Source organism: Bombina bombina, chromosome 11 (genome assembly GCF_027579735.1).
Source record: "Bombina bombina isolate aBomBom1 chromosome 11, aBomBom1.pri, whole genome shotgun sequence".
NCBI classification, from domain to species: domain Eukaryota; kingdom Metazoa; phylum Chordata; class Amphibia; order Anura; family Bombinatoridae; genus Bombina; species Bombina bombina.
The window spans coordinates 18,256,842-18,401,020 of record NC_069509.1 but is presented as its reverse complement, the minus strand read 5'-3'; the positions used below and the strand labels follow the sequence as shown (position 1 = coordinate 18,401,020).

Below are 144,179 nucleotides of genomic sequence, written 5' to 3'. Positions count from 1 at the left end.
AGTGAGCGTTATTTTATTCCAAGTATTCGGTAGCCACTATTGGTGATTCAGCGTTCTGACTCAGTCAGGTATAGGCACCGTTGTGGTTAAACTAATACCCCATATTGCACAATAAAGTTTCTATATAGCAAAATATATCTATAAACTAGTAACTCAACAAAGTCATAACAGAGTTTGATTAAAAAGGCGCCTTGACTGCTGACGAGTTTCGCCCGTTAGGATTGAGCTGGCATTCTATTGGCTGATTGGAACAGCCAATAGAATGCAAGATCAATCTTATTGGCTGATTGGACCAGCCAATAGGATTGAAGTTCAATCCTATTGGCTGATTTCCTCAGCCAATAGGATTTTTTCAACCTTAATTCCGATTGGCTGATAGAATTCTATCAGCCAATCGGAATCTAAGGGACGCCATTTTGGATGACGTCAATTAAAGGAGCCTTCATTTGTCGTTAGTCGTCGGAAAGAAGAGGATGCTCTGCTTCAGATGTCTTGAAGATGGACCCGCTCCGCGCCGGATGGATGAAGATAGAAGATGCCGTCTGGGTGAAGACTTCTGCCCGTCTGGAGGACCACTTCTCCCGGCTTGGATGAAGACTTCTCCCGGCTTCGTTGAGGACTTCTTGCCGCTTCGATGAGGACTTCTCCCGGCTTCATTGAGGATGGATGTCAGATCTTCAAAACTGTAAGTGGATCTTCAGGGATTAGTGTTAGTCTTTTTTAAGGGTTTATTGGGTGGGTTTTATTTTTAGGTTAGGGCTTTGGGCCGCAATAGAGCTAAATGCCCTTTTTAGGGCAATGCCCATCCAAATGCCCTTTTCAGGGCAATGGGGAGCTTAGGTTTTTTTAGTTAGGGTTTTATTTGGGGGGTTGGTTGTCTGGGTGGTGGATTTTACTGTTGGGAGGGTTTTTTGTATTTTTTTCAGGTAAAAGAGCTGATTTCTTTGGGGCAATGCCCCACAAAAGGCCCTTTAAAGGGTTATTGGTGGTTTAGTTTAGGCTAGGGTTTTTTTTTATTTTGGGTTTTTTTTTTAATTTGATAGGGCTATTAAATTAGGTGTAATTAGTTTAAATATCTTGTAATTTGTTTTTTATTTTGTGTAATTTCGTGTGTTTTTTTTGTAATTTAGGTAATTGTATTTAATTTATTTAATTGTATTTAATTTAGGTAATTTATTTAATTGTAGTGTAGTGTTGGGTGTTAGTGTAACTTAGGTTAGGTTTTATTTTACAGGTAAATTTGTATTTATTTTAGCTAGGTAGTTAGTAAATAGTTAATACCTATTTAGTAACTATTCTACCTAGCTACAATAAATACAAACTTGACAGTAAAATAAAAATAAACCCTAAGCTAGATACAATGTAACTATAAGTTATATTGTAGCTAGCTTAGGGTTTATTTTACAGGTAAGTATTTTGTTTTAAATAGGAATTATTTAGGTAATGATAGTAATTTTATTTAGATTTATTTAAATTATATTTAAATTAGAGGGTGTTAGGGTTAGGGTTAGACTTAGTTTTAGGGGTGAATAAATTTAGAATAGTGGCGGCAACGTTGGGTGCGGCAGATTAGGGGTTAATAAATGTAGGTAGGTTGCGGCGAAATTGGGGGAGGGAGATTAGGGGTTCATTAATATAATGTAGATGTCGGCGATGTTGGGGGCAGCAGATTAGGGGTTAATAAATATAATGTAGGTGTCGGTGATGTCGGGGGCGGCAGATTAGGGGTCGATAAGTGTAAGATTAGGGGTGTTTAGACTCAGGGTTCATGTTAGGGTGTATGGTGTAAACATAAAATGTGTTTCCCCATAGGAATCAATGGGGCTGCATTACTGAGCTTTACGCTGCTTTATTGCAGGTGTTAGACTTTTTCTCAGTCGGTTCTCCCCATTGATGTCTATGGGGAAACCGTGCACGAGCACGTACAGCCAGCTAACCGCTGACTTAAGCAGCGCTGGTATTGGAGTGCGGTATGGAGCACAATTTTGCTCTACGCTCACTTCTTGTCTGTTAACTTCGGGTTTATAAAAACCTATAATACCAGCGCTGTAGGTAAGTGAGCGGTGAGAATAAAGAGCAACGCACCCCTCATAGCGCAAAACTCGTAATCTAGCCGTTCTTTTGCATTGCCTAGTGGATACTATGGTCTATAGCACAGGAAATAATATTGTACAGTGTATAAGCACAGACTTAATTTAAACACACCCTCAGTTTAAGCACACCCTCAGTCTAAGCAAAACCTCAGTCTAAGCACACCCTCAGTTTAAGCACACCCTCAGTTTAAACACACCCTCAGTTTAAACACACCCTCAGTTTAAGCACACCCTCAGTTTAAGCACACCCTCAGTTTAAACACACCCTCAGTTTAAGCACACCCTCAGTTTAAGCACACCCTCAGTTTAAGCACATCCACAGTTTAAGCACACCCTCAGTTTAAACACACCCTCAGTTTAAGCACACCCTTAGTTTAAGCACACCCTTAGTTTAAAGGGACATGAAACCCAAATTTACTTCTATTATCTAATTTGTTAGATAATTTGTATCATTTGTTGAAGAAGCAGCAATGCACTAATGGTTTCTAACTGAACTCATGGGTGAGCCAATCACAATCAATATATATATATACTCAGTCACCAATTAACATCTATAACCTAGGTTCTCTGCTGCTCCTGAGCTTGCCTAAGTCTGTAACAAGAGAAGGAAGCACATTAAATAATAGAAGTAAATTGGAAAGTTGTTTAAAATTGTATTCTCTGTCTAAATCATGTATGAAAAATGTTGGGATTCATGTCCCTTTAAGCACACACTCAGTGTAAGCACGCCATCAGTTTAAACACACCCACAGTTTAAGCAAACCCTCAGTTTAAGCACACCCACAGTTCAAGCGCACCCTCAGTTTAAGCACACCCACAGTTTAAGCAAACCCTCAGTTTAAGCACACCCTCAGTTTAAGCACACCCTCGGTTTAAGCACACCCTCAGTTTAAGCACACCCACTGTTTAAGCACACCCTCAGTTTAAACACACCCTCAGTCTAAGCACACCCTCGGTTTAAGCACACCCTCGGTTTAAGCACACCCTCGGTTTAAGCACACCCTCAGTTTAAGCACACCCTCAGTTTAAGCACACCCTCGGTTTAAGCACACCCTCAGTTTAAGCACACCCTCGGTTTAAGCACACCCTCGGTTTAAGCACACCCTCAGTTTAAGCACACCCTCAGTTTAAGCACACCCTCAGTTTAAGCACACCCTCGGTTTAAGCACACCCTCAGTTTAAGCACACCCTCGGTTTAAGCACACCCTCGGTTTAAGCACACCCTCAGTTTAAGCACACCCACTGTTTAAGCACACCCACTGTTTAAGCACACCCTCAGTCTAAGCACACCCTAAGTTTAAGCACACCCTCAGTTTAAGCAAACCCACTGTTTAAGCACACCCTCAGTTTAAACACACCCTTAGTCTAAGCACACCCTCGGTTTAAGCACACCCTTGGTTTAAGCACACCCTCAGTTTAAGCACACCCACAGTTTAAGCACACCCACAGTTTAAGCACACCCTCAGTTTAAGCACATCCTCGGTTTAAGCACACCCTCAGTTTAAGCACACCCACTGTTTAAGCACACCCTCAGTTTAAACACACCCTCAGTCTAAGCACACCCTCGGTTTAAGCACACCCTCAGTTTAAGCACACCCTCGGTTTAAGCACACCCTCGGTTTAAGCACACCCACTGTTTAAGCACACCCTCAGTTTAAACACACCCTCAGTCTAAGCACACCCTCGGTTTAAGCACACCCTCAGTTTAAGCACACCCTCAGTTTAAGCACACCCTCGGTTTAAGCACACCCTCGGTTTAAGCACACCCTCAGTTTAAGCACACCCACTGTATAAGCACACCCTCAGTCTAAGCACACCCTTAGTTTAAGCACACCCTCAGTTTAAGCACACCACTGTTTAAGCACACCCTCAGTTTAAACACACCCTCAGTCTAAGCACACCCTCGGTTTAAGCACACCCTCATTTTAAGAACACCCACTGTTTAAGCACACCCTCGGTTTAAACACACTATCAGTCATAGCACACCCTTAGTTTAAATACACCGACTGTTTAAGCACACCCTCAGTTTAAGCACACCCTCAGTTTAAGCACACCCACTGTTTAAGCAAACCCTCAGTTTAAACACACCCTCAGTCTAAGCAAACCCTCAGTTTAAGCACACCCACTGTTTAAGCACACCATCAGATTAAACACAACCTCAGTCTAAGCACACCCTCAGTTTAAGCACACCCTCAGTTTAAGCACACCCTCAGTTTAAGCACACCCTTAGTTTAAGCACACCCTCAGATTAAGTACACCCTCAGTTTAAGCATATCCACAGTTTAAGCACATCCACAGTTTAAGCACACCCTCAGTCTAAACACACCCTCAGTCTAAGCACACCCTCAGTTTAAGCACACCCTCAGTTTAAGCACATTATCAGTCTAAGCACACCCTCAGTCTAAGCACAACCTCAGTCTAAGCATACCATCAGTTTAAACACACCCTCAGTTTAATCACACACTCAGATTAAGCACACCCTCAGTTTAAGCACACCCTTAGTTTAAGCACACCTTCAGTCTAAGCACAACCTCAGTTTAAGCACACCCTCGGTTTAAGCACACCCTCAGTTTAAGAACACCCTCGGTTTAAGCACACCCTCAGTTTAAGCACACCCACTGTTTAAGCACACCCTCAGTCTAAGCACACCCTCAGTTTAAGCACACCCTCAGTTTAAGCACACCCTCAGTCTAAGCACACCCTCGGTTTAAGCACACCCTCGGTTTAAGCACACCCTCAGTTTAAGCACACCCTCGGTTTAAGCACACCCTCGGTTTAAGAACACCCTCGGTTTAAGAACACCCTCAGTTTAAGCACACCCACTGTTTAAGCACACCCTCAGTCTAAGCACACCCTCGGTTTAAGCACACCCTCAGTTTAAGCACACCCTCGGTTTAAGCACACCCTCAGTTTAAGCACACCCTCGGTTTAAGCACACCCTCAGTTTAAGCACACCCTCGGTTTAAGCACACCCTCGGTTTAAGCACACCCTCAGTTTAAGCACACCCACTGTTTAAGCACACCCTCAGTCTAAGCACACCCTCAGTTTAAGCACACCCTCAGTTTAAGCACACCCACTGTTTAAGCACACCCTCAGTTTAAGCACACCCTCAGTCTAAGCACACCCTCGGTTTAAGCACACCCTCGGTTTAAGCACACCCTCATTTTAAGCACACCCACTGTTTAAGCACACCCTCAGTTTAAACACACTCTCAGTCATAGCACACCCTCAGTTTAAACACTCCCACTGTTTAAGCACACCCACTCTTTAAGCAAACCCTCAGTTTAAACACACCCTCAGTCTAAGCAAACCCTCAGTTTAAGCACACCCTCAGTTTAAACACACCCACTGTTTAAGCACACCCTCAGTTTAAACACAACCTCAGTCTAAGCACACCCTCAGTTTAAGCACACCCTCAGTTTAAGCACGCCCTTAGTTTAAGCACACCCTCAGATTAAGTACACCCTCAGTTTAAGCATATCCACAGTTTAAGCACATCCACAGTTTAAGCACACCCTCAGTCTAAACACACCCTCAGTCTAAGCACACCCTCAGTTTAAGCACACCCTCAGTGTGAGCACACCCTCAGTTTAAGCACATTATCAGTCTAAGCACACCCTAAGTCGAAGCACAACCTCAGTCTAAGCATACCATCAGTTTAAACACACCCTCAGTTTAATCACACACTCAGATTAAGCACACTAAATGTAGGTAGGTTGCGGCGAAATTGGGGGAGGGAGATTAGGGGTTCATTAATATAATGTAGATGTCGGCGATGTTGGGGGCAGCAGATTAGGGGTTAATAAATATAATGTAGGTGTCGGTGATGTCGGGGGCGGCAGATTAGGGGTCGATAAGTGTAAGATTAGGGGTGTTTAGACTCAGGGTTCATGTTAGGGTGTATGGTGTAAACATAAAATGTGTTTCCCCATAGGAATCAATGGGGCTGCATTACTGAGCTTTACGCTGCTTTATTGCAGGTGTTAGACTTTTTCTCAGTCGGTTCTCCCCATTGATGTCTATGGGGAAACCGTGCACGAGCACGTACAGCCAGCTAACCGCTGACTTAAGCAGCGCTGGTATTGGAGTGCGGTATGGAGCACAATTTTGCTCTACGCTCACTTCTTGTCTGTTAACTTCGGGTTTATAAAAACCTATAATACCAGCGCTGTAGGTAAGTGAGCGGTGAGAATAAAGAGCAACGCACCCCTCATAGCGCAAAACTCGTAATCTAGCCGTTCTTTTGCATTGCCTAGTGGATACTATGGTCTATAGCACAGGAAATAATATTGTACAGTGTATAAGCACAGACTTAATTTAAACACACCCTCAGTTTAAGCACACCCACTGTTTAAGCACACCCTCAGTCTAAGCACACCCTCGGTTTAAGCACACCCTCAGTTTAAGCACACCCTCGGTTTAAGCACACCCTCAGTTTAAGCACACCCTCGGTTTAAGCACACCCTCAGTTTAAGCACACCCTCGGTTTAAGCACACCCTCGGTTTAAGCACACCCTCAGTTTAAGCACACCCACTGTTTAAGCACACCCTCAGTCTAAGCACACCCTCAGTTTAAGCACACCCTCAGTTTAAGCACACCCACTGTTTAAGCACATCCTCAGTTTAAGCACACCCTCAGTCTAAGCACACCCTCGGTTTAAGCACACCCTCGGTTTAAGCACACCCTCATTTTAAGCACACCCACTGTTTAAGCACACCCTCAGTTTAAACACACTCTCAGTCATAGCACACCCTCAGTTTAAACACTCCCACTGTTTAAGCACACCCACTCTTTAAGCAAACCCTCAGTTTAAACACACCCTCAGTCTAAGCAAACCCTCAGTTTAAGCACACCCTCAGTTTAAACACACCCACTGTTTAAGCACACCCTCAGTTTAAACACAACCTCAGTCTAAGCACACCCTCAGTTTAAGCACACCCTCAGTTTAAGCACGCCCTTAGTTTAAGCACACCCTCAGATTAAGTACACCCTCAGTTTAAGCATATCCACAGTTTAAGCACATCCACAGTTTAAGCACACCCTCAGTCTAAACACACCCTCAGTCTAAGCACACCCTCAGTTTAAGCACACCCTCAGTGTGAGCACACCCTCAGTTTAAGCACATTATCAGTCTAAGCACACCCTAAGTCGAAGCACAACCTCAGTCTAAGCATACCATCAGTTTAAACACACCCTCAGTTTAATCACACACTCAGATTAAGCACACCCTTAGTCTAAGCACACCCTCAGTTTAAGCACACCCTCAGTTTAAGCACACCCTCGGTTTAAGCACACCCTCGGTTTAAGCACACCCTCGGTTTAAGCACACCCTCAGTTTAAGCACACCCACTGTTTAAGCACACCCTCAGTTTAAACACACCCTCAGTCTAAGCACACCCTCGGTTTAAGCACACCCTCAGTTTAAGCACACCCTCGGTTTAAGCACACCCTCAGTTTAAGCACACCCACTGTTTAAGCACACCCTCAGTCTAAGCACACCCTCAGTTTAAGCACACCCACTGTTTAAATACACCCTCAGTTTAAACACACCCTCAGTCTAAGCACACCCTCGGTTTAAGCACACCCTCGGTTTAAGCACACCCTCGGATTAAGCACACCCTCAGTTTAAGCAAACCCACAGTTTAAGCACACCCTCAGTTTAAGCACACCCTCGGTTTAAGCACACCCTCAGTTTAAGCACACCCACTGTTTAAGCACACCCTCAGTTTAAACACACCCTCAGTTTAAGCACACCCTCGGTTTAAGCACACCCTCGTTTTAAGCACACCCTCGTTTTAAGCACACCCTCGTTTTAAGCACACCCTCAGTTTAAGCACACCCTCAGTTTAAGCACACCCTCAGTCTAAGCACACCCTCGGTTTAAGCACACCCTCGGTTTAAGCACACCCTCAGTTTAAGCACACCCTCGGTTTAAGCACACCCTCGGTTTAAGCACACCCTCGGTTTAAGAACACCCTCGGTTTAAGAACACCCTCAGTTTAAGCACACCCACTGTTTAAGCACACCCTCAGTCTAAGCACACCCTCGGTTTAAGCACACCCTCAGTTTAAGCACACCCTCAGTTTAAGCACACCCTCGGTTTAAGCACACCCTCAGTTTAAGCACACCCTCGGTTTAAGCACACCCTCGGTTTAAGCACACCCTCAGTTTAAGCACACCCACTGTTTAAGCACACCCTCAGTCTAAGCACACCCTCAGTTTAAGCACACCCTCAGTTTAAGCACACCCACTGTTTAAGCACATCCTCAGTTTAAGCACACCCTCAGTCTAAGCACACCCTCGGTTTAAGCACACCCTCGGTTTAAGCACACCCTCATTTTAAGCACACCCACTGTTTAAGCACACCCTCAGTTTAAACACACTCTCAGTCATAGCACACCCTCAGTTTAAACACTCCCACTGTTTAAGCACACCCACTCTTTAAGCAAACCCTCAGTTTAAACACACCCTCAGTCTAAGCAAACCCTCAGTTTAAGCACACCCTCAGTTTAAACACACCCACTGTTTAAGCACACCCTCAGTTTAAACACAACCTCAGTCTAAGCACACCCTCAGTTTAAGCACACCCTCAGTTTAAGCACGCCCTTAGTTTAAGCACACCCTCAGATTAAGTACACCCTCAGTTTAAGCATATCCACAGTTTAAGCACATCCACAGTTTAAGCACACCCTCAGTCTAAACACACCCTCAGTCTAAGCACACCCTCAGTTTAAGCACACCCTCAGTGTGAGCACACCCTCAGTTTAAGCACATTATCAGTCTAAGCACACCCTAAGTCGAAGCACAACCTCAGTCTAAGCATACCATCAGTTTAAACACACCCTCAGTTTAATCACACACTCAGATTAAGCACACCCTTAGTCTAAGCACACCCTCAGTTTAAGCACACCCTCAGTTTAAGCACACCCTCGGTTTAAGCACACCCTCGGTTTAAGCACACCCTCGGTTTAAGCACACCCTCAGTTTAAGCACACCCACTGTTTAAGCACACCCTCAGTTTAAACACACCCTCAGTCTAAGCACACCCTCGGTTTAAGCACACCCTCAGTTTAAGCACACCCTCGGTTTAAGCACACCCTCAGTTTAAGCACACCCACTGTTTAAGCACACCCTCAGTCTAAGCACACCCTCAGTTTAAGCACACCCACTGTTTAAATACACCCTCAGTTTAAACACACCCTCAGTCTAAGCACACCCTCGGTTTAAGCACACCCTCGGTTTAAGCACACCCTCGGATTAAGCACACCCTCAGTTTAAGCACACCCACAGTTTAAGCACACCCTCAGTTTAAGCACACCCTCGGTTTAAGCACACCCTCAGTTTAAGCACACCCACTGTTTAAGCACACCCTCAGTTTAAACACACCCTCAGTTTAAGCACACCCTCGGTTTAAGCACACCCTCGTTTTAAGCACACCCTCGTTTTAAGCACACCCTCAGTTTAAGCACACCCACTGTTTAAGCACACCCTCAGTTTAAACACACCCTCAGTCTAAGCACACCCTCGGTTTAAGCACACCCTCGTTTTAAGCACACCCTCGTTTTAAGCACACCCTCAGTTTAAGCACACCCACTGTTTAAGCACACCCTCAGTTTAAACACACCCTCAGTCTAAGCACACCCTCGGTTTAAGCACACCCTCGGTTTAAGCACACCCTCGTTTTAAGCACACCCTCGTTTTAAGCACACCCTCAGTTTAAGCACACCCACTGTTTAAGCACACCCTCAGTTTAAACACACCCTCAGTCTAAGCACACCCTCGGTTTAAGCACACCCTCGTTTTAAGCACACCCTCGTTTTAAGCACACCCTCGTTTTAAGCACACCCTCAGTTTAAGCACACCCACTGTTTAAGCACACCCTCAGTTTAAACACACCCTCAGTCTAAGCACACCCTCGGTTTAAGCACACCCTCGGTTTAAGCACACCCTCGTTTTAAGCACACCCACTGTTTAAGCACACCCTCAGTTTAAACACACCCTCAGTCTAAGCACACCCTCGGTTTAAGCACACCCTCGGTTTAAGCACACCCTCGTTTTAAGCACACCCTCAGTTTAAGCACACCCACTGTTTAAGCACACCCTCAGTTTAAACACACCCTCAGTCTAAGCATACCATCAGTTTAAACACACCCTCAGTTTAATCACACACTCAGATTAAGCACACCCTCAGTTTAAGCACACCCTTAGTTTAAGCACACCTTCAGTCTAAGCACAACCTCAGTTTAAGCACACCCTCAGTTTAAGCACACCCTCGGTTTAAGCACACCCTCAGTTTAAGAACACCCTCGGTTTAAGCACACCCTCAGTTTAAGCACACCCACTGTTTAAGCACACCCTCAGTCTAAGCACACCCTCAGTTTAAGCACACCCTCAGTCTAAGCACACCCTCGGTTTAAGCACACCCTCGGTTTAAGCACACCCTCGGTTTAAGCACACCCTCAGTTTAAGCACACCCTCGGTTTAAGCACACCCTCGGTTTAAGCACACCCTCGGTTTAAGAACACCCTCAGTTTAAGCACACCCACTGTTTAAGCACACCCTCAGTCTAAGCACACCCTCGGTTTAAGCACACCCTCAGTTTAAGCACACCCTCGGTTTAAGCACACCTTCAGTTTAAGCACACCCTCGGTTTAAGCACACCCTCGGTTTAAGCACACCCTCAGTTTAAGCACACCCACTGTTTAAGCACACCCTCAGTCTAAGCACACCCTCAGTTTAAGCACACCCTCAGTTTAAGCACACCCACTGTTTAAGCACACCCTCAGTTTAAGCACACCCTCAGTCTAAGCACACCCTCGGTTTAAGCACACCCTCGGTTTAAGCACACCCTCATTTTAAGCACACCCACTGTTTAAGCACACCCTCAGTTTAAACACACTCTCAGTCATAGCACACCCTCAGTTTAAACACTCCCACTGTTTAAGCACACCCACTCTTTAAGCAAACCCTCAGTTTAAACACACCCTCAGTCTAAGCAAACCCTCAGTTTAAGCACACCCTCAGTTTAAACACACCCACTGTTTAAGCACACCCTCAGTTTAAACACAACCTCAGTCTAAGCACACCCTCAGTTTAAGCACACCCTCAGTTTAAGCACACCCTCAGTTTAAGCACACCCTCAGATTAAGTACACCCTCAGTTTAAGCATATCCACAGTTTAAGCACATCCACAGTTTAAGCACACCCTCAGTCTAAACACACCCTCAGTCTAAGCACACCCTCAGTTTAAGCACACCCTCAGTGTGAGCACACCCTCAGTTTAAGCACATTATCAGTCTAAGCACACCCTAAGTCGAAGCACAACCTCAGTCTAAGCATACCATCAGTTTAAACACACCCTCAGTTTAATCACACACTCAGATTAAGCACACCCTTAGTCTAAGCACACCCTCAGTTTAAGCACACCCTCAGTTTAAGCACACCCTCGGTTTAAGCACACCCTCGGTTTAAGCACACCCTCGGTTTAAGCACACCCTCGGTTTAAGCACACCCACTGTTTAAGCACACCCTCAGTTTAAACACACCCTCAGTCTAAGCACACCCTCGGTTTAAGCACACCCTCAGTTTAAGCACACCCTCGGTTTAAGCACACCCTCAGTTTAAGCACACCCACTGTTTAAGCACACCCTCAGTCTAAGCACACCCTCAGTTTAAGCACACCCACTGTTTAAATACACCCTCAGTTTAAACACACCCTCAGTCTAAGCACACCCTCGGTTTAAGCACACCCTCGGTTTAAGCACACCCTCGGATTAAGCACACCCTCAGTTTAAGCAAACCCACAGTTTAAGCACACCCTCAGTTTAAGCACACCCTCGGTTTAAGCACACCCTCAGTTTAAGCACACCCACTGTTTAAGCACACCCTCAGTTTAAACATACCCACAGTTTAAGCACACCCTCAGTTTAAGCACACCCTCGGTTTAAGCACACCCTCAGTTTAAGCACACCCACTGTTTAAGCACACCCTCAGTTTAAACACACCCTCGGTTTAAGCACACCCTCGGTTTAAGCACACCCTTGTTTTAAGCACACCCTCGTTTTAAGCACACCCTCAGTTTAAGCACACCCTCAGTTTAAGCACACCCTCAGTCTAAGCACACCCTCGGTTTAAGCACACCCTCGGTTTAAGCACACCCTCAGTTTAAGCACACCCTCGGTTTAAGCACACCCTCGGTTTAAGCACACCCTCGGTTTAAGAACACCCTCGGTTTAAGAACACCCTCAGTCTAAGCACACCCTCGGTTTAAGCACACCCTCGTTTTAAGCACACCCTCAGTTTAAGCACACCCTCGGTTTAAGCACACCCTCGGTTTAAGCACACCCTCGGTTTAAGAACACCCTCGGTTTAAGCACACCCTCAGTCTAAGCACACCCTCGGTTTAAGCACACCCTCGGTTTAAGCACACCCTCAGTTTAAGCACACCCTCGTTTTAAGCACACCCTCAGTTTAAGCACACCCACTGTTTAAGCACACCCTCAGTTTAAACACACCCTCAGTCTAAGCACACCCTCGGTTTAAGCACACCCTCGTTTTAAGCACACCCTCGTTTTAAGCACACCCTCGTTTTAAGCACACCCTCAGTTTAAGCACACCCACTGTTTAAGCACACCCTCAGTTTAAACACACCCTCAGTCTAAGCACACCCTCGGTTTAAGCACACCCTCGTTTTAAGCACACCCTCGTTTTAAGCACACCCTCGTTTTAAGCACACCCTCAGTTTAAGCACACCCACTGTTTAAGCACACCCTCAGTTTAAACACACCCTCAGTCTAAGCACACCCTCGGTTTAAGCACACCCTCGGTTTAAGCACACCCTCGTTTTAAGCACACCCACTGTTTAAGCACACCCTCAGTTTAAACACACCCTCAGTCTAAGCACACCCTCGGTTTAAGCACACCCTCGGTTTAAGCACACCCTCGGTTTAAGCACACCCTCGTTTTAAGCACACCCTCAGTTTAAGCACACCCACTGTTTAAGCACACCCTCAGTTTAAACACACCCTCAGTCTAAGCATACCATCAGTTTAAACACACCCTCAGTTTAATCACACACTCAGATTAAGCACACCCTCAGTTTAAGCACACCCTTAGTTTAAGCACACCTTCAGTCTAAGCACAACCTCAGTTTAAGCACACCCTCAGTTTAAGCACACCCTCGGTTTAAGCACACCCTCAGTTTAAGAACACCCTCGGTTTAAGCACACCCTCAGTTTAAGCACACCCACTGTTTAAGCACACCCTCAGTCTAAGCACACCCTCAGTTTAAGCACACCCTCAGTCTAAGCACACCCTCGGTTTAAGCACACCCTCGGTTTAAGCACACCCTCGGTTTAAGCACACCCTCAGTTTAAGCACACCCTCGGTTTAAGCACACCCTCGGTTTAAGCACACCCTCGGTTTAAGAACACCCTCGGTTTAAGAACACCCTCAGTTTAAGCACACCCACTGTTTAAGCACACCCTCAGTCTAAGCACACCCTCGGTTTAAGCACACCCTCAGTTTAAGCACACCCTCGGTTTAAGCACACCTTCAGTTTAAGCACACCCTCGGTTTAAGCACACCCTCGGTTTAAGCACACCCTCAGTTTAAGCACACCCACTGTTTAAGCACACCCTCAGTCTAAGCACACCCTCAGTTTAAGCACACCCTCAGTTTAAGCACACCCACTGTTTAAGCACACCCTCAGTTTAAGCACACCCTCAGTCTAAGCACACCCTCGGTTTAAGCACACCCTCGGTTTAAGCACACCCTCATTTTAAGCACACCCACTGTTTAAGCACACCCTCAGTTTAAACACACTCTCAGTCATAGCACACCCTCAGTTTAAACACTCCCACTGTTTAAGCACACCCACTCTTTAAGCAAACCCTCAGTTTAAACACACCCTCAGTCTAAGCAAACCCTCAGTTTAAGCACACCCTCAGTTTAAACACACCCACTGTTTAAGCACACCCTCAGTTTAAACACAACCTCAGTCTAAGCACACCCTCAGTTTAAGCACACCCTCAGTTTAAGCACACCCTTAGTTTAAGCACACCCTCAGATTAAGTACACCCTCAGTTTAAGCATATCCACAGTTTAAGCACATCCACAGTTTAAGCACACCCTCAGTCTAAACACACCCTCAGTCTAAGCACACCCTCAGTTTAAGCACACCCTCAGTGTGAGCACACCCTCAGTTTAAGCACATTATCAGTCTAAGCACACCCTAAGTCGAAGCACAACCTCAGTCTAAGCATACCATCAGTTTAAACACACCCTCAGTTTAATCACACACTCAGATTAAGCACACCCTTAGTCTAAGCACACCCTCAGTTTAAGCACACCCTCAGTTTAAGCACACCCTCGGTTTAAGCACACCCTCGGTTTAAGCACACCCTCGGTTTAAGCACACCCACTGTTTAAGCACACCCTCAGTTTAAACACACCCTCAGTCTAAGCACACCCTCGGTTTAAGCACACCCTCAGTTTAAGCACACCCTCGGTTTAAGCACACCCTCAGTTTAAGCACACCCACTGTTTAAGCACACCCTCAGTCTAAGCACACCCTCAGTTTAAGCACACCCACTGTTTAAATACACCCTCAGTTTAAACACACCCTCAGTCTAAGCACACCCTCGGTTTAAGCACACCCTCGGTTTAAGCACACCCTCGGATTAAGCACACCCTCAGTTTAAGCAAACCCACAGTTTAAGCACACCCTCAGTTTAAGCACACCCTCGGTTTAAGCACACCCTCAGTTTAAGCACACCCACTGTTTAAGCACACCCTCAGTTTAAACACACCCTCAGTTTAAGCACACCCTCGGTTTAAGCACACCCTCGTTTTAAGCACACCCTCGTTTTAAGCACACCCTCAGTTTAAGCACACCCACTGTTTAAGCACACCCTCAGTTTAAACACACCCTCAGTCTAAGCACACCCTCGGTTTAAGCACACCCTCGTTTTAAGCACACCCTCGTTTTAAGCACACCCTCGTTTTAAGCACACCCTCAGTTTAAGCACACCCACTGTTTAAGCACACCCTCAGTTTAAACACACCCTCAGTCTAAGCACACCCTCGGTTTAAGCACACCCTCGTTTTAAGCACACCCTCGTTTTAAGCACACCCTCGGTTTAAGCACACCCTCAGTTTAAGCACACCCACTGTTTAAGCACACCCTCAGTTTAAACACACCCTCAGTCTAAGCACACCCTCGGTTTAAGCACACCCTCGTTTTAAGCACACCCTCGTTTTAAGCACACCCTCGTTTTAAGCACACCCTCAGTTTAAGCACACCCACTGTTTAAGCACACCCTCAGTTTAAACACACCCTCAGTCTAAGCACACCCTCGGTTTAAGCACACCCTCGGTTTAAGCACACCCTCGTTTTAAGCACACCCACTGTTTAAGCACACCCTCAGTTTAAACACACCCTCAGTCTAAGCACACCCTCGGTTTAAGCACACCCTCGGTTTAAGCACACCCTCGTTTTAAGCACACCCTCAGTTTAAGCACACCCACTGTTTAAGCACACCCTCAGTTTAAACACACCCTCAGTCTAAGCACACCCTCGGTTTAAGCACACCCTCGGTTTAAGCACACCCTCAGTTTAAGCACACCCACTGTTTAAGCACACCCTCAGTTTAAACACACCCTCAGTCTAAGCACACCCTCGGTTTAAGCACACCCTCGGTTTAAGCACACCCTCGTTTTAAGCACACCCTCGTTTTAAGCACACCCTCGTTTTAAGCACACCCTCAGTTTAAGCACACCCACTGTTTAAGCACACCCTCAGTTTAAACACACCCTCGGTTTAAGCACACCCTCGGTTTAAGCACACCCTCGGTTTAAGCACACCCACTGTTTAAGCACACCCTCAGTTTAAACACACCCTCAGTCTAAGCACACCCACTGTTTAAGCACACCCTCAGTTTAAACACACCCTCAGTCTAAGCACACCCTCGGTTTAAGCACACCCTCCGTTTAAGCACACCCTCGGTTTAAGCACACCCTCGGTTTAAGCACACCCTCGTTTTAAGCACACCCACTGTTTAAACACACCCTCAGTCTAAGCACACCCTCGGTTTAAGCACACCCTTGGTTTAAGCACACCCTCAGTTTAAGCACACCCTCAGTTTAAGCACACCCTCAGTTTAAGCACACCTTCAGTTTAAGCACACCCACTGTTTAAGCACACCCTCAGTCTAAGCACACCCTCAGTTTAAGCACACCCACTGTTTAAGCACACCCTCAGTTTAAACACACCCTCAGTCTAAGCACACCCTCGGTTTAAGCACACCCTCGGTTTAAGCACACCCTCAGTTTAAAAACACCCTCAGTCTAAGCACACCCTCGGTTTAAGCACACCCTCAGTTTAAACAAATCCTCAGTTTAAGCAAACCCTCAGTCTAAGCATATCGTCAGTTTAAGCACAACCTCAGTCTAAGCACAACCTCAGTCTAAGCATACCGTCAGTCTAAGCACACATTCAGTCTAAGCACACCCTCAGTTTAAGCACACCCTCAGTTTAAACACAACCTCAGTTTAAGCACACCCTCAGTCTAAGCACACACTCAGATTAAGCACACCTTCAGTTTAAATACACCCTCAGTCTAAGCACACCCTCAGTCTAAGCACACCCTCAGTTTAAGCACACCCTTAGTCTAAGCACACACTCAGATTAAGCACACCCTCAGTTTAAGCACACCCTCATCTTAAGCACACCCTCAGCCTAAGCACACCCTCAGCCTAAGCACACCCTCAGTCTAAGCATACAGTCAGTCTAAGCACACCCTCAGTCTAAGCACACCCTCATTTTAAGCACACCCACAGTTTAAGCACACCCTCAGTTTAAACACACTCTCAGTCATAGCACACCCTCAGTTTAAACACACCCTCAGTTTAAGCACACCCACTGTTTAAGCAAACCCTCAGTTTAAACACACCCTCAGTCTAAGCAAACCCTCAGTTTAAGCACACCCTCAGTTTAAACACACCCTCAGTCTAAGCACACCCTCAGTTTAAGCACACCCTCAGTTTAAACACACCCACTGTTTAAGCAAACCCTCAGTTTAAACACAACCTCAGTCTAAGCACACCCTCAGTTTAAGTACACCCTCAGTTTAAGCACACCCTCAGTTTAAGCACACCATCAGTCTAAGCACACCCTCAGTTTAAGCACACCCTTAGTCTAAGCACACACTCAGATTACGCACACCCTCAGTTTAAGCACACCCTCAGTCTAAGCGCACCCTCAGTTTAAGCACACCCTAAATTTAAGCACACCCTCAGTCTAAGCACACCCTCAGATTAAGCACACCCTAAGTTTAAGCACACCCTAAGTCTAAGCATACCATCAGTTTAAGCACACCCTCAGTCTAAGCATACCATTAGTCTAAGCACACCCTCAGTTTAAGCACACCATCAGTCTAAGCACACCCTCAGTCTAAACGCACCCTCAGTCTAAGCACAACCTCAGTCTAAGCATACCATCAGTTTAAGCACACCCTCAGTCTAAGCATACCATCAGTCTAAGCATACCCTCAGTCTAAGCATACCGTCAGTTTAAGCACACCCTAAGTCTAAGCACACCCTCAGTTTAAGCACACCCTCAATCTAAGGAAACCCTCAGTTTAAGCACACCCTCAGTCTAAGCACAACCTCAGTCTAAGCATACCGTCAGTTTAAGCACACCCTCAGTCTAAGCACATCCTCAGTTTAAGCACACCCTCAGTCTAAGCACAACCTCAGTTTAAGCAAATCCTCAGTTTAAGCACACCCTCAGTTTAAGCACACCCTCAGTTTAAGCAAATCCTCAGTTTCAGCATATCCTCAATTTAAGCACACCCTCAGTTTAAGCACACCCTCAGTCTAAGCACACCCTCAGTTTAAACAAATCCTCAGTTTAAGCAAACCCTCAGTCTAAGCATATCGTCAGTTTAAGCACAACCTCAGTCTAAGCACAACCTCAGTCTAAGCACACCGTCAGTCTAAGCACACATTCAGTCTAAGCACACCCTCAGTTTAAGCACACCCTCAGTTTAAGCACACCCTCAGTTTAAACACACCCTCAGTTTAAGCACACCCTCAGTCTAAGCACACACTCAGATTAAGCACACCTTCAGTTTAAATACACCCTCAGTTTAAGCACACCCTCAGTCTAAGCACACCCTCAGTTTAAGCACACCCTTAGTCTAAGCACACACTCAGATTAAGCACACCCTTAGTTTAAGCACACCCTCAGTTTAAGCACACCCACAGCCTAAGCACACCCTCAGCCTAAGCACACCCTCAGTCTAAGCATACAGTCAGTCTAAGCACACCCTCAGTCTAAGCACACTCTCAGTTTAAGCACACCCTCAGTCTAAGCACACCCTCAGATTAAGCACACCCTCAGATTAAGCACACCCTCAGTCTAAGCACACCCTCAGTTTAAGCACACCCTCAGTCTAAGCACACCCTCAGTTTAAGCACACCCTTAGTCTAAGCACACCCTCAGTCGAAGCACACCCTCAGTTTAGGCACACCGTCAGTTTAAGCACACCCTCAGTTTAGGCACACCGTCAGTTTAAGCACACCCTCAGTCTAAGCACACCCTCAGGCTAAGCATACTGTCAGTTTAAGCACACCCTCAGTTTAAACACATCCTCAGTCTAAGGAAATCCTCAGTTTAAGCACACCCTCAGTCTAAGCACACCCTCAGTTTAAGCACAACCTCAGTCTAAGCACACCCTCAGTCTAAGCATACCGTCAGTCTAAGCACACCTTCAGTTTAAGCATACCATCAGTCTAAGCACACCCTCAGTCGAAGCACACCCTCAGTCTAAGCACACCCTCAGTCTAAGCACACCCTCAGTTTAGGCACACCGTCAGTTTAAGCACACCCTCAGTCTAAGCACACCCTCAGTCTAAGGAACCCCTCAGTTTAAGCACACCCTCAGTTTAAGCACACCCTCAGTCTAAGCACACCCTCAGTCTAAGCATACCTCAAGTCTAAGCACACCCTCAGTCTAAGCATACCGTCAGTTTAAGCACACCCTAAGTCTAAGCATACCGTCAGTTTAAGCACACCCTCAGTTTAAGCATACCATCAGTCTAAGAACAACCTCAGTCGAAGCACACCCTCAGTCTAAGCACACCCTCAGTTTAGGCACACCGTCAGTTTAAGCACACCCTCAGTCTAAGCATACTGTCAATTTAAGCACACCCTCAGTTTAAGCATACTGTCAATTTAAGCACACCCTCAGTCTAAGCATACTGTCAATTTAAGCACACCCTCAGTTTAAGCACCACACCCTCAGTCTAAGCAAACCCTCAGTTTAAGCACACCCTCAGTTTAAGCACACATTTGACAAGGACTTTATATTTAAAAGGGAGCTTGTGGGGAATTCTTGCATCTAATATTCATGTTTCCTTGTTTCTTGCCTTCTATGTTTATTTTCTTTTTTCTCCCTTTTAATACCAATCCTTTTTAACACTTTCTTTCTGCCTATTCACTCATTTCTTCTTTTACTCTACACTACTCCTCACAATGGGCCATTTACCCACCAGTGATAGCTACTTTGGAGTCCTGGGGTTTCTGTAGTAGCATTATTACGACCGCTGCTGCTTAACCTGTCCACCACCTAAAAATTGTCGGATTGATATCATCTCGATCTGATTGACAGACTCTGCTAGTGGCCGACTGGGCATCATTGAACAGATCACGGAGCAGGGAGTAGGATTGCACACACATACAATACTTCTGCAATGTTAAATGTGGACAGCATATGTTGTCCACTTGCAGCAAGGTCATGATTTGCTACCGCGCAATATTGTTTCCATTCACCCGTTCACATAAACTTGCACTTTTTCTCATCTCATCATCTCCTCTGACCTACTACAGGTACAAAACTCTTTATCCAAACTTCTAGAGACTGGAAAATGTTTGGATTTTGGAATATTTGTATATTTGCACATGTGAAATGGGACAGTTTGGAGAGGGGTTGAGATCAAGTGTAAACAACAACACCTAATTTCATTTAGGCAATATTTACGTTTCATCATACAGCTTATAAATGCAACTAAAGGTAGTTTATATCATATTTTTGACTTTGTATACATAATACCCACACTAAGATAGTACAGTACTGTAATCAGAGAGGCAATACACGTGTATACATAGAACCCTCAGTAAGATAGTACAGTAGTGTAATCAGAGAGGCAATACACGTGTATACATAGTACCCTCAGTAAGATAGTACAGTACTGTAATCAATGAGGCAATAGACGTGTATACATAGTACCCTCAGTAAGATAGTACAGTAGTGTAATCAGAGATGCAATACACGTGTATACACAGTACCCTCAGTAAGATAGTACAGTAGTGTAATCAGAGAGGCAATACACGTGTATACATAGTACCCTCAGTAAGATAGTACAGTACTGTAATCAATGAGGCAATAGACGTGTATACATAGTACCCTCAGTAAGATAGTACAGAACTGTAATCAGAGAGGCAATAGATGTGTAAACATAGTACCCTCAGTAAGATAGTACAGTACTGTAATCAGAGAGGCAATACACGTGTATACATAGTACCCTCAGTAACATAGCACAGTACTGTAATCAGAGAGGCAATAGACCTGTATACATAGTACCCTCAGTAAGATAGTACAGTAGTGTAATCAGAGAGGCAATAGACCTGTATACATAGTACCCTCAGTAAGATAGTACAGTACTGTAATCAGAGAGGCAACAGACATGTATACATAGTACCCTCAGTAAGATAGCACAGTACTGTAATCAGAGAGGCAATAGACGTGTATACATAGTACCCTCAGTAAGATAGTACAGTACTGTAATCAGAGAGGCAATACACGTGTATACATAGTACCCTCAGTAAGATAGTACAGTACTGTAATCAGAGAGGCAACAGACATGTATACATAGTACCCTCAGTAAGATTGTACAGTACTGTAATCAGAGAGGCAATACACGTGTATACATAGTACCCTCAGTAAGATAGTACAGTACTGTAATCAGAGAGGCAATACACGTGTATACATAGTACCCTCAGTAAGATAGTACAGTAGTGTAATCAGAGATGCAATACACGTGTATACACAGTACCCTCAGTAAGATTGTACAGTACTGTAATCAGAGAGGCAATACACGTGTATACATAGTACCCTCAGTAAGATAGTACAGTACTGTAATCAGAGAGGCAATACACGTGTATACACAGTACCCTCAGTAAGATTGTACAGTACTGTAATCAGAGAAGCAATAGACGTGTAAACATAGTACCCTCAGTAAGATAGTACAGTAGTGTTATCAGAGAGGCAATACACGTGTATACATAGTAACCTCAGTAAGATAGTACAGTAGTGTAATCAGAGAGGCAATAGACCTGTATATATAGTACCCTCAGTAAGATAGTACAGTACTGTATTCAGAGAGGCAATAGACGTGTATACATAGTACCCTCAGTAAGATAGTACAGAACTGTAATCAGAGAGGCAATAGACGTGTATACATAGTACCTTCAGTAAGATAGTACAGTAGTGTAATCAGAGAGGCAATAGACGTGTATACATAGTACCTTCAGTAAGATAGTACAGTAGTGTAATCAGAGAGGCAATAGACATGTATACATAGTACCCTCAGTAAGATTGTACAGTAGTGTAATCAGAGAGGCAATAGACGTGTATACATAGTACCCTCAGTAAGATAGTACAGTAGTGTAATCAGAGATGCAATACACGTGTATACACAGTACCCTCAGTAAGATTGTACAGTACTGTAATCAGAGAGGCAATACACGTGTATACATAGTACCCTCAGTAAGATAGTACAGTACTGTAATCAGAGAGGCAATACACGTGTATACACAGTACCCTCAGTAAGATTGTACAGTACTGTAATCAGAGAAGCAATAGACGTGTAAACATAGTACCCTCAGTAAGATAGTACAGTAGTGTTATCAGAGAGGCAATACACGTGTATACATAGTAACCTCAGTAAGATAGTACAGTAGTGTAATCAGAGAGGCAATAGACCTGTATATATAGTACCCTCAGTAAGATAGTACAGTACTGTATTCAGAGAGGCAATAGACGTGTATACATAGTACCCTCAGTAAGATAGTACAGTAGTGTAATCAGAGAGGCAATAGACGTGTATACATAGTACCTTCAGTAAGATAGTACAGTAGTGTAATCAGAGAGGCAATAGACGTGTATACATAGTACCTTCAGTAAGATAGTACAGTAGTGTAATCAGAGAGGCAATAGACATGTATACATAGTACCCTCAGTAAGATTGTACAGTAGTGTAATCAGAGAGGCAATAGACGTGTATACATAGTACCCTCAGTAAGATAGTACAGTAGTGTAATCAGAGAGGCAATAAACGTGTATACATAGTACCCTCAGTAAGATAGCACAGTACTGTAATCAGTGAGGAAATAAATGTGTATACATAGTACCCTCAGTAAGATAGTACAGTAGTGTAATCAGAGAGGCAATACACGTGTATTCATAGTACCCTCAGTAAGATGGTACAGTAGTGTAATCAGAGAGGCAATACACGTGTATACATAGTACCCTCAGTAAGATAGTACAGCACTGTAATCAGAGAGGCAATAGACGTGTATACATAGTAACCTCAGTAAGATAGTACAGTACTGTAATCAGAGAGGCAATAGACCTGTATACATAGTCCCGTCAGTAAGATAGTACAGTAGTGTAATCAGAGAGGCAATAGACGTGTATACATAGTACCCTCAGTAAGATAGTACAGTAGTGTAATCAGAGAGGCAATACACCTGTATACATAGTACCCTCAGTAAGATAGTACAGTAGTGTAATCAGAGAGGCAATACACCTGTATACATAGTACCCTCAGTAAGATTGTACAGTACTGTAATCAGAGAGGCAATAAACGTGTATACATAGTACCCTCAGTAACATAGCACAGTACTGTAATCAGAGAGGCAATACACCTGTATACATAGTACCCTCAGTAAGATAGTACAGTAGTGTAATCAGAGAGGCAATAGACGTGTATACATAGAACCTTTAGTAAGATAGTACAGTAGTGTAATCACAGAGGCAATACACCTGTATACATAGTACCCTCAGTAAGATAGTACAGTAGTGTAATCAGAGAGGCAATAGATCTGTATACATAGTACCCTCAGTAAGATTGTACAGTACTGTAATCAGAGAGGCAATAAACGTGTATACATAGTACCCTCAGTAACATAGCACAGTACTGTAATCAGAGAGGCAATACACCTGTATACATAGTACCCTCAGTAAGATAGTACAGTAGTGTAATCAGAGAGGCAATAGATCTGTATACATAGTACCCTCAGTAAGATAGTACAGTAGTGTAATCAGAGAGGCAATAGACGTGTATACATAGTACCCTCAGTAAGATAGTACAGTAGTGTAATCAGAGAGGCAATAGACGTGTATACATAGTACCCTCAGTAAGATACTACAGTACTGTAATCAGAGAGGCAATAAACGTGTATACATAGTACCCTCAGTAAGATAGCACAGTACTGTAATCAGTGAGGAAATAAATGTGTATACATAGTACCCTCAGTAAGATAGTACAGTAGTGTAATCAGAGAGGCAATACACGTGTATTCATAGTACCCTCAGTAAGATGGTACAGTAGTGTAATCAGAGAGGCAATACACGTGTATACATAGTACCCTCAGTAAGATAGTACAGTAGTGTAATCAGAGAGGCAATAGACGTGTATACATAGTAACCTCAGTAAGATAGTACAGTACTGTAATCAGAGAGGCAATAGACCTGTATACATAGTACCCTCAGTAAGATAGTACAGTAGTGTAATCAGAGAGGCAATAGACGTGTATACATAGTACCCTCAGTAAGATAGTACAGTAGTGTAATCAGAGAGGCAATACACCTGTATACATAGTACCCTCAGTAAGATAGTACAGTAGTGTAATCAGAGAGGCAATAGACGTGTATACATAGTACCCTCAGTAAGATAGTACAGTAGTGTAATCAGAGAGGCAATACACCTGTATACATAGTACCCTCAGTAAGATTGTACAGTACTGTAATCAGAGAGGCAATAAACGTGTATACATAGTACCCTCAGTAACATAGCACAGTACTGTAATCAGAGAGGCAATACACCTGTATACATAGTACCCTCAGTAAGATAGTACAGTAGTGTAATCAGAGAGGCAATAGACGTGTATACATAGTAACCTCAGTAAGATAGTACAGTACTGTAATCAGAGAGGCAATAGACCTGTATACATAGTACCCTCAGTAAGATAGTACAGTAGTGTAATCAGAGAGGCAATAGACGTGTATACATAGTACCCTCAGTAAGATAGTACAGTAGTGTAATCAGAGAGGCAATACACCTGTATACATAGTACCCTCAGTAAGATAGTACAGTAGTGTAATCAGAGAGGCAATACACCTGTATACATAGTACCCTCAGTAAGATTGTACAGTACTGTAATCAGAGAGGCAATAAACGTGTATACATAGTACCCTCAGTAACATAGCACAGTACTGTAATCAGAGAGGCAATACACCTGTATACATAGTACCCTCAGTAAGATAGTACAGTAGTGTAATCAGAGAGGCAATAGACGTGTATACATAGAACCTTTAGTAAGATAGTACAGTAGTGTAATCACAGAGGCAATACACCTGTATACATAGTACCCTCAGTAAGATAGTACAGTAGTGTAATCAGAGAGGCAATAGATCTGTATACATAGTACCCTCAGTAAGATTGTACAGTACTGTAATCAGAGAGGCAATAAACGTGTATACATAGTACCCTCAGTAACATTGCACAGTACTGTAATCAGAGAGGCAATACACCTGTATACATAGTACCCTCAGTAAGATAGTACAGTAGTGTAATCAGAGAGGCAATAGATCTGTATACATAGTACCCTCAGTAAGATAGTACAGTAGTGTAATCAGAGAGGCAATAGACGTGTATACATAGTACCCTCAGTAAGATAGTACAGTAGTGTAATCAGAGAGGCAATAGACCTGTATACATAGTACCCTCAGTAAGATACTACAGTACTGTAATCAGAGAGGCAATAAACGTGTATACATAGTACCCTCAGTAAGATAGCACAGTACTGTAATCAGTGAGGAAATAAATGTGTATACATAGTACCCTCAGTAAGATAGTACAGTAGTGTAATCAGAGAGGCAATACACGTGTATTCATAGTACCCTCAGTAAGATGGTACAGTAGTGTAATCAGAGAGGCAATACACGTGTATACATAGTACCCTCAGTAAGATAGTACAGTAGTGTAATCAGAGAGGCAATAGACGTGTATACATAGTAACCTCAGTAAGATAGTACAGTACTGTAATCAGAGAGGCAATAGACCTGTATACATAGTACCCTCAGTAAGATAGTACAGTAGTGTAATCAGAGAGGCAATAGACGTGTATACATAGTACCCTCAGTAAGATAGTACAGTAGTGTAATCAGAGAGGCAATACACCTGTATACATAGTACCCTCAGTAAGATAGTACAGTAGTGTAATCAGAGAGGCAATACACCTGTATACATAGTACCCTCAGTAAGATTGTACAGTACTGTAATCAGAGAGGCAATAAACGTGTATACATAGTACCCTCAGTAACATAGCACAGTACTGTAATCAGAGAGGCAATACAAGTGTATACATAGTATCCTCAGTAAGATAGTACAGTAGTGTAATCAGAGAGGCAATAGACGTGTATACATAGTACCCTCAGTAAGATAGTACAGTAGTGTAATCAGAGAGGCAATAGACGTGTATACATAGTACCCTCAGTAAGATAGTACAGTAGTGTAATCAGAGAGGCAATAGATCTGTATACATAGTACCCTCAGTAAGATTGTACAGTACTGTAATCAGATAGGCAATAAACATGTATACATAGTACCCTCAGTAACATAGCACAGTACTGTAATCAGAGAGGCAATACACCTGTATACATAGTACCCTCAGTAAGATAGTACAGTAGTGTAATCAGAGAGGCAATAGATCTGTATACATAGTACCCTCAGTAAGATAGTACAGTAGTGTAATCAGAGAGGCAATAGACGTGTATACACAGTACCCTCAGTAAGATTGTACAGTAGTGTAATCAGAGAGGCAATAGACCAGTATACATAGTACCCTCAGTAAGATAGTACAGTAGTGTAATCAGAGAGGCAATAGACGTGTATACACAGTACCCTCAGTAAGATTGTACAGTAGTGTAATCAGAGAGGCAATAGACCAGTATACATAGTACCCTCAGTAAGATAGTACAGTAGTGTAATCAGAGAGGCAATAGATCTGTATACATAGTACCCTCAGTAAGATAGTACAGTACTGTAATCAGAGAGGCAATAGACGTGCATACATAGTACCCTCAGTAAGATAGTACAGTACTGTAATCAGAGAGGCAATGTTTGTAGTTTTAAATAAATATAGACTGTTATTTGCAATTTAGAACAAAACAAACAAATAAAAGACGGAAGCAGAGAAGATTGTGGTCATTTTTAATAATTTTATTTAAAAATGTTAATGAAAAAGTCTGGATTTTGGAATTTGTAGCTGTACTCAAAGGGGTAGATTTATGAAATGTTGGACGAACTTGATTCGCTGTGGGGATCATGTCAGCCTGACATTGCTAAATGCCAACAGGATACGCTGTCAGCATTTATCATTGCACAAGCATTTCTGGTGAAATGCTTGTGCAATGCCGCCCCCTGCACATTTGCAACCAATCAGCTGCTATCAGGGGGTGTCAATCATCCAGATCATATCTGATCGGAATGATTGCTGTCCGCCATCCCAGAGGTGGTGAATGAGTTAAGGAGCGGCGATCTTACGACCGCTGCTTCTTAGCTTTTGTTTCGAAACAGCTGCATCTGCAGCAAAATAAATCTACCCCTAACTCTTCTTTTCATTCCACTGGCTCTGTCATTCCCTGTATCACTCATATTTACTCCCTCTCTCTTCCCTCTCTCACTCCCTCTCTCTTCTACTGACATCACCCTCTCATAATCCCTATCATACTTCTTAAAGTGATGGTAAACTCTCCCCTATGTAAACACAGATCCGGGGTGTTAGTGATATTTAAATGGAGTGTAATCCATCAGTTGTAATGAGGATGCACTAAAACTTACTATTAAATATAGATATGAAATTCAAATACCCTGCACTCCATCACCCACTGCAAAATCAATTTTTCTGTGAGCTAGCGATCTGAATTGTTGTCCAATCAGCACTCTCCCCCTTTGGTTGCCTTTTTATTTAGCTAAAGCCCTGATTGGAGAACAATTCAGACCGTTAGTTCACAGGAAAAAATAACTTTTGAAGTGGGCAGCGGAGTGCGGGGTATTTGCATTTCATATCTATAGTAAAAATGTAAGTTGTAGAGCATCTTCATTACTTCATATGAATTAAACGCCATATAAAATATCACTAATATTCCAGATCTGTTTTTTTTAAAAGGGAAAAGTTTTCCATCACTGTAAAAAAGTGTCTGTATTTATATTACAGTCTGTATGTAATGTAGTGTGTTCTAAGCACACGTTTTATATGATATCATTTATCTTTATTTTATTCAAAATAAACATTAAGGGGCCCATTTATCAAGCTCTGGATGGAGCTTGAGGGTCCGTGTTTCTGGCGAGCCTTCAGACTCGCCAGAAACAGCAGTTATTAAGCAGCGGTGTAAAGGCCGCTGCTCCATAACCCTGTCCGCCTGCTCTGAGCAGGCGGACAGACATCGCAGAAAATCAACCCGATTGAGTACGATCGGGTTTATTGACACCTCCCTGCTGGTGGCCGATTGGCCGCGAATCTGCAGGGGGCGGCGTTGCACCAGCAGCTCACAAGAGCTGCTGGTGCAATGCTGAATACGAAAAGCGTATTGCTCTCCGCATTCAGCGAGGTCTGGTGGACTTGATCCGCACTGTCGGATCAGGTCCGCCAATCCTTTGATAAATATCCTCTATCATTTCTATAAAATACTATATTTATCTTTAGACATATCATTTAAACAAATTGTATAGATGTAGAAATCATAAATATTTCTTCTGTAATTTCACATATAAATAAAAAAGTGTTCCTTTTAAACTGAAATAAACAAATTGAAAAAAATAAATAAAAGTTCAGTCCAAAAACATCTCCTCAGCAGGGCCATCACACTCAGTTGTAAGGGATCCAACACAGCCTTTGTTTGTAGTCGGGTACTGATGCCTGATAGTTCTTACAACACAAGAAGGTATTGGTCGACAATTTTTTGGTCCTATGTAACCACCGTATAACCACAAGGTAAATGCTCGGTATGCGATCCTCCGATAGTCTCTAAAATGGAAAGAAATACAGAAATGATGACTTTTACTGATTTGTAGAAGTGTGCATTTGGTTTTGTCCCAATTCCAAGAAATGAATATACAAACAAAGGCATCCCGAAATTTAAAGAAAATGAATAAATACTGATGAAATTCACCAGTATTCATTATTTTCCTTTAAATTGTTAAAATACTTATCTTTAGCAAACTGAAGAACCGCGATAACAAGATCCTCATCTACAAAGCCGTGATAATAGGAGGCGTAGCGCAGCGGCTCCCAGGAGCGGCCGTGCTAAGCTTCCTATTAGTGTGGCCGGGGATCTGCAAAGATGTAACTGTTCTAAGAATATTCAGTATTCGTTTAGTTTAAAGTGAAACAAATTCCAAATAGTGCAGTAAACAAATATTTAGGTAAACTAATTTCCTCGAAAAGTTTTTCCGAAAAAAATTGGTCAAACCAAATTTATCACAGCTGCACATGTCTACTGATGTGTGTACAATGCTTAAATAAATGTATTTCATTATAAGTAATCAATGTAATTATATTGTTTAAAATACCCTTTATAATAACACTATACCAACAACAGTTAAAAAAAGAAATAAAACATCTAACATACAGCTAGATTAAAAGTTTTGCATTCATATTTTAACGCTGAAAAAATGGCCATTTCAGCGTTAAAACAGCACCGCAGTCATTACGAGGTATAGCTGTACAGCAAGCCTTACAGGGGTCGATTTATGAAGCAGCGGATGCTGCTTCCGACCCACTCCGCTTCAGATCCGCCTGAAGCAGAAGTTAAGAAGCAGTGGTCCTAAGACCACTGCCCCTTTAATCGTTCACCACCTCTGAGATGGCAGACAGCAATCAGCCCGATCGTATCTGATCAGGTTGATTGACACCCCCTGCTAGCGGCCGATTGGCTGCAAATCTGCAGGGGGCAGCATTGCTCCAGCAGTTCACCAGAACTGCTGGTGCAATGACAAATGCCGACAGCATATGATGTCGGCATTTATCGATGTGCGAAGGACATGATACGATACAGCGTATCATGTCCGTCCGCAGCTTAATAAATTGACCCCTTAGCCTGTAATACAACGTCAGTCCCGCACTCGTAAAAATGACGATTTTACATGGGACTTCCATAGGGCTGCCATTACAAGTTTTCCAGTGAGGCTAAAAAGCTTGCATTCAAGCCTATACCGACAAGATCCGTTTCGCAATCTGAGAGTAGTTATGAGTTTTACGCTACAAAACTGTTACATCAAACTCATAACTAAAGTGTTACAAAGTACACTAACACACATAAACTACCTATTAACCCCGAAACCGAGGCCCCCACATCACAAACACTATTTACATATTATTAACAGTATACAAACCCCCCCCCAAACCCACAAAATAAAAATAAAGTAAAACCTAATCTATCGATTGCCCTGAAAAGGGCATTTGTATAGGCATTGCCCTTAAAAGGGCATTTAGCTCTTTTTCCTGCCCTTAAAAGGGCACTCGGCTCTTTTGTGAAATGCCCAAGCTCTAATCTAAAAATAAAAACCCACCCCAAAACGAAAAAAAAAAAAATACATTACAGACAATAACAAACAAATTATCAAAAATAATAAAAATAATGGACTTTAGGGCAATGCCCTACAAATGGCCCTTTTAAGGGCCCTTGGTAGTTTATTCTAGATTAGCCTTTTTTATTTTGCAGTGTTTTTTTTTAGGGTATTAGAATAGGAATAATTTTTATTATTTTGTATAATTTAATTTGTTATTTTTTGTAATGGTAGTTTTTTTCATTTTTAGTAATTATAGTGTTTTTTATTTTTTGTAATGTTAGGTTTTTATTTTTGTAATGTAAGGTTTTAGTGTAAGGCAGCTTAGGTTTTATTTCACAGGTAACTTTGTATTTATTTTAACTAGGTAGTTATTAAATAGTTAATAACTATTTACTAACTAGTCTACCTAGCTACAATAAATACAAACTTACCTGTAAAATAAAAATAAACCCTAAGCTAGCTACAATGTAACTATTAGTAATATTGTAGCTAGCTTAGGTTTTATTTCACAGGTAAGTATTTAGTTTTAAATAGGAATTATTTAGGTAATAATTCTAAGTTTAATTTAGCTCTATTTTAATTATGTTAAAGTTAAAGTGTTACAGTTAGGTTTAGGGTTAGGGTTATGTTAGGGTTACATTAGGGTTAGGTTTAGGGGTTAATATAGTTAATTTAGGTTGTTGCGATGTGGGGGGCCGGCGGTTTAGGGGTTAATAGATTTATTTAGTGGTAGTGATGTGGGAGGCCAGAGGTTTAGGGGTTAATAACTTTATTTAGTGGCAGCGATGTCGGGGAGCGGCGGAAAAGGGGTTAATAGATTTATTATAGTGTGGGCGATATTGGGGTACGAGGGAATAGGGGTTAATACCTTTAGTATAGTGGCGGCAACATCGGGAGCGGCAGATTAGGGTTTAATAGTTTTATTTAGGTGGCAACGATATCGGGAGCGGCCGATTAAGGGTTAATAACATTATGTAGGTGTCGCGATGTCGGGGGCAGCAGATTAGGGGTGTTTAGACGTGGGGTTTATGTTAGGGTGTTAGGTTTAAACATAACTTTTTTCCCCCATAGACATCAATGGAGATGCGTTACAGAGCTTTTTATTCCGCGATCACAGGTGTTAGGTTTTTTTTTTTTTTTAGCCTGCTCTCCCCATTGATGTCTATGGGGAAAGCGTGCACGAGCACGTCAAAACAGCGCTTATATTTTGTGCGGTATGGAGCTTAAAAGCTCCATATCGCACACACAAGCTGGCTGTTTGAAAACTTGTAATGGCTGCGCTACAGGGGGTTAAATGGTTAAATGCGTTCGTTAAATTCCCTATAGCGCGCATAACTCATAATCTATCTGATAATTAATATTATAATACAGTAAATTAAAAAAACATAGCATTACAATTCTAAGAATATATATATATGTGCATCTCATTATATAAATATGCATCTCATATATATATATATATATATATATATATATATATAGTAAAGGAGAACTGGATCCAACGGACGGCCTCCGTTGTTAGATGCGATCCAAGAACAGCCGGCACACAGGAAATTTTTCAAACTCCGATTTATTCACAAAGAAGAGAAACCAGACGTTTCGGCTCTATCGTGAGCCTAGTCACTATGGACGTGGTAAGTTTATATACCGTGATCCCCCATGCTCATGGCATTGACATGGTAAAACGTATTCTAATAGACAACCACATGTACACGGGCCCTCCTATTGAATTTATTTTACATCTGCTGGAGTTCTGTCTGGAGAAAAACTACTTTCGCTTTGAGGACAAATATTTCCTACAGACCATGGGCACAGCGATGGGGTCGAATATGGCCCCATCCTATGCCAACATTTACATGGCGATGTATGAGGATGATCATGTGTTCTCCAGACGGAACCCCATCAGATTGTACAGACGGTACATAGATGATGTCTTTCTGGTGTGGAATGGCACATCAGAGAGTCTTGTTGAATGGGTTAGTGACTTGAATTCTCTTGACTCAACCATCAGATTCAAGCTGGAACACAGCAGGGATAAAATCCATTTTTTGGATTTGGAAATTTCCAAGGTCAGAACCATGAGGGGCTACAGATTAGAAACCACTTTGTTTAAGAAACCGACCGACAAAAATTCCATTCTCCACTATCATAGCTTTCACCCTAAATTCCAAAAAGAAGGTGTCAGTTCCTCTCAACTCCTGCGGGTGGTCCGTAACAACACGGATGACTCCCGTAAGGAAAAACAGTTGATTGAAATGTCTGAAAAATTCCTGGAGAGGGGCTACCCACCAACGCTGATAGAACAACAATGCTGTAAGGCACTGGATTTGACTCAGGACTTGGCCACCACCAAAAGAGTTAGGCGTGAACAACCTAAACGACTGAATTTTATAACTACCTACACCCCAGGATCGAGGCTTACGCAGGAGGTGATTAATAAGAATTGGCTTATGTTGTCCAAGGACACAAGCCTTCCCTTCAAGGATATGCCGGAACCAAGGGTGGTGTATAAACGAGCAAGTAATCTGAGGGACCTGCTGGTGCTAAGCGACCCTACACACTGCTATGAAAAACAGATGTGGTTGAACAGAGGAAAACCGGGTTGCTACAAATGTGGCAGTTGTGTCACATGCAATAATCTCCTAGCAGGGACCACCTTCCAACATCCTCACAACAACAAGAGGTATAAAATTAAATATAGACTCACCTGCTCCACGGACTTTGTGATTTACGCTATCATTTGCCCATGTTCCAAATATTACATTGGAAAAACTGTGACACCGTTCAAGGAACGTCTGGCCAACCACAAGACGGCGATCCGTCAGGCCATCGATAAGGGACGGTCAGAACAGCCGGTGGCACGCCACTTTTTGGAAGCTGGCCACAGTGTTGCTTCACTACGAGTAATTCTTATTGATCATGTCCCTCGTCATAGGCGAGGGGGGGACAGAGGACGAGCATTGCTGAAACTGGAGGCCCGGTGGATCTTCACCTTGGACACAGTAACACCCCGAGGATTGAATGCCAATATAGACTTTGGCTGCTGTTACAAATAACCATGGACACTATGGGAGTCATCCGGCTACAATATGTTTCTACCTACTCCTTTGGAGTACGATGCCAATACTATGTTAATGAATTTCTTTAGCATTTTTAGCTTCTAGTTGTTAGCTACAGCCCACAAGCCCTGATACCAGATTGGGTATAGAGGGCTGTGATATATGTTGAATCATTGGTTTTTGTAGCTTGATTAGTTATTGCCTACAAATTGTGGCTAATTACCAGTATAATAGATACCTGTCTTTATGTTATAAGTTACTGCACTAATGTATGTGTGGGGCTCTTATTTTGGGCTCTTGTTTTTGTTTATCACTATGTCACTATACATTTGCGCCCATCAGATGTTTGGCTGCTGCTGCGACGTCTCGTACGCATCACCATGACAACCGGAGGTATGTGTTTACCTGGTGTTTGCCATGGATACCTGTGACACAGATATTCCCACACAGCGCGCTATGCCGTGATGACGTTGTGACGCGCGTGCTGGGAATCAGCTGGCTTCGGATGTCCAGGTGTGTTTGAGGTGCACGGGAGGGAGCGGCACCACTTTGCAAGCTGATTGGCTATCACTAAGTGTTGGGTTGGTATTTAGGGGTGGTGGATGTAGGTTCACATTATCCGGTCTGTATACCATTGAAAAAGGCTCACGATAGAGCCGAAACGTCTGGTTTCTCTTCTTTGTGAATAAATCGGAGTTTGAAAAATTTCCTGTGTGCCGGCTGTTCTTGGATCGCATCTAACAACGGAGGCCGTCCGTTGGATCCAGTTCTCCTTTACTATATGTATTTACTCTGCCGAGCACCTGGTGGATGAATAGCTGGCGAGTGCCGTTTCCTACGAACGATTTATATATATATATATATATATATATATATATATATATACATACATACATCTCATTATATAAATATGCATCTCATTATATAAATATACATATATATATACACATCTCATTATATAAATATGCATCTCATTATATATATATACACATCTCATTATATAAATATGCATCTCATTATATATATATATACACATCTCATTATATAAATATGCATCTCATATATATATATATATATACACATCTCATTATATAAATATGCATCTCATATATATATATATATATATATATACACACATCTCATTATATAAATATGCATCTCATTATATATATACACATCTCATTATATAAATATGCATCTCATTATATATATATACACATCTCATTATATATATAAGCATCTTGTTTTAATCATTATAACCTAATATAAGTAAGATTGATCCATATGTTTTAAAAATTCTTTAGAATTATTAATTTTATTTGTATACAGTACTATAGAATCAGGCAACTCCTTCACATCTATTAATTTCTGATATGCTGCACTGTATTAATGAAGGTCTTGAAAATATATTTATTTTTGGAGTATGGCAGTAATGGGGTTAATAGCTGGGGGATTTTTGTATTGGCAGTTAGAGGGGAAAAAAGAGAGAGAAAGAAAGAAAGGAAGAAAAAAAGAAAAAAAAGAGAAAGAGAGAGAAAGGAAAAAAGAGAGAGATAAAAAAGAAGAGAGAAAGAGAGAGAGAGAAAGATTTACCTTTCCTGCAAATCCTTTGCATCTAGTAATTTTAATTCCTTGTAAGCTGCACTGTATCGGTGAAGGTCTTGAAGATATTCCCGGTCTATCAGTCGGTTTATATATTGGTGTCGGCAAACACATGGCATCCCACTCCTTAACCAAGGATGTATTTTTTCTATCTCATTGCAACATTTTGATTCTACCTCGGTTGTCATCACTATACAGTTGGAGCAGGTGCACCAATCCACATTTCCCGTTCGTGATGACGTTTCTAGCTTTGTTGATGGATGCGGATTCCATTTCTCCTTTGCCGTAGTTTTCTATTTATTGCATTTAAAAAAATATTAAAAATTATAACACAATAAAATATAAATATTGTATAAAATACAATCATGACTTACAGGTTTTTCTCTTTCCTCTGTCCTATTGTGTTCCTCTGTCATTGTGTTTAGTCTACCTTTTGGTGCCACTTCTGTTTCTGAATATTGAAAGAAAAAAATAAAATTAAGCAGAACTCTTAGCAGAGGAGATTAGATAAGGATACATTATTTTAAAGGGACAGTTAACACCAGGATTTTTGTTGTTTAAAAAGATAGATAATCCATTTATTACCCATTCCAAGTTTTGCATAACCAACACAGTTAAATAAATATACTTTTTTCTTCAGTGATTACCTTGTATCTAAGCTTCTACAGACTGACCCCTTATTTCAGTTCTTTTGACAGACTTGCATTTTAGCCAATCAGTGCTGACTAGGTAACTCCACGTGCGTGAGCCCTATATTATCTATATGACACACATGAACTAACGCCCTCTAGTAGTAGTAAAACTTTCAAAATACATTTAGATAAGAGGCGGCCTTCAAGGTCTAAGAAGTTAGCATATGAGCCTACCTAGGTTTAGCTTTCAACTAAGTATACAAAGAGAACAAAGCAAAATTGTTGATAATAGTAAATTGGAAAGTTCTTTAAAATGACATTCTCTAACTGAATCATGAAAGTTTATTTTGGACTTGACTGTCCCTTTAAACATATGGACAGCTATGTCACAACATGGTGGGGCACATTAGATTATGCAGCCTAGAACCTTAATGTTTATTTCTAAAACATTTAAAAATCGAATATAATTTTTTAAATATTGCATATTATTCTCAGGCTAATCCATGTTTGAATATTTAGCATTTCATATTGATTTAAAAAATACTATTTTTTCCATATAGGTGTATACCACCTGTCCCTCTGTCACCAATTCCAACTACCAAGCTAAAATCTATCATCTATCTATCTATCTATCTATCAATCATTACCATGTATCTATCATGCTCATCTGTCTATCATGCTCATCTGTGTATCATGATCATCTGTCTATCACGCTTATCTGTATATCATGCTTATCTATTGTAAGAATATGTATAGCAATACTGACGCCATTTTGTCTTTAGTCATCCATTTTGCTTAAGAATGGTTTATTATAAGTTTAATATAACAGGTTATTATGCTGTGAGAAAATAATATGTTGATGTTCTAAGAAGAACATGTTATCTCAATAATTGGTCCAATGGCCTTGCTATGTGCTGGGCTATGCGCCCATATACACTTTTTATCTAACACTCCTCGCTTATTAAAAATACTCCTTAATACTCTTTTTTTACTCAATTATATTTTAATATGGTTCTTTTGTTCTAAGCTATACTGTGTAAGGTGATGTGACTATGAGTACATCATTGTTTAACCTTATATGCTGTAACCATTGTCTATAAAAGTATTGTATGCCTTATAATAAACAGAAAAGTGATTAGAATTTACTGTTCCCGAGATATCTTGTCAAGTAACCCATTCAGTTCCAGGTGAAGGTGTAGAATACTGCTAAGTGATACCCCCTCTTAAGATAACACCTAACATCTATCTATCTATCTATCTATCTATCTATCTATCTATCATGCTCATCTGTCTATCATTCTCATCTATTGATCATACTCCTCTATCTATCATGTTCATCTGTCTATCATTATCATCTATCATGCTCATCTGTCTATCATGCTCATCTATCAATCATGTTCATCTGTCTATCATGCTCATCTGTCTATCATTCTAATCCGTCTATCATGCTCATCTATCTATCATCTATCTATCTATCTATCATCTATCATTCTCATCTATCTATCTATCATTCTTATCCATCTATCATGCTCATCTATCACGCTCATTCTTCTATCATGCTCATCTACAGTATCCCACAAAAGTGAGTACACCCCTCACATTTTTGTAAATATTTTATTATATCTTTTCATATGACAACACTGAAAAAAATGATACTTTGCTACAATATAAAGTAGTGATTGTACAGCCTGTACAACAGTGTCAATTTGCTGTCCCCTCAAAATAACACTCAACACATAGCCATTAATGTATAAACTGTTGGCAACAAAAGTGAGTACACCCCTAAGTGGAAATGTCCAAATTGGGTCCAAAGTGTCAATATTTTGTGTGGCCACCATTATTTTCCAGCACTGCCTTAACCTTCTTAGACATGGAGTGCACCAGAGCTTCACATATTGCCACTGGAGTCCTCTTCCACTCCTCTATGACAACATCACGGAGATAGTGGATGTTAGAGACCTTGCGCTCCCACACCTTCCATTTGAGGATGTCCCACAGATGTTCAGTAGGGTTTAGGTCTGGAAACATGCTTGGCCAGTCCATCACCTTTACCCTCAGCTTCTTTAGCAAGGCAGTGGTCATCTTGGAGGTGTGTTTGGGGTCGTTATCATGTTGGAATACTGCCCTGCGGCCCAGTCTCCGAAGGGAGGAGATCATGCTCTGCTTCAGTATGTCACAGTACATGTTGGCATTCATGGTTCCCTCAATGAACTGTAGCTCCTCAGTGCCGGCAGCACTCATGCAGACCCAGACCATGACACTCCCACCACCATGCTTGACTGTAGGCAAGACACACTTGTCTTTGAACTCCTCACCTGGTTGTCGCCACACACGCTTGACACCATCTGAACCAAATAAGTTTATCTTGGTCTTATCGGTCCACAGGACATGGTTCCAGTAATCCATGTCCTTAGTCTGCTTGTCTTCAGCAAACTGTTTGCTGGCTTTCTTGTGCATCATCTTTAGAAGAGGCTCCCTTCTGGGACGATAGCCATGCAGACCAATTTGATGCAGTATGCGGCGTATGGTCTGAGCACTGATAGGCTGACCCCCCTTGTCTATTTCCCAAAGACAACCTCTGGATAAGATGCTAAGCACGTGCACTCAACTTCTTTGGTCGACCATGGGGAGGCCTGTTCTGTTCTGAGTGGAACCTGTCCTGTAAAACTGCTATTGGTCTTGCCCACCACGCTGCAGCTCATTTTCTGGGTCTTGGCAATCTTCTTTTATAGTCTAGGCCAACTTTATGTAGAGCAACAATTCTTTTTTTCCAGATCCTCAGAGAGTTCTTTCCCATGAGGTGCCATGTTGAACTTCCAGTGACCAGTATGAGAGAGTGTGAGAGTGATAACACCAAATTTAACACACTTGCTCCCCATTAACACCTGAGACCTTGTAACACTAACGAGTCACATGACACCGGGGAGGGAAAATAGCTAATTGGGCTCAATTTGGACATTTCCACTTAGGGGTGTACTCACTTTTGTTGCCAACGGTTTATACATTAATGGCTGTGTGTTGATTTATTTTGAGGGGACAGCAAATTCTGTCTATCAGGCTCATCTGTCTATCATGCTCATCTATCTATCAGGCTCATCTGTCTATCATGCTCATCTGTCGGTCAGGCTCATCTGTCTATCAGGCTCATCTGTCTATCATGCTCATCTAGCTCATATTGTTTACTTAGGTTTATAACATGTAAAACAATGCATGAATTGTTTTTCTCTTGCAGTCATTTTTGTTGGCTGTGAAAAGATCACAAAACATCATATAAGTAACATACATTTTAACATAAAGCAGACAATAAAACCATTGACACTCACTGATTTGTGTTTTTATCTAATCAGTTTCAAAAATAGCAAATCTATGGATTGAAATAATAAAAACACTCAAGTTGCATATAATGTTGATTATCTTTTGTGGTTAATTTTCTTTGTCTATTGCATCCTACACAATTTAGCTTTGTTAATGTTGTTCCAATATTGTGTGAACCTATTTCAGATATTGATGTTGTTGCTGTTTTCGGGGTAATTAGAAATGGTCTTGCAGTAGACACCACACACTTTCCTGCCTCTGTACCATAATAAAATGAACCTCAAATCACTTGAAACTCATGTTGTTTCCTTATGAAATAATTTAAGTTTATATTAAATTTGTGATTTCTGAATACATCCTGGCAAATGTTACCTGTAACAGTAGTAGCAGTAGTAGCATGTGACTATAGAATATACTGTATGACCAGATGACTATTTGGCAGTAATGCAATTCATACCTTGCAATAAATATCCATTCTGTGAGGCTGCAGACTTTAATCCCTGTATATATTCTCCATGAGACTGATGTTTTCGAGAGACTCTCTGGTACGCAGATGAAGGTGTAGCTGGATTATCTACTTTTCTTGTTGACTCCTGATGTTTCTGACCTGTACATTACATTAAAGGCATTGATTGTCAATTCTAATCCCCAAGTGACAATAACACAAGTCCTCATTAATCCCTTACAGGCCAGATATTAAATATAAACATACACAGAAACATACGTAGATTTTAATAGCAGAAAAGATCCATAGCTCCATTAAGTCTACCCATATTTCCAATAAATATGACTTAGAATACCAAATCATGCCATCTATCTATCATGCTCATCTATCGATCATGCTCATCTATCTATCATGCTCATCTGTCTATTATGCTTATATATCTATCATGCTCATCTATCTATCATGCTCATCTACAGTATCTATCATGCTAATCTGTCTATCATGTTCTTATTTCTATCATTCTCATCTATTGATATGCTCATCTGTATATCATTCTCATCTGTCTATTATGCTCATCTATCTATCATGCTGATCTGACTATCATGATCATCTATCTATCATGCTCATCTGTCTATCATGCTGATCTGACTATCATGATCATCTATCTATCATGCTCATCTGACTATCATGATCATCTATCTATCATGCTCATCTGACTATCATGATCATCTATCTATCATGCTCATCTGTCTATCATGCTCATCTGTTTATCATGCTCATCTGTTTATCATGCTCATCTGTATATCATTCTCATCTGTCTATCATTCTTATCTGTCTATCATGCGCATCTTTCTATCTATCTATCATCTATCTATCATCTATTTATCTATCATGCTCGTCTCTTTATTATTCTCTTCTATCATCTATCTATCTATTTATCATTCTCATCTGTCTATCATGCTTGTCTGTCTATCATGCTCAACTATCTATCATGCTCATCTGTCTATCATGCTCATCTGTCTATCATGCTCATCTATCTATCATGCTTATCTGTCTATCATGCTTATCTGTCTATCATGCTTATCTGTCTATCATGCTTATCTTTCTATCATGCTCATCAGTCTATCATGCTCATCAGTCTATCATGCTCATCAGTCTATCATGCTCATCTTTCTATCATGCTCATCTATCGATCATGCTCATCTTTCTATCATGCTCATCTATCGATCATGCTCATCTATCGATCATGCTCATCTGTCTATCATGCTCATCTGTCTTTCATGCTTATCTGTCTATCATGCTCATCTCTCTATGATGTTCATCTATCTATCATGCTTCGCTGTCTATCATGCTTGCGGTAGCAATAACCAGCCACTTGTAATGACTGGAAAATTTATCGTTTGTAATCTAACCCACAATGGGGCAGGTGTGTCGCAAAACAAATAGTAGCAAGCACCACTGTGTATCAGGGTGTATCATTGTGTTTCAGGGGTCTATTAAGGGTATATCAGATTGAGGGTTTGGTAGTGAATCCCAAGAGGTAGATGTAACATTCTACAAATGGATGTTTGTCTCAATGGTTGCAGATTACATTATTTAATATTTACTTACAACTCGTTTTAAAAATGTCTTCAATTCTCTGCAGTTTGTCTTTCATTCTTCTATCGTTATATAAATAGCCAGACGAATAGCTTTCAATTAAAGATTTTTCTTTCTCACTAAAGAAGAAAGCCTCTCGGGCCAGTCTCTCGATGATGGGCTTATTGTTCGAAATCCTCCTCTTCACCTCCTCGCTGATGGTCTCTAGATTATCAATCACCATAATGACGTTATCTTTACCTATAGACATCATAATGACAGAAAATCCATAAATCAGAGGAAGCAGGGAAGAGAGAGTTCCTCTGACGATTTAGATTAAAAGTTGAACTAAAGTTAATGCGGGTCGCAATAAACAGAATCATGACCGTGTTAACTTGCACACATATTACAAGTTGAAAATAAACTGCTGCATTCAAGCAAAAACCTAATTTTTGCTTGTCAGGTTAGTGCGACTGAAGACCTAGCATAAAGTGTAAGGGGTTCAAATAAATGTGCACCAAGCACAATATAAGTACATTAAAATGCAATATTCATAGAAATATTAATAAAAATAATTATAAAGGTTAAAAGGTATGTAAGACTGGAAAGGGCTATAATGTGTATGTATATTAGCCACTACCTTTATTGCTACAGATCTTACACAGTGTCGGATAAGCACACAAGTGATACGTTTTTGTTTTGTTTTTTAAAGTGTGCTCCATTGAAGTCTGGGGGAGAAGTTAATGTGATCGCAATATCTCAAGTCCAGAACTTAGGCGCATCATGTTTTGCTTAAGCACAAATAATTTACTTTTAACTTGTATTACAAGCGCTAGCCTGCCCACTTAAAAAGTTTACTTATAGTGGTGATTACCTGCAAACGAAAAAACTATTTAGTGCACTCATAGTTGTCAATGAGAGAGGAAATTGTAAGTAAAGGCTTTAGCAAGGACTTACCGAGCTTCCGAGATAAATCTTCCAGCTCTCTATCATGCAGCAGGTCACTGATATTGATATGCCCATGCTTATGTGTATGGTACAAAATGCCAAACGTGAACTCTGATGATTTATGTGCATGTGAATAGTTTGCAGAAATGCAGACATCTTCCACCAGATTTGCAAACCTTGGTCCTTGAAGAAAAGATTTTAACCATTGACATTTCCTTGATGGTGATTTTGAAAAGATTATGATTTTATGCTTTTGGGGGTGACCTTTACAAAGGATTGTTTGGATATCCCCCTTACTTTTTTTTACCTGATATTTAAAAACAAACAAAGGACAGTTAGTACTCTTAATTATGAAAATGTAATGAATCAACAAATTGTATAGCTATTGTAAGAGATAAGGAAATACTAATCTGTTGTAAAGCTTATTTTAAATGTAGGACATTTTAGGGATAATGTGTGCCCTTATTGCACCTGTACCCCATTAGGAACACAAACTAATTATGATATATATAATATATATATATATATATATATATATATATATATACGTATATATACACACACATACAGTATATACAGTAAATATATATAAATACATACTAATATACATACATATATACATACACACATACAGTATATACAGTAAATATATATAAATACACACACACACACACATACAATATATACAGTACATACAAATATACATATATACATACACACACATACAGTATATACAGTACATACAAATATACATACATATATACATACATTCAGACACACACACATTACTTTCTGCTTTACAAAAAGGCAGATTACCTTTTGTTACCCATATTAATAGAGGGTGGTATATAGCAGCATGGCACACATAAGCCCTGTATACCTTATGGCCAATCCTGGCCTGTATCTATCTATATCTATTCATACAAACAGAGAAAGAGAGAGAGACACAGAGAGAGAGAGAGAGAGAGAGAGAGAGAGAGAGAGAGAGAGACAGAGACACAGGGAGAGAGAGACAGAGAGAGAGGGAGAGACAGAGAGAGAGAGAGAGAGAGAGAGAGAGAGAGAGAAAGAGAGAGAGAGACAGAGACAGAGAGAGAGAGAGAGAGAGAGAGAGAGACAGAGAGCAAGAAAGAGAGACACAGAGAGAGAGACAGAGAGAGAGAGACAGAGAGAGACAGAGAGAGAGAGAGAGAGAAAGAGAGAGACAGAGAGATACAGAGAGAGAGAGAGAGAGAGAGAGACAGAGAGCGAGAGAGAGAGATACAGAGAGAGAGAGAGAGAGAGAGAAAGAGACAGAGAGCGAGAGAGAGAGAGAGAAAGGCAGAGACACAGGGAGAGAGAGAGAGACAGATAGAGAGAGAGGGAGGGAGAGAGAGGGACAGAGACACAGAGAGAGAGAGGGAGAGACAGAGAGCGAGAAAGAGACAGAGAGCGAGAGAGAGACAGAGACAGAGAAATTGATTAAAGTTAATTATCACATGCATGCTAATTTCAGAATCTTAACTAGCAGAAGCTTTAATCACTGATGGTGTCCATTGTCCTAAAAGTGGATTTGTCTCAAACTTCCCATTAATGTATACCCAGATAGGAGGTAATAGATGCTGCTCACATACATGGGCACTGGTGTGATTAGAACAGCTTCAGGTTAACATTACTGATGAACATTTATTGTCTTCCTGTAATCCTGAAAAACTCCAGAACTCACTTAGACCCCGATGATCGCAAGTTCCACGAGGCAGCAAGAAATTCGAAAGGGATCCATCACTATGTCGAGAAAGCCGGCAAAATATGCCAAGCGGCTGACATCAGTATTTAAAGGCAGCATCGCCGAGAGGCATTTTACTATACATTGCAATGGGTGGCGATTCTGGAGATATATTCCAAGCAGCATCACCACCTACATTTACAATGTCATTTAAATAATCCCTTTTACCAATATCACACAACAAAGTAAACATAACTCAGCCTACAAGAATAACCCATAATCTACCATAACCCCTATTGCTATTAACCCCTAAACTGCCACATCCTCCACCACTATAAACTCCCTACTCTTCTTAACCCCTAAACTGCCAATAACCCCAGCACAACAAACTCCTCCCTCTACTTAACCCCTAAACTGACACATTCCCCTCCACAATAAACTCCCTACTCTACTTAACCCCTAAACTTCCACATCCCCCACCACATTAAACTCCCTACTTTAATTAACCCCTGAACCACTAATACCCCCACCAAAATAAGCCCCTACTCTACTTAGCCGCTAAACCGCCATTACCCCCATCGCAAACGATCCCCTAACCCAGGGGTGTCAAACTGGCATTATTTGCAAAGAGTCGATTAGTGTTGAAAGAATATAACATTAAAAGACACCTATTACAATTCAAAAGCATCAAACATATCAATGGCAGGATATGTAGGTAGTGTGCAGCCCGCGTGACTTAAATTAGTTTGACACCCCTGCCCTTACCTATTAATCCCCTAACCACCACAACTAACAATCGCAATCTACTCCTACACTACTTAACCCCCTAACAGCTAACCCCCCAAGAGACCTAACCTAAGACCCACTTAATTACAAAAAACACTTTCATTAAAAAAAACAATACCGAAAAATTTAAAAATCTACCAGTAAAAGCCCTAAACTAAAAGCACTTTTGCAACAAAAAACATTAGTCATGCTTTCCTGATAATTTCCTGTCTTTCATGGTGGAGCGAGTCCACAATCTATTACTCCTGGGAATTACTCTACACTACCACTAGGAGGAGGTGAAGATTCCCAAACCCCAAGAGCTCTATAAAACCCCTTCCATTAAACCAGCACCTCGGTCTAACGTATGTATAGCAGAGCACAAGTTATGTTTTTTTTTATACCGGTGGTGAGAGTCCACTATCCATTAGTCCTTGAAACTAATACCTAAGCTGAGAAGTCCACGAGTAATAACATAAAGGGAGGGATTTAAAAATAAATAAATCTAAAACCCCAATAGAAAATTTGGACAACTGATGCTTCATTCTTAAAGGCCCAATAAGTGGCAACTGATCTGGTAGAAGGAGCAGTAATCTATTTTGGTGGAGGCTGACATGCTTCCAAGTAAGCTTTATGGATCATCAGCTTCAACCAAGAAGCCAAAGAAACAGCAGCAACATTTTGACCTTTCTTAGAACCATCACAATAAACAAACACGCTAGAGGTTTCTCTGAAATCCTTAGTAGCATCAGCATAATACTTAAAAGCTCTAACAACATAAAGATTATGAAGAAATCTCTCTGAAGAATTCTTAGGTTTAGGACATAAAGGAAGGACAACAATTATTGTCGGAAGACACAACCTTGGGGGGAAAAAATGTGGCCCTCAAGACTGCCCTACCCCGATGAAAAATAAGATAAGGAGAGTCACATGAAAGAGCAGAAAACTCAGCAACTCTTCTAGCAGATTAAATCTGAAAAAGAAAAAGAAAACTTTCCAAGAAAGAAGTTAAATATCCACCTTATGCATAGGCTAAAAAGGAGGTACCTGCAAAATCCTCAAAAACAAATTAAGGTCCCAAGAGGGAGAAATTGGTTTAATAACAGGCTTAATTCCAGGCAAGGCTTCAGCAAAACCATGAATGTTACGAAGATTAGAAATCCACTTGTGGAATAGAACTGAAGGGGCAGAAATCTGACCTTTTAAGAAAATTCTTCTAAAGAGTCTCAATAACAATCGAAAATCCTCTCTGTCTCAAAACTATCCATTCAATCTCCACGCCATCAAGCTGAGAGATCTGGGATCTTGTTTGAAAAATGGACCTTGAGATAGAAGGTGTGGATGCAGAGGGAATGGCCAAGGTGGTTAACTAAACATTAGAACCAGATCCACATACCAAATTCTGCGAGACCAAGCTCGAGCGATTAAAATCACTGATGCTCTTTCCTGCCTAATCTTGGTATTCACCCTGGGAAGAAGAACCAGAGGTGGAAGAACATACACTAGCTTAAATAACCACTGAAATAACAAAGCATCCACAAACACTGTTCAAGGATCCCTGGACTTTGTACAGTACCTGGGAAGTTTGTGATTCAACCAAGATGCCATCAGATCTATCTCTGGGTGACACCAAAGATCTAGATGAAGAGACCACTCTCCTGGATGGAGAGTTTGACGACTGAGAAAATCTGCTTCCCAGTTGTCCACTCCTGGAATATGAACAGCAATAGGCTTTTGCCCAGGAAATAATTTGAAATACTTCCTTCATAGCTATGGAACTCTGAGTTACCCCCTGATGATTGACATACGCTACTGATGTAACATTGTCTGACTGAAAACAGAAATGAGACTCCCTCTTCAACAGAGGCCAACTCTGAAGGGACCTAAATATTGCACAGAGTTCTAAAGCATTTATAGGTTACCTCGCCTTCTTAAGAAGTCCAATTTACTTGTTCCTTCTGAGACCCCCAGACAGCCTCCCAACTTGAAAGACTTGCACCTGTAATCATCACAGACCAAGTAGGATGAACAAAATAATCTCCCTGCATAATGAACTAATGTTTAGCCACCAAGTTAGAGACTGATTTGTTTTAAATCTAAATGAATCATCTGAGTCAACTGAGTATGATCCCTGCACCATTGCCAAAGTAGACAAATTGGAAGAAGCCTCATATGGAAGCAAGCAAATGGAATAGCATCCAAGGCCCCAATCATGAGACCTAATGCAAAGAGCGACTGAAGGAAAATAGACTAAAGGTTCTCATAAGCAGACACCAGTTTCAACCGTCTTTACTCCATTAAAGAAAGTTTCATAGAGACTGAATCTATTTGAACTCCCAGAAAAGCAACCTTTGTCAGAGAAATCAACAAACAAAAAATTATTTTAACCATGTTGAACAAGCGACAACAGTCTGCTGGTGTGAAATTTTGCTAAATGTAAAGATGGAACTTAAACCAAGATATTGTCCAGGTAAGGAAATACTACAATACACTGAGATCTGATTACAGATAAGAGGGTACCCAGAACCTTGGAGAATATTCTGGGAGATTTAACCAGACCAAACAGAGGAGCAACAAACTTATCAAGAAAAGCAAACCTCAGAAACTGATGATATTCCTTGTGAATATGAACATGTGATAAGCATCCTTTAAATCTATTGTCAGCATAAACCGACCTTGCTGAACAAAAGGCAAAATAGTCTGAATAATTTCCATTTTGAAAGTAGAAACTTGTTCAAGATCTTTTGATCCAGAACTGGTCTGAAAGTTCAATCCCTCGTTGGAACATTGAATAGGTTAGCATAAAAATCCTTTCACAGTTCCTGTAAGGGAACTGGAAAAATCACCCCCATAATTTCTCGATCCAAAACTGACTGAAAAAAAGGCATGAGCCTTTTCAGAGAAAACCTTCCCTTTGGGAGGCCTTGATCTGAAACCTATTCAATATCCTTGAGAAACAATATTTAGAACCCAAGGATCCTGAACAGAGTGAAACCAAGCTTTCTAAAAAAGGCATAACCCGCCCCTAACCAGAGCATCCAGATTGGGAGTCGGACCTTCATGCGGACTTGGAAGGGGGAGAAGTTTTTTTGGCCTGCTTAGAATTGTTACAGTTATAATTTAGCTTCCAGACAAAACCAGAGAAACTCTGATTTGAGAATTCCTCTCGCTGAAGAATCAAATGCACCTCTTAATACTTCAACCTCCAAAGACAAGAATGAGGCACTGGTGAGGTGGGGGGGTTATAGAGTTTTTGGGGTATGGGAATCTTTGCATCCTCCAAGTGGTATGGAAGAGTAATTCCCAGGAGTAATGGACTGTGGACTCTCACCACCTGTGTGAAAGAAAAACCCTATACTAAAACCAAAGTAACCCCGCCAAAAAAACTATCTTAAAAAAAAAAAAACTACTAAAAATTGCCCTGAAAAGGGCATTTGTTGGGCATTGCCCTGAAGTAATCACAGCTCTTTTGCACTAAAAACAAAAACAAACTAGCGTTAAAAAATCCTAATATAAAAAACCTATCCTAAAAAAACATAAATAAATATATATATATATATATATATATATATATATATATAGCTAGATTACGAGTAGATCGCAAATTTGCTCTCCCACAAGTGCTTTATCTGCGCTCAACTTTTTTGACCATTGCGGGCCCAGTTGCACATATAATATAGATATAGATACATATATACATATGTATAGAATTACGTACATATATATTGATAAACATACATATATGTATATGTGTTTCTATGGATACCTTTGTAAAAGAACTTTGGCCCGTTTTTCTCTAACACCTGACATCTCATATTTTTTTAGCCCTTACAACTTTTTTATGCATTTTTTAAATATATTTTTTATTAGATGGTGTTATTATTAGTGTAAAACTGTACTTTTCAATCGCCTAGATTTAGAGTTCTGCTTTTGGCCGCCCGCTGGTATTTAGAGTCAGCCAGGTAAAAGTGTACCGCTCACTTTCAAGCCGCGACTTTTCCATACCGCAGATCCCCTTACGCCAATTGCGTATCCTTATCTTTTCAATGGGAACTTCCTAACGCCGGTATTTAGAGTCTTGGCTGAAGTGAGCGTTACATCTCTACCGACAAGACTCCTACCGCCCATGGAAAGGCTGTAGTTAAGAGCTTTATGGGCTAACGCCGGTATATAAAGCTCTTAACTACAGTGCTCTAAAGTACACTAACACCTATAAACTACCTATGTACCCCTAAACTGAGGTCCCCCCACATCGCCGCCACTATAATAAATATTTTTAACCCCTAATCTGCCGACCGCACATCGCAGCCACCTACATTATCCCTATGAACCCCTAATCTGCTGCCCCTAACATCGCCGACACCTACATAATATTTATTAACCCCTAATCTGCCCCCCCCAATGTCACCGCTACCTTACCTATACTTATTAACCCCTAATCTGCCGACCGGACATTGCCACCACTATAATAAATGTATTAACCCCTAAACCGCCATACTCCCGCCTCGCAAACACTAGAATAAATTGTATTAACCCCTAATCTGCCCCCCCAACATCGCCGCCACCTAACTTCAAGTATTAACCCCTAATCTGCCGACCGGACCTCGCCGCTACTATAATAAATGTATTAACCCCTAAAGCTAAGTCTAACCCTAACCCTAACACCCCTCTAAATTAAATATAATTTTAATCTAACAAAATAAATTAACTCTTATTAAATTAATTAATCCTATTTAAAGCTAAATACTTACCTGTAAAATAAACCCTAATATAGCTACAATATAACGAATAATTATATTGTAGTTATTTTAGGATTTATATTTATTTTACAGGCAACTTTGTATTTATTTTAACTAGGTACAATAGCTATTAAATAGTTATTTACTATTTAATAGCTACCTAGTTAAAATAATTACAAAATGACCTGTAAAATAAATCCTAACCTAAGTTACAATTAAACCTAACACTACACTATCAATAAATGAATTAAATAAATTACCTAAAATTACTTACAATTACATACAATTAAATAAACTAAACTAAATTAAAAAAAAAACACTAAATTACAAAAAATAAAAAAAGATTACAAGAATATTAGGCTAATTACACCTACTCTAAGCCCCCTAATAAAATAAAAAAGCCCCCCAAAATAATAAAGGTCCCTACCCTATTCTAAATTAAAAAGTAATCAGCTCTTTTACCAGCTCTTAAAAGGGCTTTTTGCGGGGCATGCCCCAAAGTAATCAGCTCTTTTGCCTGTAAAAAAAAATACAACCCCCCCAACATTAAAACCCACCACCCACATACCCCTACTCTAAACCAAACCCCCCTTAAATAAACCTAACACTACCCCCCTGAAGATCTCCCTACCTTGAGTCGCCTTCTACCAGCCAGGCCGAAGTCTTCATCCAATGGGGCAGAAGAGGACATCCAGACCGGCAGAAGTCTTCATCCTATCCGGGCAGAAGAGGACATCCGGACCGGCAGACATCTTCATCCAAGTGGCATCTTCTATCTTCATCCATCCGGAGTGGAGCGGAGCCATCTTCTTCCCAGCCGACACGGATCCATCCTCTTCAACCGACGTCTACTCGCCGAATGAAGGTTCCTTTAAATGACGTCATCCAAGATGGCGTCCCTCGAATTCCGATTGGCTGATAGGATTCTATCAGCCAATCGGAATTAAGGTAGGAAAAATCTGATTGGCTGATTCAATCAGCCAATCAGATTGAGCTCGCATTCTATTGGCTGTTCAAATCAGCCAATAGAATGCGAGCGCAATCTGATTGGCTGATTGGATCAGCCAATCGGATTGAACTTGAATCTGATTGGCTGATTGAATCAGCCAATCAGATTTTTCCTACCTTAATTCCGATTGGCTGATAGAATCCTAATTCTTGGATGACGTCATTTAAAGGAACCTTCATTCGGCGAGTAGGCGTCGGTTGAAGAGGATGGATCCGCGTCAGCTGGGAAGAAGATGGCTCCGCTCCGGATGGATGAAGATAGAAGATGCCGATTGGATGAAGATGTCTGCCGGTCCGGATGTCCTCTTCTGCCCGGATAGGATGAAGACTTCTGCCGGTCTGGATGTCCTCTTCTGCCCCATCGGATGAAGACTTCGGCCCGGCTGGGTGAAGACGACTCAAGGTAGGGAGATCTTCAGGGGGGTAGTGTTAGGTTTATTTAAGGGGGGTTTGGGTTAGAGTAGGGGTATGTGGGTGGTGGGTTTTAATGTTGGATGGGGTTGTATTTTTTTTTACAGGCAAAAGAGCTGATTACTTTGGGGCATGCCCCGCAAAAAGCCCTTTTAAGGGCTGGTAAAAGAGCTGATTACTTTTTAATTTAGAATAGGGTAGGGACCTTTATTATTATTTTGGGGGGCTTTTTTATTTTATTAGGGGGCTTAGAGTAGGTGTAATTAGCCTAATATTCCTGTAATCTTTTTTTATTTTTTGTAATTTAGTTTAGTTTATTTAATTGTATGTAATTGCAGGTAATTTATTTAATTAATTTATTGATAGTGTAGTGTTAGGTTTAATTGTAACTTAGGTTAGGATTTATTTTACAGGTAATTTTGTAATTATTTTAACTAGGTAGCTATGAAATAGTTAATAACTATTTAATAGCTATTGTACCTAGTTAAAATAAATACAAAGTTGCCTGTAAAATAAATATAAATCCTAAAATAGCTACAATATAATTATTCGTTATATTGTAGCTATATTAGGGTTTATTTTATAGGTAAGTATTTAATTTTAAATAGGAATACTTTAGTTAATAAGAGTTAATTTATTTCGTTAGATTAAAATTATATTTAATTTAGGGGGGTGTTAGGGTTAGACTTAGCTTTAGGGGTTAATACATTTATCATAGTAGCGGCGAGGTCCGGTCGGCAGATTAGGGGTTAATACTTGAAGTTAGGTGTCGCCGATGTTAGGGAGGGCAGATTAGGAGTTAATACTATATATTATAGTGTTTGCGAGGTGGGAGTGCAGCGGTTTAGGGGTTAATACATTTATTATAGTGGCGGTGAGGTCCGGTCGGCAGATTAGGGGTTAATAAGTGAAGGTAAGGTAGTGGTGACGTTGGGGGGGCAGATTAGGGGTTAATAAATATAATATTGTGGTCGGCGGTGTTAGGGGCAGCAGATTAGGGGTACATAGGGATAATGTAGGTTGCGTCGGTGTACGGAGCGGCAGATTACAGGTTAATAGTATAATGCAGGTGTCAGCGATAGCGGGGGTGGCAGATTAGGGGTTAATAAGTGTAAGGTTAGGGGTGTTTAGACTCGGGGTTCATGTTAGGGTGTTAGGTGCAGACTTAGAAACTGTTTCCCCATAGGAAACAATGGGGCTGCGTTGGGAGCTTAACGCTGCTTTTTTGCAGGTGTTAGGTTTTTTTCAGCCCAAACTGCCCCATTGTTTCCTATGGGGGAATCGTGCACAAGCACGTTTTGCCAGCTTACCGCTACCATAAGCAACGCTGGTATTGAGAGTTGAAGTGGCTGTAAATTCAGCTCAACGCACCCTTTTTGGAGCCTAACGCAGCCCCTCAGACAACTCTAAATACCAGCGTTGTTTGGAAGCAGCGGTAGGAAAAAAAAGCTGCGTTAGCTACGCGGGTCTTTACCGACAAAACTCTAAATCTAGCCGCAAGTGTTTTTGATGTGTTTTGTGAAACTTTTTTTTTTTTTCGTAACAATTAACCAGAGCTCTGAAGTTGCTGTAATCAACGCAATTGCGCTCACGCTTTTGCATATACTTTCAACTTGTAATATGGGCAGAATTTAACCTGATATTGCTAGTCCTTAGAGCTCTGTTTAATTATTTCGGGAAACAAAAAAATCTCACAAAACACATAAAAAATACATTACAAAGTGTAGTTACACTCATAATAACACCATCTAATAAAATTATTAAAACAAATATTGCACACATTATAATGGCTAAAATATATAAGGTCTCCATCTTGTCTGGATTGTCATGCATAAATCCATTATCCCCTTGTGGATTTATGGTTATTATTGCCTGTGCATGAATCAACTTGCTGAAAGTATCGAGAGTGGGTGAGCTGATACTCCCTGACACAAACAATTACAGTAGAGTATCCATTTGGCATTTATATCCCTTATAGTACAATATTTTGGTTGACCTGCACATGTGGTGCTTTGTTGTACCTCTGTCCTTCCAGAGACTCACTCGACTGGGAGCCTTTTGAGGGGGTGAGCTGATACGCCCAAAAATATCAGTCTGCATCTGCTAGCACATCAGGGTGCTCCAATAGAATGTGAGTACTCATATGGCTTTGCTATACAATAGATACATATCTTGTTTGGTGAATCTACACTTGAGGCACCCCTCTGTTCTCTATTCCTAAATATGTATATGTATGTATGTTTGTATATATATATATATACAGTATATATATATATATATATATATATATATTATATATACAGACATATATACACATATAAACAGATACATACTTATGTACACATATGTACACATATATACACATATAAACAGATACATATGTACACATATAGGTATGTGAAGATCATTGGAATGTAAAATATTAATATTTTCATGTTGGATTAGAGCACATGAGAATATATCATCGGGTTTGCGCGAGAGTTGGGTGTTTTTCCACTGTTTTTGCTCCATTGACTTCTATGGGAAAATTTGTAAACGGCCACGTGATATTCTAACTTTGGCTTTTTGCGCTCGCTAGGATAGCGCAGGAGTGCAAACACTTTACTTTAAACTCATAATACGAATGCAACCTGCCAACCACAAAAAGCTTACTTTTAGCACAATTAACGCTCGAGCAGGAGCGTTAATTAGCGCTCCACCTGTAATCTGACCCAGTGTGTATTCTATTACACATGCACACATTATAATACAACTTCAGCAGACTTGAAATAGCTTATGATGTAAAATTTAATGTTGAAGTTGATAGGAGCATTCACCAAACTGAATATCAAATTTTGCATCATAAAATAATTTTAAATCTGCTCAAGTTTTATTTTTGGTGTATTTGTTTATAAAACCCTGAAAGAGAAATTTTTGACTGGCGTTCTCTCTGATTTTATAAATAACATATAGAACTGTCCAAAATCTAGGATGTGTATGTGTGTATATGTACATATATGTGTGTGTATAAATATATTTGTGTAAACACGGGGGGCGGCAGCACAAAACCTAAATATGCCACTGATTTGAAGTGTTCCTACACAGAAACCTATTATTGTTTCAGCAAACGCACAGTCTGTGAAGTGTAAAAACACTTAAAATACAGTCCCCCTTCTGCTGATATCGCAGACAAGTGGCGATGTGGGTGGACTTTTGCTGAAGTCGTTATCCCTATGGTTTCCTAAGGGAGAAACAAAACCACTCGTCGGCACAGCGAGGTTTAGCCCACTTTTTTCAAAAGATTTTTTATACTAAGTAACCTAAAACCACCTCTTTACAACTTCAAGATTAACTTCCAAGCCAAATAGCTTTTAGGTTTCAAAGTCCCCTTTAAAATATGTGTGCCCTCAATATCAACACTCATTTGGTTAAAATATGGACATACACGGCTCATGGACTCAGAATTAGGAAGTTCTGGATGTTCTGATGTAACACATTTGGTGTCTTCTTTGGTGACACACGTCCCTAGTAGGAATATAAAAAAAAAATCATTACCAGAAGTGCTGTCACTTTATTGCTCACCCAGTAGTATTTTAAAGGGATGGAGGGGCTGCAGTGAGGTAGTGATAAGAAGAGCAATAGAACAGGAGACAAAGCAATGCCTTGTCTTGAGTAGATGAAAACAAAATGATGTGGGGTAAGAAGAGCAGTAGTATATACCAGGGGTAGGAGGTTTAGTAGTGTGTACTGAGGGTAGAAAGGGCAGTAGTGTATTATGGATACAATTGGCAGTGGAGTGTGCCAGGGGTTGGATGATAACTGTGCATTTCATGGTTAGGAGGACAATAGTGTTTGTCAGGGGTAGGAGGGGCAGTAAAATGAGAGATTCAGTGATGTGTGTCAGGGATAGAAATGGCAGAAGTGTGTCAGTGGTAATAGGGGAAGTAGTTTGTGTCAGTGGTAGGTGGGGAAGTAATGTTTTCAAATGTAGGAAACCAGGGCCGGATTTCCCATTAGGCACAGTAGGCATGTGCCTACAGGCGCATTGCAGTGAGGGGCGCCTGCCTGTCAGTGTATCTTAATTAAAAAAAAAAAATCTGAGGGCATTAATTTTACTAAGAATTGTGCTGCCAGCTGCTTACAGAGTCGAGTGTTTCATTGGGAATATGTTACAGCAGTCCAGGGAGCCATGAAGGAGAGAGGGTCAAAGATTAAAACTAAACCCCTCCCATTTTCACCAGGCATGTTTACTGTTAGTTTCACTTTTATTTTCTGTACTTCTGTTGCCTCCCTCACACAGCCAAGCTCCATGCTAATAACTGTAGTGCAGACACTTTTTATTTTATGTACTTCTGTTGCCTCCCTCACACAGCCAAGCTCCATGCTAATAACTGTAGTGCAGACACTTTTTATTTTATGTACTTCTGTTGCCTCCCTCACACAGCCAAGCTCCATGCTGATAACTGTGGTGCAGACACTTTTTATTTTATGTACTTCTGTTGCCTCCCTCGCACAGCCAAGCTCCATGCTGATAACTGTGGTGCAGACACTTTTTATTTTATGTACTTCTGTTGCCTCCCTCACACAGCCAAGCTCCATACTGATAACTGTGGTGCAGACACTTTTTATTTTATGTACTTCTGTTGCCTCCCTCACACAGCCAAGCTCCATGCTGATAACTGTGGTGCAGACACTTTTTATTTTATGTACTCTGTTGCCTCCCTCACACAGCCAAGCTCCATGCTGATAACTGTGGTGCAGACACTTTTTATTTTATGTACTTCTGTTGCCTCCCTCACGCAGCCAAGCTCCATGCTGATAACTGTGGTGCAGACACTTTTTATTTTATGTACTCTGTTGCCTCCCTCGCACAGCCAAGCTCCATGCTGATAACTGTGGAGCAGACACTTTTTGTTGAAGGAATGAAGGCTTCAGGACAGGTTAGGCCTGTACAAGGCTTCAAAATGCTGCCTAGAATGACAACATGACAAGCAGAGCACACTTTAACCCCTTGCTACCAGAGAGGATTGCAGTGTATTCACTTGTTATGTGCTGTAGTGCATTTTTATAGCCAGGGGGTTAAATTCTGCTTCAGGATGTATGTTTTTGTTCTATTAAGGCCTTGGAAGTGAGCAGGTTATGTGGGACTAGCTGCTCTGCTTTTTATTACAAGCTGCCGATTGTGATTTACAGCCTTTAGGGCACTTTGACAAGATGTTTGTAGACTATAAGGCTGTTGCTATAAATGAAGAGCTTGATTACTAAAGGATAACTAGCAAAATAAAAATGTGTATGTGTGTAAACCACTCACATGGCTTATTTGTGTAGGTGTATTTTTATATATATATATATATATATATATATATATATATATATATATATATATATATATATATATATATATATATATATATATGTATATATATACTGTGTGTATATATATACATATATATATATATATATATATATATATATATATATTTATATATATATATATATATATATATATATATATATATGTATGTACAAGCACTAGTGCAATAATAAAATGCCCTAGCAAACTGTCACATTTTATGTCCATTTAAATAGGGTTTTCTTTAGAATATTTTGCATTAAAAGTTTAACATGATTTGTTTTTGTTACACATAATAGAAATTGTATGGCCATTTGAGTTAAGTGAATATTGTTTTTTTGGTGTAGCTTCCATTGCAACAAATATTGCAATTAGTGTGTGTATTGGTGTATCTCCATAAAAGGGAAAATGTAATTCCCTTAAGCTTTAATGTTTTACATCTAATGTTTATTTTTAGTTGTCCTAAATAATAATAATAAAAAATGTCCTCAGTTTTTTTCACTTTCTTTTTTTTTTTTGGGGGGGGGGGGGGCATCAGGTTTTTGAGATATAAATCCGGGCCTGGGAAGAGCAGAGTTAGGTGGGGCAGTACTGTACATCAGGGGTACACAGGGAAGTACATTTTTCAGATGTAGGAAGAGCAGTAGAGCTTATCAGGCGCAACACTTCCCTTAGTGAAGTCCATTGTGAATGCACTCGTCGGGTAGCAAGCTTCTGCCTTTCCTGCTATTTGTGTGCACCTGCCACTGTGACCATACTAAACTAAAAGGTATTTCCACGTCGGCTTCTGGCGTGCTAATTGCTCATTTGTGTGCTATTTAAGTCTGCTTATCTCTTTCTCTTTGCCCATGTTTAGTGTATAACTACTGGGTGTGCTATTTGATTGTGGATATCCTTTGTTGGCCGACCCTTTGCTTAAACTTTGACTATTCTGTGGATTGTGCTTTTGTTTGCTTTCCCTGACCACTGGCTTACCCTCAACTATGCTTCTGTATTGTGATTTGGCTACTTATTTGTCTGCCTGATTTGACCCTTTTGCCTGAACTTAAATACTATTTTGGGCTGTGTTTTATTACCTCTCTATCCCATTAGTTGCCGATCTTGCCTGTCTGACTTTGCTTTGGCATGTTTTACTGGCCACATTCTGGGTCTAATCATTTATGTTATGATTCTGTGTTTTAATTATCACTTACCAACCTAAGGGTGCTTACCTGAATGAACATAACCTTACTAGGCTGTGATAGTATACACTAGCCAATAATGGACCCTGAAAAAGTTTCTAAGGCCATTTCCCATCAAGGCCAATAACTAGGAGAACATGCAGTCCATCTCCAAAGCCTAGATGCTAAATTTGATCAGTTAACAGAGATGCTTAGAACATTCTGTCAAGCCTCACAATCCCCCAAGTGCATGCACCTTCAGTTGCTCGTCTCTAATCACCAAACCTATTGGCACCTGTTCCTAAACTGCCATTACCAGAAAAATGTGAGGTTCTCCAGATGAGTGCAGGGGATTCTTAAATCAATGCAGCCTACCCTCAGCTCAAAAGGCTGGATACACCATTTATTTCTCACATCTTTGTCTACATGGTCTACCCCTAAACATAGTGTACAACAGAGAAACACAATTTGTCTCAACATTCTGAAAGGCTGTGTGACAAAATCTCAAAGTAACCATTTCTTTATCCACAGTCCAATGGTCAAATGGAGCGAGTAAACCAAGACCTCAAGCATCTCTTTGAAATTATATCAAGATAATTGGACCTATCTATTACCATTAGCAGAATTTACCCATAATTCTCTGTACCATACCACACATCAGACTTCCCCTTTTCAAGCAGCTCTCAGTTACCAGCCCAGGATTCTCCCTTTAGAAAATCCTACTTCTGATGGTCTGTTGCCAACAAAAGAACTGGAAACAGATCAAACAGCTTTTCCTCTGTACTTCTGAACTATATCAAGTATTAGCCAACCAATAGTGCTGGATAGCTCCTTCCAGGTGATGCTCTATGGCGTTCCACCAAAAATCTACACCTTAAAAGAACCTTCAGCTAAATTGGGTCCTCAATTTGTGGGTCCATTCCACATTTTTTGTATAAATAATAAAGCATATCATCTTGTCCTTCCAGATTCCCTAAGCATGCATCCTGTATTTCATGTCTCCTTATTAAAGCCTGCAATCACAAACAGTATGATGGACAGACTGAATAGGAAGTTGAGAGAATCTTGGACTACAAGTGGCAAGGACAAAGACTCTTGTACCTTGTAGATAGGAAAGGCTACGCTATCACTGAAAAATCATGGGTTCCTACCATGGATCTTACATGCCATGATATCAGCCTTTCATTGTCAATTTCATCATAAACCATGTGGGGTGGTCCCCCCAGGGGTTCATTGACCACAGTCCACTATTCCTAAGTTGGCTTCTGCCACACTATTTGCTTGTCTGTGTTCCCATGCTATACTTTGTTGAAGAGATACCTAGGTATCTCCTAGGAAATAGTGCTGACATCTAGTGCTCTTGCAAATGCATAACATTCTTGCAAAACTGCAGCAATATAGTATTAAGACACTTGAGCTTAAATCCCTGCTTTTCAACAAAATATACTATGAGATTTAAGAACATTTGATAATAGAATTAAATTAGAAAATTGTATGTTCTATCTGAATCATAGAAGAAAATGTGGGTTTCATGTCCCTTTAAGGCCTGCTTAGCTCTTTCTCTTTGCCTGTGTATAATCTACTGCTATTGGGTGCACTATTTGATTCTGGATATACTTCGTTGATCAACCCTTTGCCTGGACTTTGAATATTCACTGGATTGTGCTTTTGTTTTGTCAGCTGTTTCCTCAGACCTCTGGCTTATCCTCGACTACAATTCTGTATTGTGATTTGTCTTGTTATTTGACCGCCTGGTTTAACCTTTAACCTAAACATAACTATTCTTTTTTATTGTGTTTTTGTACCTTCTAGCTTAATAGTTGTGAAATATTACCTGTCTGATTTCACCTTGGTCAGTTCTACTGGTCATATTCTGGGTCTAATCCTTTGTGCTGGATGCTAAGTTTTAATTATCACTTCACAACATCAGGGTCCCTACCTGAATGTACATTATCTAGGTAGGCTGTGACAGTGGGGAAGTAATGTTTTCAGATTTAGGAAGAGCAGTAGTGTGTATCAGGGGTTGGTGTAGCAGTAGTGTGTATCAGTGGTAGGTAGGGCAATAGTGTGTATTAGGGTAGGTGGGGCAGTGGTTTGTATCGGTGGTAGGTGGGGCAATAGTGTGTATATAGGGTAGTTGGGGTAGTAATATGTATCAGGGGTAGGTGGAGCAATAGTGTGTATTAGGGGTAGGTTGGGCAGTGGTTTGTATCAGAGGTAGGTGGGGCAGTGGTTTGTGTCAGAGGTAGGTGGGCAGTAGTGTGTGTCAGGGGTATGTGGGATAATAGTGTTTATTAGGGGTAGGTTGGGCAGTGGTTTGTATCAGGGGTAGGTGGGGCAGTGGTTTGTGTAAGGGGTAGGTGGGTAGTAGTGTGCATTAGGGGTAGGTGGGCAGTAGTGTGTGTCAGGGGTACAATAACAGCTGGTCAGCTTGTTGGTAACAAAAATAAATAAACATGATATATAGTTTTTTATGAACTTACGTTTCCTTTCGGTGTTTTCTTTCATTCTTTTCACTATCCCCAACAGCTTTAATCTTTCAGGCTTTGATTTTCCATGTTTTTCATTCTCACTAAACAGGAATAATTCTCCAAACCATCTGTTTATTCCAGGATGATCCTTCCAGATCCTGGTCTTCACGTCATCACTGCTCTTCTCCAGATCATCAATCACAAGAACTGTGTTTTCTTTTCCTTTATAGAAACGATAAGCAACATCAGATTCCATTAATACTACCTGGTGCCTAATAGTTGTTATGTGTCCAAATATGCATTTAACATCTTCATTGTGCAAGTTGTAATTATAACTACTGACTACTCTCAGCTTAGCATCGTGTGTACATGTCTGGTGCCAATCAAAATCAGCAAAGCTGATTGGTGCATCATGAGTTAGCTTACCTGTCAATCAAGCTTGTTAATAAACATAGTTCTGATCACTTGTGCTGATTGGTGCATCATGCGCTAGCTTACCTGTCAATCAAGCTTGTTATTAAACATAGTGCTGATCACTGGAGCGGATTGGTGCATCATGAGCTAGCTTACCTGTCAATCAAGCTTGTTAATAAACAGTGCTGATCACTGGAGTGGATTGGTGCATCATGAGCTAGCTTACCTGTCAATCAAGCTTGTTAATAAACAGTGCTGATCACTGGAGCGGATTGGTGCATCATGAGCTAGCATACCTGTCAATCAAGCTTGTTAATAAACAGTGCTGATCACTGGAGCGGATTGGTGCATCATGAGCTAGCTTACCTGTCAATCAAGCTTGTTAATAAACAGTTCTGATCACTTGTGCTGATTGGTGCATCATGAGCTAGCTTACCTGTCAATCAAGCTTGTTAATAAACAGTTCTGATCACTTGTGCTGATTGGTGCATCATGAGCTAGCTTACCTGTCAATCAAGCTTTTTAATAAACATAGTTCTGATCACTGTTTAAGCAAGTTCTGACACCTACACCAGAACACATGTAAAAGGTAGTGATTCGAGAGATATGAAGCAAATGTGCATTAAAATAGTATGTAGGGATTGTACAGCTCAAATATACTATCTACACCTTTATGTATCATTGTTTCTCAAAACTTTTAAAAAATCAGGTTTACTGGGTAAGGTCCATTATATAAAACATGGGTGATCTTTGGCATAGATTTGTATGGTATTCTACATTTTTCATTGAGTAAGTTTTAACAAATCAATTGCAAATAACAGCATCATCAAAATAATGGTACATTGTTTTACCCTATATAAGCCCATATTGTTGAAATGAACACAAACTTTTGCTCCAAACCCTCCAATCCTTTGTCATTTGTAACATATGCCTCCCATGGTTCTCTTCCTACCTGTCTAATTGTACCTTTAGTGTGGCCTTTTCTGGTGCAACCCCCACCCTCTACCACCTTCTGAATGGGATACCACAAGGCTCTGTCCTTGGCCCCTTCTCTATTTGTCATTATTAGGTTCCCACAGGTTTCAGTATCATTTGTATGCTGATGACACCTAAATCTACCTTTCTGCACCAGAACTATTTTCATTATTGCTAACTTCTGTCACTATCTTTCTCACATTTCATCTTGGATATTCTCTCACTAACTTAAAGTGAAAGTCAATCCTAGTGTTTGTGAAACGCTAGGATTGACCATTGAAACAAATAAAGCTGAAAGCTCCTTTATTTGTTTCAAGCGTTCAATGTTCTGAGTTGCTAAGGCAGCCCACGGCAGAATGCTGTTTTGCTTGAGAAGTGACGTTTCAACCTCTTAGCCAATAGCCATGGGGGAAATCCGGCTTGACACCCTTTGGAGCCAGATTTCCCGCACGATATTTGCTAAGAGGTGGAAGCGTCACCTCTTAGCAAAAACAGCTTTCTAACGTAGGCTTCCTTAGCAGATCTGAACGGCGAACGCTTGAAACAAGTAAAGGAGCTTTTAGCATGAAGTATTTTATACTTCATGAATGAAAGTCCCCTTTATTTGTTTCAATGGTAAATCTTAGCATTTCACAAACGCTATGATTGACTTTCACTTTACGCTAAATCTTTCCCAAAATTAGCTCCTTATTTTCCCCCTTCTTTGAAAATCCCCCATCTTTATATAACTGTTAACAATAGCATCATTACCCAACCCCCCAGGCCTGATGTCTTGGGGTCAAACTTGACTCAGATTTGTCATTCATTCTTCACATCAAGTCTTTGGCCAACTCCTGCCATTTCTACCTTAAAAAACATCTCTAAAATTTCCCACTTCCTTAAACAAGACTCCGCGAAGATATTAACCTGCTCTCTCATTATCTCCCACCTTGTCTATTGCAACTCCATCCTTTCTGCTCTCCCTAGTTGCCATCTATCTCCTTTACAATCCATAATGAATGCATCTGCCAGGCTCATCTTCCTTACACGTTACTCCTCATCTGCTGCCCCTCTCTGCCACTCCCTTCACTGGCTTCCTTTTGTCTCTAGAATTAAACACAAAATTCTGACTCTGACATTCAAGGTCCTCAATGGCACTGCTCCCCCCTATATCTCAGACCATGGAGCCTATTTATCAAAGCATCAACTATGTTGCATTCGCCGGCATCAATACGCTTGCCAAATATCGCTGCTGTAGATCTGAATACAATCTTCTTATTTATCAAAAAAGCCGTCAAAAACATGCGCGTCAACTACGATGCAAAGAGAATCGGACAGTCATCGATGTTGCGGCTATTCAGGTTTTTCCCAACTTTATTTATACCTTTTCATTACTGTCCATGAACAAGCACATTTCTCTAAAGCTAATCTTTCATTTTTCATCTGTTAATGTCCAAGAAATAGATTGATTTATACCTCAACAGATAATATCTCATAGAAAGTTATTTTTATATTGATTTGTTATATGATACTTTCACAGAAATTAAAAAATATTTGTATTTCTAGGAGTCATATGTTTTATTTATTTTTTACATTTTAAAAAAATAATTTGTACATATATCCTTGTACATACTTGTGTATATATATATATATGTGTGTGTGTGTGTGTGTGTTATGTCAGAAATCTTTTGCAATATTGACATGTCCCTAAGTTCCTTTTTTTGTTCTAAACAATGTTTTCTGTCATATCTCTGTGTTTATTTATACCTCTATATGTATATAGTGTAAATGTATTATTAGTCTGAGCAGGAATAATTGTGAATATAACATGTAATCAGGGTATCATATGTATTTATTTGCAATCAATGGATATTTTAAAGGGATAGGAAAGTAAAAATTTAAGTTGCATGATTCAGATAGAGCATTTAATTTTAAAACACTTTCAAATTCACTTCTATTTTCAAATGTGCTTTGTTCTCTTGGTATCCCTTGTTGGAAAAGAATATGCAAACATCCTAAACTAGTGAGAGCTAGCTGCTAATTGGTACCTGCACACATTTATCTCTTGTGATTGACTAAATAGATGTGTTCAGCTAAGTAGCGCAATGCTGTTCCTTCAGCAAAGGATAACCAGAGAATGAAGCAAATTTGATAATAGAACTAAATTGGAAAGTTATTTAAAATTGTATGGTCTATACAAATCATGAAAGAATATTTTGGGGTTTCCTGTCCCTTTAAGAGCTGGGTCAGTTTTCTCTCTGCACCTGTCTAACCCCTCCTGATTGCAATCTAGTCTTAAAAACCACCCCTACACAGGTGTTATAAAATGGGCTGGCATATAAGATGACATTTCTTCCTGAAAAAGAAATTCAAGAGAAGGAAGAAATACACTGACAATAGCATGCCAGTAAAGAGGTGATTTTAATTTCTGCTATATCTGAATCATGACAGTTTAATGTTAGGTGGGCTATCCCTTTGAGCTATCAGTTTAAGATTATATTGAATCAAAAATCAATGTCTAAAATATTACACTGTGTGTCCTAATGTCAGCATCAATGTTTATCTTTAATACTAATTTCACATAAACATACTTTCAAAGTATAATACGCAATGTAACAAATTCCAAATGGCACTTACAAGTTCTGATGAGTGATCAATGACAGAAGTATCGAGCAATTTGATTCGTTAGTGATAGTTTATAATGTGTATTTGAATCAGATTGGCTGATGTCATAAATCATGTGATTATGCATAATCCAATCAAAAGTGGTGAAAAAATTCACTACTGTATGGGTTATTTAGGAGTTTGCGTCATAATTGGTGGGAAAAGTATTTAGTCAAATATGGTGCGAAGTGGAGAGTGTGAATTGTATTACATGGCTTAAACATGGTGCACATAGATGTTTCCAATAAATAAAAAGGAAGTTAGCTATATTATGTTGTAGTGGATAGTGGATGTAGAGGCGCAGGTCTGTGCTTTTCTGATGCTCCAATTAAAGCTGATGAATAAAGAACTTCGCTTTTTATTTGTGTAGATCAACACCAAATAATTAGAGCAGTATATTTACTCAGAAAAATTCATTTAAGTAAAACATATAAAGAATATGTTGAGGATTTTCTGTCAAGTCCCTCCTGGTGTAGGCACAACTGCAAATGATAGCATTTACACTGAAATGTGTTGTATTTAACAGTGTGTATAAAGTGCAGTATACTCACTCCGAAATAATCAGAATCCGGCTCCTCCCAGGGTACTTATAGTAGCAATGTGAAAATTCCAAAAGGCAGCAAACAAATATTTGTTACAAAAACAAACATTTATTAAAATGTGTCACTATGGAAACTCTCATAAAACTCTCATAAAATGGCTCTACGCGTTTCAACGATGAACTCGTCTTCCTCAAGAGTAGTAAAAGTTAAAAGTGCTGCCCTTGGATTACACAGGTGCTTTTTATACAGGTAATCAAATGTTCCTCTTCCGGTGTAACCAGAATTGGACTCACATAAATAACAATGTCAAATGCCTCCAATGTTATCCTCATCCAATTTTTATGTATCGATAAATGCTATTACTATGTCAAATTTAATGAGCGCAATAGCGCTGTTGTGGATTTTGGATTTTAAATTTTGTAAATCGGATAAGTATAAACTTGCTTACGTAATCGTCATCTCAACCAATCAGCTTAGGTTTCAAGGAAGTTCCCTTTCAAGTCCCGTATGTTAGTGGTTCCAAATCAAGTCCGCTGCTGAGTTGCAATCACATGTTCTGGCTGTGCCAATCACAGATGGTTTTTCCTTGCTTTGTTTTCGTATTGTTCGTATATCCAATAGGAAAAAGTTCTGGGTTTGCATTGTAACCAATGTAAAGTTCTTATGTGAAATCTAGAAAATTTAATGATAGTGCAAATCACTGGTGACATATTTTCACATATATTCTCTACAACTTACTTATAATACATACATTATGTCTATTATAACAAAAAACTTATATAATCAAATGTAGTTATTTGATTGTGATATGTCCATGACGATATTTGTTTTTGTGTGAAAATTGTTTTACCAACTTAAGGTTGAATATGTGTGCTTAATTAATTATATTTGTGTAACTTTTAATATTTAGTGCTATTTAATAATTATTATTGTTGTAGTCCTAAAATCGTGATTGGATCAGTGATAGTGAATATTAATTAGACAATTTCAAAATGTCAAAATTATCCAATGTTATAACTATATCTTTAATAGTAAAAAAATAAAATTATGTATTTGGCAGTGAATTAAATCTTTGGCAGTGAATTTTTTTTTAAATTAAATTAAGCCTGCCACTCTGATATCTTTGTTTAGTCCATAATGTCCATAGGTTTTTAGTGTATGTATCCACCATAATTCTCTCCTATCTAGTTCTTTTTCCATCCCCCCCCCCTCTCCAATGTAAAGATACTTTTTCAATACCAATCCAAAATATATGTTTTTTGTCAAAAGCAGGGCAGTTGTTATAATGTATTGGGACTCCATGGTCATCTTATTCTTTTTCAATTTTATTTAAATGCTCTAATATTCTTGTTTTTACAAAACGTGACGTTTGACCTGGCGGAGATACATAGATGATATTATATGCATTTGGAACGATAGTGAGGATACCCTAAACACTTTTATTTCTCACCTAAATAACAATAACCTGAATATAATATTAACAACTGAAATCAGTAAAACTGAAATTAAATTTTTAGACCTTTCAATCTATATATAAGAAGGTAACTTACATACTAAGACTTTCTTTAAAAATTGTGATACGAATACATACATTAGGAAAGATAGTGATAATCATCATCCAACATGGCTAAAAGGCCAATTCCTCCTTATCAGAAGGAACTGTGATAAAATGGAGGATTTCAACATACAATCTAAAAACATTAAAGAGAGATTTGAACAAAAGGGATATGAGAGTAAAATTCTAGAACAAGGCAGAATTGAAGTTGGTAATAGAGATCGAAATTTTCTAATATCAAACACAAATAATGGTGATCCTCAAAGTTTAAATTTTCCCAGATTCATTACCACTATAAACAAATTAAACATATCATAAATCAACACTGGAATATCCTTAAAAATGCTGAATATCTCAATACCATCATTCCAGATAAGCCAACGATAACCTTCAGGAAGGGTATACATTTTAAACAAAGGCTGGCACCCTCCTTAATTAAAGGAATTAATCCACCTAAACCAATCCAGATTTCAAATCTCACTGGGTTTTATACCTGTGGACATTGTAAAGCATTTAATAACACGAAACAAACATATAAAACATTCACTTCGACTACAACAGGAAAGACGTATCTAATTAAAGACTTTATTAGCTGTAAACCCAAAAATGTGATCTATTTATTACAATGTAATTGCAAGATACAATATTTAGGTCAAACATCACGTTTTGTAAAAACAAGAATATTAGAGAAATTAAATAAAATTGAAAAAGAAAAAGATGACCATGGAGTCCCAATACATTATAACAACTGCCCTGCTTTTGACAAAAAAACATATATTTTGGATTGGTATTGAAAAAGTATCTTTACATTGGAGAGGGGGGGGAGATGGAAAAAGAACTAGATATGAGAGAATTATGGTGGATACATACACTAAAAACCTATGGACATTAGGGACTAAACAAAGATATCAGAGTGGCAGCCTTACACAAATATAATTAATTAAGCACACATATTCAACCTTAAGTTGGTAAAACACTTTTCACACAAAAACAAATAGGGATACACATCTCCAAGTGTTTTCACTACCACTATATATACACCAATTTAAAATTAAAGAGAATAAACACTTTCTGGAAATGAATCCTCCTAACTACTAGAGAATGATCAATACATTTTCCACAAAATATCATGTAATTTCGTTTAGGGGCAAAAATAGGAGTAATGAATGGACCAAACATTAGGGAATAATTTACAAAAATAAAAATAATAAATAGCATATTCAAATATCGTCATGGACATATCACAATCAAATAACTATATTTGATTATATAAGATTTTAGTTATAATAGACATAATGTATGTATTATAAGTAAGTTGTAGAGAATATATGTGTAAATATGTCACCAGTGATTTGCACTATCATTACATTTTCTAGATTTCACATAAGAACTTTACATTGGTTACAATGCAAACCCAGAACTTTTCCTATTGGATATACGAACAATACGAAAACAAAGCAAGGAAACACCATCTGTGATTGGCACAGCTGGAACATGTGATCGCAATTTGGCAGCAGACTTGATTTGAAACCACTAACATACGGGACTCGAAAGGGAACTTCCTTGAAACCTAAGCTGATTGGTTGAGATGACGATTACGTAAGCAAGTTTATACTTATCCGATTTCAATTTTAAATCCACAACAGCGCTATTGCGCTCATTACATTTGACATAGTAATAGCATTTATCGATACATAAAAATTGGATGAGGATAACATTGGAGGCATTTGACATTGTTATTTCTGGGAGTCCAATTCTGGTTACACCGGAAGAGGAACATTTGATTACCTGTATAAAAAGCACCTGTGTAATCCAAGGGGAGCACTTTCAACTTTTACTGCTCTTGAGAAAGTCGAGTTCATCGTTGAAACACGTAGAGCTATTTTATGAGAGCTTTTTTATCTGTCCATAGTGACACATTTTAATAAATGTTTGTTTTTGTAACAAATATTTGTTTGCTGCTTTTTGGAATTTTTACATTGCTACTATAAGTACCCTGGGAGGAGCCGGATTCTAATTATTTCGGAGTGAGTATACTGCACTTTATACACACTGTTAAATACAACACATTTCAGTGTAAATGCTATCATTTGCAGTTGTGCCTACACCAGGAGGGATTTAACAGAAATTCCTCAATATATCCTTTATATGTTTTACTTAAATGAAGAGGTTGCACTCTGAATTTTTCAGAGTAAGTATACTGCACTAATTATTTGGTGTTGATCTACACAAATAAAAAGTGAAGTTCTTTATTCCTCAGCTTTAATTGGAGGTTCAGAAAAGCACAAACCTGCGCCTCTACATCCACTATCCACTATTCCATAACAGTCCTTAGGGAGAGACTGATAGAAGGCAGCGGTCCACACAGAGGGGAGTATTCTTGTAATTTCTGTACAAATATTGTTGTTACATCTAGCATATTTTGTATAGAATTATATTGTCTATATTATGTTGTGTATTTATTTCATTTTTATCTCTATATCTATTAGTAGAACAAGTTTGGGGCAAAATTTTACACCAAATATAGTTTGGGGCAAAACTTTGCACCAAATATGTAGAAATAATATTGTCCCCTTGCTTTATAATGAGAGACAAATTTGTAGCATAATCCATAAGTAGTAATGTAGTTTTCATTTTTATCCCTATATCTACTAGTGCACCAAATGTGGAGCAATAATATTGTTTGATTTAGAAAGGGTATACAATTGTAATAAAGTTTCTAATTTACTTTTATTATGTAATATACTTCATTCTCTTGCAGCATCGAACATAAGCTTTCTGTGTTTTCCGACTCCCATTGAGTTCTATGGCATCCGCGACCTGAAGGGTGGCAGATTGAAAACTAGGTACGCTGAGTCTGAAAAAACGCGAGCGTAACTATAGAATTTTTGATAACTTCGTGAGAGCTTCAAATAGTGTTGATTAGGAGGGCGAATGAACACGATTCCGCTCGAATACCACAGTTTTTAACTCGCATCAATCTGTGTCGGATTGAGATTGTAGGATCGTACATAACGTCAGACAAATTTCAACATTTGCCGATCTTGACGCTTTGATAACTACGGCGGATCAATCTTGCGACAATTATGACACGGAATTCCAGCGTATTTTCGGTTTGACGCTTTCATAAATAGGCCCCCATGCCTCCAGATACTCTCCCTCCCGTCCCTTTCGCTCTACTCATTACCTCCTCCTCTCTTGTAACCTACCTGTGTCTTCAGTGTGTGAGAGAGTGAGGCAAGTGTGTCTTCAATGTTTGAGAGAGTGAGGAGTGAGACAAGTGAGTCTTCAGTGTGTGAGAGAGTGAGCAGGAGACAATTGTGTCTTCAGTGTTTGAGAGAGTGAGGAGTGAGACAAGTGAGTCTTCAGTGTGTGAGAGAGTGAGCAGGAGACAAATGTGTCTTCAGTGTGAGAGAGTGAGGAGTGAGACAAGTTTGTCTGCAGTGTGTAAGAGAGTGAGCAGGAGACAAATGTGTCTTCAGTGTGAGAGAGTGAGGAGTGAGACAAGTGAGTCTTCAGTGTGTGAGAGAGTGAGGAGTGAGACAAGTGAGTCTTCAGTGTGTGAGAGAGTGAGGAGTGAGACAAGTGAGTCTTCAGTGTGTGAGAGAGTGAGCAGGAGACAAATGTGTCTTCAGTGTTTGAGAGAGTGAGGAGTGAGACAAGTTTGTCTGCAGTGTGTAAGAGAGTGAGCAGGAGACAAATGTGTCTTCAGTGTGAGAGAGTGAGGAGTGAGACAAGTGAGTCTTCAGTGTGTGAGAGAGTGAGGAGTGAGACAAGTGAGTCTTCAGTGTGTGAGAGAGTGAGGAGTGAGACAAGTGAGTCTTCAGTGTGTGAGAGAGTGAGCAGGAGACAAGTGAGTCTTCAGTGTGAGAGAGTGAGGAGTGAGACAAGTTTGTCTGCAGTGTGTAAGAGAGTGAGCAGGAGACAAGTGTGTATTCAGTGTTTGAGAGAGTGAGGAGTGAGACAAGTTTGTCTTCAGTGTTTGAGAGAGTGAGCAGGAGACAAGTGAGTCTTCAGTGCTTGAGAGAGTGAGGAGTGAGACAAGTTTGTCTGCAGTGTGTAAGAGAGTGAGGAGTGAGACAAGTGTGTCTTCAGTGTTTGAGAGAGTGAGGAGTGAGACAAGTGAGTCTTCAGTGCTTGAGAGAGTGAGGAGTGAGACAAGTGTGTCTTCAGTGTTTGAGAGAGTGAGGAGTGAGACAAGTGTGTCTTCAGTGTTTGAGAGAGTGAGGAGTGAGACAAGTGTGTCTTCAGTGCTTGAGAGAGTGAGGAGTGAGACAAGTGTGTCTTCAGTGTTTGAGAGAGTGAGGAGTGAGACACGTTTGTCTGCAGTGGGTAAGAGAGTGAGCAGGAGACAACTGTGTCTTCAGTGTTTGAGAGAGTGAGGAGTGAGACAAGTGAGTCTTCAGTGTTTGAGAGAGTGAGCAGGAGACAAGTGTGTCTACAGTGTTTGAGAGAGTGAGGAGTGAGACAAGTGAGTCTTCAGTGTTTGAGAGAGTGAGGAGTGAGACAAGTGAGTCTTCAGTGCTTGAGAGAGTGAGGAGTGAGACAAGTGTGTCTTCAGTGTGAGAGAGTGAGCAGGAGACAAGTGAGTCTTCAGTGTGAGAGAGTGAGGAGTGAGACAAGTTTGTCTGCAGTGTGTAAGAGAGTGAGCAGGAGACAAGTGTGTCTTCAGTGTGAGAGAGTGAGCAGGAGACAAGTGTGTCTTCAGTGTGAGAGAGTGAGGAGTGAGACAAGTGAGTCTTCAGTGTGAGAGAGTGAGCAGGAGACAAGTGTGTCTTCAGTGAGAGAGAGTGAGGAGTGAGACAAGTGTGTCTTCAGTGAGAGAGAGTGAGGAGTGAGACAAGTTTGTCTGCAGTGTGTAAGAGAGTGAGGAGTGAGACAAGTGTGTCTTCAGTGTTTGAGAGAGTGAGCAGGAGACAAGTGTGTCTTCAGTGTGAGAGAGTGAGGAGCGAGACAAGTTTGTCTTCAGTGTGAGAGAGTGAGCAGGAGACAAGTGTGTCTTCAGTGTGAGAGAGTGAGGAGTGAGACAAGTAAGTCTTCAGTGTGTGAGAGAGTGAGCAGGAGACAAGTGTGTCTTCAGTGTGAGAGAGTGAGCAGGAGACAAGTGTGTCTTCAGTGTGAGAGAGTGAGGAGCGAGACAAGTTTGTCTGCAGTGTGTAAGAGAGTGAGCAGTTAGAGGAGGTTGAGTGTCTGCAGTGCGTAAGAGATGGAGGACTCAGTGAGAGAGCAGTGTGAAGAGGGTTTCAGTAGACAGGAGTCTAAGATAGCAAATTAGGTCAGTAAAAAGAAGTTGAAGTGAATATGTACTTAGGAGAGAAACACAAGACATCAAAATATACAAAGAAAATAAAAAAAATATAGAAGCAGGAGCCTCGTGGGCTATATAGTTAGTGGCAAATGATGATGAGGAACCCAGAACTACAGCAAATCCAAAATCAGGATTCAATTATCCATCATAAATATGTCAGACATTGTTTCTATTGGTAAAATTACAGCTGATAAGTTGACAAAGAGACTTTCAGCTAAGGCAGCAAAAAAAAAAATCTGTTTAACTCTTCCTTTCCCAGGTAAAAGCTAGAAATATTGACATTTGTATGCCATTCAAGAACCACACTGCTAAAATGTGAAACGATCAGGTGCAAATATCTTAATATGTACTCAGCTCAAAAAAAGCTGTTAAAAAAGGGCAAAAATATGTTTTCAAAAGATTAGGGTTGTTTACAATAGATTGTTTATGGTTTAGAAGGTCATATGAGGCTTCAAATGTCCTTTGCATTTAGTAATGACATCTGGGTACAGAAACAAAATATTAAACAACTTACCAAGTTTACAGGTTTTATATATATTATTCTTCAATATTTGATTGATTGATTTGTCCAAACCAATGATGTTATTGCCTCCATATTTGTGTGCATGGTACAAAATGGCAAAGCTGCACTCAAATGATTGTAGATCATGCTGGATAATATTAGACATGTCAAAATAGGTGACTTCCACCACCTCATCGGCAAAGTGTTGTGCTTGAAGCTCATTAAGTAACCACTGACAGTATATCTGCTTATGGTTTGAGAAGATGATGACTTTATGATTCAGAGATTTCAAAGATGAAGAACGCACACTATGAGAGGTCATTGGCACATGAGATGTTAGCGGCACATGAGAGGTCATTGGCATATGAGATGTTAGCGGCACATGAGAGGTCATTGGCATATGAGATGTTAGCGGCACATGACATATTTCTTCATCTGCTGCTTTATCTTCAGACAGAGGTTCTGATTCACAAAAATGAGGGACCTTAAAAGAAAAAATGCACTATTTTAAATAAATGATATATCCATTGTTTTACAACTTCTCATATGTTTTATGTATATATTGATTTTCTGCTCGGTAGTAGATCTTTTCTCTATCTCTTTCTGTCTGTTTATACATGCAAGTATATATACATAAAGATCTAGGTGTCCCTGCACTAATATGCAAAAAAATATGATATAAACAGAGCCAGTCTGAACTGAACAATAGCTAAAGTAATAAACAGGAAAAGATGCATATACAATGTGCTGATTTAATAAACAAATAACAAGCATAAATTATGCATTATTTTCAAAAGATGCAACATAAAAAAACAACAAGAAAACAAAAATTACTGGGCATCCCCAGTTACGAAACATAAATAAACGTCAGTCTGTGACTAAGACTCGAGCCAAAACCTTTAAATATAATATCCAGTTAAAGACAACATGTGCCTTTAAGATGAAAAGTGAGACAGGCTTAAATGCAGGAATAGCAGGCTTTGTATGCAAGCGGTTCAAAGAGTGCAAAGCTTAAGAGCATTTTAAACAAAGCAGTTCATGCAAAGGGATATAACTTGTTAAGAGTGTAGTTTTAGTGTAGATACCAGTGTCCACAGCATAATAATAATGGATGGTGTATGTAAGCAGATACCGGAACTTAAGGACAACAGTCCACCAGTTTGATATGCAGCAGCTCCAGGTAATGAAGGAACGAACAGCGCTCAATGAGCGATCTCACCTAATCTTCAGGGGATAAACGTATAGACGATCCAATCCGTTATGTCATCCAGACCACTCAAGGTATAAATTAATGATACAGTGCAATCCTTCATATCCAAGTCAATCCATACGTGAAAAGACAATTTCAAAGGAACCCGTTTGCCTCGGCTCAGTTTAGCGCCTGACGTCACCACTCACAGGCAATGTGCATTTCGGGCTCCACCCTTACACTTGGTCTGTCAGACCAGGACTCCACGCTTTTATTTAACCCCTTAATGACAACTGAAGTACCAGGTACGTCATGCATTAACAAGCAGTTAATGACAATGGACGTACCTGGTACGTCAGTTGTCTAACAGAGTGCTGGAAGTGATTGCGATGGCTTCCAGCAGCTCTGAGGGTATTGCAGTGATGCCTCGATATGGAGGCATCCTGCAATACCCCTTTACAAGACTCCGATGCAGAGAGAGCCACTCTGTGGCCCTCTCTGCACCGGTAGTGATGGTGCCGATGGTGCCTTTGTCCGGTGGGAGGAGGGAGCGTGCGGGGTATTGTGGGGGGGCTGCTACACTACAGAAATAATTAAACATATTAATAAAATTAAAATAGTTTGGTTTGTGGGGCCAAACTGGGTACTGGCAGACAGCTGCCAGTACCCAAGATGGCGGTAATTAGGTAGGGGAGAGGGTTAGAGAGCTGGAGGGGGGGGATCAGGGAGGTTGGTGCTAAGGCAGGGGTCCATCACAACTAAAATATTTTATAATTTTTATTTAAAAAAAAAAAAAACTCTTTTATTTAGTACTGGCAGACTTTCTGCCAGTACTTAAGATGACGGTAACAATTGTGGGGTGGGGGAGGGAAGAGAGCTGTTTGGGAGGGATCAGGGGGTGGGATGTGTCAGGTGGGAGGCTGATCTCTAAAATTAACCCTGCAAGCTCCCTACAAGCTACCTAATTTAACCCCTTCACTGCTGGGCATAATTCACGTGTGGTGCGCAGCAGCATTTAGCGGCCTTCTAATTACCAAAAAGCAACGCCAAAGCCATATAAATCTGCTATTTCTGAACAAAGGGGATCCCAGAGAAGCTTTTACAACAATTTCTGCCATAATTGCACAAGCTGTTTGTAAATAATTTCAGTGAGAAACCTAAAATTGTGAAAAATGTAAAGTTTTTTTTTTTATTTGCTCGCATTTGGCAGTGAAATGGTGGCATAAAATATACCAAAATGGGCCTAGATCAATACTTGGGGTTGTCTACTACACTACACTAAAGCTAAAATTAACCCTACAAGCTCCCTACAAGCTCCCTAATTAACCCCTTCACTCCTGGGCATAAAACATGTGTGGTGCGCAGCGGCATTTAGCGGCCTTCTAATTACCAAAAAGCAACCACAAAGCCATATAAGTCTGTTATTTCTGAAAAAGGGGATCCCAGAGAAGCATTTACAACCATTTGTGCCATAATTGCAGAAGCTGTTTGTAAATAATTTCAGTGGGAAACCTAAAGTTTGTGACAAAATTTGTGAAAAAGTGAACTTTTTTTTTTATCGCATTTGGCGGTGAAATGGTGGCATGAAATATACCAAAATGGGCCTAGATCAATACTTTGGGATGTCTTCTAAAACAAAATATATACATGTCAAGGGATATTCAGATATTCCTGACAGATATCAGGGTTCCAAAGTAACTAGCGCTAATTTGGAAAAAAAGTGGTTTTGAAATAGCAAAGTGCTACTTGTATTTATTGCCCTATAACTTGCAAAAAAAGCAAAGAACATGTAAACATTGGGTATTTCTAAACTCAGGACAAAATTTATAAGTTATTTAGCATGAGTGTTTTTTGGTGATTGTAGATGTGTAACAGATTTTGGGGGTCAAAGTTAGAAAAAGTGTGTTTTTTTCCATTTGTTCCTCATATTTTATCATTTTTTTTTTAGTAAATTATAAGATATGATGAAAATAATGGTATCTTTAGAACATCCATTTAATGACGAGAAAAACGGTATATAATATGTGTGGGTACAGTAAATGAGTAAGAGGAAAATTACAGCTAAACGCAAACACTGCAGAAATGTAAAAATAGCCATTGTCATTAAGGGTAAGAAAATTGAAAAATGGTCCGGTCATTAAGGGGTTAAGGCAAATCCCATGAGTGCCGGAGTGCCATCTAGTGGTAGGCACTCACATAGAGATTGAAAGGTGATTGCTTAAAACAATACAATCGGGTCAATGCTTTGCAGTGTGTCCTCAATACATTGTATCGAACAATATGAACAAAAGCAAAAACCATTTGTTGGAATTAAAGTACATCATATGCAGACATACAAACATAATTTATGTTCAAGTTACCAAAGATAACAAAAATATGAAAAATAAAAAACAAAAATTTTTATCAATAAAAAAATTATGAACAATAAAACACAAAAAGGTGTGAAAAATACCTAAAGTATATATTCATAGATTACAACTCTCCTAAATTTACAGAGTCCTTGTTTTTAGACTCCAATGGGCCAAAGTAACCTATGTCACTGTGTAAAAAAAACTACACTAATCTGTCTTTTATTAAAACTAAATATCTCACAGCTAATCTCCAATACTATCTCTAATTACAAAAGGGAAAGAGTATGTATCGAATATTCTATACTAGATGAACCACAGTCCTTATATGAAATTACCCCATGTAATCTCCCTATTAAGACCATAGGGGATCATTGAATCCAATTTTTGAATCCATTGTGCTTCTATTTCAAAAAGCAATTCCTGCTTGTTACCTCCTCTTCTCAAGGGACCTTCTCCATCAACCACCTGAAATTTTAGTTGACTCTTATTATGCCCAAACAGTGTGAAATGATGCGCAACTGGAGCGGACGGATCTAGTTTACCTATCGCTGTTTTATGTTGTCTTATCCTATCTTTTACACATTTAGTTGTTTTGCCTGCATAGGCTAGACCACATGGAAATTTTATTTATTTAAAGGACCAGTCAACACATTAGATTTGCATAATCAACAAATGCAAGATAACAAGACAATGAAATAGCACTTAGTCTGAACTTCATATGAGTAGTAGATTTTTTTATAACAAATTTCAAAGTTATGTATATTTCCACTCCACTTGTACCATGTGACAGCAATCAGCCAATCACAAATGCATATACGTATAGTCTGTGAATTCTTGCACATGCTCAGTAGGATCTGGTGACTAAAAAAGTGTAAATATAAAAGACTGTGCACATTTTTTTTAATGGAAGTAAATCGGAAAGTTGTTTAAAATTACATGCTGTATCTAAATCATGAAAATTTAATTTAACCTGAGTGTCCCTTTAACAACATATTGTGATTCACAAGTGAAGTGACCTTTAATTGGTAAATGCTTTCCAGATCTGGGGTGAGTGACAGTATTACCTGACTGTATTGAATTGCACTGAGCACAATTATTGCATGCAAAAGTCCCATTGGGTAATTCTGAGCTATCAAGATTATTGCTATCTCTGCTTGAACCCATATCGGCCTTAACCAGAATGTCCCTTAGATTACGATTTCTCTTATATGAGAAAAGGGGAAAGTTTCTAAATGTAGAGGCTAAAGCTCTGTCTTCTGCTAACAGTGTCCAATGTCTCTTGAAGATTTTTTGTAATGGTTTTATATGGTATCCATATGGTACAACAAACAGAATTCTATTTTCTATAGACTGTTGTTTGGGCCTTTTTTGGACAAGTTGCTCACGAGTGATCTGATCCACTCTTGCTTTATGAGTTTCTAATAGTGCAGTTGGATATCCCAGGCTCTCAAATCTACTGAAAAAGTAATCAAATTGTTGATCCAATTTTGACTTATCATTAATAATTTTTTTTGCCCTCAGCAATTGGCTGAAAGGGAGGCTCTTGAGAGTCTGAGGGGGATGAAAACTGGTGAACTCTAGAAGATTATTTTTGTCTGTCTCCTTTCTAAAGACATCTGTTGTCAACGAACTGGCCACTCTAGAGACAGTGATGCCAAGGAAATTTTTTGACTATTATAATCATATTCCATGGTAAACTGATAATTCACATCAAATTTATTAAGTTCTTCAAAGAACATGAGCAGGGAATCAAGGTCCCCTGTCCAGATCATAAAGACATCATCAATATATCTCTTCCAAAATTTGCAATATTTTTTGAAGTTACCATGTGTTTATATAAATGTTTGTTCAAAATCGTATACAAAGAGGGTAGCGTAAGTGAGGGCCATATTCACCCCATTGCGGTATCCTTTGTTTGAAGATAGAATGAATCAAAGAGGAAATAATTCCTTTTTAGCACTATCTCAAGGAGATCCATAATGAACATCCTCTACCTAGGGGAATAGAGATGCATAGCATTAAGCTGATCACCAATACATTTGTAAATTTTCAATGTTACATAGAAAGTCAGAAGTGTCTTCTAAGTATGAGGGGACCGTCTCCAATATGGGTCATAACAGTTTGTCCAAGAAAATAGAAAGAGGTTGAAAGATTGAATTAGTGCTGGCCACTATCAGCCTACCAGGCGGATTGTTAAGATTTTTTTGTACCTTTGGTGAATAGGCATGAGGCTTATGTTGACACTATGAGCGAATTCCATACTCAGGTTCAAACACTTAAACCCAAAAGTACAGCTCATGCTCCATTAATCAATAATACAGATGAAGCTTTCATTACATTAATTAAAATAGATTTTGATAAATTAAAAAAGAGACGTGTAGGATTGGGAAAACCTAATCTCAACATGGCTGAAAGGAAGGCTCTTGATTCTCTTAAATACAGAACTGACCTTGTCATCAAACCTGCTGACAAGGGCGGAGCTCTGGTTGTCATGGACAAATCACTTTACATAAGTGAAATATACAATCAAATGGGGGTTGTAGGTAATTATTCAAAATTGACATTTAACCCTACAGTAAAATTTTAGACCTATATACAATCAGTCATTGATGCAGACTTGGAAAACTGCATTATCACTAAAAAACAAGCCAACTTTTTGATACAAAAGGATCCGGTAATACCGGTTGTTTATTGTTTACCAAAGGTACACAAAAATCTTAACAATCCACCCGGTAGGCAGATAGTGGCCAGCACTAATTCATTCTTTCAACCTCTTTCTATTTTCTTGGACAAATTGTTACGACCCATATTGGAGACGGTCCCTTCATACTTAGAAGACACTTCTGACTTTCTACGTAACATTGAAAATTTACACATTAGTGATAATTCAATTTTAGTAACTCTAGACATCAAAAGTCTGTATACATCTAAACCCCAGAAGGCAGGTCTTAAATGTATTGGTGATCAGCTTAATGCCATGCAGCTCTATTCCCCTAAGGAGAGGATGTTCATTATGGATCTCCTAGAGATAATGCTGACAAGGAATTATTTCCTCTTTGAGGATTCATTCTATCTTCAAACAAAGGGTACCACAATGGGGGCGAATATGCCCCCCACTTACACTACCCTCTTTGTACACGATTTTGAACAAACATTTCTATACACACTTGGTAACATCAAAAAATATTGCAAATTTTGGAAGAGATATATTGATGTCTTTATGATCTGGACAGAGGACCTTGATTCCCTGCTCATGTTCTTTGAAGAACTTAATAAATTTGATGTGAATCTTCAGTTTACCATAGAATATGATTATAATAGTCAACATTTCCTTTACACCACTGTCTCTAGAGTGGCCAATTCATTGCCAACAGATGTCTTATGAAAGGAGACAGACAGAAATGATCTTCTAGAGTTCACCAGTTTTCATCCCCCTCAGACTCTCAAGAGCCTCCCTTTCAGCCAATTGCTGAGGGCAAACAGAATTATTAATGATAAGTCAAGATTGGATCAACAATTTGATGACTTTTAAAGTAGATTTGAGAGCCGGGAATTTCCACCCACACTATTATCAGATCCCTCGTGAGCAACTTGTCCAAAAAAGGCCAAAACAACAGACTATAGAAAATAGAATTCAGTTTTTTGGACCGTATGAATACCATATAAAACCATTACAAAAAATCGAAGAGACATTGGACACTGTAAGCAGAAGACAGAACTTTAGCCTCTAAATTTAGAAACTTTCCCCTTTTTGCATATAAGAGAAATCTTAACCGAAGGGACAATCTGGTTAAGGTCGATATGGGGTCAGAGATAGCAATAACCTTGATAGCGCAGAGATACCCAATGGAACTTTTGCATGCAATAATTGTGCTCAGTGCAATTCGATACAGTCAGGTAAATACTGTCACTCACCCGAGATCTGGAAAGCGTTTACCAATTAAAGGTCAGTTCACTTGTGAATCACAATTTGTTGTTTATGTAATTAAATGTCCATGTGGTCTAGCCTATGTGGGCGAAACAACTAAATGCATAAAAGATAGGATAAGACAACATAAAACAGCGATAGGTAAACTAGATCCGTCCGCTCCAGTTGCGCATCATTTCACACTGTTTGGGCATAATAAGAGTCAACTAAAATCTCAGTTGGTTGATAGAGTAGGGCCCTTGAGAAGAGGGGATAACAGACAGAAACTGTTTTTAAAAAAAGAAGCACAATGGATTCAAAAATTGGATTCAATGATGCCCTTTGGTCTAAATAGGGAGATTATATGGGGTACTTTCCTATAAGGACTGTGGTTCATCTAGTATAGAATATTCAATACATACTCTTTCCCTTTTGTAATTAGAGATAGTATTGGAGATTAGCTGTGAGATATTTAGTTTTAATAAAAGAACGATTAGTGTAGTTTCGTTGACACAGTGAAATTGGTTACTTTGGCCCACTGGAGTCTAAAAACAAGGACTCTGTAAATTTAGGAGAGTTGTAATCTATGGATATATACTTTAGGTATTTTTCACACCTTTTTGTGTTTTATTGTTCATAATTTTTTTATTGTTAAATTTTTATTTTATTTTTTTTCATATTTTTATCTTTGGTAACTTGAACAATTATGTTTGTATGTCTGCATATGATGTACTTTAATTCCAGCTAATGGTTTTTGCTTTTGTTCATATTGTTCGATACAATGTATTGAGGACACACTGCAAAGCAATGAACCGACTGTATCATTTTAACAATCAACTTTGAATCTCTATGTGAGTGCCTACCACTAGATGGCACTACGGCACTCATGGGATTTGCCTTAAATATAAGCGTGGAGTCCTGGTCTAACAGGTCAAGTTGAAGGGCGGAGCCCGAAATGCACGTTTCCTGTGAGTGGTGACGTCAGACGCTAAACTAAGCCGATGCAAGCGGGTTTCTTTTCAAATTGTCTTTGCACTTATGGATTGACTTGGATATAAAGTATTGCACTGTATCATTCATTGATACTTCGAGTGGTCTGGATGACATAACGGATTGGATTGTCTATACGTTTATCCCCTGAAGATTGGGTGAGATCGCTGATTGAGCGCTGTTCGTTCCTTCATTACCTGGAGCTGCTGCATATCAAACTGGCGAACTGTTGTCCTTAAGTTCCGGTATCTGCTTACATACACCATCCATTATTATTATGCTGTGGACACTGGTATCTACACTAACACTACTCTCTTAACAAGTTATATCCTTTTGCATGAACTGCTTTGTTTAAAATGCTCTTAAGCTTTGCACTCTTTGAACCGCTTGCATACAAAGCCTGCTATTCCTGCATTTAAGCCTGTCTCACTTTTCATCTTAAAGGCACATGTTGTCTTTAACTGGACATTATATTTAAAGGTTCTGGCTCAAGTCTTAGTCACGGACTGACGTTTATTTATGTTTCGTAACTGGGGACGCCCAGTAATTTTTGTTTTCTTGTGGTTTTTTTATGTTGTATCCTTTGAAAATAATGCATCATGTATGTTTGTTATTTGTTTATTAAATCTGCACTTTGTATATGCATCTTTTCCTGTTTATTACATTAGCTAGTGTTCAGTTTAGCACAATAGGACTGGCTCTGTTTATATCGTATTTTTTGCATATTAGTACGGGGACACCTAGATCTTTTTGTATTATTTTGGGGTGTTTATAACTGGAGTACACCTTTGTCCCAAGCATTATCTTAAATTACTTAATTCAACATCTCACTTTGTTTACTTTTTAGTGCTCATCCTGATATTTGTATACATATATATGTATATATATATATATATATATATATATATATATATATATATATTTATATATAAGTGGATTGGAACCCTTTGCAGTCAAGTTGCTGAGAACATGAAAAACCATATTTATGCAATATTCATATTTTATGTAGTTTTTACTGTAAATATTTAAATTTCCGAAGTTCTTCACATACAGGAATATGTTGTAAGTATTTTTAAATATATATTCATATATATATATATATATATATATATATATATATATATATATATAAAATACAGACAGTTAGCGCTAGTTAAGTTACCTGCATCTCCCAACAGAGACTCAAAAACTGTTGCCTCCCAATCAGCTGCCCTAGGCAAGTGCCTTGTTTGCGTAGGCCAAAATAAGCCACTGACCTTTACATATAAATAATAATGTGTGTATATATATATATATATATATATATATATATATACACATACACACACATACAAACAGTTGACAATAATATTGACACCCCTGCATCTCTGGTGTGCACCATTCCAGAAAATTGCGGCAATTACAAATGTTTAGGCATTCTTATGTTTATTTCTTTTGTTTGTATTGTTATGACACAAACAAGTGGTGAAAAAAAGCCAAATCTGACACATTCCACGCAGAATTAAAAAAATGTACTGGACAACATTATTGGCATATTCTCAAAATTATAAGAATTAATTGCATTCCAAATTTGTGATGCTCATGTAATTTTGTAATTAAACTCACCTGTATCAATTAGCAGGTGCTGACAATATAGAAATCACACCGGCAACCAGTGTCTCTGTGTGGCACACTGAGCATGGAGAAGAGAAAGAACAACAAAGAATTGTCTGAGGATTTGAGAACAAAAATTGTGGAACAGCATGGACAATCTCAAGGTTACAAGTCCATCTCCAGAGATTTTAATGTTCTTGTGTTCACTGTGCACAACAATGTCAAGAAGTTTACAGCCCATGGCACTGTAGTTGATCTCCCTGGACATGGACGAAAGAGAAAAATTGATCAAAGACTGCAACAAAGGATTGTTCAAATGGTTGATAAAGAACCTTGATCAACTTCCAGACAGATTCAAGCTGATCTTCAGGCACAGAGTACAAATGTGTAGGCTTGCACTATACGTTGACATCTGATTGAAAAGGGACCCTATGGTAGGAGACCCAGGAGGACCCCACTGCTGACACAGAAACATAAAAAAGCCAGATTTGAGTGTGCCAAAACTTACATGAGGAAGCTAAAATCCTTTTGGGAGAATGTTCTGTGGACAGACAAAAAAAAAATTACAGCTTTTTGGTAAAGCCCATCATTCTACTGTTTTCAGAAAAAGAAATGTCTTTTAAAGAAAAGAATATAGTCCCTACAGACAAACATGGTGGAGGTTCATTTATGTTTTGGGGTTACTTTGCTTCTCCAGACACTGGATGTCTTGACTGTGTGCATGGGATCATGAAATCTGAACACTACCAAAGAATTCTATGATGCAATGTAGGGCCCAGTGTCAGAAAGTTGGGTTTTCGTCAGAGTTCATGGGTCTTACAGTAGGAGAACGACACAAAGCAAATGTCAAAAAGCACACAGAAATGTTTTAAGACAATGTGCTGAAGAGTACTTAACTGGCCAGCAATGAGTCCAGATCTCAATCCCATAGAGCACATGTAGAGAGATCTCAAAACAGCAGTTGGGAAAAGGAACCCTTCCAATCTAAAAGACCTGGAGCAGTTGGCGAAAGAAGAGTGGTCCAAAATTAGAGTAGAGAGGTGTAAGAAACTTATTGATGGTTATAGGAAGTGATTGATTTCAGTTATTTCTTCCAAGGGGTGTGCTACCAAATATTAAATATTAAATTGAGGGTGCCAATAATTTTGTCCATTCCATTTTTGGAGTTTTGCGTAGAATGTGTCAGATTTGGCTTTTTTTCTCTCCACTTTTGTGTCGTACCAATACAAACAAAATATATACGCCTACACATTTGTAATTACAACAATTTTCTGGGTGAAGTGGTGCATTATCTGACACAAATGCAGGGTCCCAATATTTGTACAATAATCCAACAGGTATATATTTAAATATCTATTTATGAATAAGAATTGAACATATTTTGCTACATGCAGAAAATTGACTGATAACATCTGTAATATTATCTTCTTATGTTGCGCTTTTAAATAACCACAACTGCGTTTGAGCGACTTAGTTAGAATATTGGAGAATGCAATTTTGCATTTGCAACTTCTCAAAGTCTATTTATTACCGCAATTTTATGAATGTGAGAGAGTAAATTTTTTACTTTCAACTCATTGGGGGAGATTTAATAAGCAGCGGATGCTGCCATCTCCTAGCATAGTTTACGGCGATCCGGAAACTGAAGTTAAGAAGCAGAGGTCGTAAGACCCCTGCTCCTTAACTTGTCCGCCACCTTTTAGGTGGTGGACTTGTAATCATCCCGATCAGATACGATTGGGATCATTGACACCCCCTGCCACAAATGTGCAGAGGGTGGTATTGCACAAGTATTTCTTGTTAAATGCTTGTGCAATGTTAAATGCCGACGGCGTATGCTGTTGGCATTTAGCGATGCAGGGAGGACATGATCTAATATAGAGAATCATGTCCGCCCGGGGTTTAATAAATAGACCCCATGAAGCTCTTAGCGCAAAACCAATACTTATATTGGTTTAAATGTTTGAACATGAGTGAAAATTACTGCTCCACTGCTAATCTGGGCCAAGGTGGGGTGAGAGTGATAACTGCCGCTAACATATAAAATGTGCCAATAGTTGTGTGAAGTCATTTGTGCAATAATAATACCAGAAGTGGGAGCAGGTTGTAAGAGCTGAGTTTTACAAAATGATAAGTAATATCATACAAAGCTTAACAGGACATTAAAGTCAAAATTAAACTTAAATTGATTGGATACAGGATGACAATTTGAACAACTTTCCAATTTGCTTCTATTATCCAATTTGTTTAGTTCTCTTGGTATCCATTTGTAAAGAGTAATCCTAGAAGAGGTCAGGAAATGATCAGGCTATCATTTTAATGGTAGTCTTATTTGAACAGTGAGAGACAGAATAACAACAACAAATATCCAGAAAAAAAAGTTATAAATTATCTTGCATTTTAATGAGTGAACTAAGTATTTGATCCGCTATCAATCAGCAAGATTTCTGGCTCCCAGGTGTCTTTTATACAGGTAACGAGCTAAGATTAGGAGTACTCTCTTAAAGGGAGTGCTCCTAATCTCAGCTTGTTACCTGTATAAAAGACACCTGTCCACAGAAACAATCAATCAATCAATCAGATTCCAAACTCTCCACAATGACAAAGACCAAAGAGCTGTCCAAGGATGTCAGGGACAAGATTTTAGACCTACACAAGGCTAGAATGGGCTACAAGACCATCGCCAAGCAGCTTGTTGAGAAGGTGACAACAGTTTGTGCGATTATTAGCAAATGGAAGAAACACAAAATAACTGTCAATCTCCCTCGGTCTGGGGCTCCATGCAAGATCTCACCTAATGGTGTTTCAATGATCATGAGAATGGTGAGGAATCAGCCCAGAACTACATGGGAGGATCTTGTCAATTATCTAAAGGCAGCTGGGACCATAGTCACCAAGAAAACAATTGGTAACACACTACGCCGTGAAGGACTGAGATCCTGCAGCGCCTGCAAGGTCCCCCTGCTCAAGAAAGCACATGTACAGGTCCGTCTGAAGTTTTCCAATTAACATCTGAATGATTCAGAGGAGAACTGGGTGAAAGTGTTGTGGTCAAATCAACTCAACTCATCTTGTTTGGAGGAGGAAGAATGCTGCCTATGACCCCCAGAACACCATCCCTACTGTCAAACATGGAGGTGGAAACATTGTGCTTTGGGGGTGTTTTTCTGCTAAGGGGACAGGACAACTTGACCACATCAAAGGGACGATGGACGTGGCCATGTACCATCAAATCTTGGGTGAGAACCTCTTTCCCTCAGCCAGGGCATTGAAAATGGGTCGTGGATGGGCATTACAGCATGAAAATGACCCAAAACACACGGCCAAGGCAACAAAGGAGTAGCTCAAGAAAAAGCACATTAAGGTTCTGGAGTGGCCTAGCCAGTCTCCGGACCTTAATCCCGTAGAAAATCTGTGGAGGGAGCTGAAGCCTCGAGTTGCCAAATGTCAGCATCAAAACCTTAATGACTTGGAGAGGATCTGCAAAGAGGAGTGGGACAAAATCTCTCCTGAGATGTGTCCAAACCTCGTGGCCAACTACAAGAAATGTCTGACCTCTGTGATTGCCAACAGCGGTTTTGCCACCAAGTACTAAGTCATGTTTTCATTTCACTCATTAAAATGCAGTCTCTCACTGTTCAAATAAACCTACCATTAAAATTAAAGACTGATCATTTATTTGTCAGTGGGCAAACATACAAAATCAGCAGGGGATCAAATATTTTTTTTCCCTCACTGTAGGTCTACTAGTGAGGGACATACATTATGATATAGGTCTACTTGTGAAGTACATACATTATGATATAAGTCTACTAGTGAGAAACATACATTATATTACAAGTCTAATAGTAAGAGACATACATTATGATATAGGTCTACTAGTGAGGGACATACATTATGATATAGGACTACTAGTGAGGGATACATATTATGATATATGTCTACTAGTGAGGGACATACATTATGATATAAGTCTACTAGTGAGGGCATACATTATGACATAGGTCTACTAATGAGAGACATACATTATGACATAGGTCTACTAGTGAGAAACATACATTATAATACAAGTCTCCTAGTGTGGGACATACATTATTATATAGGTCTACTAGTGAGAGACATACATTATGTTAAAGGTCTAATAGTGAGAGACATACATTATGATATAGGTCTTTTAGTGAGGGACATACATTATTATATAGGTTTATTAGCGAGAGATATACATTATGATATATGTCTGCTAGTAAGAGACATACATTATGAATTAGGTCTACTACTGAGAAACATACATTATGATACAAGTCTCCTAGAGAGGGACATACATTATGATATAGGTTTACTAGTGAGGGACATACATTATGATATAGGTCTACTAGTGAGGGACATACATTATGATACAAGTCTCCTAGCGAGAGACATACATTATGATATAGGTTTACTAGTGAGGGACATACATTATGATATAGGTCTACTAGTAAGGGACATACATTATGATAAAAGTCTCCTAGTGAGAGACATAAATTATGACAAATGTCTGCTAAGCGGGGGACATACATTATAACATAGCTCTACTAGTAAGGAACATATGTTATGATATAGGTCTACTAGTGACAGACATACATTATGATTCAAGTCTCCCAGTAAGAGACATACATTATGATATAGATCTACTAGTGAGAGACATACATTATGATATAGGTCTACTAGTTAGAGACATACATTATGAGATAGGTCTACTAGTGAGAGACATATATTATGATACAAGTCTATTAGTGAGAGACATACATTATGACATAGGTCTACTAATGAGAGACATACATTATGATACAAGTCTCCTAGTGAGAGACATACTTTATGATACAGGTCTACTAGTAAGAAACATACATTATGGCATAGGTCTACAAGTGAGAGACATACATTATGATACAGGTCTACTAGTGAGAGACATACATTATGACATAGGTCTACTAGTGAGAGACATACATTATGATACAAGTCTCCTAGTGAGGGAAATACATTATGCCATAGGTCTACTAGTGAGAGACACGCATTATAATACAAGTCTCCTAGTGAGGGACACACATTATGACATAGGTCTACTAGTGAGAGACATTCATTATGACATAGGTCTACTAGTGAGAGATATATATTATGATACAGGTCTACTAGTGAGAGACATTCATTATGATACAAGTCTCCTAGTGAGGGACATACATTATGACAAAGGTCTACTAGTGAGAAACATACATTATGATACAAATCTCCTAGTGAGGGACATACATTATAATATAGGTCTACTAGTGAGAGACATACATTATGTTACAGGTCTACTAGTGAGAGACATTCATTATGACATAGGTCTACTAGTGAGAGATATACATTATGATACAGGTCTACTAGTGAGAGACATGCATTATGATACAAGTCTCCTAGTGAGGGACATACATTATGACAAAGGTCTACTAGTGAGAAACATACATTATGATACAAGTCTCATAGTGAGGGACATACATTATAATATAGGTCTACTAGTGAGAGACATACATTATGTTACAGGTCTACTAATGAGAGACATTCATTATGACATAGGTCAACTAGTGAGGGGCATACATTATGACATATGTCTACTAGTGAGCGACATACTTTATGATACAAATCTCCTAGTGAGGGACATACATTATAATATAGGTCTACTAGTGAGAGACATACATTATGTTACAGGTCTACTAGTGAGAGACATTCATTATGACATAGGTTTACTAGTGAGAGATATACATTATGATACAGGTCTACTAGTGAGAGACATGCATTATGATACAAGTCTCCTAGTGAGGGACATACACTATGACATAAGTCAACTAGTGAGGGGCATACATTATGACATATGTCTACTAGTGAGAGACATACTTTATGATACAAATCTCCTAGTGAGGGACATACATTATAATATAGGTCTACTAGTGAGAGACATACATTATGTTACAGGTCTACTAGTGAGAGACATTCATTATGACATAGGTCTACTAGTGAGAGATATACATTATGATACAGGTCTACTAGTGAGAGACATGCATTATGATACAAGTCTCCTAGTGAGGGACATACATTATGACAAAGGTCTACTAGTGAGAAACATACATTATGATACAAGGCTCATAGTGAGGGACATACATTATGACATAGGTCTACTAGTGAGAGACATTCATTATGACATAGGTCTACTAGTGAGAAACATACATTATGATACAAGTCTCATAGTGAGGGACATACATTATGACATAGGTCTACTAGTGAGAGACATTCATTATGACATAGGTCTACTAGTGAGAGACATATATTATGACATAGGTCTACTAGTGAGAGAAAAACATTATGACATAGGTCTACTAGTGAGGGACACACATTATGAAATAGGTCTACTAGTGAGAGACATACATTATGATACAAGTCTCCTAGTGAGAGACATACATTATGATACAGGTCTACTAGTAAGGGACATACATTATGGCATAGGTCTATTAGTGAGAGACATACATTATGATACAGGTCTTCTAGTGAGACACACATTATGACATAGGTCTATTAGTGAGAGATATACATTATGATACAAATCTCCTAGTAAAGGAAAATATATTATGACATAGGTCTACTAGTGAGAGACATACATTATGATACAGGTCTACTAGTGAGTGACATACATTATGATATAGGTTTACTAGTGAGGGACCTACATTATGATATAGGTCTACTAGTGAGAGACATACATTATGGTACAAGTCTACTATTGAGGGACATACATTATGATATAGGTCTACTAGTAAGGGACATACATTATGATACAAGCCTCCTAGTAAGAGACATATATAATGAGATAGTTCTACTAAGGGGGAATATACATTATAACATAGGTCTACTAGTGAGGGACATACATTAAGATACAAGTCTCCCAGTAAGAGACAAACATTATGATATAGGTCTACCAGTGAGAAACATACATTATGATATAGGTCTACTAGTGAGGGACATACATTATGATATAGGTCTACTAGTGAGGGACATACATTATGATATAGGTTTACTAGTGAGGGACATACATTATGATATAGGTCTACTAGTGAGGGACATACATTATGATATAGGTCTACTTAGGTCTACTGTTGAGGGACATACCTTATGATACAAGTCTACTAGTGAGGGATACTAATTATGATATAGTTCTACTAGTGAGGGACATATGATATAGGTCTTCTAGTGAGGGGCATACAATATGATACAACTCTCCTAGTGAGAGACATACATTATGATATAGGTCTACTAGTGAGGGACATACATTAAGATACACGTCTCCCAGTAAGAGACAAACATTATGATATAGGTCTACCAGTGAGAGACATACATTATGATATAGGTCTACTAGTGAGGGACATACACTATGACATAAGTCAACTAGTGAGGGGCATACATTATGACATATGTCTACTAGTGAGAGACATACTTTATGATACAAATCTCCTAGTAAGGGACATACATTATAATATAGGTCTACTAGTGAGAGACATACATAATGATACAGGTCTACTAGTGAGAGACATGCATTATGATACAAGTCTCCTAGTGAGGGACATACACTATGACATAAGTCAACTAGTGAGGGGCATACATTATGACATATGTCTACTAGTGAGAGACATACTTTATGATACAAATCTCCTAGTGAGGGACATACATTATAATATAGGTCTACTAGTGAGAGACATACATTAAATTACAGGTCTACTAGTGAGAGACATTCATTATGACATAGGTCTACTAGTGAGAGATATACATTATGATACAGGTCTACTAGTGAGAGACATGCATTATGATACAAGTCTCCTAGTGAGGGACACACATTATGACAAAGGTCTACTAGTGAGAAACATACATTATGATACAAGTCTCATAGTGAGGGACATACATTATGACATAGGTCTACTAGTGAGAGACATTCATTATGATACAGGTCTACTAGTGAGAGACATTCATTATGACATAGGTCTACTAGTGAGAGACAAACATTATGACATAGGTCTACTAGTGAGGGACACACATTATGAAATAGGTCTACTAGTGAGAGACATACATTATGATACAAGTCTCCTAGTGAGAGACATACATTATGATACAGGTCTACTAGTAAGGGACATACATTATGGCATAGGTCTATTAGTGAGAGACATACATTATGATACAGGTCTTCTAGTGAGAGACACACATTATGACATAGGTCTACTAGTGAGAGATATACATTATGATACAAATCTCCTAGTAAACGAAAATATATTATGACATAGGTCTACTAGTGAGAGACATACATTATGATACAGGTCTACTAGTGAGTGACATACATTATGATATAGGTTTACTAGTGAGGGACCTACATTATGATATAGGTCTACTAGTGAGAGACATACATTATGGTACAAGTCTACTATTGAGGGACATACATTATGATATAGGTCTACTAGTAAGGGACATACATTATGATACAAGTCTCCTAGTAAGAGACATATATAATGAGATAGTTCTACTAAGGGGGAATATACATTATAACATAGGTCTACTAGTGAGGGACATACATTAAGATACAAGTCTCCCAGTAAGAGACAAACATTATGATATAGGTCTACTAGTGAGGGACATACATTAAGATACACGTCTCCCAGTAAGAGACAAACATTATGATATAGGTCTACCAGTGAGAGACATACATTATGATATAGGTCTACTAGTGAGGGACATACACTATGACATAAGTCAACTAGTGAGGGGCATACATTATGACAAATGTCTACTAGTGAGAGACATACTTTATGACATAGGTCTACTAGTGAGGGACATACATTATGTTACAGGTCTGCTAGTGAGAGACATACATTATGACATAGGTCTACTAGTGAGGGACATACATTATGATACAAGTCTACTAGTAAAAGAAATACATTATGATACAGGTCTACTAGTGAGGTACATACATTATAACATAGGTCTACTAGTGAGGAACATACATTATGACATAGTTCTACTAGTGAGAGGCATACATTATGATACAGGTCTACTAGTGAGAGACATACATTATGATACAAGTCTCCTAGTGAAGGACATACATTATGACATAGGTCTACTAGTGAGAGACATACATTATGATATAGGTCTACTAGTGAGAGACATACATTATGATAGAGGTCTACTAGTGAGAGACATACATTATAATACAAGTGTCCTAATGAGAGACCTACATTATGACATAGGTCTACTAGTGAGAGACATTCATTATGATACAGGTCTAATAGTGAGAGACATACATTATGACATAGGTCTACTAGTGAGAGACATACATTATGATACAGGTCTACTAGTGAGAGACATAAATTATGATATAGGTCTACTAGTGAGGGACATACATTATGATATAGGTCTACTTTGGTCTACTGTTGAGGGACATACCTTATGATACAAGTCTACTAGTGAGGGATACATATTATGATATAGTTCTACTAGTGAGGGACATATGATATGACATAGGTCTACTAGTGAGAGACATACATTATGATATAGGTCTACTAGTGAGAGACATACATTATGATAGAGGTCTACTAGTGAGAGACATACATTATAATACAAGTGTCCTAATGAGAGACCTACATTATGACATAGGTCTACTAGTGAGAGACATTCATTATGATACAGGTCTAATAGTGAGAGACATACATTATGACATAGGTCTACTAGTGAGAGACATACATTATGATACAGGTCTACTAGTGAGAGACATAAATTATGATATAGGTCTACTAGTGAGGGACATACATTATGATATAGGTCTACTTTGGTCTACTGTTGAGAGACATACATTATGATACAGGTCTACTAGTAAGGGACAACCATTATGGTATAGGTCTACTAGTGAAGGACATACATTATGATACAATTCTCCTAGTAAGAGACATACATTATGATACAGGTCTACTAGTGAGAGACATACATAATGATATAGGTCTACAAGTGGGGGACATTCATTATGATATAGGTCTACTAGTGAGAAACATACATTATATTACAAGTCTCCTAGTAAGAGACATACATTATGATATAGGTCTACTAATGAGGGACATACATTATGATATAGGACTACTAGTGAGGGATATACCTTATGATACAAGTCTACTAGTGAGGGATACATATTATGATATAGGTTTACTAGTAAGGGACATATATTATGATATAGGTCTACCAGTGAGGGACATACATTATGACATAGGTCTACTAGTGAGAGAAATACATTATGATACAAGTCTCCTAGTGAGGGACATACATTATTAAATAGGTCTACTAGTGAGAGACATACATTATTATACTGGTCTACTAGTGAGAGACATATGTTATGATACAAGTCTCCTAGTGAGGGACATACATTATGACATAGGTCTACTAGTGAGAGACATACATTATGATACAAGTCTCCTAGTGAGGGACATACATTATGACATATGTCTACTAGTGAGAGACATACATTATGATACAAGTCTCCTAGTGAGGGACATACATTATGACATAGGTCTACTAGTGAGAGACATACATTATGATACAAGTCTCATAGTGAGGGACATACATTATGACATAGGTCTACTAGTGAGAGACATACATTATGATACAAGTCTCATAGTGAGGGACATACATTATGACATAGGTCTACTAGTGAGAGACATACATTATGATACAAGTCTCCAAGTGAGGGACAAACATTGTGACACTGGTCTACTAGTGAGAGACATACATTATGATACAAGTCTCCTTGTGAGGGACATACATTATAACATAGGTCTATTAGTGAGAGACATACATTATGATATACGTCTCCTTGTGAGGGACATACATTATGACATAGGTCTACTAGTGAAAGACATACATTATGATACAAGTCTCCAAGTGAGGGACAAACATTGTGACACTGGTCTACTAGTGAGAGACATACATTATGATACAAGTCTCCTTGTGAGGGACATACATTATAACATAGGTCTATTAGTGAGAGACATACATTATGATATACGTCTCTTGTGAGGGACATACATTATGACATAGGTCTACTAGTGAGAGACATACATTACATTTTGTATGCTCAGTATGGATAGTCTTCTGATGTTTTGATTTTGGATTATGATACAGGTCTACTAGTGAGCAACATACATTATGACATAGGTCTACTAGTGAGAGACATACATTATGATACAAGTCTCCTAGTGAGGGAGATACATTATGACATAGGTGTACTAGTGAGAGAAATACATTATGATACAAGTCTCATAGTGAGGGACATACATTATGAAATTGGTCTACTAGTGAGAGACATACATTATGATACATGTCTACTAGTGAGATGCATACATTATGACATAGGTCTACTAGTGAGAGACATACATTATGATACAAGTCTCCTAGTGAGGGAGATACATTATGACATAGGTCTACTAGTGAGAGAAATACATTATGATACAAGTCTCATAGTGAGGGACATACTTTATGAAATTGGTCTACTAGTGAGAGACATACATTATGATACTGATCTACTAGTGAGAGACATATGTTATGATACAAGTCTCCTAGTGCGGGACATACATTATGACATAGGTCTAATAGTGAGAGACATACATTATGATACAACTCTACTAGTGAGAGTCATACATTATGATATAGATCTACTAGTAAGGGACATACATTATGACATAGGTCTACTAGTGAGAGACATACATTATGATACAAGTATACTAGTGAGAGACATACATTATGACATAGGTCTACTAGTGAGAGACATGCATTATGATACAAGTCTACTAGTGAGAGACATACATTATGATACAAGTCTACTAGTGAGAGACATACCTTATGATACAAGTCTACTAGTGAGAGACATACATTATGATACAAGTATACTAGTGAGAGACATACATTATGACATAGGTCTACTAGTGAGAGACATGCATTATGATACAAGTCTCCTAGTGAGGGACATACATTACATTCTGTATGCTCAGTATAGATCGTCTTCTGATGTTTTGATTTTGGTGGGCCTGTGAATTCTTCAGGTTTTGCAGGCACAGATGTTTTCATTACACCTGTAAAACATAGCAATTTGAGGATTTAGAGTACAAGCCTATTGCATAAGCTTACTGAATGTCACACTGAAGCACACATGAACATTTTTACATGCATTTGCTCTTAAATGTATACAGCTTTATTTTTTTTCTTTAAAAGAGTCCAAGATTATTTAACTCTACCACCTCATATGTGGCCGAAAGATTAGCAAGATCTGCTATTATAAATATTTTATTTGTGTTTTCCAGGCTCACATGAGCAAGTTTTCACCATAAGAGCTCCAAGCTACATCCACTGCTTCATAACACAGTTACATAGAACGACCCCATGCTGTGGTGTATCACGTTCCACCAAATTAGTGTTAGATTGTACTATAGTCAATTAATTGCTCTTTGTGACCTACAACATCTCTTTAACAGAAGTTCATTTTAACTGGTAAAGGTATTATACATTAATGTTGTGTTTATTTGTTTTTAACTTTGTGCTTCAGAACTATTTTTACATTGCTTTCTATGCTTTGTGTGGTATTAATGAATGAGATTACACAGATATAACTTTGGTCATTCTAAGAGCTTAAATTAGAGCAAAATGGCTCTTGTAGAATGTAACCAATTACCAATATTTGGAGGTTATGACATTATGAAAGGCATTGACTCATTTGTTAGGGACATGGGGGCCGATTTACTATGCCCCGAATGGGGCGAACTCACTTCAGGCTCTCCGGAAATAGCAGTTAAGCTGCTACTCCTTAACTGTATCCACCGAATCTGAATGGTGTATAGCAATCAACCCAATGCTATATGATTGGGTTGATAGACATCCCCTGCTAGCGGCCGATTGGCCGCAAATCTGCAGGAGGCAGCAGATTAGGGTGTTTAGACATGGGGTTTATGTTAGGGTGTTAGATTTAAACTTAACTTGTTTTCCCCATAGACATCAAAGGGGCTGCGTTACGGAGCTTTTCATTCCGCAATCACAGGTGTTAGCTTTTTTTCTATGGGGAAAGCGTGCACGAGCATGTCAAAGCAGCACTTGTATTTTGTGCGGTATGGAGCTCAATGCAACCATATCACATGCACAAGGTGGCTGTTTCAAAACTTGTAATGGCAGCGCTATGGAGGGTTAAATAACGCAACTTTTGTTGAATTCGTTAAATACCCTCTAACGCATATAACTCGTAATCTACCTGCAATTTTGTTCGGCGGTCACATGACCCGGCTTTTGCCGAGGTCACGTGACGTTTTCTAACTTCCGCCCGCCTTCCGGTCCGCTCACTCACAGTTGCCGCACATGGATGGAGGGAGACACGCACGTGCGCACAATAAAGCTGCACAATACGCTGCACAATACTAACAATATAATGAGTGAGCTGATCAGTGAGTACTTACTATTATTCTTTCTGTGCCTGCTTTAAATGCTATCTGGTTGGAACTTGGCTCTGTTAAAAACTGCTTGGAATCTGATGATTTTGTTTGATAACTATGACACTGAGATACAGCAACTTTTACTTCCAACTTACTTTCTTATGGGTTTTTCTAAAGTGATTGGCTGGTCCATTCTGTTTATATTATATGGATGGAGTAATAAGGACTTTAATATTGCAACTGATGTGATGCAGTTGTTCATAAAGCCCACTGTTACTGGGTTGTGGAGAAAGGGGCTTTACAAGTTTATTATCTAATAAAGTTGGCATTACTAGGTGATACGTTTTTTTATTTACTTAAAACAGATGTGCATGTTGGTCTGCTGATGAATACCAGTTTTATTTTGAAACGTTATTTTACACAAAACTGATCTAATTTATTAAACTGTATGTATAAATAATGTTTTGGGAATTTGGATGTGAAAATAGTATTTTTTTACAATTATTGATATCTGAAGACAATTACATATGATGTGTTTGTATTTCTATTAAGTCTGAGCTTTATGCATATGGTTCATTGCCTTTGATACTAATTAATTAACTCAATAACTGAGAACACCTGGTGTATTTAAACTGGTAATTATTCAATCTGTGTGCGTGTGTGACAATTTTCCTGCATGCACACTTTGCTATTGATTGATAGGGATTTTAAGGTGATTAGTACTTTGAGTCGCTAAATTTGCAGGAATGAACATATAGTAAAAAATATTTCAGCTACCAAAATTTTTTTTACTTAAAGGGATAGTAAATATACATTTCTTTAGCTTATTAATATAATTACAGTGTACATATTTGATAGGTGACCTGGTCTTTTAAAATTGGCCATTCAGCCTTTCCCCTAAAATCTAAGCAAAGTAAATTCCTGCAGTTGTACCGTTGTGACACATATTGCTTAATAGTACAGTTGTACCGTTGTGACACATATTGCTTAATAGTACAGTTGTACCGTTGTGACACATATTGCTTAATAGTACAGTTGTACCGTTGTGACACATATTGCTTAATAGTACAGTTGTACCGTTGTGACACATATTGCTTAATAGTACAGTTGTACCGTTGTGACACATATTGCTTAATAGTACAGTTGTACCGTTGTGACACATATCGCTTAATAGTACAGTTGTACCGTTGTGACACATATTGCTTAATAGTACAGTTGTACCGTTGTGACACATATTGTTTAATAGTACAGTTGTACCGTTGTGACACATATTGTTTAATAGTACAGTTGTACCGTTGTGACACATATTGTTTAATAGTACAGTTGCAGGAACCTACTGTGCTTAGTTTATATGGGCAACTGGTTGGCTGTACCCTCATGAAAAGGAATAACTGCTCATAGAAACAGAAAGGGGCAAGAGTAACTGGTAAATACCGGGTACAAAAATTCATTTGCACAGTGAATACTGTAATTATTTTAATGAGCTAAAATACCTACCTGAAACTGTATGCAAGCTTTTTACGAGACCTGGCTGGGGAAAATGTAATTTTAAAATGCAGCAGCAAAAAAAAAAAAAAAAAAAAAAAAAGAAAGTCACAACTGCCTAACTAAAAAATGATGGTGTGGGGGGGGGGGGGGGCAGCAGGATTCTGTGTGCAGCAGGATACTGAGTGCCTAGGGCAGCACAAAACCTAAATACGCTCCTGAAATAATCATATCAACAAATACCGTTTGGTTATAACAATAAAAATCAAAAATCAAAGCCAATGGCATCTATTTATCAACCCGTCAACTGTGCTGCATTCGCCGGCACCAATACGCTCACCTAACATCGCCTAACATCGCTGCCGCAGACCTGAATACGTTCTCCAAAGTTACCAAAAAATCTGTCAAAAAGCCTCGCACCAAGTACTGGGCGATAAGCAGTGGACTGTTGATAACAAACAGTCATCGATCTTGCTGCTCTTCGGCTGGATAGATAGAAGATGCCGTCTGGATGAAGACTTCTGCCCGTCTGGAGGACCACTTCTGCCGGCTTCGTTGAGGATTTCGCCCGGTTGGGTGAAGACGTCTCCCGGTAAGGTGATCTTCAAGGGGTTAGTGTTAGGTTTTTTAAGGGGGTATTGGGTGGGTTTTAGAGTAGGGTTGGTTGTGTGGGTGGTGGGTTTTAATGTTGGGGGGGGGGGTTTGTACTTTATTTTTCCGGTAAAAGAGCTGATTACTTTGGGGCAATGCCCCGCAAAAGGTCCTTTTAAGGGCTATTTGTAATTTAGTGTAGGGTAGGGCTTTTTTATTTTGGGGGGCTTTTTTATTTATTTAGGGGGATTAGATTAGGTGTAATTAGTTTAAAAATCTTGTAATTATTTAATTATTTTCTGTAATTTAGTGTTTGTTTTTTTTGTACTTTAGATAATTTTATTTAATTGTAATTAATTTTATTTAATTTAGTGAATTAATTTAATTATAGAGTAGTGTTAGGTGTTAGTGTAACTTAGGTTAGGTTTTATTTTACAAGTCAATTTGTATTTATTTTATCTAGGTAGTTATTAAATTATTAATAACTATTTAATAACTATTCTACCTAATTAAAATAAATACAAACTTGCCTGTAAAATAAAAATAAACCCTAAGCTAGCTAATGTAACTATTAGTTATATTGTAGCTAGCTTAGGGTTTATTTTATAGGTAAGTATTTAGTTTTAAATAGGAATAATGTAGTTAATAATATTAATATTTCTTTAGATTTATTTAAATAATATTTAGGTTAGGGGGTGTTAGGGTTAATGGGTTAGACTTAGGTTTAGGGGTTAATACATTTAGAATAGTGGCGGCGACATTAGGTGCGGCAGATTAGGGGTTAATAACATAATGTAGGTGGCGGTGGGCTCCGGGAGTGGCGGTTTAGGGGTTAATAAGTTTATTTTGTTGCAGCAGTGTAAGAGGTTGGAAGATTAGGGGTTAATAAGTATAATGTAGGTGGCGGCGGTGTAGGCCGATTAGGGGTGTTTAAACTCGGGGGGTTATGTTAGGGTGTTAGGTGTAAACTTTACTTTTTATGCCGCCATCTTGGAGCTCAGGTATTCTCATGCCTGTGACAGAAGCTGTGTATACTCACGTATCAGTGATGTTGCGGCTTTTTGACAGCTGTATAATTTGTTTGAAGTTAGTGTGCATGATAGATTATGTGAGCTGTACATTTTGCACTTTTTATCCAGTTTTACAGTTACACATTATATATTTACAAAACCTCTCAACAATAATATATTGCAATGCAGCAGCTGCAAAACTGTACTGCCCCTGCTTTGTATAATGCTCCCTAACCTGAAGCACATCATACAGTTGTCCAAACGCTGACAACCTCCCTAATATGTAAATGCACACAGCTTCTGGCACAGTATGTGACAATACCTGTGCTCCAAGATGGCTGCCCCAGTAGAAAGAGGCGGAGCTTCATTATCTGACAACATTTCAGGGGTTAAACTAGGAACACGGCTTTGAAGAGAGCTGCAGCAACATGAGGAAAAGCATAACATAGTTAGTAGTAACTGTTCTAGAATAGTTGTGTCCAACAGTTTAATGTCCCTTTAATTATGTGCTTATTTGTGGTAGCAATTTGTGTTAAGGTTACTTTTCTACACTTTCTGTGTTTGGTACCTTATATTTAGTAACTCCTGAGACTTCACTGATATAAGTGAGCTCATTTTAGGCGCTAATGTTACAGCAACATTGCTCCTGTAGAATGTAACCAATTAGACAACATAATAAGCCTCATATTCTAATTTGTTAGACACCCTAACAGGGGGCACTGAAAGTATCAGAGCTTCTGATTGGTCATCAGTGTTTATAGGAAGTAGAAAAGAAAAACACTGGTGAAGAGGTGTGAGATACATTAGGTGCCTGCAGCAGATGGAGGGATACGGCAGTATGACGTACCCAGAGTAAAGTGTAACATACTGCGTGATCCTGCCTGTGCAATCAGTTGTGTCGGCATCAGTAAACTTACTACTCATTTTAATGATTTCTTCTATTTCCATCATTGTATGACGCAGTCTTTTCACTTTTATTGAACGAGATGAAGAATAACTGTTATTAATGTATTTCTTTTCTTGACCACTGATAAGAAACATCTCTTTGGCGCACGTCCTGATTGTGGGTTGTTCCTTTAGGATCCTCATCTTGTTGTCTTTGCTGCTGTCATTCAGGTCATCAACCACAACAATCACATTATCTTTACCTGAAGATTTAACAAAGACACAGGAGGTTGTGTCATTAGAGGAGACATTTACCAGCAGATGATTGTACCTCTGTAATGAGTCACAGTTTAGTCCTTATGGAGATAAAGAAGATAGATGAGGTTTGGATGCCATAGAAGGAACTTACCCAGTGTGAGATATAAATGCTGCAGTTCACAGTCATACAATGAGTCTGTTACATCTGAGATGTTTAAACGCCCGTGGTTGAGTGTATGGTACAAAATGGCAAATGTGCAGCCTTGTAAATTAGATGCAAAACGTGAAAAGTCATTTGAGATATAGACATTGCGGACGACCTGCACTAGATCTGTAAAGCCCGGTGCTTGTAGGTGAGACATTAGCCAGTGATAGTTACTCATCGCTGACCTTGAACATATACACACGGTGTGTTTGCGATGTGAGGTCCCATTCTGGTACTTTGTAAATGGCTCACTCTTCAATGTATAACAATCTGATTCAATGTCATTAGATATCTGTGAAGTACAAAGAGGCAATTCAAATGTCTATATAACTGTAATATATATACTGTATATATAAAATATATCATCTATCAATATATTATCTATCTATTTATCTATCCATCTATCTATCTATCACAATTCTATAATATTTTACTTGCTCTATATTCAGAGGTATTGTAAACCTTTTTTTACCAGCAGTATAGATACTGATGATTGTGATAAAAACTGTCTTGCACATAAGATAATAAAGTATTTCTGTAAGGAACATACATTGCATGCTTCCTGTGCTGTATTGGGTGTCTTCATATGTTTTAATCCGGGATGGTCTGAGAATTCCTCCAATGGTGCAGCCACTGATATTTTCACTTTGCCTGTTACAAGGAGACATTTTTAGATGTTACAATAGAAGCCTATTACTAAAGGAAGAGAAATGACTGAAATGATAAACAGTATATTGAGTAATATTTTGTTATTTTTTGGTGCAGTCAGTGACGTATCACATTCCAGCCAATTGCAGACATTACTAGACAGTATGACATCTGATTTGCTTATGGAAGTATATACATTAGAAAGACATTACACTACTGAGCACAGATACAAAATAATAGTAACTCCTCACTGTATTATATTATATTATATTATCATTATATTATACTATATTATATTACTGTATATTATCACTATATTATCATTATATTATACTATATTAGATTACCACTATATTATCATTATATTATGGCATTTCCTCCTCTTCCTGAAGCTCTTTTCAAATCCATTCTCCTATTTTAATAGCTTAAAGTTGCCAGATACTGAAGCTCCGCCTCTTTGTACTGGGTTCCGCCATCTTGGAGCTCAGGTATTCTCATGCCTTTGACAGAAGCTGTGTATACTTACGTATCAGTGATGTTGTGGCTTTTTGACTGCTGTATTTGTTTGAAGTTAGTGTGTACATCATACAGTTGTCCAAACGCTGACAACCTCCCTAATATGTAAATGCACACAGCTTCTGTCACAGTATGTGAAAATACCTGTGCTCCAAGATGGCTGCCCCAATAGAAAGAGGCGGAGCTTCATTATCTGACAACATTTCAGGGGTTAAACTAGGAACACGGCTTTGAAGAGAGCTGCAGCAACATGAGGAAAAGCATAACATAGTTAGTAGTAACCGTTCTAGAATAGTTGTGTCCAACAGTTTAATGTCCCTTTAATTATGTGCTTATATGTGGTAGCAATTTGTGTTAAGGTTACTTTTCTACACTTTCTGTGTTTGGTACCTTATATTTAGTAACTCCTGAGACTTCACTGATATAAGTGAGCTCATTTTAGGCGCTAATGTTACATCAACATGGCTCCTGTAGAATGTAACCAATTAGACAACATAATAAGCCTAATGTTCTAATTTGTTAGACACCCTAACAGGGGGCACTGAAAGTATCAGAGCTTCTGATTGGTCATCAGTGTTTATAGGAAGTAGAAAAGAAAAACACTGGTGAAGAGGTGTGAGATACATTAGGTGCCTGCAGCAGATGGAGGGATACGGCAGTATGACGTACCCAGAGTAAAGTGTAACATACTGCGTGATCCTGTGCAATCAGTTGTGTCGGCATCAGTAAACTTACTACTCATTTTAATGATTTCTTCTATTTCCATCATTGTGTGATGCAGTCTTTTCCCTTTTATTGAACGAGGTGAAGAATAACTGTTATTAATGTATTTCTTTTCTTGACCACTGATAAGAAACATTTCTTTGGCGCACGTCCCGATTGTGGGTTGTTCCTTTAGGATCCTCATCTTGTTGTCTTTGCTGCTGTCATTCAGGTCATCAACCACAACAATCACATTATCTTTTCCTGAAGATTTAACAAAGACACAGGAGGTTGTGTCATTAGAGGAGACATTTACCAGCAGATGATTGTACCTCTGTAATGAGTCACAGTTTAGTCCTTTTGGAGATAAAGAAGATAGATGAGGTTTGGATGCCATAGAAGGAACTTACCCAGTGTGAGATATAAATGCTGCAGTTCACGATCATACAATGAGTCTGTTACATCTGAGATGTTTAAACGCCCGTGGTTGAGTGTATGGTACAAAATGGCAAATGTGCAGCCTTGTAAATTAGATGCAAAACGTGAAAAGTCATTTGAGATATAGACACTGCGGACGACCTGCACTAGATCTGTAAAGCCCGGTGCTTGTAGGTGAGACATTAGCCAGTGATAGTTACTCATCGCTGACCTTGAACATATACACACGGTGTGTTTGCGATGTGAGGTCCCATTCTGGTATTTTGTAAATGGCTCACTCTTCAATGTATAACAATCTGATTCAATGTCATTAGAGATCTGTGAAGTACAAAGAGGCAATTCAGATGTTTATATAACTGTTATATATATATATATATATATATATATATATATATATATATACTGTATATATAAAATCTATCCATCATCTATCAATATATTATCAATCTATGTATCTATCTATCTATCTATCTATCTATCTATCTATCTATCATCTATCTATCAATATATTATCTATCTATGTATATCTTTATATCTATATAAATTATCTATCTATCTATCTACTCTTTGTATGTAAGTACATGGAACCCTTACTTTGTTGTTGAAATGTTTTTTTTATGTTTTAAGTTGTCAAAACAAAAGTAAATGATTACAGTATTATTTTCATTTTTCTTTAAATATTATTCCCATAAGACACATATAAACAATATTAAATGTTTCTCAAATACATAGTCATTGTGCTTTAGTGCCACTCCAGGTGAGGATACAGCTGGTGAACCAATCAGGTGACGTACATGTGTATGTTCAAACTACCAGCCATATCCAGGAGTGCTAATATGACCAGGTGTTTGACAAATACATATGTCATTGTCTAAAACTAAAATGTTCTAAGGAAATCTGTGCCCACTGAATCTAAGATATAATATGTTTTCATGAAAAGAAGTAAAGTTTTAACAAAGGATAGCAATAGAAAGAAGTACATTTGACAATAGAAATAAATTGGAAAGATTTTTTTTAAACTATACACTCTAAATTTTGACTTCCTCCTACTCGGCACAATGATATATAATTCACAAATGTTATGTTTCGCTAGGGAATCCAGTAATCTTGGAAACAATTTTAACCTAAAACGTTTGACAATAGAGCATATTATCTGCTCCATATTATTGTCCATCTATCTCTCTGTCTAACCATCTGTAAGAACAAGGATCCAGTGACGTACCTTATATGTACTTCGTGAAGGATGAGAAGGGCTTGGAGAGGCTGGTTTATGAGCAGCAGTTGTTTCAGGAGATCTTCTGTTTTGTGACAAGCATCTGTTTCCTTCTGGTGGATTTTTATCAGATGTTACTAAATTATGAGCATGAACTACTTGTAAAGGTCTTCGGTTTCTTAAAGAGCCTTTATTTCCTATAGGTGGGTACCTAGCAGACATCTCTGGCTGTTGGACTAAAGCTTCTAAAACACAGAAATAAAATCAATTAAACAGATACAAGATCCCTTTTTGTATCTTCGTTATAAAATCTAAAGTAATGCTGTTATGTGGTGAGATCTGAAGCACTCAAGACCAAATAAAGTTAAAATCTCTGCTAAATTGCACCTACTTAAAAAGAGTGAGCCTATTTCATATCTATAAGGTCACTTACTGGGAAGTATAGATGTCAATGTAATAATGTAAACCAAGAGAATTAAAATCATATGGCAAAGCTCCTAATCTATGGTAATACAAGGTGATAGAGACGATGGTTCAGTCATTTCCTTCTAGAAGGTGTCTAGGATGAATATTCAGTGAGAATGAACTAATTAAGTTCTGTACATGCATGAGATGCCACTGGCTGTCTTAGGTCCAATGCCATTTGTGTGAACTAGTAATCTTATCTGTTAGTGTGCCTGTATCTGTCTCTCTACAGCTTGTGATAATAGCATTTAGGGTTATTTTTTTTCTTTTATTTTTTTTTACTATTTTTTCTTAACTTGTGATTCTGTTAAGGTGGCAGCTTGTGTATTTGCCCTACGTGAAGATCATGACTGCCTCAATCCTATTATTCACTTATATATGTAAAAAAAAACTATTAAAAAAAACTACTTTGGAATGTTGGTAAAAAATAATAGGGGGCGCCCTCAATGTGTAGAATAGAAGTTGGTGGGCAATTGTGACACTAAGTCAATAGTGGGATGAGTATTAGTGATAATAATAAATCAAAGTGTACAGTATTAAATGAGATACATATAAAACAGAAAATGAAACAGATACATTCTCAAAGTACACAGCAATAAGTGATATACATATAGATTAGAAAATGATACCAAATAAGTACTCAAAAAGGAATGACAATAATGTATCAGTAGTACAACAGTGATTACAATTTTGAATATTATATAAACATACAGTTGATGATCAAAAAAGGCAATGACGTCTTTGAATAGCTTGGAGGTGGTATCAGTGAGGTGAAAAATGTAGAACAATCAAGGCAGCTATCTGCAGAGGATCAAGGCCGCGATCCAGGATCAGTAATCTGCAGTGATTAGAAGTGGACAGAAGTGCCACATGGCCCAATATTGTTGGAAATATTTTGGTATAAAATATGTGATGAGTACACTCACATATGATAGGACACCCCTAGTGGTTTAGATGGAACGATCTGGGGTCAATAGGAGTCACCCAGAAGTCTGACTTCCAGTGGATGTAATGTGATCTGTAGAACAACACAAAGCACAAAATGGGTGCCTATATGGCCTAGTATTGCTGGTGCAAATGGATAGTAAAAATAAATGAGATTCACTCACATTTGGTGGAGCACCTCCGTTGGTGCTACAGAGGCAAGCCGGGGTCAATATAGTATTTTTACCAAGCCTGATGAAACAGCCACTGGTTGGCTGAGAAACGCGTTGCTAATATTTTTAATCTTTTAATTAAAGTAAGTTTTATAACTTACTACTTGCTGCCTGTTTGTTCTCTACCATCTTCACTTTAAATCTGCGATTGGACCACTGAGAATTCCTGATTTCCGGTGTTAAGTCTACTGGGTGACTATATTGACCCCAGCTTGCCTTTGTAGCACCAAGGGAGGTGCTCCACCAAATGTGAGTGAATCTCATTTATTTTTACTATCCATTTGCACCAGCAATACTAGACCATATAGGCATCCCTTTTGTGCTTTGTGTTGTCCTCTACAGATCACATTACATCCACTGGAAGTCAGTCTTCTGGGTGACTGCTATTGACCCCAGATCGTTCCTATCTACACCACTAGGGGTGTCCTATCATATGTGAGTGTACTCATCACATATTTTATACCAAAATATCTCCAACAATATTGGGCCATGTGGCGCGTCTGTCCTCTTCTAATCACTGCAGATTACTTTGGAATGTGATATTATATCAGATTTAGAAAGAAAATATCCCATATTTCCTGAGCAATACAAATATTAACCATTCTCTCTGCAGTCAATGCTGTCTTACTGATGATTAGCAACAACATTGCTTCTATTCAGATGATTTCCTGGTCTTTGTATGATCAGACACTGCAGCACTTGACAACTGTTTCTCAATATCAGGATTCACTGTGACATCAAGTGATCTCATTAACAAGAGATTACTGATAGCTTCATGGCATGGAGGTCTGCAATGATTTAGCAATATGTATCTCAGTCAGATTTTGCTCTTTAATCAAAAGCTTAGACTGAAATAAGTATAATTTCTACAATGCTGGTGCTTGGACCTTATTGTTTAAAGCTAATCTCAAGATCTTAAACAGTAAAAGTTTGGTAAAATATGTAACGTATTACTATTTATTCATGATGCTTGATAAATTGTTTTCGGCCTTCAAGTCAGTGCACAGACAAAGACTTGTAAAACCTGTATCATTTTCTTGTGACATCTTATGGATGAACAAGGAAACTTTAGTAAACTGATGTTTATACTCACTAATTTTTCTAACTGTAGTTTTGGTAATATTTTATACATTCTATAAAGTTTTTAAATCCCTTACAAGTGCTACCAGTTCTCATATACTTTATTCGGCTTTAATAAACTATTTAGGGAACATGAATTTAATTGTCTAGTTTAGTTTGTATTCTGTGGCTTTTTTAACTTGTGTCATTAATACTAAGTACCCCTGGGAAGGAACACATTTCATAATCTAAAGAATGAAGCAATAAAGACCAAGAACAGGCTACAAAGCAAAACTAATTTAATTGTAAGTTGTGAGAACAATCTAGTACCGAGATAGAAAAAAAGGGGTTTCAAGAGTTTTTTTTCTGGGGTTCTTACAGATCTTCACAGTAGTAAATCGTATATAGCCAAAGACAAAGGGAAAACGTCTCAGTTAATTAATTAACAATGATGATAGTCTGATGTGTTTGATTGCAGTTTATCACTAAAACATTGATATTAATTCATGATGTGTGCAAATTAATTTTTCATATCATTTTGAGTAACTGCATAACTGATATTTATTTAAATATAAATAATCACAAATGAAAGTAAATCAAAATGTTTTTACTGTTACACTTAGTTTTAATGTTGGATTTCTTATCATTTTAAGATATGACCTGAGGAAGATTCCAACTCATTTAATAGACAATAGACTTGTTGAAGTATTAACCTCATTTTACCTCTGATCAGAGCAGGAACATTAATGCCATACTTCTCCAGTAAAGCTTCCTCCTTCTGTTTCTGAGGAATGAGAATCAGCATACAGGAATAGAGTCTGATACTGGGCTGAGTCCTCAGTATTCTCTGTCTCTCATCTTCTCCTGTCTGATCAACATCGTCCAACACAACCATAACCTTGTTCAAACCTATAGGAGACAAACTAATCAAGACAAATGGCTAAGGCTACAGATAAAAAAAATGTGTTTTTGTGTGTGTGTGTGTGTGTGTGTGTGTGTGTGTATGTATGTGTGTATGTTTGTATGTGTGTATGTGTGTGTGTGTGTGTATGTATATATATATGTGTGTGTATGTGTATGTATATATATGTGTGTATGTGTATGTATATATATGTATGTATGTGTGTATGTGTGTGTGTGTGTATGTGTGTGTGTGAATGTATATATATGTGTGTGTATGTATATATGTATGTGTGTATGTTTGTATGTGTGTATGTGTGTGTGTGTGTATGTATATATATCTGTGTATGTATATATATGTGTGTATGTGTATGTATATATATATATATATATGTATGTGTGTATGTGTGTGTGTGTGATAAATGCTCAAAACCCATAGACTGACTGGTAACACATATGGGCCAATGTTCTGCACATGCTCAGACCAGAAAACAAGATGGTGGAGCCCTTTGTAATGATGATATATTTGTGCCAAATCATAAATGATACTGAATATGTCATCATCATCATCAATATGATAAAAACATGAATAAAATGTATCTGCAGAAAACTGACAGTTGTGAAATCAATACAGATATTAATACTAATGACACCTATCAATAAATTACATTTTAATAAACAAACAAATGATACTGTGTCCAGATGCAAAACAAACACACACACATACTCAATTAACTCACTATAAAAGGAATCAGTCACTGCATATTGTTGCATATTGGTGACATTGACAATGTTTCAGAGGCAATAGGGAGGTACTTTACGGAAAAAAAGGTGCAAATCCACCATTTTAGATTTGTGTGATTATTTTCTTTGATGTGTCGATTCCGGTGTTTATTTTGGCATCTAGTATTGGTAGTTCTGGGTGTCGTTGTGGGAAAATGGTGATCCCATGTGGGAGCAGCTATTCAGCTCACCTGTTTTTTACCATTTTATAGTGATCGATTTGTTCATGAACAAAAAAGTATTTTCTCGATATTTTCTGATATTAAAATAAAAATCTGAAAGATTGTTATGGACCCCATGACCAGATGTCAAACAAATATTAGTTACTGAATACAGGTACCTAAAAAACAGGCTGCTCTAATTTTCATAAGCATTAAAACTGCCTTTAAATTCACATTGCATAAAAGTGCAGAAGCAGAATTTATCTACAAGAATTCTGTTACAATTCATTCTTAAAGTGATAGTGATTATCAGCCTCATGTTTATATAAAGATAAATACATTGTAACAATCTCTTGCTTTAATCAATATATAAAACAAATCTACTTTTTAAATCAGAGGTAATATTTTATATATTATATCCATATTTATTTAAATCTTTATCTAATACAGTAACATAGTAGATGAGGTTGAAGAAAGACTGAAGTCCATCGAGTTCAATCTATACAAAGCTAATATACTTACAAAAAAACGTAATGTATGCTTACCTGATAAATTTCTTTCTTTCTGGATATGGTTAGTCCACGACGTCCTCAATTACTAGTGGGGATATCACTCCTGGCCAGCAGGAGGAGGCAAAGAGCACCACAGCAAAGCTGTTAAAGGGACAGTCTACACCAGAATTTTTATTGTTTAAAAAGATAGATAATCCCTTTATTACCCATTCCCCAGTTTTGCATAACCAACACAGTTCTATTAATATATATTTTACCTCTGTGATTACCTTGTATCTAAGCCTCTGCAGACTGCACCCTTATCTAGGTGCTTTTGACAGGCATGCAGTTTAACCAATCAGTGCAGACTCCCAAATAACTCCACGGGGGTGAGCACAATGTTGTCTATATGACACACATGAACTAGTACTGTCTAACTCTCTCAGAAGACTACAGACCAGCAGTCTGAAAAGCAAAACGAATTAAACTTCTCAACCAGAGAAAAAGAGAAGTAGCAGTAGCTATCTAATATTTATGCTTTCCAGAGAAACAAACAAACAGTGGAGAAGACTGACGAAAAGCCCTAGTCGCCAGTAGAAGAATTATTAAAAGCATGCACAACAACCCGTTAGGACGAAAAACCGCCTTATCCAAAAAGAATATAAGGCAAATCACACTGCAAAGCCAAGAGTTCTGAACATCTCTGAGCAGAAAGAAAGCAAAATGAAAGAATAAGATAAAAAAAAAACTTAATATCTATGGAATGCAATGGCTCAAACTGAGCCTGCTGCAAAACCCTAATAACAAGTTTAAGGCTCCAAGAGGAGCAACAGACATAAACACAGGCCTGATACCAACCAAGACCTGACAAAAGGATTACACATCTGGGACATCCACCAGACACTTGTGTAACAAATTAGATAATGTAGAAATCTGACCCTTCAGATAACTGACTAACAAAACCTTCTCCAGACCTACCTGGAAAAAGGACAAAATCCTAGGAATCCTGACCCTACATCCAAGAGTAGCCATTGGATTCACCCCAATAAAGGTATTTAAGCCATACCTTAATAAAAGTTACCAGTAACAGGCTTGCAAGCCTGAATCATGGTCTTAATGACCAATTCAGAAAAAACATGCTTAGACAGAACTAAACGTTCAATCTCCAAGCAAAGTTTCAGAAAAAATGAAATTTGGATGGAGGAATGGACCCTTAATTAGAAGGTCCTTCCTCAGGGACAACCTCCAAGGTGGAAGATATGACATCTCCACTAGGTCTGCATACCAGATCCTGCAAGACTATCTATCAGGGCAGTCTGCTGATCTCTTGACCTATAAACGTACCTGGGAAGCTTAGCGTACAGCCATCTGATCCACCTCCAACCCCCCATTTCAGGGTGAACCTGGAGAACACCTCTGGAAGGAGCGCCTACTCCCCGGATGAAACGTTTGACTGCTCAAGAAGTCAGCTCATAGTATCCACTCCTGGAATATGGAAAGTAGATAAACAGCAATTGTGAGTGTATGTCTACTGAACAATCTACGCCACCTCCATCACTAAGGAACTCCAGGTTTCTCCCAGGTGGTTGAAGTAAACCACTGAGGTGAAATTGTCCAACTAGAATGTGAAAAAAACGGACTAAATACAACTAAGACCATCAGAGCATTGGAGATCGCTTTCAACTTCAAAAAGGATATGGGGAGAGCAGACTCCTCCTGAGTTCATAGTCCCCAGCCCAGCGGGCTGGCGTCCGTGGTCACTATTACCCCAGGAAAGTCTCTGGTAACATATGCCCTGAGACAGATGCTCCTGAGAAAACAACCATGGGAGAGAATCCCATGTCAACAGATCTAGATCTATCCACCGAAACAGATCCACATGATCCCTGTTCCACTATCTGAGCATTCATAACAGCAGAACTCTCAGATAGAATCGAGCAAGGGATGATGTCCAATTAAGGGACCATCAGACCAATTACCTCCATGACTGCAGAAAGAGGCAAGAGGAAATAATCAGATTGATAAGGAACCCATAATGGACACTAAGAAAACTACCCCTGTAGCTGGAACAAGGGAACTCATTTTCGGATTCACTTCCCATCCATGGCATGATCTCTGTATGAGAGTTTGCTTGTAAAAAAGATGGCGCCTGAACCATTGTATTGTCCAGGAGGGGCACCATAGCGATTCCCCAAAACCTGAGCACTGCCGACATAGCCCCTAGAACCATAGAAAAAAATTCTGGGAGCCGTGGTAAAGCCAAAGGGAAGAGACACAACCTGAAAGTGTCTGACAGAAAGGCAAATCTCAGGAACTCCAGGTCTATGGTCATCATGAACTGACCCTCTTGGACCAAAGGAAAAATGGAACCAATGGTTTCCATTTTGATGGACGGAACCCTTGAGACACTTTTAGGACTAGAATAGGACGAAGAGTTCCCTCTCTCTCGGGAACCACAAACAGGAATTAATATAATCCTAGACCCTGTTCCCCAACAGGAACTGGAACTATTACTCCCAGGGAAGAAGGGTCCCAAAACAATTCAAAAATGCCTCTCAGTTATCTGGACCACAGATACATTTGAGAGATGGAACCTGCCTCAGGGAGGAAGGTTTGAATTCTATTTAGTAACCCTGAGATACTATGTCCGCAGCCTAACTGGGACATCACGTATCCATGATTAAAGAAAAACAGAGAGATTGAGCCCCCCTACTTGGTCCGATCCCGGATTGGGAGCAAACCCTTCATGCTGATGTAGACTCAGCTGCAGATTTTCTTTAGGACTATACTTCCTGTCTAGCAATAGAAAAGACCCCTTTTCCACCCGTAAGATCAGAAATATTCCTGACAGATCAGGACCAAACAAGATCTTACCTTTGTGAGGAAGCACCAGAAGTTTGAAGAATATAGCCACAACACCCGCGGGCTAGCACAACGAAATCAGATATCTTGACTTCCGGTTAAAAACTTGCATGGTAGCATCAGAAATAAAATAATTGGTTATCTTAAGAGCCTCAATTCTGTTCTGGATCTCCTCCAAAGGAGTCTCTACCAAAATGGAATCAGACAAGGCATTGCACCAATAAGATGCTGCACTTGGCACACTGGCAATACAAACTTCCATATAAGCCTTCACCTTAGACCCTTGATCCTTAAAAGAGCAGCTATAGGGTCGTAGTTCTCTTAGCCAGAGTAGAAAAGGCCCCTTCTAGTTTAGGCACTGTGTGCCATGATATTCAATGGAGACAGCGACTGGAAACATCTTTTTAAAGACAGGAGGTGGCAAAAAAGGAATCCCTGACTCCCATTCCTGTGAAAAATCTCCTAGCACGGTATGGAACAGGAAACACTTCCGCAGAGAAAGGAACTTTAAACAACAATTAAGTTGACTACATTTCTTAGGCTTGACAATGACAGGCGTATCGGAGTCATCCAAGGTAGCCAAAACCTCCTTCAACAATACACGGAGGTGTTCAAGCTAAAATCTGAAGGATACCACTTCAGCATCAGATGAAGGAATTATACTGTCCGAATCTGACATTTCACCCTCAGAGGCTACCGACGTATCCTCCTCATCAGACCTATGAGGAAGAGTAACCTGTGTAGCAGCAAGTGGAACAGAAACTTTACTATCTGAATCTCTAATTTTCCTCTTGCCTTTTCCCTTTAGCCTAGGAAAAGCAGAAAATGCCGCAGATACCACTGAAGATACCTGTGCAGCAAGTTCTGCCGGCAAAGAAACTCCTCCAGGAGAGTGAGAGGAACCGCAGGGCACTGCATGTGACACCTTTAAAGCTTGGGACGATAGAGCAGGACGCTGTGGCATTGCCTGAACAGCATCAACCTGAGAGACATTGGGATCAGCGGGCAATAACCTATCTCTACATGAGAAAGGTCTAGCTAAGCAAGCAGCACAGAATATAAAAAAGAAACCATTTGTGCTTTAATACATAACAGACATAAATCACAAACACAGAGACATCCATATTCTAAGATCAGAAAGGAAGAGAAAAAAAAATAAAACAACATTTTTGTTTTATTTTAACATTTTAATATGCCAATATGTTATGTACTGTCACTTTAAATAAGACACTGAGAGGGCTTGAGAAAAACATCTAGCACTAAGCTAGGAAAACACCAAATAAATAAAATGTACTGAACTTTTCCCCTACACCTCAGCCTGACTGAAGTGAGAAAGCGAAATCATAAAGAATTAGCCCAGAGGCACAGCTGTTCCAGCCGACACCGCATCAGTGCATGAAAATTCAAGCAGTCCCTATCCATAGAGACCTCAGCTGGTATGTCTATGGACGGACTTAAATGAAATCTAATAGATTTCTTTTCAGAGACCCTGCAGCTATAATAGCTAATCAGTTTACTAGTATATCCGGGAGCAGAAAAACAAAATGGCGTCACTCCGCTAACTGATCCAGTCAAATACTATAGCGGACAAGCGGGTCACATGACCTGCCCATGTGAACTGCACTGCATACAAGCGCGCCTTCAACAAAAAATTCTGCAATACTGCAGCGTCCTTCCCACCTTACAACTCTGTAATGGCAAAAAACTGCCATACAATATAGGTTTCCTAGAGGAACATGGCGGACGCTATAGTTGATAAAACGTTAGGGCAATGTTTAAACAGAACTCTCCTATTGTACAGCTGAGGAGACTATGCTGCCTTAAAAACTTTGTACTGTTATGTACAGTTCCTAGCAGAGCAGCTAAAATCGCCATAATAAGCATGATACAATAAGCACAAGTTTGCTATAACCGGTAGCTTGTTAGCTGAGCCCATAATACAATAAGATAAATTAAAAGGAGTGTACTTGATTCAATAAAATAATTACTTCCTGTCTCTAATCACACATAAGTGCCTGCTTCCTGCCTGCAAATATCCTGAATAAAGGATATATAAGTCCCATAAATCTGCAGCTTACTTATTTTATTTGCTTAAGTACCCATCTCCAATCCCTAGAAGATAAAAGGCACTTACCTGCAGTCTGGCCGTCTGGCAGGAGGACAGCTTACAAGGCATGAGAGGACACATGCTCCTCACAGAGACCTGTAGAAGAGAAAGAACAGAGTAAACCTACTCTGGCTTTCTATACCATGGGCAGCAAATATGTTAGGAAAATGCAGCAAGGCCCACCTTACAAGTTCCTAACTGCTTTAAAGCCACCACTACCCTACTGAAGAGATTAACGTGGAGTACAGCAAGACCCAAAAATCTTGCTCGAAGTGAAGGAAATTCAATTTTCTTCAGACACCAAAACCACCTCCTTCATTGACGAAGGCAAAGATAATGACTGGGGTTTATGGGAAGGGTAGTGATACTTAACAGCTTTGCTGTGGTGCTCTTTGTCTCCTCCTGCTGGCCAGGAGTGATATTTCCACTAGTAATTGAGGATGTTGTGGACTCACGATATCTTAGGAAAGAAAAACAAACCATTTAATACAAGCAATCATATCCATGAATTTTGTTTCTAGCCAGAAATGTATCCAAACAATTTTCAAATGTATCTACAGTATTGGCATTCACTACCTTCTTTGGTAATGAGTTCCACAATTTTATTGCTCTTACAGTGAAAAAACGTTTCCGTTGCAGGAGATTAAATCTCCTTTCCTCCAACCTTAAATTGTGACCTCTTGTCAAAAACTATTTTCTTGGAATAAACAGAGCTTCTGCTATCTCTGTATATGGGTCTTGAATATATTGATATAAAGTAATCATGTCACCTCTCAAGTGCTTTTTTTCTAGAGAAAACAAACCCAGTTTAGCTAGCCTCTCCTCATAGCTTAAATTCTCCATTCCCCTTATTAGCTTTGTGGCCCTTCTCTGAACTTTTTCTAGTTCAGCAATATCTTTTTTTGCGATCGGTCCCCAGAACTGCACTCCATACTCAAGGTGAGGTCTTACCAGGGATTTATATAGTGACATAATTATGCTTTCCTCCCTTGAATTGATGCCTCTTTTAATACATGCTAGTATCTTATTAGCCTTGGTAGCTGCTGCCCTGCATTGTGCACCAATCTTTAGCTTGTTATCTCTCAGGTATAATTACATTTTTATTTGTAAGAATTTAGAAATAAAGAACTTACTCACCTAACATCTGTGACAAATAGAGAAGTTGCTCATCATACAGCGCTCCGTCTATGTCTGTGCTATTTATCCGGCCGTGATGTTTGCTGTGATACAGAATCACTAGAGAGCAATTAGTAATTTCTTTCCTCCACTCATTTGAGTTCCTGTTGCTGATATAAAGATATCTCACCTCTGACACCAGACCAGAGAAACATGCAGATTTCAGCAGGTCTATCAGCCATTTAAGTTTGTCTTCTGAGCACCTGGATGTTATTCCCACAGGTTGTCCTAGAGCTCTGCTTGGTGAATACTCTCCTGGGGCTCTGCTTGGTGAATACTCTCCTGGGGCTCTGCTTGGTGCATACTCTCCTGGGGCTCTTCTTGGTGCATACTCTCCTGGGGCTCTGCTTGGTGAATACTCTCCTGGGGCTCTGCTTGGTAAATACTGTCCTGGGGCTCTGCTTGGTGAATACTCTCCTGGGGCTCTGCTTGATGAATACTCTCCTGGGGCTGTGCTTGATGAATAATCTCCTGGGGCTCTTCTTGGTGAATACTCTCCTGGGGCTCTTCTTGGTGAATACTGTCCTGGGGCTCTGCTTGATGAATACTCTCCTGGGGCTCTTCTTGGTGAATACTCTCCTGGGGCTCTTCTTGGTGAATACTGTCTTGGGGCTCTGCTTGATGAATACTCTCCTGGTGCTCTGCTTGGTAAATACTCTCCTGGGGCTCTGCTTGATGAATACTCTCCTGGGGCTCTGGCTCCTGTATTCTGTGCTGAGCAGAGTGACCTACAAAATATGTGACATGTAGCTGAGACATAGAAACTAGTTAAAGGGACAGTAATCCCCTTGTATCTACAAGATATTACTGGTGTGTTGCTATACAATAATATATCTGACAAGTCTAAATGCATTTAAAACAAATTCACATCCTTTTTACTACAATTGTTTTCAAAAGCCAAACGCCACCCACCATTTGCCTTTATTAGAGGAGCCAGTCTCAGCTTTAGGGGTAGATTTATTACTCCTGTAGTTTCCGGGTCAACAGAAGACCGCTACACTTTAACTGTTCCACCACCTCTGAGGTAGCGGACTGCAATCACCCCGATCAGATACAATCGGAATGTTTGACACCCCCTGCTAGCGGTCGATTGTCCGCGAATGTGCGGGGGGGGGCATTACACAAGCATTTCACTAGAAAATGTCGGACGGACATAATCTGCTACAGCGGATCATGTCCATCTGACATTTGTTAAATCTACCCCTTAATCTGCAGACAACAAGGCTAGCCACTGTCATTATGTTGGTATAATGTGCATTATTTGCAGTTGTTAGCTGCTAAAGCCAATTACGTATACCTGTTTAGCAGGGTTAGCCTTAAAAAATCTGCAGATCACATTTCCAGTTCTGAGACTATGAAAATCCTCAGTATTCAGATCTAAAGGGACAAGAAAGTCCTAACTAGACAATTTTTGACAACTTTTATTATTTCAATTATTATTTAATGATTTTGTTATCCTTTGTTGTAGGGTTTATTTAGGTAAGCTCAGAAGCACCAAAGCACCTAGGTAGTGATGTCGCGAACCTAAAAATTTGGGTTCGCGAACGGCGGACGCGAAGTTCCGCAAAAGTTCACGAACGGGCGAACCGGGCAAACCGCCATTGACTTCAATAGGCAGGCGAATTTTAAAACCCACAGGGACTCTTTCTGGCCACAATAGTGATGGAAAAGTTGTTTCAAGGGGACTAACACCTGGGGCGCGATCCGATATAGATCGCAGTTTGCGGCGCAAGCGAGGGAACCCACGTCGCCCGCAGTTTCAGCTCGCAACTCGAGCCATCCAATATGCGGCGCCGTCACTTGCTAAAGTGGCGCAAGTCTCACAAACCAGCGATGTCCAGAAATCTGCGTAAGTACAGATTTTTGGAGTCGCCAGTGACTTGCGCCACGTTAGAAACTGCCGGCGCCTATAAAACCTGACTAAAGTCTAAATCACCCGCACTGTCTAACACGCCTCCTAAACATAGCCCGACACGTCTAACACACCTCCCTAACATAGCCCGACACGTCTAACCCTCTATCCGCTATCCCCCCTCACTATCCTAACAATAAAAAAGCTATTAACCCCTAAACCGCCGCTCCCGTACCCCGCCGCAACCTAATAAAGTTATTAACCCCTAAACCGTCGCTCCCGTACCCCGCCGCCAGCTATATTATATCTATAACCCCCTAAAGTGAGCCCCTAACACCGCCGCCATCTATATTAAAATTATTAACCCCTAATGTAAGCCCCTAACACCGCCGCCATCTCTATTAAAATGATTAACCCCTAATTTAATCTACCTACCCCGCCGCCAGCTATATTATCTATATTAACCCTAAGTATATTATAGTTAATATAGGTATTACATTATATATATTAACTATATTAACCCTAATTATATTAGGGTTAATATAGTTAATATAGTTACTATAGTATTTATATTAACTATATTTACTCTATCTAACCCTAACACCCCTAACTAAATTTATATTAAATTAATCTAATTCATTTATAAACTAAAATATTCCTATTTAAATCTAAATACTTACCTATAAAATAAACCCTAAGATAGCTACAATATAATTAATAATTACATTGTAGCTATGTTAGGGTTAATATTTATTTTACAGGTAAATTGTTAATTATTTTAACTAGGTATAATAGCTATTAAATAGTTATTAACTATTTAATAGCTACCTAGTTAAAATAATTACCCAATTACCTGTAAAATAAATCCTAACCTAAGTTACAAATACACCTACACTATCAATAAATTAAATAAACTACAAACATCTATCTAAAAATACAATTAAATTAACTAAACTAAATTACAAAAAAAACAAACACTAAATTACAAAAAATAAAAAAAAGATTACAAGATTTTTAAGATAATTACACCTATTCTAAGCCCCCTAATAAAATAATAAACCCCCAAAATAAAAAAAATTCCCTGCCCTATTCTAAATTAAAAAAAGTTCAAAGCTCTTTACCTTACCAGCCCTTAAAAGGGCCTTTTGTGGGGCATGCCCACATGCTGATCGGAACAGCCAATAGAATGCGAGCTCAATCTGATTGGCTGATTGGATCAGCCAATCGGATTGAACTTGAATCTGATTGGCTGATTCAATCAGCCAATCAGATTTTTCTAACTTAATTCCGATTGGCTGATAGAATCCTATCAGCCAATCGGAATTCGGCGGACGCCATCTTGGATGACGTCATTTAAGGGTACCTCATTCGTCGTTCAGTCGTCGGCCGGGATGGATGCTCCGCGGCGGCGGAGCGAAGAAAGAAGATTGAAGATGCCGCCGGAAGAATGAAGACTTTGCTGCCGCTTGGAGGAAGACGTCGCCGGAGGAAGAATTCTTCTTTGCCGCTTGGAGGAAGACATCGCCGGAGGAAGAATTCTTCTTTGCCGCTTGGAGGAAGACATCGCCGGAGGAAGAATTCTTCTTTGCCGCTTGGAGCAAGACATCGCCCGGATCGGATCAGGAGTTCGGCCCGGTGTGGTGAAGACAAGGTAGGGAGATCTTCAGGGGGGTAGTGTTAGGCTTTTTTAAGGGGGGTTTGGGTGGTTTTAGAATAGGGGTATGTGGGTGGTGGGTTGTAATGGGGGGGGGTATTGTATTTGTATGCAAAAGAGCTGAATTCTTTGGGGCATGCCCCACAAAAGGCCCTTTTAAGGGCTGGTAAGGTAAAGAGCTTAGAACTTTTTTTAATTTAGAATAGGGCAGGGAATTTTTTTTATTTTGGGGGTTTATTATTTTATTAGGGGGCTTAGAATAGGTGTAATTAGCTTAAAAATCTTGTAATCTTTTTTTTATTTTTTGTAATTTAGTGGGTTTTTTTTTTTGTAATTTAGTTTAGTTAATTTAATTGTATTTTTAGATAGATGTTTGTAGTTTATTTAATTTATTGATAGTGTAGGTGTATTTGTAACTTAGGTTAGGATTTATTTTACAGGTAATTGGGTAATTATTTTAACTAGGTAGCTATTAAATAGTTAATAACTATTTAATAGCTATTATACCTAGTTAAAATAATTAACAATTTACCTGTAAAATAAATATTAACCCTAACATAGCTACAATGTAATTATTAATTATATTGTAGCTATCTTAGGGTTTATTTTATAGGTAAGTATTTAGATTTAAATAGGAATATTTTAGTTTATAAATGAATTAGATTAATTTAATATAAATTTAGTTAGGGGTGTTAGGGTTAGATAGAGTTAATATAAATACTATAGTAACTATATTAACTATATTAACCCTAATATAATTAGGGTTAATATAGTTAATATATATAATGTAATACCTATATTAACTATAATATACTTAGGGTTAATATAGATAATATAGCTGGCGGCGGGGTAGGTAGATTAAATTAGGGGTTAATCATTTTAATAGAGATGGCGACGGTGTAAGGGGCTTACATTAGGGGTTAATAATATTAATATAGCTGGCGGCGGTATAGGGGGATTAGATTAGGGGTTAATAATATTTATATAGGTGGCGGCGGTGTAAGGGGTCAGATTAGGGGATAGATAAGGTAGATGGCGGCGGTTTTAGGGGCTCACAGTAGGGGGTTAGTTTATGTAGATGGCGGCGGGGTCCGGGAGCGGCGGTTTAGGGGTTAATAACTTTATTAGGGATTTCGGGGGGGGGGGATCGCGGTTGACAGGTAGATAGACATTGCGCATGCGTTAGGTGTTAGGTTTATTTTAGAAGATCGCGGTTGACAGGGAGATAGACATTGCACATGCGTTAGGTGTTAGGTTTATTTTAGAAGATCGCGGTTGACAGGGAGATAGACATTGCGCATGCGTTAGGTGTTAGGTTTATTTTAGAAGATCGCGGTTGACAGGGAGATAGACATTGCGCATGCGTTAGGTGTTAGGTTTATTTTAGCAGCCAGTTTAGGGAGTTACGGGGCTCCAATAGTCAGCGTAAGGCTTCTTACGGCTGCTTTTTGTGGCGAGGTGAAAATGGAGTAAGTTTTCTCCATTTTCGCCACGTAAGTCCTTACGCTGCATATTGGATACCAAACTGCGCTGGTTTGGTATACCTGCCTATGGCCCAAAAAACTACGGGCGACGGCAGAAATATACGCTCGTAACTTCTAGGTTACGCCGTATATGTGATACCAAATCAGCGTAAATATTGGCGTCGCCGGCTTTTGCGGGCGACGATTTTTATCGGATCGACCCCCTGGACTGTGGCATGCCGGAGGGGGATCCATGGCAAAACTCCCATGGAAAATTACATAGTTGATGCAGAGTCTGGTTTTAATCCATAAAGGGCATAAATCACCTAACATTCCTAAATTGTTTGGAATAACGTGCTTTAAAACATCAGGTATGATGTTGTATCGATCAGTGTAAGGGTTACGCCCGCTTCACAGTGCGCAGTGTAGGTGATATACCTGCCCTGACCATGCTTTGCAGACCAGGTATCTGTGATCAGATGGACCCTTGCCCCAACACTGTGTGCCAGACATGCCATTATAGCAGACTTATATGGCTTTGGCGTTGCTTTTTGGTAATTAGAAGGCTGCTAAATGCCACTGCGCATCACACGTGTTTTATGCCCAGCAGTGAAGGGGTTAATTAGGGAGCATGTAGGCAGCTTTTAGAGTTAATTTTAGCTTAAGTGTAGTGTAGTAGACAACCCAAAGTATTGATCTAGGCCCATTTTGGTATATTTCATGCCACCATTTCACCGCCAAATGCGATCAAATAAAAAAAATTGTTCACTTTTTCACAAACTTTAGGTTTCTCACAGAAATTATTTACAAACAACTTATGCAATTATGGCATAAATGGTTGTAAATGCTTCTCTGGGATCCCCTTTGTTCACAAATAGCAGACTTATATGGCTTTGGCGTTGCTTTTTGGTAATTAGAAGGCTGCTAAATGCCACTGCGCACCACATGTGTTTTATGCCCAGCAGTGAAGGGTTTAATTAGGGAGCATGTAGGCAGCTTGTAGAGTTAAAGGGACATGAAACCCAATTTTTTTCTTTCATGATTTAGAAAGATCATGTCATTTTAAACAACTTTCTAATTTACTTCTATTATCTAATTTGCTTCATTCTCTTGATATCACTTGCTGAAAAGCATATCTAGATATGCTCAGTAGCTGCTGATTGGTTGCTGCACATAAAGGCTTTGTGTGATTGGCTCACACATGTACATTGCTATTTCTTCAACAAAGGATATCTAAAGAATTGAGCAAATTAGATAATAGAAGTAAATTGGAAAGTTGTTTAAAATTACATGCCCTATCTGAATCATGAAAGTTTAATTTTGACTAGACTGTCCTTTTAATTTTAGCTTAAGTGTAGTGTAGTAGACAACCCAAAGTATTGATCTAGGCCCATTTTGGTATATTTCATGCCACCATTTCACCGCCAAATGCGATCAAATAAAAAAAAAATGTTCACTTTTTCACAAACTTTAGGTTTCTCACAGAAATTATTTACAAACAACTTATGCAATTATGCATACATTTCATCCGCCAAATGCGATCAAATAAAAAAAAAATGTTCACTTTTTCACAAACTTTAGGTTTCTCACAGAAATTATTTACAAACAACTTATGCAATTATGGCATAAATGGTTGTAAATGCTTCTCTGGGATCCCCTTTGTTCAGAAATAGTAGACTTTTATGGCTTTGGCGTTGCTTTTTGGTAATTAGAAGGCTGCTAAATGCCACTGCGCACCACAGGTGTTTTATGCCCAGCAGTGAAGGGGTTAATTAGGGAGCATGTAGGCAGCTTGTAGAGTTAATTTTAGCTTAAGTGTAGTGTAGTAGACAACCCAAAGTATTGATCTAGGCCCATTTTGGTATATTTCATGCTACCATTTTACCGCCAAATGCGATCCAATTTAAAAAAAACAAATGTTTTCGCAATTTTAGGTTTCTCACTGAAATTATTTACAAACAACTTGTGCAATTATGGCACAAATGGTTGTAAATGCTTCTCTGGGATCCCTTTTGTTCAGAAATAGCAGACATATATGACTTTGGCGTTGCTTTCTGGTAATTAGAAGGCCGCTAAATGCTGCTGCGCATCACACGTGTATTATGGCAAGCAGTGAAGGGGTTAATTAGGTAGTTTGTAGGGAGCTTGCAGGGTTAATTTTAGCTTCAGTGTAGAGATCAGCCTCCCACCTGACACATCAGACCCCCTGATCCCTCCCAAACAGCTCCCTTCCCTCCCCTCCCCCACCCCACAATTGTCCCCGCCATCTTAAGTACTGGCAGATATTTACATATGCTGTGGTGTAGCATCCCCCTTAGCCACCAACCTCCCTGATACCCCCCAAAACAGCTCTCTAACCCTCCCCATCTGCCTTATTGGTGGCCATCTTGGGTACTGGCAGCTGTCTGCTATTATTTCACAGTCATTTATTTTAAATGTACACTACTGTTACACTAGATATGAGTGGTGGCACTGGGCAAGTGGGCACAGTATACGCTGTAAGCCTGACACACACGCTGGCAGGCAGGCAACTGCAATTAGATTACACAGGGAAAAAAAAAGCAGACTGATGTTCTAGCCCTAAAAAGGGCTTTTTGGGGTGCTGTCCTTACAGCAGAGATCAGATGAGTCCTTCCGGACTGTAGTGGACACTGAATACACTAGCCTAGCTATCGATTTCCCTATTAAATCAGCAGCAGCTACACTGTCCCTCCTCTCACTAAGAATGCAGCTTCCAAATGAATCTAAAATGGATGCTGTCCAGGAGGTGGGAGGGTCTGGGAGGGAGGGTTTGCTGCTGATTGGCTGTAATGTGTCTTCTGACTGTGAGGTAGAGGGTCAAAGTTTACTCAATGATAAAGAATAGGGGGCGGATCGAACATCGCATATGTTCGCCCACCGCGGCGAACGCAAACATACTATGTTCGCCGGGAACTATTCGCCAGCGAACTATTCGCGACATCACTACACCTAGGTGCTAGCTGCTGATTGGTGGCTGCATGTACAGTATATATATATATTGATTGGCTCATTGAAGCAATATAAGTTGACTACCGGTCTTTAACAAAATATCAATGAACAAGTGCCCTAGCAGCATGAAACACGTCTGATGCTGTGGGGGCTATGGTTCCCCTTTTCCTGTGTTGGTTTTTACACGGACTGCCGTCCATTGTCTATGGTTTTAATGTGTCTACAATAAAGAATCTTACCTTTTACACCGGAGTGCTGGAAATTCTTGTTTGGATAATTTGGCATAAAGCTGGCATAAGTAGGGGCAAGGTACGTATATCTGGTCCCCTAAGGCAGGACATGCTGTGATCTGAGATGTCATCGCAGAAAATGCAACATGTCTGCAAAAAGTACAGGACACATCCAGGAACTGTTGGTGCTTTCACTTTAAATTGCTGCTCTCTTCAAATAGTGCTGTGCTCTGGCTGCATTGTGAAGCCAGTGTGAAGCACAGCTTGAAGAATATGGAGCAGCACTGCGAGGCAGGGCACTGATTGATGACTAGCTCTCAGGGATTTTTTCAACCCGTCCCTAGCGTTTCCTAGTCTGCAAACCTGTGACTCCTGTATGTAAGACTTTCTTGGGAGCAATGCACCTTTAAAACCTTAACAAAATGCTTTTTTTTTATTTATTTTTATTATAGTTAGTTTGCAATACAATTTTTAACTGCTGCAATATATTATAAAACTTAAAAAAATGATTTCTTCTCCAGTAAATTACTACACTGCAATTAAGCTGGTGTTTTAATGTAATGTAACTGCCTAATTTAAAATTGAATTTTAAAATGACTTGCCGAAAAATTTTCACTAAAAAAAAAATCTCATTGCAGAAAATAAAAAAAAAAGTTCTGAATCTGGGAATTCTGGTCACAGGTCTAATGTGGCATATAGCTGGCATAAGTAAGAGCAGGGTACCTGTATCTGATCACAGGTCTAATGTGGCATATAGCTGGCATAAGTAAGAGCAGGGTACCTGTATCTGAGCACAGGTCTAATGTAACATATAGCTGGCATAAGTAGGGGCAGGGAATCTGTATCTGGTCACAGGTCTAATGTGGCATATAGCTGGCATAAGAAGGGGCAGGGAATTTGTATCTGGTCACAGGTCTAATGTGGCATAAAGCTGACATAAGTAGGGACAGGGTACCTGTATCTGACCACAGGTCTAATGTGGCATAAAGCTGGCATAAGTAAGGGCAGGGTACCTGTATCTGGTCACAGGTCTAATGTGGCATATAGCTGGCATAAGTAGGGACAGGGTACCTGTATCTGGCCACAGGTCTAATGTGTCATATAGTTGGCATAAGTAGGGGCATGGTACCTGTATCTGGTCACAGGTCTAATGTGGCATAAAGCTGGCATAAGTAGGGGCAGGGTTCCTGTATCTGCTCACAGGTCTAATGTGTCATATAGCTGACATAAGTAGGGACAGGGTACCTGTATCTGGACACTGGTCTAATGTGGCATAGAGCTGGCATAAGTAGGGGCAGGGTACCTGTATCTGGTCACAGGTCTAATGTGTCATATAGTTGGCATACGTAGGGGCAGGGTACCTGTATCTGGTCACAGGTCTAATGTGTCATATAGCTGGCATAAGTAGGGGCACGGTACATGTATCTGGTCACAGGTCTAATGTGTCATATAGCTGGCATAAGTAGGGGCAGGGTACCTGTATCTGGTCACTGGTCTAATGTGTCATATAGCTGACATAAGTAGGGACAGGGTACCTGTATCTGGTCACAGGTCTAATGTGTCATATAGTTGGCATAAGTAGGGGCAGCGTACCTGTATCTGGTCACAGGTCTATTGTGGCATATAGCTGGCATAAGTAAGGGCAGGGTACCTGTATCTGGTCACAGGTCTAATGTGGCATATAGCTGGCATAAGTAGGGACAGGGTACCTGTATCTGGTCACAGGTCTAATGTGTCATATAGCTGGCATAAGTAGGGGCAGGGTACCTGTATCTGGTCACAGGTCTAATGTGTCATATAGCTGGCATAAGTAGGGGCAGGGTACATGTATCTGGTCACAGGTCTAATGTGGCATAAAGCTGGCATAAGTAAGAGCAGGGTACCTGTATCTGGTCACAGGTCTAATGTGTCATATAGCTGGCATAAGTAGGGGCAGGGTACATGTATCTGGTCACAGGTCTAATGTGTCATATAGCTGGCATAAGTAGGGGCAGGGTACATGTATCTGGTCACAGGTCTAATGTGTCATATAGCTGGCATAAGTAGGGGCAGGGTACCTGTATCTGGTCAGAGGTCTAATGTGACATAAAGCTGACATAAGTAGGGGCAGGGTACCTGTATCTTGTCACAGGTCTAATGTGTCATATAGCTGGCATATGTAGGGGCAGGGTACCTGTATCTGGTCACAGGTCTATTGTGACATAACGCTGGCATATGTAGGGGCAGGGTACATGTATCTGGTCACAGGTCTAATGTGGCATAAAGCTGGCATAAGTAGGGGCAGGGTTCCTGTATCTGGTCACAGGTCTAATGTGTCATATAGCTGACATATGTAGGGACAGGGTACCTATATCTGGTCACTGGTCTAATGTGGCATAAAGCTGGCATAAGTAAGGGCAGGGTACCTGTATCTGGTCACTGGTCTAATGTGGCATAGAGCTGGCATAAGTAGGGGCAGGGTACCTGTATCTGGTCACAGGTCTAATGTGTCATATAGTTGGCATAAGTAGGGGCAGGGTACCTGTATCTGGTCACAGGTCTAATGTGTCATATAGCTGGCATAAGTAGGGGCAGGGTACATGTATCTGGTCACAGGTCTAATGTGTCATATAGCTGGCATAAGAAGGGGCAGGGTACATGTATCTGGTCACAGGTCTAATGTGTCATATAGCTGGCATAAGTAGGGGCAGGGTACATGTATCTGGTCACAGGGCTAATGTGGCATAAAGCTGGCATAAGTAAGAGCAGGGTACCTGTATCTGGTCACAGGTCTAATGTGTCATATAGCTGGCATAAGTAGGGGCAGAGTACATGTATCTGGTCAGAGGTCTAATGTGGCATAAAGCTGACATAAGTAGGGGCAGGGTACCTGTATCTGATTACAGGTCTAATGTGGCATATAGCTGACATAAGTAGGGGCAGGGTACCTGTATCTGGTCACAGGTCTAATGTGGCATATAGCTGGCATAAGTAAGAGCAGGGTACCTGTATCTGGTCACAGGTCTAATGTGGCATAAAGCTGGCATAAGTAGGGGCAGGGTACCTGTATCTGGTCACAGGTCTAATGTGTCATATAGCTGGCATAAGTAGGGGCACGGTACATGTATCTGGTCACAGGTCTAATGTGTCATATAGCTGGCATAAGTAGGGGCAGGGTACCTGTATCTGGTCACTGGTCTAATGTGTCATATAGCTGACATAAGTAGGGACAGGGTACCTGTATCTGGTCACAGGTCTAATGTGTCATATAGTTGGCATAAGTAGGGGCAGCGTACCTGTATCTGGTCACAGGTCTATTGTGGCATATAGCTGGCATAAGTAAGGGCAGGGTACCTGTATCTGGTCACAGGTCTAATGTGGCATATAGCTGGCATAAGTAGGGACAGGGTACCTGTATCTGGTCACAGGTCTAATGTGTCATATAGCTGGCATAAGTAGGGGCAGGGTACCTGTATCTGGTCACAGGTCTAATGTGTCATATAGCTGGCATAAGTAGGGGCAGGGTACATGTATCTGGTCACAGGTCTAATGTGGCATAAAGCTGGCATAAGTAAGAGCAGGGTACCTGTATCTGGTCACAGGTCTAATGTGTCATATAGCTGGCATAAGTAGGGGCAGGGTACATGTATCTGGTCACAGGTCTAATGTGTCATATAGCTGGCATAAGTAGGGGCAGGGTACATGTATCTGGTCACAGGTCTAATGTGTCATATAGCTGGCATAAGTAGGGGCAGGGTACCTGTATCTGGTCAGAGGTCTAATGTGACATAAAGCTGACATAAGTAGGGGCAGGGTACCTGTATCTTGTCACAGGTCTAATGTGTCATATAGCTGGCATATGTAGGGGCAGGGTACCTGTATCTGGTCACAGGTCTATTGTGACATAACGCTGGCATATGTAGGGGCAGGGTACATGTATCTGGTCACAGGTCTAATGTGGCATAAAGCTGGCATAAGTAGGGGCAGGGTTCCTGTATCTGGTCACAGGTCTAATGTGTCATATAGCTGACATATGTAGGGACAGGGTACCTATATCTGGTCACTGGTCTAATGTGGCATAAAGCTGGCATAAGTAAGGGCAGGGTACCTGTATCTGGTCACTGGTCTAATGTGGCATAGAGCTGGCATAAGTAGGGGCAGGGTACCTGTATCTGGTCACAGGTCTAATGTGTCATATAGTTGGCATAAGTAGGGGCAGGGTACCTGTATCTGGTCACAGGTCTAATGTGTCATATAGCTGGCATAAGTAGGGGCAGGGTACATGTATCTGGTCACAGGTCTAATGTGTCATATAGCTGGCATAAGAAGGGGCAGGGTACATGTATCTGGTCACAGGTCTAATGTGTCATATAGCTGGCATAAGTAGGGGCAGGGTACATGTATCTGGTCACAGGGCTAATGTGGCATAAAGCTGGCATAAGTAAGAGCAGGGTACCTGTATCTGGTCACAGGTCTAATGTGTCATATAGCTGGCATAAGTAGGGGCAGAGTACATGTATCTGGTCAGAGGTCTAATGTGGCATAAAGCTGACATAAGTAGGGGCAGGGTACCTGTATCTGATTACAGGTCTAATGTGGCATATAGCTGACATAAGTAGGGGCAGGGTACCTGTATCTGGTCACAGGTCTAATGTGGCATATAGCTGGCATAAGTAAGAGCAGGGTACCTGTATCTGGTCACAGGTCTAATGTGGCATAAAGCTGGCATAAGTAGGGGCAGGGTACCTGTATCTGGTCACAGGTCTAATGTGTCATATAGCTGGCATAAGTAGGGGCAGGGTACCTGTATCTGGTCACAGGTCTAATGTGTCATATAGCTGGCATAAGTAGGGGCAGTGTACCTGTATCTGGTCACAGGTCTATTGTGGCATATAGCTGGCATAAGTAGGGACAGGGTACCTGTATCTGGTCACAGGTCTAATGTGGCATAAAGCTGGCATATGTAGGGGCAGGGTACCTGTATCTGGTAACAGGTCTATTGTGGCATATAGCTGGCATAAGTAGGGGCAGGGTACCTGTATCTGGTCACAGGTCTATTGTGGCATATAGCTGGCATAAGTAGGGGTAGGGTACATCTATCTGGTCACACACAGCAGGATCTTAGCTTCTGATCATATACACGTATGACACACTAGTATAGTACACAAGCAAAGTCACACACAGTAGGACCTGAGTTTCTCATCATATACACGTATGACACACTACTCTAATACACAAGCACAGTCACACACAGCAGGACCTGAGCTTCTGATCATATACACGTATAACACACTAGTCTAGTACACAAGCACAGTCACACACAGCAGGACCTGAGCTTCTGATCATATACAAGTATGACACACTAGTCTAATACACAAGCACAGTCACACACAGCAGGACCTGAGCTACTGATCATATACACGTATGACACACTAGTCTCGTACACAAGCACAGTCACACACAGCAGGACCTGAGCTACTGATCATATACACGTATGACACACTAGTCTAGTACACAAGCACAGTCACACACAGCAGGACCTGAGCTTCTGATCATATACACGTATGACACACTAGTCTAATACACAAGCACAGTCACATACAGCAGGACCTGAGCTTCTGATCATATACACGTATGACACACTAGTCTAGTACACAAGCACAGTCACACACAGCAGGACCTGAGCATCTGATCATATACACGTATGATACACTAATCTAGTACACAAGCACAGTCACACACAGTAGGACCTGAGCTTCTTATCATATACACGTATGACACACTAGTCTAGTACACAAGCACAGTCACACACAGCAGGACCTGAGCTTCTGATCATATACACGTATGACACACTAGTCTAGTACACAAGCACAGTCACACACAGCAGGACCTGAGCTACTGATCATATACACGTATGACACATTAGTCTAGTACACAAGCACAGTCACACACAGCAGGACCTGAGCTTCTGATCATATACACGTATGACACACTAGTCTAGTACACAAGCACAGTCACACACAGCAGGGCCTGATCTTCTGATCATATACACGTATGACACACTAGTCTAGTACACAAGCACAGTCACACACAGCAGGACCTGAGCTTCTGAACATATACACGTATGACACACTAGTCTAGTACACAAGCACAGTCACACACAGCAGGACCTGAGCTTCTGATCATATACACGTATGACACACTAGTCTAGTACACAAGCACAGTCACACACAGCAGGACCTGAGCTTCTGATCATATACACGTATGACACACTAGTCTACTACACAACACAGTCACACACAGCAGGACCTGAGCATCTGATCATATACACGTATGACACACTAGTCTAGTACACAAGCACAGTCACACACAGCAGGACCTGAGCTTCTGATCATATACACGTATGACACACTAGTCTAATACACAAGCACAGTCACACACAGCAGGACCTGAGCATCTGATCATATACACGTATGACACACTAGTCTAGTACACAAGCACAGTCACACACAGCAGGGCCTGATCTTCTGATCATATACACGTATGACACACTAGCCTAATACACAAGCACAGTCACACACAGCAGGACCTGAGCTTCTGATCATATACATGTATGACACACTAGTCTAGTACACAAGCACAGTCACACACAGCAGGACCTGAGCTTCTGATCATATACACGTATGACACACTAGTCTAATACACAAGCACAGTCACACACAGCAGGACCTGAGCTTCTGATCATATACACGTATGACACATTAGTCTAATACACAAGCACAATCACACACAGCAGGACCTGCGCTTCAGATCATATACACGTATGACACACTAGTCTTGTACACAAGCACAGTCACACACAGCAGGACCTGAGCTTCTGATCATATACACATATGACACACTACTCTAATACACAAGCACAATCACACACAGCAGGACCTGCGCTTCAGATCATATACACGTATGACACACTAGTCTTGTACACAAGCACAGTCACACACAGCAGGACCTGAGCTTCTGATCATATACACGTATGACACACTAGTCTAGTACACAAGCACAGTCACACACAGCAGGACCTGAGCTACTGATCATATACACGTATGACACACTAGTCTAGTACACAAGCACAGTCACACACAGCAGGACCTGAGCTTCTGATCATATACACGTATGACACACTAGTCTAATACACAAGCACAGTCACACACAGCAGGAACTGAGCTTCTGATCATATACACATATGACACACTAGTCTAGTACACAAGCACAGTCACACACAGCAGGGCCTGAGCTACTGATCATATACACGTATGACACACTAGTCTAATACACAAGCACAGTAACACACAGCAGGACCTGAGCTTCTGACCATATACACGTATGACACACTAGTCTAGTACACAAGCACAGTCACACACAGCAGGGCCTGAACTTCTGATCATATACACGTATGACACACTAGTCTAGTACACAAGACACTGTCACACACAGCAGGACCTAAGCTTCTGAACATATACACGTATGACACACTAGTCTAGTACACAAGCACAGTCACACACAGCAGGGCCTGAGCTTCTGATCATATACACGTATGGCACACTAGTCTAGTACACAAGCACAGTCACACACAGCAGGACCTAAGCTTCTGAACATATACACGTATGACACACTAGTCTAGTACACAAGCACAGTCACACACAGCAGGGCCTGAGCTTCTGATCATATACACGTATGATACACTAGTCTACTACATAAGACACAAACACGGCACACACTGGCCGTAAACTTATTTACTGATAATATACTCACCCCCAAAACCAACTCCAGCTCATCTCTGCTATCAGATCAGCACTGGTGTCACTCACACTTGGAGATGTCACTGCACTTAAATGTCACTGTCACACTCACGTCTGTGCTCAGCTTCTGCACTAATAGACTGTTTAGCACAAACCAGACGCTGAAGCTTCTTTCACTTTCTGTTTGACTCAAACACTGAAATGTTACGTTACTACACTAGGGGCGGAGTATACAGCACTGTACAAGTATAGCACTGTATAGTAATACAGAGATACACACATATATACAGCACTGTGTAATACAGAGATGCATACATATATACTACACTGTGTAATACAGAGATACACACATATATACAGCACTGTGTAATACAGAGATACATACATATATACAGCACTGTATAATACAGAGATACACACATATATACTACACTGAGTAATACAGAGACACACACATATATACAGCACTGTGTAATACAGATACACACATATATACAGCACTGTGTAATACAGAGATACACACATATATACAGTACTGTGTAATACAGAGATACACACATATATACAGCACTGTGTCATACAGAGATACACATATATATACAGCACGGTGTAATACAGATATACACACATATATACAGCACTGTGTAATACAGAGATACACACATATATACAGCACTGTGTAATACAGAGATACACACATATATACAGCACTGTGTAATACAGAGATACACACATATATACAGCACTGTGTAATACAGAGATACACACATATATACAGCACTGTGTAATACAGAGATACACACATATATACAGCACTGTGTAATACAGAGATACACACATATATACAGCACCGTGTAATACAGAGATACATACATATATACAGCACTGTGTAATACAGAGACACACACATATATACAGCACTGTGTAATACAGAGATACACACATATATACAGCACTGTGTAATACAGAGATACACACATATATACAGCACTGTGTAATACAGAGATACACACATATATACTGCACGGTGTAATACAGAGATACACACATATATACAGCACTGTGTAATACAGATATACATACATATATACAGCACTGTGTAATACAGATATACACACATATATACAGCACTGTGTAATACAGAGATGCATACATATATACTGCACTGTGTAATACAGAGATACACACATATATACAGCACTGTGTAATACAGAGATACACACATATATACAGCACTGTGTAATACAGAGATACACATATATACAGCACTGTGTAATACAGTGATACACACACATATATACTACACTGTTTAATACAGAGATACACACATATATACAGCACTGTGTAATACAGAGATACACACATATATACAGCACTGTGTAATACAGAGATACACACATATATACAGCACTGTGTAATACAGAGATACACACATATATACAGCACTGCATAATACAGATATACACACATATATACAGCACTGTGTAATACAGAGATACACACATATATATACAGCACTGTGTAATACAGAGATACACACATATATACAGCACTGTGTAATACAGAGATACACACATATATACAGCACTGTGTAATACAGAGATACACATATATACAGTACTGTGTAATACAGAGATACACACATATATACAGCACTGTGTAATACAGAGATACACACATATATACAGTACTGTGTAATACAGAGATACACACATATATACAGCACTGTGTAATACAGAGATACACACATATATACAGCACTGTGTAATACAGAGATACACACATATATACAGCACAGTGTAATACAGATACACACATATATAAAGCACTGTGTAATACAGAGATACACACATATATACAGCACTGTGTAATACAGAGATACACACATATATACAGTACTGTGTAATACAGAGATACACACATATATACAGCACTGTGTAATACAGAGATACACATATATATACAGCACTGTGTAATACAGAGATACACACATATATACAGCACTGTGTAATACATAGATACACACATATATACAGCACTGTGTAATACAGATACACACATATATACAGTACTGTGTAATACAGAGATGCATACATATATACAGCACTGTGTAATACATAGATACACACATATATACAGCACTGTGTAATACAGAGATACACACATATATACAGCACTGTGTAATACAGTGATACACACATATATACAGCACTGTGTAATACAGAGATACACACATATATACAGCACTGTGTAATACAGAGATACACACACATATATACAGCACTGTCTAATACAGAGATACACACATATATACAGCACTGTGTAATACAGAGATACACACATATATACAGTACTGTGCAATACAGATACACACATATATACAGCACTGTGTAATACAAAGATAAACATATATACAGCACTGTGTAATACAGAGATACACACATATATACAGCACTGTGTAATACAGAGATACACATATATACAGCACAGTGTAATACAGATACACACATATATACAGCACTGTGTAATACAGAGATACACATATATACAGCACTGTGTAATACAGAGATACACACATATATACAGCACTGTGTAATACAGAGATACACACATATGTACAGCAGTGTGTAATACAGAGATACATACATATATACATTACTGTGTAATACAGAGATACACACATATATACAGCACTGTGTAATACAGACATACACACATATATACAGCACTGTGTAATACAGACATACACACATATATACAGCACAGTGTAATACAGATACACACATATATACAGCACTGTGTAATACAGAGATACACACATATATACAGCACTGTGTAATACAGTAATACACACATATATACAGCACTGTGTAATACAGAGATACACACATATATACAGCACTGTGTAATACAGAGATACACACATATATACAGCACTGTGTAATACAGAGATACACACATATATACAGCACTGTGTAATACAGATACACACATATATACAGCACTGTGTAATACAGAGATACACACATATATACAGCACTGTGTAATACAGTAATACACACATATATACAGCACTGTGTAATACAGAGATACACACATATATACAGCACTGTGTAATACAGAGATACAAACATATATACAGCACTGTGTAATACAGAGATACACACATATATACTGTACTTTGTAATACAGAGATATACACATATATACAGCACTGTGTAATACATATATAGCACTGTGTAATTCTGCTAAAAATATATATATATATATATATATATATATATATATGTATATATATATATATATATATATATATATATATATATATATATATATATACAGCACTGTGTGATACAGAGATACACATATATACAGCACTGTGTAATTCATATATAGTACTGTGTAATTCTGCTAAATATATATATACAGCTCTGTGTAATACAGAGATACACATATATACAGCACAGTGTAATACAGCTAAATATATATATATAGCACTGTGTGATGCAGAGATACACATATACTGTATACATCACTGTGTAATACAGCTAAATACATATATAAATACAGCACTGTGTGATACAGAGATACACATATATACAGCTCTGTGTAATACAGAGATACACATATATACAGCACTGTGTAATACAGCTAAATACATATATATATTGTATATATATATATATACAGGGAGTGCAGAATTATTAGGCAAGTTGTATTTTTGAGGATTAATTTTATTATTGAACAACAACCATGTTCTCAATGAACCCAAAAAACTCATTAATATCAAAGCTGAATATTTTTGGAAGTAGTTTTTAGTTTGTTTTTAGTTTTAGCTTTTTTAGGGGGATATCTGTGTGTGTAGGTGACTATTACTGTGCATAATTATTAGGCAACTTAACAAAAAACAAATATATACCCATTTCAATTATTTATTTTTACCAGTGAAACCATTATAACATCTCAACATTCACAAATATACATTTCTGACATTCAAAAACAAAACAAAAACAAATCAGTGACCAATATAGCCACCTTTCTTTGCAAGGACACTCAAAAGCCTGCCATCCATGGATTCTGTCAGTGTTTTGATCTGTTCACCATCAACATTGCGTGCAGCAGCAACCACAGCCTCCCAGACACTGTTCAGAGAGGTGTACTGTTTTCCCTCCTTGTAAATCTCACATTTGATGATGGACCACAGGTTCTCAATGGGGTTCAGATCAGGTGAACAAGGAGGCCATGTCATTAGATTTTCTTCTTTTATACCCTTTCTTGCCAGCCACGCTGTGGAGTACTTGGACGCGTGTGATGGAGCATTGTCCTGCATGAAAATCATGTTTTTCTTGAAGGATGCAGACTTCTTCCTGTACCACTGCTTGAAGAAGGTGTCTTCCAGAAACTGGCAGTAGGACTGGGAGTTGAGCTTGACTCCATCCTCAACCCGAAAAGGCCCCACAAGCTCATCTTTGATGATACCAGCCCAAACCAGTACTCCACCTCCACCTTGCTGGCGTCTGAGTCGGACTGGAGCTCTCTGCCCTTTACCAATCCAGCCACGGGCCCATCCATCTGGCCCATCAAGACTCACTCTCATTTCATCAGTCCATAAAACCTTAGAAAAATCAGTCTTGAGATATTTCTTGGCCCAGTCTTGACGTTTCAGCTTGTGTGTCTTGTTCAGTGGTGGTCGTCTTTCAGCCTTTCTTACCTTGGCCATGTCTCTGAGTATTGCACACCTTGTGCTTTTGGGCACTCCAGTGATGTTGCAGCTCTGAAATATGGCCAAACTGGTGGCAAGTGGCATCTTGGCAGCTGCACGCTTGACTTTTCTCAGTTCATGGGCAGTTATTTTGCGCCTTGGTTTTTCCACACGCTTCTTGCGACCCTGTTGACTATTTTGAATGAAACGCTTGATTGTTCGATGATCACGCTTCAGAAGCTTTGCAATTTTAAGAGTGCTGCATCCCTCTGCAAGATATCTCACTATTTTTGACTTTTCTGAGCCTGTCAAGTCCTTCTTTTGACCCATTTTGCCAAAGGAAAGGAAGTTGCCTAATAATTATGCACACCTGATATAGGGTGTTGATGTCATTAGACCACACCCCTTCTCATTACAGAGATGCACATCACCTAATATGCTTAATTGGTAGTAGGCTTTCGAGCCTATACAGCTTGGAGTAAGACAACATGCATAAAGAGGATGATGTGGTCAAAATACTAATTTGCCTAATAATTCTGCACTCCCTGTATATATATATATATATATACAGCACTGTGTGATACAGCTAAATACATATACATACAGCATTGTGTAATACAGCTAAATATATATATATATATATATATATATATATATATACAGCACTGTGTGATACAGAGATACACATATATACAGCACTGTGTGATACAGCTAAATGCATATGTAAATACAGCACTGTGTAATACAGAGATACACATACATACAGCACTGTGTAATACAGCTAAATACAGATAGAGTATCTCACAAAAGTGAGTACACCCCTCACTTTTTGTAAATATTTTATTATATATTTTCATGTGACAACACTGAAGAAATGACACTTTGCTACAATGTAAAGTAGTGAGTGTACAGCCTGTATAACAGTGTAAATTTGCTGTCCCTTCAAAATAACTCAACACACAGCTATTAATATCTAAATCGTTGGCAACAAAAAAGAGTGGAAATGTCCAAATTGGGCCCAATTTTCAATTTTCCCTCGCCAGTGTCATGTGACTCGTTAGTGTTACAAGGTCTCAGGTGTGAATGGGGAGCAGGTGTTTTAAATTTGGTGTTATCGCTCTCACACTCTCTCATACTGGTCACTGGAAGTTCAACATGGCACCTCATGGCAAAGAACTCTCTGAGGATCTGAAAAAAAGAAATGTTGTTCTGCATAAAGATGGCCTAGGCTATAAGAAGATTGCCAAGACCCTGAAACTGAGCTGCAGCACGGTGGGCAAGACCATACAGCGGTTTCACAGGACAGGTTCCACTCAGAAAAGGCCTTGCTATGGTCGACCAAAGAAGTTGAGTGCACATGCTCAGCGTCATATCCAGAGGTTGATTTTGGAAAATAGACGTATGAGTGCTGCCAGCATTGCTGCAGAGGTTGAAGGGGTGGGGGGGTCAGCCTGTCAGTGTTCAGACCATACGCAGCACACTGCATCAAATTGGTCTGCATGGCTGTCATCCCAGAAGGAAGCCTCTTCTAAAGATGATGCACAAGAAACCCCGCAAAAAGTTTGCTGAAGACAAACAGATTAAGGACATGGATTACTGGAACCATGTGATGGCAGCCAGGTGAGGAGTACAAAGACAAGTGTGTCTTGCCTACAGTCAAGCATGGTGGTGGAAGTGTTATGGTCTGGGCCTGCATGAGTGCTGCCAGCACTGGGGAACTACAATTCATTAAAGGGAACCATGAATGCCAACATGTACTGTGACATACTGAAGCAGAGCATGATCCCCTCCCTTTGGAGACTGGACCGCAGGGCAGTGTTCCAATATTATAGCGACCCCAAACACACCTCCAAGACAACCACTGCCTTGCTAAAGAAGCTGAGGGTAAAGGTGATGGACTGGCCAAGCATGTCTCCAGACCTAAACCCTATTGAGCATCTGTGGGGCATCATCAAATGGAAGGTTGGGGAGCGCAAGGTCTCTAACATCCACCAGCTCTTTGATGTCGTCATGGAGGAGTGGAAGAGGACTTCAGTGGCAACCTGTGAAGCTCTGGTGAACTCCATGTCCAAGAGGGTTAAGGCAGTGCTGGAAAATAATGGTGGCCACACAACATATTGACACTTTGGGCCCAATTTGGACATTTCCACTTAGGGGTGTACTCACTTTGTTGCCAACGGTTTAGATATTAATGGCTGTGTGTTGAGTTATTTTGAAGGGACAGCAAATTTACACTGTTATACAGGCTGTACACTCACTACTTTAGATGATTTAGAATAGATTGGTTACCAAAGGAACCCAAAATATCCCAATATCATAGGCGCTAGTGAAAGCTTAAAATAGTGGTATGACTTGTTTATATAAGTGATACAAGTGTGAAAAAATTATTATATAATTTTTCGTGGAAATTGTGATAAATAAGTGTCAAAATATTTTGTGGAATGCAAATTCTGCACAAATTTAATAACAAATTAATATACAATATACGAGTGACAATGGAAAAAGATTAAAAAAAACAACAAAAAAAACGATGAAAATAAGAATAAAAAACAAAGATAAATTTTGCAGCTGATACAATTAAAATCTTGCAGGGGGATACAATTGCGTTGATCAGACGCAGTTTAAGTGTAGCATACAATTTGCAACAAATATTACATGGATAACATAATAAAAATCAGACAGCTTGAGTGAAATCCTCTTGAAACCATATAGTCAGATAAACCGATTCCGATGAACAATTTTGGATGAATATTGCTTGTCTCGTCTTAGCTGAAATGTCCAGGTCTGGCTGGAACGAGATAAAGGACCAATCAAACGACAGATAAAGGCACCAAATAGAGGTCAACACTTTTACTTACACCGTAAACGGTGATGTGACGAACGATTCCCTCTTTCAGGCATACAATCCAACGATACCAGCACTTAGACACGGCTTCTTAATATGGAGTTCATTCAGGGGATAAATTTTCATCTGAATCACCTTTGCGAACAGGTAGCCGAAGTCTGGTTCTACGGAAGCCTTGAGGGGACAAAATACTTGCAACAAAAGAGCAACGCGTTTCAACCCGCTAAGGGTCTTTTTCAAGCTCTCGAGATGTTGGAATATTGGCTATTTAAAGCCCTAAGAACAATTTCATTGGTTAAACTTAATAGGTGTAATGCACTTGGTAGTTGTATATGACAAGTTAAACGCAATGTCATACTACCATTATTACTTGTCGAGCAGTTATCCTAGCAGCACACATAAAAGTGGATGTTATGCGGTATACATAATAATAAAACAAATGATGGATATAAAGTGTCTCGAAGTTGCAAACAACAAATTGGCAGCAATATTATTCTACCATAATTAGTCTACCATAAACAATTGTCAACCAAACATATTCTGCGATACACATGATAATAAAATAATAGAAAAACAAAACTATATACAAAAAAATTATAATAAACAATAAAATCAGTTCATAACCACTTCTTAAGAATATCTTTGAATAGATTAGAATCAATGGATTAAAAATATTTAAATTAAATTCATGCAGATCCGCAAGGTTATTTCTTAACTAAGTGTATGAAATGAATGAATATCAAATTATGTGTATATTAATTGTTTAAAAAGTAATATTACATGAATAATTAAAAATATATATAAAATTAATGTATATGCATAATGTTTGAGATATAATATTTATATATAATAAACATGAATACCAATGTATAAACAATATATAACTCCTCTAGGATAAATTTGATGACCACTGATATACCAACAATTAGGTTATAAAAATCTAATAAAACTTAATAAAATATCTTTAAAAGACTATAACTAAATAGTTTATCGTTTAAATAGCAGCCTATATCAAAATCTACATTTAAACCTCTGGGTTGTAAGGTCTTAAGGTTGAAAATTCATTTACTTTCTTTTTTTAAAAGATCACTTTGAATATTGCCACCTCTCCATTTTATTTTAACCTTTTCAATACCGATAAATGAAAAATGATCTAGACTACCTTTATTACATATGCCAAAATGTTTCGGAATAGGCAAGTCTTTATTCCTTTTATGTTCAAAGTTCTCTATAGACCACATATCTTCTCTGATTCGGGTACGTAAGGGTCTAGAGGTCTCCCCAATATATTGCACCCCACATTTGCACTGAATTAGATAAATTACACAACTATCTGAACACCTAATTAAGTCTCTAATTTTATATATTTTACCTGTCACATTTGACCTAAATTCTTTACTTTTTTTTGAGTGTTCACACGATTTGCATGTGGGGTAAGGAAAGAAGCCTTGCACATTATTTCCCCTAATGTCAATTTGACTGTTAAACTTAGTTTTTTTACCTTTAATTTCTGTAGGTGCCAGAATGGATTTTAAGTTAGGAGCATTTTTATAGACCATTTGTGGTCTTTTTGGTAAAAAGGGTCCTAAAATCTCATCATTTTTTAGCAATTTCCAATGCTTATTAAAAAAAATTTCTAGCAGAAATTTATTTTGACTAAAATTTGTAATAAATGGAATAAACAATAGTTCTCTTCTCCCTTTATGGGAATAATAGTAGGTTTTTTATTTTTGGTAGCTAGCAATGAGAGTCTATCTACTGACCTTACTTCACTTATTGTTTTTGAAATAATAGATTCTTTATAGCCTCTAGTTAAAAACTTTTGTTTAAGCAATTCAGATTGGTTGTCATAGTCAGTTAAATTTGTACAGTTTTTGCAAATTCGCAGAAACTGACCTTTTGGGATATTATCTAGCCATTTTTTGTGATGACAACTAGTATAGTGTATATAGCTATTAGCATTAACCTGTTTAAAAAATGTTCTAGCATTTAATTTCTTATCTTTCACAAAAATTTCCAAATCTAAAAAATTAATAGTGGATCTGTTTTTTTCACATGTAAACTTAAGATTAACTTGATTAGTGTTCATATCTTCAAAAAATTCATCAAAATATGAATCAAATGATGATAATATCATCGATAAAGCATCTATAGGACACCAGGCTTGCTCCCAGTCTATGATCATGTAAAAATTGTTGTTCCCAGTAGCCCATGAATAAATTGGCATAACTGGGAGCAAACCTGGTGCCCATAGCTGTCCCCCTTTCTTGATTGTAAAAATGATCATCAAAAAAGAAAAAATTATGAGTCAAAATAAAATTAATGGCTTCTAGGATAAAACATTTTTGTTCATATTTTAACTCTTCATCTTGTTCCAAGAAAAAATTAACCGCTTTCAAACCGTCTTTATGATCTATACATGTATACAAAGATGCAACGTCGCATGATGCCAAGAGACAAGCCTCATGCCACGTCATTTCATTAATTAATTTTAGCACATCTGATGAATCCCTTAAAAAAGATGGAAGTTGTCTAACACATTTTTGGAGATGAATATCTAAATACTCTGATAGGTTGGCTGTCAGGGAGCCTACCCCTGAAATAATAGGTCTACCTGAAGGATGGGTCGCATTTTTATGTATTTTCGGTAGACAATAAAGCAAAGATATTCTCGGATATTTTGGCATAAGATAATCTCTTTCTTTGGGGTTGAGAATACCTACTTCTTTTGCTTTATCTAGGATGCTTGTTAAACTTTCTCTATACCTATTAGTTGGATCACTAGTTAGTTTTTTATAAGTTTGTTGATCTGAAATGATATTATGACACATTCATTGATAATCTTCACTGTCCATAATTACAATCCCGCCGCCCTTGTCGGCGGGTTTGATGGTAATATTTTTATTTTCTTCTAAGTCCTTAATAATTTGCAATTGTTTTTTAGTCAAGTTGTTAATGGTGGGTTTGAGTTTTTTCTCAGATACATTTTCAATGTCTCTTAATACTAACTTCTCAAAGGAGATTGGACCCTTCTCATGTTTAGGGTAAAACTTTGATTTCTCTTTAAGATTTGTGTGAATAAATTTACTGTCTGTAATTAAAGCATTTGATGCTGCCTTTTCAGCTCCAGATTTTAGAAACCATTTTTTATAGTTAATTTTCTAACAAACTTATGTGCATCCACAAAGGTGTCAAATTTATTAATACCATTGGTGGGGGCAAAAGAAAGTCCTTTATCTAGAATATCTTCATGTTCTTTTTTTAGTGGATTCTTGCTGAGATTAAATATCCCCAGATTAGGGCTGACTTTTTTATCCTTAGTTTTTAAACTCTTGACTTTTTCATTTCTCCTAAGACCTCCCCTCTTGCCTCGCTGTCTGAAGCTCTTCTTTTTCGGACATTTCTTTGCGGTAAGGGACTTAAAAGGGATATTTGGCCCTGATCTAAAAAATGAGATTTTCCAGAATTGGAGCAATCCGTGTGGTTATATGAACCTCTGTAATCTGTGTCTATATGGTTAACTAGTGGGGAAAACCTATTAGACAATCGTAAATCATTGTCCCGACCAAAGTTTTTTTTTATCAGTATTGGCAAAAGATTAATTAGAGGTTGAATGAGGTCTGTGGTTATGAAAATGTTGGGTGGATTTTTTAAAGGGATTATTATCAAATCTTTGTTCTTTATAGACCGAAGAGTTAGTAGACCTAGGGATTGTATAATGGTCTTTGGAAGAATGTGAGTTTTGAATTTTGTATGAATGAGTATCGTGATAATTACGAGTATTGTGAGTTCTATATGAATTAGAGTAATAGCTATTAGGGCTATTGGTATTTTCAGATCTATTTTCTATAAAATTTGTATTTCGTTGTTCTTTAAACTGAGGGTTATTAGAATATCCCTGGCCGGTATTAGAATACCCCTGACTGTTATATCGATTTTGGATCTATTGATTTCTATTATAATGAGACCTTCCCCCATTATTTTGATTGGTGTTAGTACTTTTAGATGTAGAATGGGGATTAGTATTAGACTGTTCATGAGTTTTTAATATTTTTTGCATTGTCACTCGTATATTGTATATTAATTTGTTATTAAATTTGTGCAGAATTTGCATTCCACAAAATATTTTGACACTTATTTATCACAATTTCCACGAAAAATTATATAATAATTTTTTCACACTTGTATCACTTATATAAACAAGTCATACCACTATTTTAAGCTTTCACTAGCGCCTATGATATTGGGATATTTTGGGTTCCTTTGGTAACCAATCTATTCTAAATCATCTATTTGCACTTTAGAGGTTGGAGAGTCCTCTTATTTTTTCATAGGCTTAATAGAGTTTCACTGCGCATTAACCAACACCTCCTCTTTTTTACACTCACTACTTTACATTGTAGCAAAGTGTCATTTCTTCAGTGTTGTCACATGAAAAGATATATTAAAATATTTACAAAAATGTGAGGGTGTACTCACTTTTGTTAGATACTGTATATATACAGCACTGTGTGATACAGAGATACACATATATACAGCACTGTGTAATACAATACGGCTAAATACATATATATATATATATATATATATATATATATATATATATATATTTTTATATATATATATATATATATATATATATATAAATAAATATATATATATATATATATATATATATATATACCGGTATATATATATACAGCACTGTGTGATACAGAGATACACATATATACAGCACTGTGTAATACAGCTAAATACACACACACACACACACACACATATATATATATATATATTTATTTATTTATAAAAATATTTTACCAGGAAGGATACATTGAGATTTCTCTCGTTTTCAAGTATGTCCTAAGTCCACACAACATTGCATTGTTACAATAGGGTACAAATAAAATACATAAACAATAATAATACGTAATATATGCAAAAAATTTAACATAAAAAAGATAGGAACTATTTAATCAACCATGACAGGTGCATTCTGCTTTGAGATATGCAGAGAGGGATCTCTTAAAGGATTTTAGGCTTGGTGGAAGGTTTGGAAGTGTGCAGGAGGTTGTTCCATAATTGTGGTGCTCTGTAGGAAAAGGAGGATCGGGCTGCTTACTTTTTGTATGGGGGCAGCGCAGACTAAATAATGTGCTGATACTGGATCGGAGGTTATAGGAGGTGGGAACAGCCGGGGAGAGCATTCTGCTCAGGTAGGGTGGGAGCTTCCCAGAAAGGCTCTTAAACACAAGGCAGGAAAGATGGAGGGTGCGTCTGGATTCCAGTGACAGCCAGTTTAGTTCTTTTAGCATGTCACAATGGTGGGTCCTGTAGTTACATTGTAGCACAAAGCGGCAGAACGAGTTATACAATGTATTAAGTTTATTAAGGTGAGTTTGCAGTGCAGGTGCATATACTATATCCCCATAATTCAGGATTGGCATCAGCATTTGCTGTACAATCTTTTACTTTACTGTAGGGCTTAGACAGGATTTGTTTCTGTACAGGGCACCTAGTTTTGGATAAGTTTAGATGCAAGTTTTTCTATGTGGAGGCCAAAGGATAGATTGGGGTCTAACAACATACCCAAGTATTTGAAAGAGTGGACTGCGGTCAGTGTGCCATTTGATTTTGTTTTAATGCATAGATGGGAATTTTGTAGTTTGTGTAATTTAGGTCTCGTTCCAAAGATCATTGTGACAGTTTTGTCAGTGTTTAGGAAGAGTTTGTTTTTTGAGATCCACTTTTCTATCTCTGTGAACTGGTCTTGGAGCACTGCCTCAAGCTGCGGCAGATTGGATTTGCTTGCATATATATATATATATATATATATATATATATACAGCACTGTGTGATACAGAGTTACACATTTTGCTTCTGCCAGGAGAAACAGCGCTTGCAGCTCTGGCAAGGCTTGTGTCTTTTTTGCATTACTTATCATGTGAAAGTACACAGTTTATTAATTGTTTATACCTGGATGTACACTGTCCTTGCTGGGTTCTCCAGCCATGCTTTTTTCATTCACTGTTTGACAGATATGCATGAATTATATGCAAAGTTTTAACCTCCTATAAAAACAAATTAAGGTCATAATCTCTATTAAGACCTAGAGGATGAAAAGTATTTAAATATTTTAACCACTAAACTGCTTTCTTTTTAAGAAGGAGCTCTCTATTACCCCCAACTTTGTTTGGGTATGTAGTCTATGACCTGAAATCTAACGGCTAGATTTAGAGTTTTGTCGGTAAGGACCCGCGTAGCTAACGCCGGCTTTTTTCTGGCCGCACCATAAAAATAACTCTGGTATTGAGAGTCCACATAAAGGCTGCGTTAGGCTCCAAAAAAGGAGCGTAGAGCATATTTAACGCAGCTTCAACTCTCGATACCAGAGTTGCTAACGGACGCGGCCAGCCTCAAAAACGTGCTCGTGCACGATTCCCCCATAGGAAACAATGGGGCTGTTTGAGCTGAAAAAAAACCTAACACCTGCAAAAAAGCCGCGTTCAGCTCCTAACACAGCCCCATTGTTTGCTATGCGTAAACACTTCCTACGTCTGCAACTAACACCCTAACATGTACCCCGAGTCTAAACACCCCTAACCTTACACTTATTAACCTCTAATCTGCCGCCCCCGCTATCGCTGACCCCTGCATATTATTTTTAACCCCTAATCTGCCGCTCCGTAAACCGCCGCTACTTACATTATCCTTATGTACCCCTAATCTGTTGCCCCTAACACCGCCGACCCCTATATTATATTTATTAACCCCTAATCTGCCGCCCACATGTTGACCCCACCTGCCTACACTTATTAACCCCTAATCTGCCGAGCGGACCGCACCGCTACTATAATAAAGTTATTAACCCCTAATCCGCCTCACTAACCCTATAATAAATAGTATTAACCCCTAATCTGCC

General features: G+C 39.1%; 1 protein-coding gene across 1 annotated transcript; it reads right to left on the bottom strand.

Moving 5' to 3' along the window:
* Positions 1 to 26,641: 26,641 nt before the first annotated feature.
* LOC128642224 (uncharacterized) lies at positions 26,642 to 129,871 on the bottom strand. Its single transcript, XM_053694923.1, has 19 exons — positions 129,724 to 129,871; positions 113,725 to 114,491; positions 106,007 to 106,192; positions 102,612 to 102,847; positions 101,362 to 101,707; positions 100,919 to 101,215; positions 99,636 to 99,736; positions 99,032 to 99,377; positions 98,655 to 98,885; positions 93,207 to 93,307; positions 71,135 to 71,606; positions 59,196 to 59,405; positions 53,645 to 53,724; positions 41,602 to 41,899; positions 40,678 to 40,905; positions 39,079 to 39,228; positions 35,049 to 35,125; positions 34,666 to 34,967; positions 26,642 to 28,469 (listed from the first exon to the last, which is right to left on the bottom strand). Exons 1-19 carry the CDS (start codon positions 129,744 to 129,746, stop codon positions 28,274 to 28,276), a joined length of 4,647 nt encoding a protein of 1,548 aa, XP_053550898.1. The 5' UTR covers positions 129,747 to 129,871; the 3' UTR covers positions 26,642 to 28,273.
* Between the last annotated feature and the right edge of the window lie 14,308 nt (positions 129,872 to 144,179).

Excerpts from the sequence above, each read along its gene's own strand:
- LOC128642224 (XM_053694923.1), bottom strand. The coding sequence starts at position 129,746 with ATGAGCTGGAGTTGGTTTTGGGG. Across the intron at positions 71,607-93,206 it reads CTGAGCATACAGAATGTAAT|GTCCCTCATTTTTGTGAATC; the intron begins GTATGTCCCTCA and ends TTTTCTTTTAAG. Across the intron at positions 41,900-53,644 it reads ATTCTGAGTCCATGAGCCGT|GTAAAAAAAAGTAAGGGGGA; the intron begins GTATGTCCATAT and ends TTTAAATATCAG.